At 44.0% G+C, this 144,179-nt stretch overlaps 1 protein-coding gene and 1 non-coding gene across 2 annotated transcripts; both read right to left on the reverse strand.

Moving 5' to 3' along the window:
* Positions 1 to 6,361: 6,361 nt before the first annotated feature.
* On the reverse strand, positions 6,362 to 115,299 carry PPP1R14C (protein phosphatase 1 regulatory inhibitor subunit 14C). The gene is made up of 5 exons (XM_025384478.1): positions 115,094 to 115,299; positions 114,350 to 115,028; positions 42,231 to 42,314; positions 40,153 to 40,185; positions 6,362 to 7,978 (listed from the first exon to the last, which is right to left on the reverse strand). Exons 2-5 carry the CDS (start codon positions 114,653 to 114,655, stop codon positions 7,904 to 7,906), a joined length of 498 nt encoding a protein of 165 aa, XP_025240263.1. The 5' UTR covers positions 114,656 to 115,028; positions 115,094 to 115,299; the 3' UTR covers positions 6,362 to 7,903.
* Positions 92,064 to 92,167, reverse strand: LOC112624004. Its single transcript, XR_003119335.1, has one exon. It is a non-coding gene; the product is annotated as a small nucleolar RNA U13 (small nucleolar RNA).
* Positions 115,300 to 144,179: the final 28,880 nt, after the last annotated feature.

Consider the following 144,179-nt stretch of genomic DNA (forward strand, 5'->3'; position numbering starts at 1 on the left):
TAAATGTGCAACCTACTTTCTCTGTACAATAGCCCTAAGAAGTATCTTTAGTGTTTCTTCCAAATAAAAAGCGTAAGTTAACGAGCAGTACCTTGGATCAAATGACTCTCATGATAAGACACGAGGAAAAAGAGGAGAAAGAGCAATTGCCTTCCTTCTAAAAGTTATATTTTATGGATTTTACATTTCCAGCCCAAATAAAATGCAACAGCTTTGTTTCCTTGCACAGCTATGACACAATAAAAGAATGCACGAAGTGTTTTGTCAAGGAACAGGGCATCATTCTTACTCTTCCCGCCTTCTCTTTTTCCTGGGGATAAGACGACAAAGTATGGACTTTTCTCCCATCCATTGCTCTGTATTGCACAGCAGTATTCACATGTCTGTCTTAATTTGTTTGTCTGATAGCTTAAACAAGATGATGGAGGCACAAAGGAGTGGGTTAGGGCGTTGGCAACTGAAGTTGACGTGATGCTCAATGGGTTGGAGGCAAAGCTACACCAAGGGCTCGTAAGCATGGGAACCCACAGGCAGAGCAACCCAACTCGGAGCGCATGGAGGATGGAGGGAGCTGGAACCCACCTCCTGAACAAGCCAGTGTGTGCCTGTGAGCAAGTGGGAATGGGTCCATGCAAGGCTCTCTGCCAAGCAGGCTGTTACTTGCTGCTGGGGCGGTGTCCTGGGGAGAAGTGATCATCTATGGAAGGAATTCAGCAGAGTGAATGATGTGGGAAGGAAGGAGACCAGGAAATCCAACCAAGGTGAGGGCTGAGGCTGAAGATGGGAGGCAGAACTTGACCCTGGTTGTTCTTGGGACACCCGAGCCCTGGCTCCCTGGGTGGCTGCAGTCTACTATGGGTCTGGGCTCCAAGGCTCTGGGTCCTGGCTCTTCACCTGTTCTAGGTATGGATACTTTGAGACCCTCCCGCACATGTTCATGCCTGTCTGCTGCTCTCTGGCTCTCTTCCTTCCAGCATCCTGTCTTGGGATCTCCATCTCTCTCCGTTGCTCTATGTGTGGCTCACTTCAATCTGTCTCTCCTTTCTCTCTCTGTAAGTTCCATCTCCCACACAGTTTCAGAGATTATGAGGACTTCACTAAGTCCACATGAACTATAATTTTAAGACCTCCTCGATTAAAGATTTAAGTAGGGAGTTTCCAGCTCTCAAAGGAGGACAGATGTTTGAGATAGAAAATAAGATTGGGGGAAAAAAAAAAACCTATGCTTTTTTTTTGAAAATCAGTTTGAGAGGTTTTGGTTAATTCTCTCATTACCAATTACAGAAAGAGGTGATTCTCTGTGGCTCTGGGGTATTCTGTGAGGATGAAACACTATAGATTACACATATTGATTCCCCATGTTGAGATTACAGCCAAAAAGAGCAAGGTGCTATCCTAAGTGCTGTAGAAAGATATTTAAGAAAAGACAAATAAACGTATTTGTCCCTTACCCATGAGCTATCAGAAAGGAGGTCTGAGTCAGGAATGTTCCCTTTTAAAAATCCTATCAGCACCAAAGGAATAATTTTGTGCTACTAACAACAGAAAACCAAATAGTAAATCACTCACCCTCAAGCATCTTGTGACCCGGAGGGTGTGTTGGGTTACACTTTATGTAAATCATTTAGTGACCTGATGAAAATCAATCTGGTAGCCTCAGATATTCCCTGACTTCAATTTCTATTTTTGGTAACTGCTGGGTGGGCCGTGATACTGCAAATAAGTTCACAAAACTACTTCTAGAGATTAACTGGGGAATTTCAAAACAGCAAGTGACGATGTACTATTTATTACTATGTAGACACATATTTTAAACAGAAAGATTCTAGGCAAGAGTCTTTGTTTGTCCTCTCTGACTCACTCTACGGGGTAATTTTTACTGTAAACTCCTGGGACAGTCCATCACTCCATCTCTCTTTCATGAGCCTTTTCACCCCAGGCAACATTCACTTCATGTTGCTAACAAGGAGGACAAGAAAAGATGACTTTTGTGAAAGTAAATTCTTTCCACAGAACGACCACTTCCAGGCATGAAATCTCTTTAAAGGAAACTTCTGACCCTATGCATTTGAAAATGATTAATCAAGTCAGAGTCTAAATATAAGAAAATGTATATTAATGACAAAAATGATTCAAGTCCTATTGAAAGAGACCAAGACAACTGACCATTGTCAAGACTTGTGTAGGGTCTAAGGTTTTACACTACTGTAAGCTAACAAATTAGCTTGTCAGTTTCATAGATGCTGGTAGAAGACGCTACACTCCTGAGTCAGAGAGGAAGGACAGTTACAGCAATAGCAGTGGCTAGATTATTGGCATTTCTTGAGTCCCAGTTCTCCTAGGGTGTTGCAAAGAAGGACAGATGACACCTGTGCATGCAGTGCGTCACATCCCAGGAGAGGGGCTCAGCACTTAGGGAACCCAAATATTTTATAATAGACAACTCTGCTCTGCAAGGAGATACTATCTCTAACTTCCAAGGCTGTTTGCTATACATATAAATATTCTTGGAAAGAGGGTCTGGAACAAAGGCAGTCTCTGCTCACAAGACATGCAGAAACATGAGACCCATGTAGAAATGTCTCCTAACAACTTGAACACTGAATTACGATTAAGTCTATACAGCGCCTATGTTTAGAATGCACTCTTTACCCCCTGTGCTTGCTGGAACTAATTACCTCCTAGAATCCACTGGAACAAGATGAGCCCAAAGAAGGCCACCCCACTAGTTTCATATATGCCCCACCGAGGAGACTGAGAGTGAAGGAAACACACACCAGACACTAATCTGCCCTTATTTATCCAGTTGACTCAATAAAACAACAGAAAAGCAGGTTTCTCAAGGACTTTGTTTGTAGCTGTTCTAGTATCAGTACCTTATTGAAATGTCTGCTAATGTGTTGTGATGGGAACACCCACAGGGCCACGAGAGGTAGAGAACAATCCAGTCTTGAAAGAACAATCCATCCCCAGGCAAGATGTGCCAGTCAACAAGAGAGAACTGGTTGGCCTTCATGGCCGCACAAGAAGGCTATTAGTGAAGCATTTCCAGCATTTGTTCCTGAGTGGGGGTGGGAGGGAACTCCAAGAAGTCTGCACTGTTCTTTCTCACTCATAGAAGACTGAGAAACCACTCCATTTTTCACAGGCAAATTACAAACACACAGTGGGTTGTACCCCAAGCCCACAAGGATATGAGACTAGTTTCTGAGGAATAATTCTCCAGGACTATTTGGGTTAAAATTAATTCAAGCAAAGAGAAACCAGTAACGGAAAATAGTGGTATGCTTGTGTCCAATTTGAAAACGGCTTTCAGAAAGTTCCAACTACCCGATAGGAGTTTTGTTTTCATAGACAACAGACAAGGGTCCCCGCCATCCACAGCACTTCTCTCTTAGGCTATGCAGCAGCATTGAAGGGTGCTGAGTCCTTGACCCTGAGCACCCAAAGACAAGAGTCAAAGGAAGAAGTAGATAGGGGCCATAGTGGCACAGATACAACTCATGGCTACACAGGCTCACTCTCCAAGTGGCTAGATTCCAGGGAAGGTTCCCAAGAAGCAGAGGGAAGCCCCAGAACCTTTCATTCAGAGGCAAAAATGGGGTGGGAGAGTAGGGATGGGGATGTGTCCAGCAGCTGTGGGCCTGCCACTCTCTTGCTAAACAGCAGTCATGTCAAAAACAGCTTTTGTTTCCAAAAGCTGATTCTGCACAGCAGACCATCTTTTATGGAGACTTTAGGTGATTGTCTTAGGCTGTTTGTGTTACTATAAAGAAGTACTTGAGGCCAGGTCATTTATACAGAAAAGAGGTTTATTTGGCTTCTGGTTCTGCAGACTGTATAGGAAGCATGGCACCAGCATCTGCCTTTGGTGAGGACCTCAGAAGTTTCCAATCACGGGAGAAGGAGAGCTGGCTTGTTACATGGCAAGAGAGGAAGTAAGACAGAGAGGGGAGGAGGTGCTCAGTTCTTTTTACAACCAGATCTAGAGGGAACTAACAGTAAGTACTTGCTCAGTCCCAGGAGAATGGCACCAAGCCGTTCATGAGGTATCTGCCCCCATGACCCAAACACTTCTCACCTCCAACACTGGAGATCAAATTTCAAAATGGGATTTGGAGGGGACAAATATCTAAACTATGGCAGTGATAAATAAGTGAAAATCCGTTTAATTCCTGTGTTTCAGGAACTGAAAATTGCCTTGTCCTGGCTGCTCTTTCTCAGGAAACTGATGACTGGATACTCCTTGCTCAGCTGCTAAGCCCAAGTCCAGGAGCTTTACGTTATGGGAAAAGGCAAGAGGACTCTGGACAAGGAGGGCCAGCATCACAGGGCCTGGCTGCACTGCAGGCGGGGAGCAGGGAGCAGGGAGCCCCTCCGTTTCCAGGAGTGAGGAAGAGCCCCACAGGTGGCTGGGACCTCCTCCATCCGCAAAGCCTCCACCCCTACCCTGCCAGCTCAGGGACCTGGCTCATTTTAAATGTGGTTACCAGGGTTCACTCTCGTGAATGGGACTAAGAGTAATCCCCTAAGAGTGGCAAGAAAGCCTAATTTTTATGGGACTTTGGAGCCAAATAGGTTTGGGTTTGAATCTCAGTGTTGTAGCTGTGTGGACTCAGGCAAGCTGCTAAGCCTGAGTTTATTTTCTTATCTGTAAAATGAGAATAATGGTACCTGCCTCGTAAGGTTAATGTCAGGATTAAATGAGGTGAAGCATGCACTTAGCACAGTGCTAACTTTTATTATGATTGTTAAAAATGGAAGCTACTCCATGAAGTTTACATTGAGATTTCCCAATGTTCAAGTGAGTGCAAAGTTGGCACTAGAAGTTGGATAATTTGGAGCCATCACCCTAGTGAGGAAACTCTGTAAGAGAAACAGCCAATGTGCTAACGTCATAGCTGCCACCTGCTGTAATAGCATAAACATGGAGAGCTGAGGTCAAGCTAATGCATCTGGCCATCCAACGGCACAAGAGTGACCCAAAGGCCCAGTGATGCGCAAGCTGGAGAGTTTGAAAACAAACACCCTAGCTCTTGTCCTAGAGATGCTGATTTCACTGGTCAGAATTGACTGAGGCCCAGGCTTCCAATGTTTTTAAAGCTTGCCAGGTGATTCAAATGTACACTCAGATCTAAGAACCACAACTCTAGCTGGGAAGAAAACAGTGGAGTTCTTGAATCTTTTGTCATATTCATTCAATTGGCAAACACACATCAATCTCTTTGATAGGCCAAGCCTAGGACCAGATGCTTGGAGAAGTCCAGATCCTCAGCCTCAAAGATCCTAGATTCTAACAGAAGACACCAACAAATGGATAGACAATAATGATACTGTGGATGCGTCTATGATGGGGTATAGGCTGGAGCTGAGGGGGAACACACCTAGGAGGGGATCTAACCCAGCTCTCTGGACAGAGCCTGTTAGCAAAGAGGGTGTTCCGGGCCAAGGCAACAGATTTTACAAAGCATCAGAGAAGAAAATACATAGAACATGCCAGAAACTCCAAGGAATTTGGCAGAACTGGGCATGAGTACAAGGCCAAAAGATGAGGTGGGAGAGGCAGAGACAATATTTCTCATAAGGCATGCAGAGGGGTTTGGTTTCAAGCAGAGGGTGGAGTTATCAGACTATTCTGGCAACTGGGTGGAGGATGGATCAGAGGGAGACAAGCCTGGACATGGAGAATCCAATCCCAAGGTGGTGGCAGCAATCCAGGAAAGTTGGACACAGGATAGATTTGAGACATATTCACAGAGGACAAGCTGGGTGACTGGGAGCATACTGGGGAGTCAAGGAAGAGGCCCAAACTTCTGACTGGAGCACTCACAGGGATCAGGGAATGCCAGGCCCTGACAATGGCAGGAGGGAAGGTGGCGAGGGGGTGTGTGGTGGGAGCAGAGGCCTTTGGAGGAAAAGTCTATTCTTACTTCATCTGAGACCATCACATGGGCTGGTCAATTAAGCCTAACAGAAATCCTGCCCATTCTGTATTTTTCTGACTTCCATGGTGCAAGGCATTCTAACAATAAGTGAAATAGTTTACTAATTTGAAATGTTTATGAGGGTTCTTGTCAGACGAGAAAGGGGAGTTTTAATTAAATGAAAGGAGCTTGGCCTAGGAGAGTGCCAGGCTGAGCACACAGAGCTCATCTTCTTTCTCAGCCCAAGAATGTGGCCCAGCTCCTTTGGTTTCACCACCTGATCTGAAGATGCCTGAGGAGAGGGCCAAGATTACATGCCTAGAAATACTTTGAAAATGAAAAGCTAGATAGACACAGGTGCTTGGTCTTCACCTCTGCAGAGAAACTGACAAAGCAAAACCATCATGTTAATGTGTTGTGCAAGCCACACATGTCAACAGGCTTGTAAGCAGCTCCATTTATTTGAGTAAATATCTTGTAAATAAATCATTGGTAAACAATACAAAATTAAATACATTTTCAAAAGCTTGCCAGTATACGCAAAATTCACAAACATAGTTTTTTTAAAAAAATTAAATATGTTCAGAGCACCCTTGATATAAAATGCCTGACCCCCATCCTTGGACAAGGCCATCTGGAGACATCTTACGGTAGGTGGGTTTCTGTGGGAGGCAGCAGGGAATTCCTGGAGGGAAGGAATTTCTACTCTCACCTATTACCCATCCCACATCCCATCTGAATTTTGATCCTTCTCCAAAGAGCTGATAACTGAGAGGGCTAGAACATACCACCAGGCCTAGCTCCAAGCACGGGGATCAGGGTGCACAATTAGGGCCAGGAGCACCCAGAGTCCTCAACACAAGCCATTGAGAGAAGCCAGAAATGCAATCTCCACACTTCCAAATCAGCAACGTTGGCTCCTAGAGCGACTGTCTTGAGAGAATGTGAGGCTTTCTCACCTTGACACTTAACACTCGGTTTACACCCACTGGTCTGATGCTACCCAGGCACAGAAGCTACCAGAATGTATTTCTAAGGAAGAAGACACTTGATCTGCTAACTTTCTTTTGATCTGCTTTCCTGGAGACAGAATAATACACAGTACCCGGTGGAAAGCAGATGATTCATTTCCACACAATGCTTCCTTTTTCCAATGCAAAATATCACTTAGCTAGAGTGGGCATTTCTCTAGAAATCAAGTTAGTTCTTCAAATTAAGGGTTCATACAACTTTAAAAGACCACGAATGAGACAATAAGCACATGACCTGGCAAAGCATCCCAACCAATGAAATAATAGAAATTCCATAAATTAAGCCCTTGACCAACTTAACATTTCTGTAGTGTAGCACATTAAAATAACGGATACACTGAATTCTTTCACTTTGGTGCATAAAGTGAATGTTGAAGTCAGCAGCACTCAATGAAGAAGGCCTAGTGGCCTCTTGAAAACACATGTGCTGGGACCTCCAGTTAAAGGACGACCACGGGTTTATTCCATCCATGTGAAATAAAACTCACATCAACATTTTAACTTAGTTGTGTGTAGATATATACAAGTATGAGAAATTTGACAGCTGAGTCAAATGTACAACTTAAGAAAAAAATATTACCAAACTACTTGTAAGAAAACTATCTTCCCTGTATCATAAGGTACTAAACATCTGAGTCCTTGCAGAAAACGCAGCCTGGCGCGGCCCTTCAAGTGTCCACCTGCTTTGATAATCCTTGGTTGGGCTGTGGCTAGAGTCATGATATCTTTGCTATTAAAATATTACACTAACAAAAACGTTTAAAACCAAAAATGGAACGCTCTTGAATAAATGTCTAATAGAACCCCCCACCTTCACACCAAAAAAAGAAAGAAAAAAAAAAAAAAACGTTGTTCATAAGGACACCTATTCTTTCACAAAAGTCTTCATGAAGTACAAATCCCAGGACCCTTTCTTCGTTTCCAAGAGAGTTCCACCCTGTTCCAGAATCATACAGTCTTCTTCTGCGGAGGGCTCAGTTTCCTCATGCCTCTTACCCGAGAAAGCAGCTCTTTGATAAACTCCTAAAAGAGATCAGAAGAAGTTAATATGAGGGTCACTATTAAAATTCTGTGTTTAAAAATCTGCTTAAAGTAATTGATGTCAACCACAGTTAACCTTAGTTGATGAATTTGGTTGAATGTGTTAACCCCCACTGGTATAATACAGGATTTTAAAAAATAAGAGTACTAAAACTTCACACCACAATGCCTTCTTATTGTTCTACTTTCTTCAGGGGGGAAACCAGGCTACTTTCACTACTGACATGACCTACTTGGCCCCCGAGGCATTTGTGTTGAGATCAGAGCTATTTAACATTACCACAAAAATAAATTACCTGGTGATCTCACAGATTCTGAGTGAGCCTGTCCAGGTTGGGGTCTGAGAGTCTGCATTTCCAACTAGCTCGCAAGTGATGCCAGTGTTAGTCCTTGAACCTCACCAAGAATAGCAAGGCTGGACTAGTGGCTCTCAAATTTGAGTGTGTATCAGAATCACCAGGGGGACTGCTATGGTTTCAATGTGTCCTCCAAATTTCATGTATTGGAAACTTAATCCTTGAATTAATATGTTGATGGCATTTGGAGGTAGGGCCTTTGGGAGGTAGTTTGGATTAGATAAGGTTATCAGGGTAGGGCCCCCAAGATGGGATTGATGACTTTATAAGAAGAAGAAAGTCCTGAGCTGGCACACATTTGTCCTCTCACCATATGATAACCTCCACCATGACATGACATAGCAAAAAGGCCCTCTCCAGATGCCAGTGCCATGCTCTTGGACTTCCCAGCCTCCAGAACTGTGAGCTAAATAAACCTCTATTATAATAAAATACCCAGCCTGTGATATTCTCTTATAGCAACAGAAAATGGACTAAGACAGGGACTCATTAAAACACACAGTGCTGGGATCCACCACCAGTGTTTGTGATTCAGTAGATCTGGGCGGGGCCTAATAAGGTACATTTCTGACAAGCTCCCAAGTGACACTGATGCTATAATCACTGGAGAATACTGCACACCACTGGTGTGGATCGCACTAAGAGTCTCTGGACTTTTTTGACAGCAAACTATAGATAAAAAACCAAACCAAAACAAAAACACACTTTATGTCACAATCCAGTACCTACAAACACATATCTGAAATTAAAACTTACAGGATACTTACTACATGCCACGCACTCTGGCATTTCTATTCTACTCTAATTTCATTTACAAAGTAATGCTAGGGAAGACTCACTAAAAGGATTTCATGACCTCTAAATTGATCAGAACCTAAAGATTGAAAAATGATCCAGAATGGTTCCCACTTTACACAATCAGGAATCTGTCATTGTTGCCTCCTGTTTTAAAATGTTTGGCCGCCAAATAAGTCATATTTATTAGGTAACAACTACCTGGTCTTCCTGTTTTATATCTGTCAAATACAAAGCTAACAGCCAGTCAGACTTTCTGATCAGCAGTGACAGTCAGTAAGTGACAGAACTGAGCACATCAGGGACTGAGAGCAAAAACACCAAGGAACTTTGCTGTCCTTAGAGCCATCTGAAAAAAACAGCTCTCAATCTCCCTTACCAATTATAACCCTCACTCATGAGCTCCCAGACTAAATGAGCCATGCACTACTCTCTGGCTCTAAAACACATAACCCTAAATATTTAATATTTTATTAGCACCAAAATTTCTTTTATGAATAATCTTTTCCCTATTATAAAAGTAATATGTGTTTTTTCTAGAAAACCTGGAAAATACAACCAGCAACAATGCAGTCCTCAGAATTAACTACTATTAATATATTTTCTTCTATGGATATTGTTTTCACCTAATTAAGATCATACCATATAAATATATCCTTTTTCTTCACTTAGCATTATGTCAGAAGCATTTTCCCACATTAAACAATCTTCCTAAAAATTAATGTTAGTGGTTATATAATCTTTTTGTAAGGATGTTATACAATCTACTTAATTCCCCCCACCACTGGATATTTGGATGGATCCTGACTTTTCAAAATTATAAACCATGCCATAACTAACGTCTTTGTGCATAAATCTTTGTCTGTAGCTTGGATTATTCCCTTGGGAGAGCTATCCCAGAAGAATGTAAAGTGACTTAAATATTTTAATCACCACCATTTCTGAATTTGTACAGAATGGAATACAAGTGAAGTAAAATGGAGGCCTTATTTTAACTTTCTGAACACTGTCTATTCTGATTTAAATAATTTTCTAGGATAAAATCATGCCACATTTTCCTATTTATATTCAATTTTCATTTTGCACATGTAAATGCATTTCCTATTGCCTCCTGTGTTATGTAGTTTAACCAATACATAGTATTCTGCACATACAGTTTCAGTTTTGTTGTTTTCGGAATCTGTTATGCAAGTGACTACTACAAAAAGTTTCAGTATTTGAATGTAAGCTTGTTTTGTTTGTTTGTTTGTTTTTGGGGTTTTTGTTGTTGTTGTTGTTGTTTTGAGACAGAGTCTTGCTCTGTCTCCCAGGCTGGAGTGCAGTGGCGTGATCTCGGCTCACTGCAAGCTCCGCCTCCCGGGTTCACGCCATTCTCCTGCCTCAGCCTCCCGAGTAGCTGGGACTACAGGCGCCCGCCACCACGTCCGGCTAAGTTTTTTGTAGTTTTAGAGGAGACGGGGTTTCACTGCGTTTACCAGGATGTTTTTTTTTTCTTTTTCTTTTTTTTTTTTTAAAGCAAAGGTCAAAAATCACAAACCCTATAATTTATTTTGTTAATAACTTGTAATTTTTCTGCACTATTTTAATAACACATTTTCACAAAGTAAAGACTAAAATTAACATAAGGAATAATCGACCCTACAGACCTTTCTCTTCACAACAATCAAATTTAAATTTGGATAATTAAAATCAAATTTGGTAACCAAAATCAAATCAAATTCAAACTTTCGCACAAAGCTAACCATGATGTACATAAATCTCAGAGATTAAAAAGTTAAATAAATGCTATTTGCCTTGTGCATATGATATATTCACATTAATGAAATACTCATTTTAAATTTTATATTAACATAATTTATACATCTATATCTTAATACACTATATTGTACATAACATGCATATTTTAAACTGTTCATTAAATTTGCATAATGGGGTGTTCAGTCGAGTAAGTTAAAAAATAGCAAGACCAATATTTATTCTTCATACAGAAACTTGGCAGTATTACTTGCACAGAAGGATTTTGTTGATTACAGATGATTTGCAAAGAAAATTCAAGGATCTCTAGTCAAGAATACTTTGATGGCTCTTGGCTCCTATTACTCAAAAGCACTCTATTTCAGTAACAATGTATCTCATTTGCTCCTAAAATACTATCACTCTGACTTGGGTTACACTTACTGATTTAGTCAGAGAATGGCTGCTCCTTTGAGGAAGTCAGCTCTGAGTTAAGACCTGAACTAACAGAGAGGGGCCATCTTGGGAAGATCTGGGGGGCCTAGGTCACAGCACATGTGCAGAGTCCTGCAGATAAATAAGCAAGGAAGTGGAAGTCCCTGGCACAGAATGACCGGGGTGACTGTGGTGGACCAATACCAGAGGGCTGGGCCCAGTCACCAGGGCCTCATAGGCACAGTAAGGTGACAACAGAGCATTGCAGTGGAAAGCTCTTGGAGGCTCTGGAGTAGGGCAGCAGCAGCATCTGATTTATGGCTCTGGAAGATTCCTTTGGCCACTGTGGGTCTTATGAAGATAACAGTGAATCACAGACCAGTTTAAAGCTACGGCAGTACTCCAGGCAAGAGACGCCAGGGGCTTAAGAGTATGTTGATAGAAACCCAAATGAAAACAAGTGGGTAGACCTGGGACCCATTTAGGAAGCAGAGCCAACAGACCTTGCTGCTGGACTTAGTGTGGGAGTAGGGTGTGGTGGGGAGCGGGGACAGGAAAGCAGAAAATTCAGGTCACTGTTCCGCATCAACTGGAGGAAAAGATAGTGCCATTTGCTGAGACGTGGGATAACTGGAGGGAAAAACAGCACACTTACAGATTTGTGATGAGATGTCAGGATGACAAATATGACTTTGGACCTCAGCTCATGGTTGAAAACATTAACATGGACATCATCGGCATCTAGATCAGTGCCTTTCAACTTACATACAAAACCAAACCAAAAACAAAAAACAAAAAAAAAAATCTATGTGTGAATGTGTGAGCCCTAGAGATACCAGCCTGAAACAAATATTTTGTGAAAAATAGAACTTATTTTATTCTGAAAAAATAAAAGTCAAGACCAGCAAATGTGTTCCTACCCACAGCTTGTAAACACACAGTGATCTAGACCTGGACTATTCAATACGGTAGCCACTAGCCATATGTGGCTATTTCAATTGAAATTAAATTAAATAAATAAAATTTGAAATTCATATGTTAGTCATGCTAGCCACATTTCAAGTCATAGCCACAGATGGCTAGTGGCCACCATGTGGACAATGCCAATAGAGACTCTTTCTATTATCCCAGAAAATTCTGTTGGGATGTACAGATGCTGCTGCTTTAAATTATAGGACTAGGTGGGATAACCTTGGAGTTGAGTAGAGTATAAATAGAGAGGAAGATAGGGTCAAAGGCCCTCTAACAAGTGACGTTTGCTAGAGGAGTTGCAGCCACAAGAGCTAGGGGAAAAAACCCAAGAGAATGTGCTGTTCAGAAGCCAAGAGAGAAAAGTGTTTCTAGCAAAAAGAAGTGCTCACCTAAGTCAAGTGCAATGAGAAGTTAAGTAAATCAAGGACAGAGACAAATATATTGGATTGGGCAAGAAAGGGTCAGTGTGTCTTAGATGAGACAAATTTGAGTAGAATGGTTGGGGAAGAGGCTACAATATTCCCAGTGACTTTTTTTTTTTTTTTTTTGTAAACAGCTTTATTAAGGTATAATTGAAATGCCATAAGCTGAACATATTTAAGGCAGACAACCACTGCAAGCATACTATCTGCATGATCAACATCATGGACACATCCAACACTTCCAGACGTTTCTTCTTCATGCTTATGTGCAATCCCCCTCTCCTCCCATTCCCAGGAAAAACTGACCTGTTTTCTGTCACTCCAGATTAGTTTTCCTTCTCCAGAGTTTTACATAAATAGAATCATAACACCGTACTTTTTAGTGTGGCTTCTTTCACTCTGCACTATTATTTGGAGATTCAGCTACACTGCTGCATGTGTTAATAGTTCATTTCTTTTTTGTTGCTGAGTAGCATCCATCATAAAGATGTACCACAATTTATCTATCCACCTGTTGGTAGAAATGCGGGCTGTTTCCAGTTTGGGGCTATTATAAATAAAGTTATTTAAAATATTCATGTACAAATCTTTGTATGGAATATGCTTTCATTTCTTTTGTGTAAATATCTCTGAGTGGAATGGCTGAATCACTGATCTATTTATTTGTCTATGTTTATACCCACACCACATTGTTTTGAAAAGTATGGATTTATTTATAGTAAATCCTGAAATCAGGTAATGTTAGTCTGCCAACTTTGTTGATCTTTCTCAAAATTGTTTTGGCTATTCTAGGTCCTTTAAATTTCCTGAAGAACTTTAGAGCTGGGCGTGGTGGCTCATGCTTGTAATCCCAACACTTTGGGAGGCCGAGGTGGGTCAATTGCCTAAAGTCAGGAGTTCAAGAACACCTGGACAACATGATGAAACCCTGTCTCTACTAAAAAAAATACAAAAATTAGCCAGGCATGGGGGCAGGTGCCTGTAATCCCAGCTTCTCAGGAGGCTAAGGCAGGAGAATTGCTTGAACCTGGGAGGCGGAGGTTGCAGTGAGCCACGACTGTGCCATTGCACTCCAGCCTGGGTGACAGAGTGAGACTCCATCTCAAAAAAAAAAAGGAATTGTAGAATCAGCTTGTAAATTTCCCTGTTTGGGTTTTGATTGAGATTGCCTTAAATCTGTAGATCAATTTGGGGAGAACTGACATCTCAACAATAATGAATCCTCTCACCCATGAACATGATTTATCTCTACTCTCAGTTAAGAACTAACTTATCTCAGCAATGGTTTATAATTTTCAGTGTACGAATATTGTTCATCTTTTGTCAGATATACTCCTATCTAATATTGTTGATGTTATTGTAAATATTTTTATTTCCAATTGTTGCTGGTATAGGGAAATACAATAGATTTTCATATATTTATCTTGTATCCTGCAAGCTTGCTGAATTCCTATTAGTTCTAGGAGATTTTTTGTAGATTCCATTGAATTTTCTACACAGTCGTGTTGTCTATGAATGAAAACAATTTTACTTCTTCTTATTTAGAAGCCCTGTATTTCTTTTTGGCCTAACTGTACTGGCTAAAAGCTGCAATACTGTGTTGAATAAAAGTGGTGAGAGTGAATACCCTGACCATGTTACCAAACTTAGGGGGCAGCACTCAGTCTTTCACCAGTAAGTATGTTACCTGTAGGTTTTTTGCAGATATTCTTTACCAAGTTAAGGAGGTTCCCTTCTATTTCTAGTGTGCTGAGAGTTTGTATCAGGAATACAGGCTGGGTTTTCTCTAATGCTTTGCATCTACTGACATGATTAAAGGGGTTTCTCCCCCTCCTAGTTTTTTAATGTGGTGAATTACATTGATTTTCTAATGTTAAACTAATCTTGCACTCTTGGGATAAACCCCACTTGATCATGATGGCTTTTTTACATATTGTTGAATTCAATTTGACAGAATTTTCACATCCATGTTCATGTAAAATACTTGTCTGTACATTTCTTTTCTTGTAATATCTTTATCTTTAGTATCAGGGTATTGCCAGCTTCATAGCATGAGTTGGGAAGTATTCCTTCCTCTTCAAGTTTCTGGAAGAGTTTATGTAGAGTTGGTAGGATTTCTTTCTTAAATGTCTGGTAAAATTCCCCACTGAAGCCATCTGGGCCTATAAGGCTTGTTGTTGCTGTTGTTGTTGTTGTTGTTGTTGTTTTGTTGCTGTTTTGTTTTGTGTTGTGTTTGAGGGGAAGTTTTGTATCAAGTAATTCTCCAGAAGACATCAACAGAGTGTCCTACAATCCTACGATTCAATTCAATTCTGACCTTTTTTTTTTTTTTTTTTTTGAGACAGAGTCTCACTCTGTCATCCAGGCTGGAGTGCAATAGCATGATCCCGGCTCATTAAAACCTCCGCCTCCCAGGTTCAAGTGATTCTTGTGCCTCAGCTTCCCAAGTAGCTAGGACTACAAGCACATGCCACTATGCCCAGCTAATTTTTGTATTATTAGTAGAGACAGGGTTTTGCCATGTTGGCTAGGCTGGTCTCAAACTCCTGGCCTCAAGTGATCTGCCTGCCTCAGCCTCCCAAAGTGCTGGGATTACAGGCATGAGCCACTGTGCCTGGCTGATTCTGACACTGTTTACCTGGAGTTGGAGTTATAGTTAGATGCCACAGGTTAAAGCATCAGGCCCACAAGCCTGACTCCAGCTTCAGATGCCAATTCTAGGTCCCAGGTTGTCACCTATACTTCTGGCTGAACAGCTATAAATTGGGGTTCTCATGACCCTCTCTGTGGGTACAATAATTTGCTAGAGCAACTCCCAGAACTCAGGGAAACACTTATATTTACTTATTACATTAATAAAGGATGTGATAAAGGATACAGATGAACAGCAGATGAAGAGACACATAGGTCAGTGCTTGAGGGAAGGAGCATGGAGCTCTCATGCCCTCTCTGGGCTCCTCTCCTAGCACATACATATGTTCAGCAACCCAGTTTTCTGAACCCCATAGTTCTTCAGGGATTTTTATGTGGGCTTTATCATATAGGCATGATCAATTATTAACTCTACCTTCAGCCCCCTTCCTCTTTTTGGAGGATGGCGGTAGGGTTGAAAGTTCCAAGTTTCTAACTGTAGCTTGGTCTTTCCGGTGACCAGCATCCACTTAGGCGCCCACCAAGAGGTCCCTCATTAGAACAAAAGAGACTCCTATCACCTAGGAAATTCCAACAGATTAGGAGATCTGGGTCAAGAACTGAGGTCAAAGATGAAATATTAGAACAAAAGATGTACATAGCACCTGATTGCTCAGAAATTATAAGAGTTTTAGGAGTTTTGTGCCAAGGACCTGGAGCAGAAGGCGAATATGTATTTCTTATTATATTACAATGTTGAGGCAGGAGAATAGGGTCTGGAGGCAGGGAACCTAAGGCTGATTTGCACAAACTGACTAGAAGTGAATCAAAAGGAAAACCTTAACTTTCCACACTCAGGTAACAAAAATATCAGAGGCTATTCTCTTTGCAACCCTCCCCACTTTCTGCATTGCAGATGAAAAACGGAAGGTACCTCTGATAGGTCCCCTCCTGCAACCAATCAGACCGGTCACAGGCCTAGTCTTCATCTGCACAGGGGTGTAACTGAAAATTCACTTCAGGCTCTGATTGGCTGCCTTCTGCAACCAATCAGACTGGTCTCAGGCCACTACTTCATTTACATAGGGTGTAGCCAAGTAACCAATGGGAAACCTCTAGAGGTTTCTGTACCCAGCACTCCTGAGCCACTTGCTCCAGCCCACTCCCACTCTGTGGGGTGTACCTTCGTTTCAACAAATCTGTGCTTCCATTGCTTCATTCTTTCATTTCTTTGTGTGTTTTGTCCAATTCTTTGTTCAAAACGCCAAGAACCTGGACACCCTCCACTGGTAACAATATCATGCCTATTTCAACTAAGTTGTCAGATTTACTGGCACAAGCTTGTTCATAATATCTATAGACTCTGTAGTGATGTTACCTCCCTCATTCCTAATATTAGTAATGTGTCTCTTCTCTCCTTATTTCCACTTATCATTATGGCTACAAGTTTATCAATTGTATTGACCTTTTCAAAGAATCGGCTTTTGTTTCACTGATTTTCTTTATTGGTTTTCTTTTTTTCTTCTTTTTTTGAGATGGAGTCTTGCTCTGTTGCCCAGGCTGGAGTGCAGTGGCACAATCTCGGCTCACTGCAACCTTCACCTCCCAGGTTCAAGCGATTCTCCTGCCTCAGCCTCATGAGTAGCTGGTTACAGGCATGCACCACTACACCCAGCTAATTTTTTATATTTTTGGTAGAGATGGGGTTTCACCATGTTGGCCAGGCTGGTCTCAAACTCCTGACCCCAAGTGATCCATCCACCTCAGCCTTCCAAAGTGCTGGGATTACAGGCGTGTAATTACACTGCGCCTGGCCTGTTTTTCTGTTTTCTATTTCACTGATTTCTGTTTTTTTCCTTTGTTATTTCTTTTCTCCACCTTGCTTTGGGTTTAATTTGCTCTTCTTTTCCTGGTTTCTAAGGTGGAAGTTCAGGCCATCGCTTTGTGACCTTTCCTGATGCAGACATTTACTTCTATATGTTCCCACCACCCCCCAACCCCACCAGGAGCACTAAGCATTGTTTTAGTGGCATCTCACAATTTTTGATATGATGGGGTTTTATTTTCATTCAGTTTAAAATAGCTTCTAATTTCCCTTTTAATTTCTTCTTTGGAGTGGGTTATTTAGAAATGTGTCATTTAGTTTCTAAGTATTTGGAGATTTTCCAGATAATCTTTCTGTTACTTATTTCTAATGTAATTCCACTGTAATCAAAGAACACACTTTGTATGGCTTGAATCTTTTTAAATTTGAAAATTGCTTTCTGTCCCAGAATATGCCTGTCTTCGTAAAATTCAGTGTGCATTTTATTAAAAAGCAGTCTGTCTCCAAGCCAATGTTTCACCACTACCTTTATACAGCCTCCTCCCATGTAACTTGTACATGCATTGAACATGCTGAAAGGATGAACACGAGTGTTCCCCTGTTGCAGGATATTCAAGTGAAAATGATCAGTTATTTAAGGCAATTTTCTAACCACAAAGGACATGATCCTTTGCAATATTCTAAAAAGGGAATCCATTCTTTTTTGAAGTTTCAGTCCCTGGCTAAAAGGATGGGTGAGGATCAATGAGGAACTCCCTGGTGGATGTGGTTTCTGTGTGGGGATCTGATATTGCTTATGCTCGACTGCCAAAGAAAAGAAGGAAATCCTGATTGAAGGCCTCCTCTTTGTGGCCTCTTTACATGTTCCCATATTTAATCCAATGTAGTAGAGGTTTTACAGTTCAAAAATACTGATATTCTAGTTCATTACAAGTCATTGCCTAAGATCACAAAGCAAATATTTGAATCCAGGCTTCTTGATGCCAACTGACTTTGATAAATATGTACTGAGCCCATACTCTAATCTAAGTAGAGTCTATGCCAGACTCTACTCAAGTGCTGAGATGCAGAGCAGAAGGTGGCACAGGCCCTGCCTTCCAGGAGCTCCAGGCCAGCTGGGAAAGAAGACACAGAACACAGGCCCTGCCACCATATGGCATGAGGTGCAGCTGGGGGTGCACGGGTGCCCTGAGGGCAAAGGACAGCCCCTGTCAGGCCAGTTCAGGCTCCTCCCACACTGCCTCTCACAGTCAAAGACTGCAGAAGGCAGCCAGAGCTCTGAGAGGCCTCGAAAGACCTCTGTGTTCATTTAAAGGCTACAGAATCCAGAAATGACTGCTCTGGAAGGTCCAGCTCCCTCCCCTTCCTTCCTCCCTCCCTCTCTCTCTTCTCCTTCCCCCATCACTCCTTCCAAGGAAATTTTTATTAACTGACTGCCTCTCCACCAGTTTCTAAGATCTGGCCATTCTAGCTTCCTAGCAGTTGAAATACAATTTCAGCTAACTGCCATAATTTTTAAAAGACAAACAAACATTTGCCTTGACCTAGCTTTCAAGACAAGTAATATCTATTTTCCACACTGCCTCAGTAGCTTTTGTCCAGATATGTCTCAAAATACTACCTAAGAGGTCCTGGGTCCACACCTTAGAATCTACCTCTCAGCAGAAGCATTCTGTGGGCTGCTGTGCCCAGCCCTGGGCAGGGACAGAACTGCAGGTGGACACATTGTCACATGTACTGCTTGTGATGAGGCTGGGGCCGTGTCCTGAGGACTATGGATCATATAATGGTGCAAGAAGGAGAGAAACAGAAGAAAAAGGTTTGCCTTACAAATATAGGAGGACCCTTTGAAACAGATGCCTAAAAAAACCTAATGGGTTTGTTCCTATCAGGAAGGAGTCATCCAATCCACACATACATGGTAAGAAGCAGTGTAGCCACATGCCTACGAGAGGGACTCTGGAGTCAGATGACTTGGGTTCAAATCCTTCTGCACCACTTAGAGATGAGTCATTTTCTCCATGCCTCAGTTTTCCTCAACTATAAATAGGAGCAATGACAATAAGATCTCACCTCAAGGATGCTGTAAGGATTAAATGATGAGATGAATTTTTGTATGCTACATGTTTGGAAAAGTGCTTAGATAGTAGTAAGTGCTGTACAAGTGCTTGATACTGTCATCATCATTATCATCATCATCATCATCAGACTACACTGACCTTTCCAGTCTACACATTCAAATCAAGAATATGCTACTCTGGGCCAGGCATGGTGGCTCATGCCTGTAATCCCAGCAGTTTGGGAGGCCGAGGTGGGCAGATCACCTGAGGTTGGGAGTTTGAGACCAGCCTAACCAACACGGTGAAACCCTGTCTCTACTAAAAATACAAAATTAGCAGGGCATGGTGGCACATGCCTATAATCCCATCTACTCGGGGGGCTGAGGCAGGACAATCACTTGAACCCAGGAGGTGGAGGTTGGAGTGAGCTGAGATCACACCATTGCACTCTAGCCTGGGCAACAGAGCGAGACTCCGTTTCAAACAAAACAAAACAAAAAAGAATGTGCTACTCTGAACACAGTAAGAAAAATGTAGCGTATTTCCCCCCTGGCCCACCCCTGCCCATTTTCACCATGGGGAAGGTTTGACATTGAAGACAGAGGAGAAGTATGTTGTGTGACACCAAGTGAGACCACGGGTGCTCAGGCTGGGGCACGGACATCAGGCTGGGTGTAGCACACATGTGTGTCTTCTGCGGAAGCTGTCAGTGTCCTGCCAGTGTTTCTCCCTCAGTGATTGTCAGTTTTCCCAGCTTAGACAACAGAGGCTCTAACCGCTGAGAAAATCCACAGCAGGCTCTCCGTCCCGCCTGGCCAAGGACCACAGTCCCTGTAGCTCCTTCCTCAGATTCCTGCCTGGGACCGCTCCTCCCCACAGCCTGAGCAACAGCCCAGGACCAAAATCAGCCACTCCAGAGCCACCCAGAATGTGCTACTTCCCCTCTCAAGGGACTACAAAGGAAAGCATATTTATTCTTCACATCATGAAGTGCTCGAATTGCACTTGAAAACATTCCTTAGGTGGCATTTCCCAACAGCTCCCTCCTGGCTAAATACACACACACACACACACACACACACACACACACACACACAGTGGCACCAACCACCTCCCTCCGCTTTCAGCTCCTCCTCCTCATGCGGGCTCCTCTGAGTCTTTGGATGTGGCTGCTGTCACACTGCAGGTGAAGTTTTACCCTCCCACTGAAAACAATGAAAAGGTCCTCTCTTCAGTAAACTCCTGGGCCCCTACCTCTCACCTCAGTCCTGAGCACTATTTTGGTATCTGAGAATGCACCACATGTACCTTTTTAATGCATTCACTCACCTGAGACTTTTCTTTCCCATGTGTGTGCATTTCTAGTTTGTTTGGCACAGTACCGTGCTCTCACGGGTACTGAATATATCCATCAGGGATTCAGATACAGCACATACTTACCAGGCACCTTTCATGTGACAGCCACTCTCTTTATTTTCACATACTGTCTCATTTGATCATTACAAGTATTATAAACCAGGCTCAGAAGGGTTTAGAGGTTTGTCTGAGGTCACACAGCAGCTCAATGGTCAGACCAAGATTCAAACCGTAGGTTAATATAAAGGCCAAAGGGACCTGGGATCAGCGCCCTGGGGTGGAGGGCACAATTCCCTTTGCACCATGCTGCCTGGGGTGAATAGTCTTTATTATTAAGCAACTGGGTTAGGTAATTGTAGTCTAATTACAAACTAAACTAAAATGACCGAAAATGTGTTATGATAAACACAGCAATCCTTCATTTTCCAGCATTGGAGGAGGGACAAAAGATGTGCAAAGGTCAGTGTCCACAGCTAGACTGGAAATTCTCCCCTGAGTACGACGAACCTTTTCCTCCAGTTCTGCCCACAGCCTCTTCCCAAGGGGACAATAAAAATCTCCAGATCCCTCAGCAGTTCCCTTCTATTCTAGCTGTCTTATAAATCAGAAAAGAAGAAGAAAAAAATGAGGCAAAGCAGGGAAAAAAAGAAGAAAGAAGGAGGGGAAGGAGGAAAGGGAGAGAGGGAGCGGAATGCTGACTTTTCTGCCCACTGAAATTCTACCCAGACAGCCCCCAGAATCATCAAGGCTCTCCTCATTGGCACGTCCGGTGTGCCCCGCCAGGTCCCTTGACACTGCTAAGGACCCCTTTCTTTCCTTTTGTCTTTAAGTTATCAACTTCATTGAGGAGTAAGTTAAGAACAATAAACTCCATCTATTTAAAGTGTATCACTGAGGAGTGGGGATGATTGGTTATACCCAGGAAATCACCATCACTATCAAGATGCAGCACATTCCCTCCCTCCAGCTGGGTGCAGTGCCTCACACCTGCAATCCCAGAATTTTGGGAGGCTAAGGCAGAAGGATCACTTGAGGCCAGGAATTCAGGACCAGCCTGGGTAATAAAGCGAGATCCCATCTCTACGAAAAATTTAAAACATTGGCCTGGTGTGGTGGTGCACACCTATAGTCCTAGCTACTCAGGAGACTGAGGCAGGAGGATCATTTGAGCCCCAAAATTTCGAGGCTGCAGTGAGCTACGATTGTGTCCCTGCACTCCAGCATGGACAACAAAATGAGATCCTGCCTATTAAAACACAACAAAGAAAAAACATTTCCATCACCACCAAAGATGTCTTATTCCCCTTTAGAGGTCATCTGGTCCCAAACCCAGTTATCTGTCACTATAAATTAGTTTGCATTTTACGTAAATGAAATTCCGTAATGAAATTTCATTTATGTAAATGAAATTTTACGTAAATGAAATTCCTCTTATGTATTCTTTTTACTTTCACTCTATTTCTTTCACTCTATTTCTGAGATTCACCAATACTAGATACTATTGTGTGCATCCATAGTTTGATTCCTTTTTTTTTTTTTTTTTGGAGACAGAGTCTCACTCTGTCACCCAGGTTGAAGTGCAGTGGCACAATTTCAGCTCACTGCAACCACTGCCTTCCAGGTTCAAGCGATTCTCTTGCCTCAGCCTCCTGAGTAGCTGGAACTACAGGTGTGAGCCACTACGCCTGGCTAAGTTTTGTATTTTTAGTAGAGACAGGGTTTCACCATGTTGGCCAGGTTGGTCTCAAACTCCTAACCTCAAGTGATCTGCCTGCCTTGGCCTCCCAAAGTGCTGGGATTTCAGCATGAGCCACCACGCCCAGCTGTCTTGATCCTTTATATTACTGAGTAGTACTCTATTATATATCTAGACCACTATTTGTTTGTTTATTCATCTGCTGATAAATGTTTGGGGTTCTGGTCATTGCAAATAAAGTTGTTATGAATATATTTGTACAAGTATTTTTATGGTCTTTTGTTTTGTTTTATTTCTTTTGAGCCCATATTCAGTAGTGCAATGACTGAGTTGTGGAATGTGTATGCTTACCTTTTTCTGAAATCCCCGCACAGTTTTCTAAAGTGATTGTGCCATTTTACACTCCCACCAGCAGGGAACGAGAATTTCAGTTCTTCCACATCTTTCCCAACACTTGGTGTTGTCAGTATTTTTCATATTAGTCATTCTAGTAGGTGTATAGCAGTAAAATTTTGGGGGGAGGTTTTCAAGGAGCTTGCCTACTTCCCTCTGCAGCAGGGTCTCCAAGAACATTGGTTTGTTCCACATTGTTTTGTTATAAGGTAGGGGAAAAAATAGATTCCCCCCAGAACCACTGTCTGTGTAGGAGTTCGCACACTCTCCCCATGTCTGCCTGAGTTTTTTCCCGGCACTCTGGTTTCCTCCCACATCCCACAACTGTGTGTGTTACATGAATTGCCATGTCTACAACGTTCCAGTGTGAGTGAATGTGGGTGCAGGTGTGAGCATGCCCTGCAATGGGGTGGCTTCCTGTGCGGGGCTGGCTCCTGCCTAGTGTGTGCTCTGAGCTGCCAGGATGAGCTCCAGCCACTACCAACACTGAACTGGAAAAAGGGGGTGGAAAATAAATGAATACAAATAGTTATAAAACAAAAATCATAAAGAATATGATGATCACTCAAAGGCATGACAATAAATAATGCAGTCCAAAAGTGCCTGGCCAGCCTCCCATACTGGTTACTGATTATTTTGGAACCATGTGATGGGAGGGGCGCACGTCTCACAATTTTCACTTTGCACACATTTATTCCTGGATTTAACCCACTACCGCTATGATCACTATCACTCACAGATTCACCACAAATGGGGTGACTAATTATCAAACTTGATTTTATTAGTCTTTCTTAAATGTCTATATAGCTCACATTTATTTCAATGTTTAATATTAGAAGTGTTTGGGAGTCTTTATTTAGAAGTTTGGAAATGTTTTTGAGACCAGAAATAAGCTGTAGGAACTTAACTCTTGTGTATATCAATTAGCCTATGGGTCAAATTGGTTTTGTTTATATGTAGTTTCACTTAAAATCTCAGTTTCCAGGAACCTACTGATGATGTTAAGTGAAGACTTGCTGTACATTCTCTACCTGGGTCTCTAACCGCCCCTCCTCACTCCCCTTTTTGCACTCCCACCACCCACCAGCTGATTAAATGCTGGCCTCCAAAGCTCTGTTTCCAGGCCCCTTGGGGCACTCTCTTTTACTAGCCACACTAGTGACTCAGATCATCTTTAGCTCTGGTTTCACCCTGAGATCCAGACCCACATTTTCTGGGGCTACCAAAGATCTCCACGAGATGTCCCATGGGAAGATTGGTCTCAAATGACCAAAAGTGAACTAACTCACTGTTACCCATCCCTTCCTCCAACCTGTCCCTGCCCTTCAGGAAGTTATAGTGTCCATTTTTGTGTGTCCTGAACAAATCATCATCAAGATCTCTTCTCTCACCAAATTAACTTATACATTTAATGCAATTCTGGTCAAATACAAATATTCAAGAATAGTTAAGACACTCTGAACAAGGAAATTGTAGGCTTACTGGACCCTTATTAAGAACTTATTATAAAGCCCTAGTAATTGAGACAAAATGAAGGGGTAGACAAATAGCCAGAAGTAGTACCTACTTATAAGGAAACTTGACATACAACAGAAGTGGATTACAGAGCAGTGAGAGTACACTGAACTGACTGCTCAATAAATGGGACTGGGACAATAGGACAAACCATAATTAGATCCCTACCTCACACCATACACAAAAACAAATTCAAGAGGGTTTGAATACATAGGTGTAAAAAAGTGAAAGTGAAAGCTTTCAAAACAAAATATAAGGAAGACTGTATTTAAGACCTTAGAGTCATGAAAGATTTCTTTCTTTCTTTCTTTCTTTTTTTTTTTTTTGAGACAGAGTCTCACTCTGTCACTCAGCCTGGAATGCAGTGGCACAATCTCAGCTCATTGCAAGCTCTGCCTCCTGGGTTCATGCAATTCTCCTGCCTCAGCCTCCCAAGTAGCTGGGACTACGGGCGCCCAACACCATGCCTGGTTAAATTTTTTTTATTTTTATTTTTAGTAGAGATGGGGTTTCACCATGTTAGCCAGGATGGTCTTGATCTCCTGACCTCATGATCCACCCGCCTCGGCCTCCCAAAGTGCTGAGATTACAGGCATGAGCCACCATACCCAGCTGCAAGATTTCTTAAACAAACCTTTCTTTAAAAAGCACAAGCCAAAGATGTTGTTAATAAATTTGGCTTCAATTAAAATTTAAAACTTCTGTACACAAAAGATAACACAAGTGCAAATACGCTCCACAGTTTGGGAAAATAACTTTGCAACCTATATCAAGGTCAAAGGACTGTCTTCTAGAATATATAATTAACTCTTAAAAATCAACAAGAAAAACACCAACAACTCAAAAGAAAAGTGAGCAAAGATTTCAAAATGGAAATTTCCAGAGAAGGAAACATGAACACCCAATAAGCAAGTAGGAAAAAAAAAAATGTCTCAACCTTACTAGCAGTCAGGAAAAATTTTGTTGAAACAATGAAATAGCATCAGATTGGCAAAATTTTTAACACTTAGCAATACCAGGTGTAGAAATCATGAGTTTAACAGGGAATTCTTATATCCTGTTGGTGGGCATGCACGCTGGTGCCAACATTTAAGAGCAACCCCATTTCTTATATATTCCTGGAGAAAGTCTTGTACACAAGGAAGGCAACAGGTCAATAATAGTTATTTTATTGCACCGCTGTTCATAATAACGAAAAACTGAATACAGCCTGAGTATCAACAGAAGAATGGATAAATACATTACAGTATATGAATAGAAAGAAATACTGTACAGTAATAAAAATGAATGAACGACAGCTTTCTGTATTAACATGGATAAATGTCAGACACCTAATGTTGGGCAAAATACACAAGCTGAAAAAGAAAATTTGCAAAATATTCTTCACACAGTTACAGTGCATACAAAATAATCCATGTGCATACTTGTCACCCCCACGATTCCAAAAGTCTTACTCATCTTTGTCTTCCTAGCATAGTGAGTGCTTAAGAAATAAGAGGAGCTGCTCAAAGTTTTGCAGAGTAAAGGATTGTACGAATGAACCGATTAATTCCTGTAACTCTGGCATAAAAGTGAAGAAAATGAGAGAGGAGACACTGAAATTTTTAAATTTTTAAATCGAGGAGAAAAACTAGACAAAGTGTCAACTGGCCCAGCAACTATGAAGGCTCCAGACATGCCCCTTCGAGCACTGGAAGCTAGCCAGACTTGGGGAGTGAGGGAAGACACAGAGCATTAGGGGAGGGGTAAGCTGGGATGTTCCTTTACACTCACACACACTAATACAGGGGAGACATTGAAGAAGCAATAGAAAGACATGCAACGTTTCCAGGGAGCTTGGAAAACTGACTTTATACAACATGCTGCTGAGAGATTTCTAAGAAAGAAAGAAGTCCAAACATGTTTCTGAGGGGATCTGGCAATGGCCATGAAAACACAAGGTCCTTTCTCCCCCTGGAGTTTCTACCACATGGCCCTGTCACAGGGGCGTGGTATCACAGTGGCCACGCTCTACTCTGAGCTCTGCCTCCTGCACTAATCCATCTTGGGGCCCATGACTTTAATATTCCACCCCCAGCACCCCACCTGCTCTAGCCAGTACCAGCAGCGGCAGATGGACACACATTTTGTAATTATCACCACAGCCAGCTATCTGATAGCCTTCCCTAGTCATTCAAAGTAATTCATCTGTTCCTCTCATTGATGATAATGTGCTGCTTAAAAAAGATGGGCCCATTGGAAAGTAGGAAAAGGGGAAATCACAGTATCAGTGCAAATCCCTGTTCTGTGCATTACCTGTACTTTTGTCCTTCTTTTAAGAATTTTGAGTCATTTAAAAAGCTAAATGAGATAAATGGATATTATGCAGTAGCCCTTGGATTGGAAGTATTTCCTGACAAAAGAAGAAATGCTTAAAATCCCTGCTCAGGAAACAGTCTCACCAATGGCAGTGATTATGTACATTACGCAAGCTCTAATAAAGGGTGCGCAGAAGAAATCCGTATGCTGACCCAGCTTTTCCAAAAACAAACAAACAAACAACAACAAAAACCCATCCACGACCTATGCAGAGGGTCAGCAGACAGGGGAGAGAAACAGCAGATGAGGATTCCAAAGACTGGGATCCACATGGGTCATGAAACTTCCCATGTGTTGCCTCTTCTTTGTGCCCCTGACCAGTTACTTCCTTCAAGGTGCACATTCACAGGGGCCATCTGCCCCGGGCTTGGGGGTGGCTGCCAACTTACAGCAAATGAGTCAACTCCATGGTGAGTTTCCTGTGAAGCAGCTACCAGACACTTCTTCCAGAAAGCCTGACATTAGCAGATGGGTGGGAATCAGGCAAAGTGTGAAGAGGGTGGTGGGAAGGGAAGAATTTCCAGATCCCCAAAGTTTAGATGAGTGAGGAAAATGAGCAGGTGGTGTGTGTCTCTTGGAAAAGGTGAGAATAATACCTGCAAATTGTTCCAAATGGCAAAATGTCCTCACCCAAAGAACCAGCTAAGCATTTAAAAATCACACTGAAAACTCCCGGATGAGGCCAAACAGGCAGGCAGTTGACTCAGTATTGAAGAGCTCAGCTTTGGGGTGTTCCCCAGCTCAGAGTGACAAAGGGATTTGCTCCCAGAAGTCACAGGCACGAATCAGCTCCACAGCAAGCCCTATCGCCCACCATCACTCACCACTGACACATTTAATTTCCCCCTTCTTCTTGGGGGGCAGGGGGTGTTTTTTCTTTTGAGAGGTTCATTTGCTGGCAGGGCACACCAGAACTTATCCTATTTTTCATTATCTGAAAAGAGGCTTATGGATCTGTTATGGGTAAGGGTTCGTGGCTGCTGTTGTTAAAATGACTTCTGCCAACATAAATTCCTGAAGGTCTTAACTACATCCTGGTTTTTTTTTCCCCTCTCCTTTAACTTAAAACCACTGACACAATGTTGTCCATTTATTTTCTTGACTATCTACCTTTAAATAGTAATTTGTTCCACTGTGAGAGAAGTCCCATTAATCTATTTTATAGATTCAGTCCATTGTTCTTGGGCTAATTTATTTTTTTACCCAAATTCCAACCTCTATTTGTATGCACCAGAACAGTTCATTAACCCTCCCCTAGATTCAATCCTACAGCATTTAATTATCCCCTCACTTACTAACCAGTGTCTCATAATCTTTACATTTTCAATTTGGGCAATATAAAACAAAATTCACATATATCATCCAGCCACAGTAAACAATCAATAGAGTAAATTTGGCAAAATTATATCTCCCAGTTTAAATCACTGAGGAACTAAAGTATAAATAACTTCACCAAGATTCTCATTAATTGTCAATGAGGGAGCATATTATTTGCTACAAATACCTGAATTTTGCCTAGATAAAAGAAACCTATTTCCTGACTTTTGGGGACTTGTTTTTTATTATAACTGTGTTATAGACATAGAAATTAAAGTCATGTGTCATATTGTCTATATTTTATATTCTTTCTTTTGTCTAGATAAGTCTAAGTATAGGAAGAGAGTGTAGAGCTGTTTTTAATACAGGGTTGGCCACTCTGAGTTTAATGAATAAGAAAAGGCCATAAAATCACAATCAATCATTTGAAAATGCTAACCAGGTCCACTGCCCTTTAAAGCTTGTGCCTTCTCTATTGTGTCTCTTATAAAAATAACAATTATTAATTATCAAGAGAAAGAAGGCATCCAAAAGCAAGGCCCACAGGGGTTTTCCTATACTACCATCTAGTTTCTTCTGATCACCATTATTATTAGTGTTATTATCACCATCTCATGGTCATCCTGCTTCTAAGAGTGTATAGTGAAAATTTTAATTTGCCCTCACCTCCTGAGAGGCGAGTTCTAAGCCCTTAGAATATCTGCCTGAAAAAAAAAAAAAAAGCATCTTCGTTTACTTGGGGTATGGTGCCAAGTTAGAGAGTCTAACAATGTGATTTAGAGTAGACACTTTGGGTCAGGTAGTACCAGCTAGAGACAAGGTCAGCCACATGGGTAGTCAACTATGTCTATGTGATCAAGCCCCAGTAAAAACTCTGGACACCCAGGCTCAGGTTAGCTTCTCAGATTGCTAATACTTTCTGCATATTGTCACACATCACTGCTAAGAGAATGCTGTCCATTCCACAGGGAGGAGACACGTGGAAGCTTCACATTTGCACTTTCCTGGACCCTGTCCCATCTGTCTCTTCCCTTGACTATAGCCTTTCCCTGTAATAAATCAGAACCATGAGTATAAAAATTTGAATTATTCTTGAAAATGATCAAAGCTGAAGTTGGTTTTGAGGACGTGTGAACTTGTAATTGGTGCCAGAAGTGAGAGCAGTCTTTTGGACAGTTCCCTAACTTTACAAAGAGTGCTGAATGAAGGCCAGGAAATAAATGCAGAGTTTTGCCTCATGACTGCATGTCTTCAGCAAGCTTACCTAACATTTCTGGGTTGATTTTCCTCAATGAAGATAATCTTAATCAGCTTTATAAATATTCTAAAGTAGAGCTTGTGCTCAATTAGTAAAAATTCAGAAAAAGGCAGTGAGGAGTTGACAGAGCATAGGATTTGGACTCAAATATGGGTCCTATTCCAGCTCCAGCATCTACGGCTCTTTTACTTTGAGCAGATGAAGTCTGGTGCATAGAGTCCTAATGAAAGTATGTGAGCAACTGTAATAATGGGACCAAAATTCTTTGGGCTATTAAGTAAAGCTACACATGTTTCTGGCTAATAAACCTCAATCCTTTAATATTTGCCAGCCCAATGACACTAAAACATTATAAGGCTTTTGTAGCCAGTGGCTACAACCATTAAAATGTAGTTTTCATCTGATTCTGGTCTGTCTTTCTCAATTCCTTCTCTATTCAGAAACATTGTTCTAAATGTGACAACTTTTTTTTTTTTTTTTTTTTTTTTTGAGACGGAGTCTCGCTCTGTCACCCAGGCTGGAGTGCAGTGGCGCGATCTCGGCTCACTGCAAGCTCCGCCTCCTGGGTTCATGCCATTCTCCTGCCTCAGCCTCCCGAGTAGCTACGACTACAGGCGCCCGCTACCACGCCCGGCTAATCTTTTTTGTATTTTTAGTAGAGACGGGGTTTCACCGTGCTAGCCAGGATCGTCTCAATCTCCAGACCTTGTGATCCGCCTGTCTCGGCCTCCCAAAGTGCTGGGATTACAGGCGTGAGCCACCGCGCCCGGCCGACAACTTCTTAAAGGTGTCTTTTCAACTCAGGAATCTAGCATTCAAGCTCTGTTCCTCATCCCAGCCCAAGATTGCAGTCTTTTTCGAGGAAACCCCATGAGAGGCCAGATGAAAAGGGTCTGACATAAGAAAAGAGTTCCCCTGCCTATGGACACACACTCAGATCCACTGAAATGAATAATATGACTGCTTCCTCTAGCAAGTGCAGATGCCCTAAAAAGCGCATTCTGTCAAGCAATTTGGTTCCTAACTTAGAGAACCATCGAATAAGCTGACAGCCTGACATTTTTGTCCTTTCATTCCTAAATATTCTTTGAGCATTTAAATTCCCACCATAGTTTACTGTGGCCTTCCAAGAGGTTGTTTTAAAAATGGATGTAGAAGTTCCCTGCCAGGTCTCAGTTCCTAGATTAGTTACAGGCACACAGATATTCAATACACATTTGTTGAGCAAATGAATAAAGAAAAGATTGTAAAACACCAAGCTATGTCTCTTTCAGTCACCACATGGTTTTTCTGTGTTGTAAACACCATTTACATTCTCTTTGCACTGTAAACAGCTCAATGCAGAAGGAATGTACCTCCATGTATCCATAAACTGAACAATGATTTTAAAAGATAGGTTTGAATGCTAAATAAATGGTTGACAATGGCCATCACCAAAGCTAGTCAGAAAGTCACAGTTGCCGTGAAATCATGACAGAAGGAAACTCTGCCTTCTTACTGCCAATATGAGAAGAACAACAGAGCAGGCCTGCCTTTTAGAAAATACTGCTTGATTTCTACTTACAAACCAGATCACACATGGCTTTCTGGCACCAGTGCGTGACCATGACATTTCCATTACCTGGTAGATTACTGGAACCCAGAAATGCCTCTTGCCACCTACTCTCAGACTTAGTCATCCTAGATGAATGGATGCCTGTCAATGTATAGGCTTTGGTATCAATGTATAGGCTTTGGTATCATTGTATAATTTGATACAATGATAGGTTCTATCAAAACCTCTAGTTCAAAAAATAAAATAAATGCATGGAAAGAAAACCTGATGTTTATCAAAGAGTAATGGGATAGGTATCTTCAACTACAAAAAGAGATTTTTTATAAAGCTCATTGACTAGACAACTCCCCTAACAGACGGTAAGGCAGATGCCCTCAAGCCCACATTAAATCCATTTTCTGTTCATCCTCCCAGTACAATGGAGGTTCTATTTTGTAATCCCAAAATTGGAAACTGCAAAGAAAGTGAGAAAAAGGAAAAGAATCTCCTCCTAAGTCTGGTTAGCAGGCTTCCAGACCCCTACCTCTGATTTTTACCATGCCCACTAGGCTAACACTACTGATCATGCAAATACAAGTAATATCCAAAATAAAATTACTCTTTTGCCTCTTGCATTATATGGAAACATCCTTTTGCTATCCTTAAATCAGATCTATTTTAATATTCACTACATTAGAAATGGCATTTACTTAAGGAAAAAAATGAAATCACCATTCTTACTAATCAATCAGTTATACATTAGTGAGGTGCCCACAATTATACTGCTGTGTTTCCCAGCAATCAGGAAGATTTACATGACAAGAGTTCACAGATTGAATATGAATCAGTCAGGTCAGCTATGGATTTGGGGGGGAAAATGAATATGAATCAAAATGGGGGCACACAAGTCCCTTCCCTATTGATCAGTGGCCCATATAGGATGAAGCCATAGACCCAAAGTATATGACAGAAGGTGACACACCAAAAACAATATCACTTCTGGGAAGTTAGCAGATTCTTTAAAGTCAACTCTTTAAATTTAATAATCCAAGAATATCATTATTGGTAAACTTGGACATCTTGCATATTTAATATGTGACAGGGAAGCATTACTTTATACAGAAGCAGATTCAACTAGCATACTAAGGGCCTACTATGTGTGAAGTTTTATGTCATGTGCTTTAATACATACCCTGACTTCTCCACTCATTAACTGTGTGAATTTAGGCAAATTACAGAACACTTTTATGCCTCAAATTCCTTAATGGACAATAATAGTGTCAATCTATTAGCTTTGTTGTGAAGATTAAATGCGACTTCCTGTTTCCAGTCAGGTACGTAAGAAATTTGGAAATCGCCACTGCATCCTAACAAAAGTAAAAAGCTGAACAAACTCAAAAATCCATAACTCTTTCTAGATCCACAAGGGAAGTGAGGTCACTGAGCAAACAAATGCCCCAGAAGTAGAGGGACTGACAGGTGAATACAGAAAATCACCAACTTCCTGGAAGAGAAACTCATAAGTAACAACCTTTGTGGGAACCAAAAGATGAGTAGAAAAACTTGAACTGGAATTGACAAATTGCTAGTCTCAGAGTGGACAAGTTTTAGAGATTAAAATTCCATGGGGATCCAGTCACGGGCAGAGGTAGGAGCATATCTTTGTAGGACCTTTGTATGAGTTTCACCTCTAAGAATTCTACCAGGTCCTCACAGTGAACACTGGAGAAGAATTCCCTTGAACTTCCAGCAGGATGAGATAAAAAGGAACCATTTTGAAATATACCAGAGCATTTTCGTCTTCTTTCTTCCTTCTCCTTCTCCTTCTTTTTCTTCTTTTTTTTCAAAGTCTAAAAGTTTATTTAACAAGATCTGTCCTGAGAAGAAACTATTTAATCAGAGTCTAACCTGACATGGTTTTACTAGAGCCTAAGTGACCTGGGGGAAGGGAAATACCAAACTCCAGCTGGCTCTGGCTATCTACTCTACCTAAAGCGGAATGGGGGCGAACTGAGAAGCACTTGTGAAGTTCACAGTTCAAGGACACAGGCTCCCTACAAGACTGAGAACTAATCACAGGACTGTGGATGCTTCCCCTCTCCTCATACCTTACTACCACACTACTTAAGGCCCATTTACAGCAGTTCCTTTTACCTAGTTCATCATGTTCAGTTGGCAAAAAAATTATAACACACAGTAAAAGGCAAAAAAACACAGTTTGAGGAGACAGAGCAAGCATTAGAACCACTCAGATAGAGCAGGAATGTTGGAATTATCCATCCAGGCATTTAAAACAACTCTGTTTAATATGCTAAGGGCTCTGATGGATAAAGTAGACAGCAAGCAAGAACAGATGGGGAATGTAAGTAGAGAGATGGAAATTCTAAGAAAGAACTAGAAAGAAATGCTAGTGATGAAAAATACTATAACAGAAATAATGTCTTTGATGGGTTCATTAGTAAACTGCACACAGCTGAGGAAAGAATCTTTAAGCTTGAGGATATCGTGACAGAAATAAATGGAGAGGTATTCTATGTTCATAGATAAGAAGATGCAATATGGTCAGTATGTCAGTTCTTCCCACCTTGATCTACAGATGCAATGAAATCCCAATAAAAATCCCAGGAAGCTATTTTGTGGATATCAACAAACTGATTCTAAGGTTTATATACAAAGACAAAAAAACCAGAACAGCTAACACAATGTTGAAGGACAAAAAACAAAGGTGGAGGACTCACACTACCCAACCTCAAGGCATACTTGAAGCCACAATAATCAAGACAGTGTGGTATTGCTGAAAGAATGGACACATAGATAATTGGAATAGAATAGAGATCCAGAAACAGATCGACATAAATATCAACTGATCTTTGATAAAAAAGCAAAGGCATTCGAAGGAGCAAAGGTAGGCTTTTCAACAAATGATTCTGGGACAACTGGAAATCCACGTGCAAAGAAATGAACCTGGACCCAGACCTTACACTCTTCACAAAAATTAACTCAAATGGATCACATATGGACCTAATGTAAATTGCAAAACTATAAATCTCCCAAAGGCAATATAGGAGAAAAATCTAAATGATCTTGTGTTTTACAATGATTTGTAGATACAACACAAAAGGCATGATCCATGAAATAAAACATTGATAAGGTGGATTTCATGAAAATAAAAATTCCTGCTTTGTGAAACACCCTGTCAAGAGAATAAAAAGAGAAGCCACAGGCTGGGAGAAAATATTGCAAAAAACATGTCTGATAAAGGCCTATTATCCAAAATTTCAAAGAACCCTTAAAATTCAACAAAAAGAAAACAAACCAAGTAAAAGATGGACCAGAAACCCTAACAGACCCCTCACTAAAGAAGATATAGATGACAAATAAACATATGAAAAGTTGTTCCAAATCATACATCACCAGAGAAATGCAAATTAAAACAATAATGAGATACCACTACACACCAATTAGAATGGCCCAAATCCAGAACAATGACAACACTAAATGCTGGGGAGGATGTGGAGCAACAGGAACTCTCTTTGCTGGTGAGAATGCAAAACGGTACAGCTGATTTGGAAGAGAGTTAAGCAGAATCTTACAAAACCTAAACACATTCTTCTTACAATACAGTAATCCTACTCCTTGGTATTTACCCAAAAGACTTGAGAAGTTATGTCCACACAAAAACCTGCTCAGGAATGTTTATAGCAGCTTTATTCATTAATTGCCAAAACTTAGAAGCAACTAAGAGTATTTCAGTAGGTGAATGAATTCATAAACTCTAGTACATCCCGACAATAGAATATTATTCAGCACTGAGAAGAAATGAGCTATTAAGCAATGAAAAGACCCGGAGCAAACTTAAAAGCATATTACTAAGGAAAAGAAGCCAGTCTGTAGCTGTGAAATGTTGATATCAAATTTTTTAAAAGCCATTTTGGGCTGGGCACGGTGGCTCATGCCTGTAATCCCAGCAATTTGGGAGTCTGAGGTGGGCACATCACCTGAGGTCAGGAGCTCAAGACCAGCCTTGCCAACATGGCGAAACCCAGTCTCTAGTAAAAATACAAAAATTAGCTGGGTGTGGTGGCACGCATCTGTAATCCCAGCTACTCGAGAGACTGAGGTAGGAGAATCACTTGAACCCGGAAGGCAGAGGCTGCAGTGAGCAGAGATCATGCCACTACACTCCAGCCTGGGAGACAAAGCAAGACCCCACCTCAAAAAAAAAAAAAAAAAAAGCCAGTTTGAAAAGGCTACAAATTTTCATGCTATGGCTACTCTGAAAATAGAAGGGCTAAATACTGTATAATTCCAACTATATGACATTCTGAGAAAGGTAAAACTATGGAGACAATAAAGAGATCAGTGGTTGCCGGGGTTGGGGGGAAGGAGAGATGACTAGGCGGAGCACAGAAGATTATTAGGGCACTGACACTACTCTGTATGATGCTGTAGTGGTGGATACATGTCATTATGAATTCAGTCAAATCCATAATGTACAGTACCAAGAGTGAATCCTAATGTTAACTGTGGACTTCGGGCGATAATGATGTGTTAATGTAGGTTCAACAGTTCTAACAAATGTACCTCTCTGTGGGGAGATGGTGACAACTGGGGAGGCTGTGTACATGTGTGAGGTGGACGAGAGTGAGCATATTGGAAATTGGTACCTTCTAGTCAATTTCACTGTGAACCTAAAACTGCTCTAAATAATAAAGTCTACTTAAAATTTTCTTTTAAAAGCTATGAAGAATTTAACAAATGTTAACATTTTTCTGGAAAAAAAGATTAAATCTCTTAATACATGAGATGTGATTAGACCAGTGCCTGGCATCTACTAAGTGCCTAGTGATTTTTTAGCCATTATCATTGCTGTTGTTACTATCACTAAAATTATCACTGTGGGCCAGGCTTGGTGGCTCATACCTGTAATCCCAGCACTTTGTGAGGCCCAGGAGGGTAGATTGCTTGAGCTCAGGAATTCAAGACTAGCCTGGGCAACATGGAGAAACTTTGTCTCTACAAAAATAACAAAAATTAGCCGAGTGTGGTGGTGTGCACCTGTTGTCTCAGCTACCTGGGGGGGCTGAGGCAGGAGGATCGCTTGAGCCCAGGAGATTGAGGCTGCAGTGAGCTGTGATTGTGCCACCACACTCCAGCCTAGGCAACACAGTGAGACTCTTTCTCAAAAATAAAATAATTTTAAAAAGTTATCATAGCAAATAATCCTTACAAACATGAGGAGAGCTGGTTAGTATTACCCCATTTTATAGAGGAGGAAAGGGAGACTCAGAGAGGTTGAGAACATTGCTTAAAGTCATACGGTTGATGCTAGCATTGGCACAAGACTTTGACTCAAATTCCAGTATTCTTTCCACCACTCACCCTACCTCTGCAATGAGGGGTTATAAAATAAAAGTACCTAAATCAGCAAAGACATCTTCCTTACATTTCTAACTTCCAAGTGGCATAACACTTGTAAGTAAAATAATTTTGATCAAAAACAGCACCTTTAGAGATCCCTACTTAGAAAAGAACACCTTAATTGATAGGCATTTAGTTCAGATAAGACAAAGTCCTATAAAGTTCTAAGCCTCTTGCTGAGTCAAGTAGCTTAGGAAGACTAGCAGATTGGAAAGAAAGAGTACAAAATTAGGCGTCAAAACTTGGGTTGAGTCCTGACTCTCTTGCTCACGACTCTGACATTATGGGCAAGCTACCCAAACCCTCTCTACTTGAAATGACGATTGTGAGGATTAAATAAAGCAATGTATGTTAGTGCAAATGTGAACTACAGAGCTCTGGAAAAAATAAGCTATTGATTGTCATTATCACAATCCAGGTGCCAGTAAAATCTGTTTCCTAGGAGCATACGCTCAAAGGCAAAAGTGTCCAGCCTTTTTGAAATGATCCATTAACAGATAAGGGAACTTGAATGAAATTCCTCAGCATTTTACATCATTTCCATTCCTAGAAACATGAGCTAAAAAAAGAACATAGAGATGTTCACTTAGAGACTCCAGCTCCTTTTTCTGCTTTCAGAACTCTGAAGAGTGTTCAAATATTATATTCTTCATCTCCTGACCCTCTGTATAGAAACCAGATGAGAAATATTTTTGCTCTGGGGACAAGACCCACCATTTTCATTGAATGGCATGGCTCTCAACTAATGTAAATATTGGTTCCCCAAACATTACAAAAACTAGGGAGAGAACGGGCTCATTTCCATGAGAAAATGCAATGCGTTTCACTGTTGGCTGCGAAGCTGGGCAAAAGAGAAATCTGCAAGTCCAAACTTTCTCACCCGAATAACCAAAGCATGAATTTCTTCACTTAGGTGGAGAACTGAAGAAAAAGGGCTTGATGAAATGAGTGAACGCATGTCTGCAGTGGCCAATGGGGCTTCCTCTCTGCAGCACCCCCTTCCACCCCCATATTACATGTTCATTCATCTGCATCATTCATCATTTTTCTTGACTACAATTCTATTATTCTTGTCTAACCCATCACACAACTTAAAATCGCTTTCCTATATTAATTCCCCAACTACCTATAAATAAAGAAGGTTTAGTCCCCAAAGAGCTAAATGGTAAAGTCTCCTGCCTTCTCCTCTCTGGGAGGAAATTTGAGGGTCAAACTCTAAAAATCCTGACTCTCTCCAGAGAAAAAGAACCAAACATCGACATTTTTGAGGACCCATCCCCTTCCACACATAACAGACTAAGAAAATAAATCTGGCTTGCAACGTGGTCACTCCATAGTGAGATCCAGCAATAACCAAGCAGCCCTGGCTGGGTGCAGTGCCTCTTCCTTGTAATCCCAAAACTTTGTAAGGCCGAGGCAGGTGGATCATTTGAGACCAGAAGTTTCAGACCAGCCTGGCCAACATGGCAAAACTCCGCCCCTACTAAAAATACAAAAATTAGCCAGGCATGGTGGCCCACACCTATAATCCCAACTACTCAGGAGGCTGAGGCATGAGAATCGCTTGAACCCGGAAGGCAGGGTTTGCAGTGAGCCTACGTGGCGCCACTGCATCCCAGCCTGGAGGGACAGAGCAAGACTCTGTTCAAAAACAACAACAAAAAAACAAGCTGTTCTTATACACACAAATGCAAATCAGCTTACTGTCTCCCCATATTCAAATGTGACTATGCCACCAAAAATCAGCAAAGACATGAAAATAGGCAGAAAAAGGTAAGATTCAGAGAAAACAGAGAAGATGCAGAGAGCAGAATAATTTTAAACATAAACACAAAGAAAAATTTCTCCAGATTGTTGTATAGGGGCTCCAGGAGAAAAGTCTGGGGGCAGGGGGATGGTAGTGATGTGTTTGAGCAGTCAGGAAATATATTGCATGTTTGACAAACACACTAGAGGGTTCAACAAAAAATAGCAATTGGTATTAGACAAAACTAAAGACAAGGGTTATGGCCGGGCACGGGGACTCACGCCTGTAATCCCAGCACTTTGGGAGGCCGAGGTGGGTGGATCAGTTGAGGCCAGGAGTCTGAGACCAGCCTGGCCAACATGGCAAAACCCTGTCTCTACTGAAAATACAAAAATTAGCCGGGCTTAGTAATCCCAGCTACTCAGGAGGCTGAGGCACAAGAACCACTTGAACCTGGGAGGCAGAGGTTGCGGTGAGCCAAGATTGTACCACTGCACTCCAGCCTGGGTGATAGAGCGAGACCCTGTCTCAAAATACTACTACTACTACTAATAATAATAACAATGACAAAGATTGTCAACTCCAAGAGAAACAAAAGGCTATACAAAAAGGAATCATGATCCTATTTTACTGTTGGCTTAACAGTGAAAAACATCTGTTTAAATCATAGTATCATAAACCTTGTCTACTAATTTAACAAAATGCTGTTAAATAACTTTGATGAGGGTATAGATGAAAAGGAATTGTGTGGAGAGTGAGAGAGTGATCATCTTTCTCCTAAAGTCAATAAATGAAAAAAAAAAAAAGTAAATGCATATTTAAGAACAAAAGAATAAGTAGGCCAGGCACAGTGTGGCTCATGCCTGTAATTCCAGCACTTTGAGAGGCTGAAGCAGGAGGATAGCCTGAGGCCAGGAGTTCAAGATGAGTGTGTGCAACATAGTGAGATACAGTCTCTATAAAATAAAAATAAAAATAATTTAGCTGGGTGTGGTAATGCATGGCTGCAGTCCTAGCTACTCAGGAGGCTGAGGAGGGAGAGTTGCTTGAACACAGGAGTTCAAGGTTGCAGGGAATTATGACCGCACCACTGCACTCCAGCCTGGGTGACAGAATGAGCCCCTGCCTCTAAAAGAAAAAACAGAAAGAAAAGAGCAAATAGCAGGGAAGGGAAGCAGCCAAAAAGTGCAAAAGTGTTGCTTATTAAAATATAGAAATATAATACATAAATACAATATAAAATAGGGAAGGGGCCTGAAAGGTGGAGAAAGTCACTGTTACCTTTTTAAAATAAGCCTCTGAATTTTTTTGGGGGGGAGGGTTCAGAAGTATTAGTATGTATTTGTATTACATTAACTTAAATATAGATATGTATAATTTTTTTTTCTTAAGAGATGAGATCTCGCTTTGTTGACCAGGCTGGTCTTGAACTGCTGGGCTCAAGTGATCCTCCCACTTTGGCCTGGGATTACAGGTGTGGGCCACCAAGCCCGGTCTAAAAGTATGTATTTTGATGGCTAAAATTAAAATTAAAAATCTCTATGACTGCAAGATGTAATCAAAGCTGGAGGTTGGAAGAATAAAGCTCAAATAGGTAACTAGTCCCAAACCAAGTCACTGAAATCAGATACTTGTCAAAGCATGCTTTCCTCCCCCCTTTTAATTAGATCTCTTCAAAAATCAGAAGTCTTACCACTATGGCTTTGATGTTACAAATGGACTTCAAAACATCTGACAGATCTTATAATTTCTCCAGTTTATCACAGGGACAAAGTACTTCTCTTGCTAATATTTTCATAACTGATTAAACCTTACTTTCTACTCTGTGCTGTCAGTCATGAGAGTCTACATTAAATGCTTTAGTCTAATCACATTAATACCCATTTTTCTGCTAATGTTTATACATCATACTTCATAAATATCTAAAGAAAGCATAACATTTTTTCCCAGTAAAGGTAACTCTTTGGAAAGACAGAGCTGACTGTAAGCTTTTAAAAAAATACATACCAATAAACTAATAGGATGTATAAACCAGTTACAAACCTAAAACTTTTACTAAAATGATTCCAAAATCTTTCACAATTTCCTCTGAAGTCTGGCTTTTCTCTAACACAAGCAACACACTCTGCTCCATTAATTTTAAGTGTCTCTGAACTAGACATGTTTAGGCTTAGAAATAATAGCTATTCAAACATATGCACTCATGGATAATAATTGCTAATTGGTATACACACACTCAAATCCACTTATTGTGGTTTGCTTTAAAAATAGACAAATTGATTTAATAAAAACCAGTTCAAACATGGCATTTAGGAAGAGTGATTTGTTTACCTCTGTTGGTTTGTAGCAGTCTACAAGAGCTTCCTAGAATTAAACACACAGAAGATAAGTTTTATTATCTTAAAATTCAGTATTATTTTTAAGGCAAAATTAAACATCATTTTATATTAATAGTATTATTTTATAATGGTAAAGCAAGATTTCATACTATCTAGAAACACACTTCATTTCAGCACCAGTTGGTTGTCTGAAGATATAAAACGTTTAACCTTCATAAATTCTTCAGCCTGCACACACATGCGCTACATGAAAAAATTTTTTGAACAGGAAAAGATTTATTTATTTATTTATTTATTTATTTATTGCTCCCATAGCATTGAAAACAAAACATAACCCTTGACCAGTTTTTTTGTTCGTTTTTTGTTTGTTTTTGTTTTTTTGTGTTTGTTTGTTTGTTTGTTTTGAGACACAGTCTTGCTCTGTCTCCCAGACTAGAGTGCAGTGGTGCGATCTCAGCTCATTGCAACCTCCGCCTCCCGGTTCAAGCAATTCTCCTGCCTCAGCCTTCCAAATAGCTGGGACTACAGGTGCACACCACCACGCCCAGCTAATTTTTGTATTTTTAGTAGAGACGGGTTTTTTGCCATGTTAGCCAGGCTGGTCTCGAACTCCTGACCTTGGGTGATCCACTCGCCTTGGCCTCCCAAAGCACTGGGATTACAGGCATGAGCTACCACGCCGGGCCCCTTGACCAGGTTTTGAATGCCTTGCTGAGGAACAGTTTCTTTTAAAGAAGGACAGGGACGCTCAAGCATCCATTAGGTTATAGACTTCAGAGAGATCTGGACTAACTCAGTAGCTCAAATCCAGGATGGCCCTCCACAGGAACCAAATCCCCCTCTCCAGTTTTCCTTTAATTAACTGGATATAACCCGGCAAGATTCAAATGGTTTCAAACCCACTCCTCCGGTCAATGACTTTTTGCCTCCTCTGTGTGCACACGCGCATGCACACACCTTTCCTTTGGCTGCCAACTTGGTGGATATTCAAGTTGAGCCAGCCTGTGCAAGACGGTGGCACCCACACTGCACTCAGAAAGCAAAGGGTTTAAGTGCAATGTAGCCATAAACTAGCTTGGGTCCTCACCTGGGAACTGGGAGTTGGGGGGTGATGATAGCTTAAAAACTCCTTTCAAGTTCTCAATGTTAAGAAAACTTTGTTATGTCATTACATTTTCTATAGAACTGATACCTGCATTATCTTTTTAAAATTTTGTAAGTAGGATGCTATTTTCTCCCAGCTGAATCTACCAAGAAGAACTAATTTTCATAACTCAGACTGTTCACCACTCAAGGGACACTAGTAATGACTAATGCATTAAACACATTAATACATTAAAATGTGCCCTTTGATTGCCGTAGTGGCCATTTGCCATTTGTGGTCACCAACAGCCATTAACAGTAATTATCAGTGGACATTCAGAACAATGGCAAGTCAAAAGTCAACTGGTTTTAGAAACTCCCAAATGTAGATTTAAAAATGATAGATTTGACCTACTGTGGGAAGGGAAATAAGTACTGTACTTTATTGCTGTCCACTAAAGAAATACTAGACATCTCAATATCCATCATTGTACTGCAATGCTATGAGGTGAACACTGTCTATGAAGAGATCGTCTACTAAATAGAATTATGTCATAAGCAATCATATTTAGAAATTAATTTCATGAATGATACAGTCCACAACTGTGATACCGGAGCCCTGGGCTTGGATATTCCAGTGCTAGCTCAGTCCTTCTCTTTCTCATGCAACTGTGGGGTATCAATTCCCTTCCCTGGCAAGTGGATCTTTGGAAGCAGAATCAGCTGTTTCTCCCAAGAAAATGGGGCTGGAGAAAGTTACACTCATAAGGTACTCTGAGAACAGACTATAGTCAAGAGCTGCTTTATCCTCAGGGAGGCAGTTTAAGAGGGCGAACACTTAGCAGCCCATTGCTTTCCTCTCTGCAAACAGCCATGGCCCAGGTCCTGGTGCCCACTCCACCACAGGGCGGAATCAGTTCATGCCAAGCTCTGGAGACCCAAGTAGACTCCCTAGTATCCATGATTAGAATTTTGAAAACTGCTTACCTGTAATTTTGAAGCTCTCTCTTCATCACTGTCTGCATCAAGAAGATCATCAATGTCAATTTCTACCTCTGGCATTTCTTCTTCCTGGGGGACAGTGGGAGGATATGAAGGCGTTTAATTTAGTAAGAAACCTAACTGTACCCCACCAGTTAGATTAAGTTGAACAAACAACTAGATCATCAATTGAGAAGGGCTGACGGATAAGAGGGTAAGGAGAGGCTAGGAGAGGAGGGAAGGAAAGAGAAGAAAGGGGAAACAGGATGAAGGGGTAAAGAGGAGAAGAGGGGAGAAGAAAGGAAAAGGGAAGGAGGGATGGGGACAGAGGAAGAAGGGAAATGAAGGAAGGAAGGAAAAGAAGAGTGGGGGAAAAGAAGGGGGGGGAGCAAAGGAGAATTAATAGTCACAAAGCCATAAAAGTAATCTTTCAAAAAAGTGAGAATTTTCTACTTTCTAGCAGAAAGCTGCATCTGTAAGTATATAAGGGGAGACTGGCAGATGATAGAGCTGGGAGATGGTAGTTTCCTATCTAAGAGCTACTCTTTGCTGGGCGATTACCCCAATCTTTATTTGGGGGTCCACATCTTCCTTCACAGCTCTGGGTCTATGGAAAACCTGATTCCACCATGGGATTTAGAGCATCAGCATTGCTTTAGCCCCAGTTACTGACGTAAGAGAAGACACGTGGTCCAACTAAGAACTAAGGGGGCTCTGGGAAAAGGTGCTCTTTTAACAAGAACATCCCCTTCACTCCCTCTGAACCAAGGAAGTGTGGCACTGGAAATTACCGGTGGCCACCATACAACCCTGAAGAAAGGCTGAGTTTAGGATGAGGCGCTGACTCCACAGTGGGCAGAGCTGAAGAGAATAAGAAAACAGGGCTCTAGGTAAAATCACCACATCCCTGCATCAAACCACCTCTGAAGCCTGCCTATCGGTGAGTGAGTCAACCCCTTTCATTGTTGCAGTCAGCGTGGGTCTAGTTTAATATTCCTGCCACCAAAGGCATCTAGTCCCGAAAAGAGGGAAGAAGGGCCAGCTGGATTTGGTGCAAGACCTCACTAACTTGGAATCTGAACTTCAAAGGAGATCTTGGCTATTTCTCATCTCTTCTGTTACCTAAGTCTTCTCTATACCTCTCAGAATAGCATTTTAAAATGTCAAAATAAAAGAGCATTTAAGAGAGTCCTGCAATTTTGCATTTCATCAGGAGTCACCGCAATCCAACTCCTTCCAGCCACAGGGATGGCTGAGAAGCATCTGCAGGAGCTAGAGAGAAAAGTGTGCATGGGGACACTGGGGACACCTGGGCATTCCCTGGGTGTGGCCTCTCTGTGTCTTGGCTCCAAGAGCTGTTTGTCTTGGCTTCCCAGGAGAGGCTGACTTTCTGAAAGTTTCCTTCCTACTAAAGTGCATTTATTCAGTAATAGTACTCAACCTCTTGCGCGTGTATTACAACACAAAAGTGAGGACCCTAGTATACTGAGGAAGTCAAGGAATATGATACACTATCCTTGCTGACATTAGCTCCATGGGCAGGCGCTCAATGGACAGGAAAATTCCAGAAACAACCTCTCTAGTGATTTATTCCTGTTTCTGTGGAGAATTTCTGTTTTGATCCTTTGCTTGGCTCTTATGGGGAAAAATCCACTTCAAAAGCAGTATTTATCAATGTGAATGTTTTAGATCTCATCTGTGCGGTTCTGCCTAATGGAAGAAAGATCTTGTACTCCTCAACATAATTTTCATATTTATACTTAACAATCCTGTAGCTATTAATAGAAGCTGATGATGTAGAAACAGGAAGTTGAAATGCTTTGATGATAATAAAGCTGAAGGATGACCTTTCGATGGCTAGGAGCATTGTTGTGCAAGCATCACAGAGTGAATTACACAAATCTAGATGACCTAGCTTACCACACACCCAGGCTGTATGGCACAGCCTATTGCTCCTAGGTTATAAACCTGGACAGTATATTACCATATGGAATAATGTAGGCAACAGTAACACAGTGGGAAGTATTTGTGCATCTAAACGTAGAAATGGTACAGTAAAAATAGGGTCTTATAATCTTATGGGACCACTGTCATATATGCAGTCCACTGTTGACTGAAATGCTGTTATGCGGTAGGTGACTGCACTCACAAGCTATACCACTGTGGGTCCTTAAATCACAACTAACGGAGCTTGGTGTCTGCTATTTTTAAAGGAAATGAAAGAACGATTAGTAACTAATGCCCTCCTCAGAACAGCACAGCAATGGGTTTTTCTGCAAATATTATTCAAAACGTTTTGATGCCAGCCAAGTTTGGCCAAACAGGCTTTGACTTGCATAGCAGTGTAGAGCCTCGCCCTACGCAGTAGGCATCTTCAATTAGGCATCTTCCCATTAGGACTGCGCACAGCTCTCTGTTAGGTATTGCACTGACCCATTTTCCCCAGCCCCTGAGATCTGGGCTGTCCCATATGGTAAGCACATGTGGTAAGCACATTTGAATACACTAAAATGAAATACAATTCAGTTCCTCAGTCACAATGGCCACATCTCAAGTGCTCAATAGCTACACAAGGCCAGTGGCTACTGCACCGGAGAGCACAGATGGAGAACGCTTGCATTGTGGCACAAAGCGCTATTAGACAGTGCTGCCCTGGAGTACACTCGCCCTCTGGCCCAGAAGTTGGGAAGCAAAGCTCCTTTCCCTCTCAAAGGGGCTTGACAGGAGTAAAGAAAAAAAATGCCAGGCATCTCAAGGTTGCTCTCACTACCCAAGGGCATGTGATAAGAAACCCTGAGCTTGGTTTTGCAAGCCAGAAAGCTGATGCAAACAAAGCCCAGATCTCAAGGGTTGGGGAAAACCTCAAGTGATTGAGTCATCACAACAGTCATTAAGCATCTGCGCTTTTTACCAACCTATGCTGCTTCTCAGAAATCCCACCCGGATTTATCAGAGGCATAGGAGAGGAGCGGCATCGTGCTCCCAGCTCAGCATGCGCCCCAGGTGTTCTGAATGTCAGTGAGGCTGAAACAAAACCCAGGTGAGAAGAACACAGAGACCCAGAGGCTCTTGGGAGGGAGAGTCCTGGGAGGCAAAGACAGCACCTAGTACCAAGTAGAGAATCCTGTAGATTGGTACTTAATATTCTGAATGAGAAGTATGGAAATATTCTAAATTTCACTGAAGTCCTACTTAACTTTCTTTTCTGTATGCTGATCTTAAAGCAGTATCACTGAATGACCTTAGTGACAGATCAAATCACTTACAACGGAGGGAACACACCCATGGCCCACCGTGATGTCCCAGAGCTTAGTTGTGTTTGGGCATTTTCCCACATTAAAGATGTGTCCCTAAACAGTGGCTCTGGTGACAAAAAGGGAAACAACTGTCTTCAGAGCTGCTGGGGAAAGTTATCAGCTACACCCTGCCCCACATGAGTGAGAGGCCCTCCTATGGGTACCCATAGCATGAGGCCCTGGGTCACCTCTACACACCTTTCTTGTCGTAGATTTGTTGAGAACCCACAGTCCACAGTGAGCAAGGCGCTGTGTGTCAGCCACAGTGAGGCCCTGGCCCTGGGGGACGGGCCATCTAAACACAGCTCTGACAAACACAATGACACACAATGGCCCCAAAGCCACGGACAAATCTGGAGTGCTTTAGTAATTCAGGGAGGGAGAAAACTCCAGCAGCAGGCAGGGAGGTTTCACATAGGAGGGAGGAGGTGAGCTGGCCTTGTGGAATGACAGGATTTGAACAGGTTTAGGGGGAAGGGAGAGAACTCCCAAGAGGCAAAATGGTAGCAGGAGGCAAAAAGACAAGATGAGTTCTAACTATGGGTGTAGAAAGGTCCCTGACCTGGAAGCCAGTCAACTCTGGGCTACAAACATGCATGTTGATGGGGGCCAGACAGGTGACAGAAATGGGGCAGGCTGAGGGGCTATACCATAGAGTGAGGAGTGCAGCAAACTGCAGAAAACACGGCCCAAGGGGAAGGAGCAGGGAACACACCATTCCCACCTCCTGTCACCTTCTAAGAATATGTGCTCAGTGCTGCTGGATTGTCTATGTTTTCAGGAATAACTGAAAGTAGAGTTTTTTAATGTAGAAAAATCCAATTTTAAAGCTGTCTGGCAACTTCTTAAAATATTGTGTAGGATAAACAAAACCCATTGGCCCATAGGCTGCCGGCTCCCCTTGTCCTGCAGAGACTGCCCTCACTGAAGGTTCCACGGCTGCAGAACAAGCGAGGGGAATGACAGAAGGAAGAGCTGACCCCACTGCGGAGCGCGGGTAGCAGGGAGCGGGCAGGAGGCAGTGCAAAGGCCATGTATCAGGTGCGAAGCAACAGGGCTTGAAGATGATCCCGGCAAGAATAAGATTTTAAAACAGTGATAATAGGGAGGAATAAACAGATGGAGTTTGGAGATGAACTGGATGGGGGATGAGGGGGAAAGAAAAGGTAAATATAAGATCCAGGTTCTGAGCCTGAGAGGTTTTGGAGAAGGACAGTAATGACAGGAGCACACAGGAGCCCTGAAGACACCTCACAAACCAACACGCAGTGCAGGCTTGGCCATCACCAGCACCCCTGCCCCAGCTTGCAAGCAGCAGCGGTACCCCACACTGCCACCACACTGGGAAGCGCTGCAGAGCCTGGTGCTGGGCATGCCACGGATGGAAGCTCCGAACAGGCTCAGGTACCAGGATGCAGAAATGCAAGCAAAGCAGAGTCCTGAAACACAGCTGGCCTGCAGTGACAACACACACACACACACACACACACAAATATATACACAAACACACACACACATGAATACACAAAATTCATGCCACTCATACACTCACAAGCACACACACACAAATATATACACAAACATACACACACATTAATACACACACGCCATACCACTCATACACTCACAAGCGCACACACACAAATATATACACAAACATACACACACATTAATACACACACTCCATACCATTCATACACTCACATCCACACATACACAAATACATACACAAACACACACACACACATGAATATAAACACTCCACACCACTCACATGCACACACACACAAATATATACACAAACATACACACACATGAATACACACAATCCACACCACTCATACACTCACATGCACACACAAATATATACACATGCGAATTAATACACGCGCTCCATACCATTCATACACTCACATCCACACACACACAAATATATACACATACACACACATGAATATATACACTCCACACCACTCACATGCACACACACACAAATATATACACAAACATACACACACATGAATACACACACTCCACACCAAACACACGCACACACACACAAATATATACACATATACACACGAATACACACACTCCACACTAATACACTCACATGCACACACACACACAAATATATACACAAACATACACACACGAATACACACACTCCATACCACTCACATGCACACACACACACAAATATATACACAGATACACAGATGAATACACACACTCCACACCATTCATACACTCACATCAACACACAAATATGTACACAAACATACACACACATGAATAGACACACTCCACACCACTCATACACTCACATGCACACACAAAAATATATACACAAACATACACATAGATGAATACACACACACCACACCACTCACACTCACATGCACACACACACAAATACACACACATACACACAGATGAATACACACACACCACACCACTCACTCACAGGTACACACACACAAATATATACACAAACATACACACACATGAATACACACACTCCACACCACTCACATGCACACACACACACAAATATATACACAAACACACAGATGAATACACACACTCCACACCATTAATACACTCACATCCACACACTCACACATATACACAAACATACACACACATGAATACACACACTCCACACTACTCACATGCACACACACACACAAATATATACACAAACACACAGATGAATACACACACTCCACACCATTAATACACTCACATCCACACACACACACAAATATGTACACAAACATACACATACATGAATAGACACACTCCACACTAGTCATACACTCACATGCACACACACACAAATATATACACAAACATACACATAGATGAATACACACACTCCACACCACTCATACACTCACATGCACACACACACACACAAATATATACACATACACACAGATTAATACACACACTCCACACCACTCACAGGCACACACACACACAAATATATACACAAACATACACACAGATGAATACACACACTCCACACCACTCATAGACTCACATGCACACACATACACAAATATATACACATACACACAGATGAATACACACACTCCACACACACTCATACACTCACATGCACACACACACACACAAATATATACACATACACACAGATTAATACACACACTCCACACCACTCATTCACAGGCACACACACACACACAAATATATACACAAACATACACACAGATGAATACACACACTCCACACACACTCATACACTCACATGCACACACACACACACAAATATATACACAAGCATACACACACAGGAATGCACACACTCCACATCACTCCACATGTGCGCGCACACACACACACAAATAAACACACAGATATACACACACACTTCTAACTAGCCAGAAAGTTTACACTGTGAGCCCTCTCCGATGTCATGTTAGCTTCCAAAAAATACAAATATTACCCCTGCCCACAGCAGTGAAGGTGGCGGGCAGCAATGTTTAAGCTAAAACTTCACCTGAAAAATGGATCATGGACTCCAAGCTCCAGGAGACACAGCTTAGCAGCTCCCTGAAAATGACCGTGGCTAACAGCTCTCATCTGTCTCCATCTCAAAATACGGATGGCGACGTAACATGGGATTAAACTGCTGTGCAAATTGCGGCAGCTGACAGAGAAACGTGGGGTGGCAGGGGTGGGGAGGGGCAAATGCCAGTTTATTATGACCTGTTCAACCACTCATCTGAACAATAGCCACGATTTCTTATAGCTCACCTTTCTATAGGCTTATGGGAGAAAACCGGCATAGGAAGCATATAAAAAGAACCAAATTCCTCGGGATTATGTGAGCTCTCTATGAAAACATTTACATTTCATGTTTTTGTTGTAATGACAATCCAAAATAATTCCTGTAAGCAAGCACAGTCTAAGAATAGTCTGGACAGCCGTGCTATAACCACGCTGTGCCGGGCTCCTCTGTGTTTACACATTGGCATCAAGCAGAATTATGTTAATTATTGTGGCTAATGAGAAAAAAGCCACAGGGTAGATTTAATATATACATGACTCATTCACGCCAAGTGAAGCCAAACGTTATCACTCAAAGGACACTGAGCGACGGCAATCTGTACCTAATTCCTGTGACAAAAGGAGTGAAGCCAGCCATCACAGCAAAGCGATGTTGTGCATTTGAGTTTCATTAGCTGGGTACTTCATGTTTAATTTGCAATTTGGATGTGATTTTTATAACCATAGCATAAGGAATTTATACCCAGTTTTAAGTGGTATGTATTTAAGTAATATAACATTAAATATTTAAATCAGCCCTGGAATCTGCAAAAAAAAATGTTCCCACTTAACAAGGGGCCGAACCTACCCCATGACACATCACTATATAATGTCAGAGCACTGGGGATAAAGGGACGATCCTGGAAGCTTTCAGAAGAAAACCAGGCCACACATGGAAGATAGATAATTAATGTCAGTGGGTTTCCCTAAAGCAACAGAGCATGGAAGCCAACAGCAAGGATTCCAGAAACCCGAGAGGAAACCATTTCCAATCTCAAGGCCTACATCCTCCCTGCTATGGTGTGGATGTGGTTTGACCCCTCCAAACCTCAGGGTGAAATTTGGTGCCCAGTGCAACAGTACTGGGTGAGAGGTAGTGGGAACTTTCAGAGGCAATTAGGTCATGGGGGCATGCCCTCATGTGTGCATTAACACTGTTCTCCAGAGACTGCGTTGGTTCCCATGAGGCTGGTTGTTATAAAGTGGGTAGGCCCCCTTTGCCCCATCTCTTTTCTCAAACACTCGCCTGCCCTTCCAGTTTTCTGCCATGCTATGACACGGGATGAAGGCTCTCACCAGAAGCCAACCAGATATGACCCCTCAACCTTGAACTTCCCAGGCCTTGAGGTTGGAAATTGTTTCCTCTTGGGATTCTGGAATCCTTGCTCTTGGCTTCCACTGGGAAGCCTGCTGACATTGATGATCTTCCTCCAGAACTAAAAGAAATAAATTTATTTTCTTTATACATTACCCAGTCTGTAGTCTTCTGTCACAGTGACAGAAAATGAACTAAGACATTCCCAAACTATCTAGAAAGAGTAGAGAAAATACGACAGATACTTTAAGACACATTGGGTCTTAGATCTTCATATATTTACCTCCTATTTTGGGAAGGAGTGCTCCGGCAAAATAGAGAAACAAACTTTGATTTTCTTATATCCTCTACAGTTGTGGCTCATGAAGGCCAGAGGGCATGTTCCCAAATCCAGATTGAGAAAGGTTCATGGGACGCCAGAGTGAAGAACAAAGCAGATGGAGGCTTGACAAGCTGGGGAGCATGCAAGGCATGCAGATGAACCTGCTTGATGCCAACCAAGGGCCCAGCCCCACTGGGTACCCATCTGCACAGGTGGTCGGGCCATTTAGAGTGGCTGGGGTAGGATGGCCTCACCTTGCGCCTTAGACAGAAGTAGCATGGGTAAACAAACACACGCCTTTCCAGTGGGATCCCATATTACCAGTATTTCCCTAATACACATTTGTTTTAAAAGTTAAACAAATGGCTAAAGCTTGCTTAAAGCCAGAGAGCAAAGTCCTCCCAAAGCCCTTTTTAAAAACATCAAAATAGGCCAGGCACAGTGGCTCACACCTGTAATCCCAGCACTTTGGGAGATCGAGGCAGGCAGATCACGAGGTCTGGAGTTCAAGAACAGCCTGACCAACATGTTGAAACCCCGTCGCCACTAAAAATACAAAAATTAGCCAAGCATAGTGGCACGTGCCTGTAATCTCAGCTACTCAGGAGGCTGAGGCAGAAGAATTGCTGGAACCCAGGAGGCAGAGGTTTCAGTGAGCCAAGATCATGCCACTGCACTCTAGCCTGGGCAAGAGAGCAAGACTCTGTCTCAAAAAAAAAAAAAAAAATCAAAATAGCCTGACTGAACCTGACGCCATGGTGAAGCGAAGGAATGTTTTACATAATATTTACAGGAATTGCTGTTCTTGTCACCCAGGAGAGCAGGTCCTGACCTACCTATACCCTATGAAGGTTCACTTCTGGGGCACTGACACAGATGCAAATGACAGCTGTGTGGCAGAGAGGAGAGCTCCCAGAAGGGGCCATCCCCACGCCCCATATAGAACCCCTCCCTTTCCTCCTGCTCATGAAGACACATTCCAACACAAGTGAGCAGGAGTGGCATTATCTCACAAATCAACACTGTAAAACAAATACCAGCGTTCACACATGAAGATTCATATCACGGGTTATGTCAGATTATTCTAGAACTAGGCACATCTGCATCAGGATCTCAGGACACCAGGCAAACCCCTGCAGCACCAATTTACTGAGCACCTACTACCTGCCAGGCACTGTCCTAGATGCCAGGGATGAAGAATAAACAACTGACAAAAATATTTGCTCTCATGGGGATTAAACTCTAACAGGGGAAGACAGACAATAATCAAATAAGTACCATAGGTAGCATGGCAAAGGGTGATAAATACTTTGCAGAAAAATTAGGCAGGGGAGAGAGATAGAGAGTAGCGGGGCCTGGAGTTTTAAATCGGGCAGTGACAGGGTAAGGTTCAGCGAGAAAGGCGTCTGATTAAAGACACTGCATCAGGGGAAAACACATAATGCCAGGCTGTGTCTGAAAAGCTGCCAGGAGCCCCAGGGTCACTGTAGCAGCGGTGGGGCCATGGCGGGGGAAGGGACAGAGCATATGGAGACTCAGAGGACCCCGTAAAGCCTTTAACTTGACCATGAGCAAGAGAAAAGCCATTGGTGGGCTAGGACAGAGGCACGATGGGTTATGGTTTCCCTGTAAGAAAGGAAGGTATACACGACAAGACCACTTAAGAAGCCACAGAAATAAGCTAGGAAGAGATGACACTGGCTTCAGCTAAGGGGTAGCATGATATATATTTCCTTTTCTTTCTTCTTTTCTTTTCTTTTTTTTTTTTTTTTTGTTTGTGAGATGGAGGCTCGTTCTGTCACCCAGGCTGGAGTGTAGTGGTGCTATCTCAGCTCACTGCAATCTCCGCCTCCCAAGTTCAAGGGATTCTCCTGCCTCAGCCTCCCGAGTAGCTGAGATTACAGGCGCCTGCCACCACACCCAGCTAATTTTTGTATTTTTAGCAGAGACGGGGTATCACCATGTTGGCCAGACCTGTCTCGAACTCCTGACATCAAGTGATCCGCCCACCTCAGCCTCCCAAGCATGATACATATTTTGTTCTTACAAATGAACTCTTATCTGGGTCACTGCTGATCCAAACCTCAGAGAGCAAACGGGTATCTCAAGAGCTCCACCAGGTACTGTAGTTGGGTGAGCCACTGAGCACGTTGCGAGATGACAAGTACCAAGCTCACGCCTATGCAACAGCAGCAGCAGGCCAGTGTGATGGCTCTTGGTCCTAAAAGTTCAGTGAGGCTGCTAGACACTGACTAAGCCCAGGCTGAACTGCCTGGGGGCGGCAGCAAAGCAACAAGGAACTAGGCTGAGGAGGTCTTTTCCAGGTCCTGAACCCACCCACCAGGCAGGTTTCTCTTTCCCACCCACCAGGGAAGCTGCCAGTATCACTGGCACCCAGGGCAGGCTTCAGTCATGCCCCCAAAACTCTCCCCTACATTTAGCAATTCATTTTAGCACACGAATATCTCTGGAGAGATTATCAAAGTGCTCCAGACACAGTTTAAAAAAAAAAAGACTCTGAGTTTGAGCCGCGGTGGTGTTCTATGCCCAGCCTTGATCTCAAAGGGCTCAAGAGGCCACTTTCTCCTGTGATGGGAGGACCCTAGGGAGTCTGGTGAACAGAGCACAGCATGGGAATAAAGTGACTGAAGCCTCCGACTTCCCATGTATGCCCCAGGCTGTCCTGCTTCTCAGCACAGAGGAGGTCCCTTGGGGAGGGGCCAAGTGGTGTTGCACCCAGAGCATGGAGTTTGGAGAGAGGGAGGCCCAGGTTTCAATTTCATCTCTGCCTCTCACAACCCATGAGGGTTGGGCAGCGTGTAACGCATCCCCTAACCCTTAGTTCCCACACCTGTAAAATGCAGACTGCTTGCTAATTCTCAGGGCTGGACAGAAATCTGGCACAATCACGCCCAGGCATGTTGTGCAAACTCAACAAATGGCGACAGGACCTCAGCGGGTGCTAAGTTGACTGGGCACATCTGATTCCTCTTCAAATAAGTAAATATTCCATGCAAATGTCTCTTCCAGGGAATCTTGTACTCCTGATGCCTGAAAATCGTAAGTGAAAACTGATCACATTACCAACTTGTTCAAAACCACAGCATTCAAAGAGAAAAAAGGAAAAGTAAATGTCAGCAAAAAAACCCAGATGCAGAGCGTCCCAGAGACGATCACACTTTGCTCTGCATATGAACACTAAATACGCACAGCTGGTAGTTAACAATGCCCCAGTGACGAGAAAGTCGGCAGGTTGGTCCCCATGAGGAAAGTGAAAATAAGTGATGGCTGAGACAGTTCATAAAGATGGCAAGGACAATCTTCTAAGCCATGGCATAAATGAGGACACTGAGGACACCTTGAAAGCACTGGACATAGTGGCCAAATGGCCACCACCCTCATGGCTCCTGTGCTGACAGCAGCCTCTCCTCTCAGCACCCTTCTTTCCCCGTGCAGCACCTACATGAAGATCCCCGGGCGGTAGAGGAATGCCACGCAGAACCTACAGGCTTGGTGCTGGTCCTGGGCTACAGGCAATGGATAAGGACACCGGGAAAGAATAAAGGAAGGGCTGGCACAACCCAAGGACAGAGCAGCAGCAGTCCAGCCTGTCTCTAAAAAGTCACACTTGCCTATGTCTTGCTTCCCATTAATTTAGGGACTGAGCCTGAACTGTCTCTGATAGAAGATGGTCCACATCCAGATTTGCAGTGGAATTCTCTTAGACTGGAAACACTCAAATTACCTGATGATGGAATAAAAGCAGTGGGCAGAAGCCTGTTCTAGCCAGTTCTTGGAGAGAAGACGGTTGCCCTGCACTATCAACTGCCCATGAACGAGGCATTCGGGGTTGCTGCAGTGTTAGATTTCCTAATACAGAACATGAAATCCAGACCGTTTCACCACCTGCCTTGGGAAGGCTCCTAGATCAGCAACGGCCAAATATGTCCAGTACTGGCAGGTGCACAGAAGCCTAAGAAGATGATATGGAAAAGCTGCTGGGAAGACACTGAGAGGAAATTGTGAATCCCATGGCAAGGCCTCAGCTGGTGAGCAGACACATTGCACTTGGGAGTATGAAAGACCATTGTTGATATGGGCCATCAAGCATGAAAAGACACGACGGACCCTTAAATGCAGATCCCTAAGTGAACGAAGCCAAACCGGAAAGGTACTCATACTGCATGATTCCAACTACAGGACATTCTGGAACAGACTGAAATATGGAGATAGTAAAACCATCAGGGATTGCCAGGGGCCAACAGGGAGAGAAAGATGACTAAGGCAGAGCACAGGGCAATGTTCAGGCCAGAAAACCTGTATGATCTTGTAAGGGTGCATCTATGTCATCATACATTTGTCAAAACCCAATTAGAGAAAAAGGACACACAACCCCAGAACTCACAGGATGTACAACACAAAGAGTGAGCCTGAATGGAAATGAGGCGCTTTAGTTAATAATAGCATAGCAAGATTGTCTCAGCAATTGTAACCAAGACACCACCCTAATGCAAGATGTTAAGAAAAAGGGCAACTGGAATGGAGGTAGGAGAAAGAAAGGGGTAGATGAGAATTCTCTGTGCTTTCGGCTCAATTTTTCTGTAAATCTAAAATGCTTTAAAAAAATTAAGTTATCAAATTAAAACAAAACAAAAGTCCAAGACTAATATGTTGGTGGTGGCTGAACCTGGGAAGGTAAGGGCCAGGACTTCCTGTGACTGGCTCTGCTGGTTCTTCTTACAGTCGAGGGCTGGGCAAAAGGTCCAGGTGTGAGTCGCACAATGACGTTCGGCCAACTGAGGCACACCCAGGTCCTCAGCTTCAGCCCTGAGACCAAGCCAGGCTGTGTGGGAGGGCACCATGGGGAACCTCCCAGAGAAGAGCCTGCAGGGCTATCCCAGCGGCAAAGGAGCAGCAGAGTCAGCCGAAGCCTCTTCTGCCCAATGGGGACTCCAGTTTCTGGTTGAGAGGAGCCAGGGTTGCTGCTGACAAGACACGGGCCTGCCCCAAACCTAAGAACAGCAAGGGTGCCAATGAGAAAGGGAAAAGCAAAGCCAGGCGCCAGGACAGCCTGAGGCAAGAAGGCATGGGCTTGATCTGGGAAAAGCCAGCCGGAGCCAGGCAGTACCTCTTCCATGGGGCCCAGCCTGCGTGTCAGAGTGGGGATACAGAGGAGGGACACAGAGACTCACAGAGACTCAAGGCTGGCAAGCCTTGTGGGGGTGCTGGGCACCCACCAGGGATGTTCTGCATGAGGATGAGAAACTTGCTAGAACATTCCTTGCACTACCTCCCTCACACCACACAGGAGAGGGGAGAGAGGAGCTCAGGCTTGATGCAAGGCTACACCAGGGTCAGAGGGCAGGCCCCCTGGGCACACGGGCCCAGCTGCCTTTGGTCTTAGGGAATGTGGCCAGTCCAAAATAAAAAGTCATTTAACCAGAGCTGCCTTGTGAAATGAGCAGACCAAAGGGCATGCTTCTTTGTAAATTATTACCATAATCGTTTATGTGTAATGCATGTTTATGCAGGCAATGTGACAGTTCATGGAATACTCCACTCCTGACACCTCCTCTCCCTGTTCCCACCATCCAATCCCTCACCATAACTATCAATTCTATGGCTTAATGTCTCCTAAACCTGCACTTTGTACCGCCTCCACTGCCCCCCTAGTGAAAGCTAAATCATCTTTTGCATAAGCTATAGCAGGAGCCTCTTAACTGGCTTCCATAAACCCACCTTCATTACTCCTCCATCCCAGTTTCCACTCTGTAGCCAGAGTAGCAACTTTAAGAACACAGATCTGTCATTCACCAGCTTAGAACCCACGGGCGGCTTCCTACTAGTCTTAGGACCAACATTCTTACCTCTGCCTGGAAGGCTTCCCCTTCTGGGCTCCCAGCCTCCTCTCCGTTCAATGCCTCACCTCGATTCCCTGAGCTCTAGATCTGCTGGTCTCCTCCGATCCCTCAGGACACTCCCCAGCCAGGCCTCCACGGGGCTTTTGTACATGCTGGGTGCATGTACAGGACACTCTTCTCATTATCTCACATCAGCCATCACTTCCTAAAACAAAATGTCTTCGCCAGACTTGTGATGAGGTCAACCTCCCAGCCCTGGAAACTCAGAATGCCCTGCACCTCTCTTTAACTGTACTTTCCACACACTTCCAATTTACATTTCTCAGTCTCCCTCCCTATACTGGAGGACCAAGAGCAGTGCCTGGGACCCTGCCTGACACACAGCCCTGATAATCATTTTGTAAATAAAATAACAAACAATTCCCTGAGGTGGGTATTATCATCATCTCTATTTACAGATGGAATGTCTGAATATCCTGCTCAGTGGGGCTGATCGCTTCCTTAGTTCCAAACCTGGACAATCTGACCTCAAAATGTATGGCGCCTACAACTTGTGCTGTGTGCCTTTCAGGATGCAGCATGGCTGGGGAAATCATTTCTCCCTTTTGACTTCCGTGACTTTTGGAGCAGCAACGGAGGAGAGCAGAGCCCTTTCAGACATGTGGCTCCAGGAACCCAGCACTTTAAAGAAGCCCTGGTATCCACAGCCAGCTGGAGCCCAGGAAACTCCATGGACACTTAGAGGATGACAACAGCTTTCACACACTCAGGGGACCACACTCCTTGTGAGGCAGCTATGAATGCATTCAGGCTCTCAGTGAAGACTTGGAGGAAAGAAGCAAGTTTGGGAATAAGTAGCCATTTCTGGAGAACATGTTAATCCCCCAGCTGGAGGTCTGGGCCTCTCCTGTTACAAATGTAGGGGCTATGGCTGCTTCTTATCTTGCTCTTCTGCAGACCTGTTACAGAGGAGGCCACAGCTGCACCTCGGGGTGTGTCCAAAGAGAAGGGAGCCAGGGGCAGGGCCATGAGATGCATCACTGTCTCCTACTCTGGTCTCCGCTCAGCAGTGGAAAAGGAGCACTCCCCAGACTGAGAACGGGAGCTGGCCAATTCACCTTAGGGTGAGAAGGACGAGCCTAAGTCTGCAGACTTGGTTAAGGAAACGTTTGATGCAAGATCACAAGGGAGGGAGAAAAGGCAGCTTCGCAGAGAGGCAAGTAATTCAGACCCCGGCACCGTGAGGGGTAGCCGAGACTACTGCCAATCTCCAGGGCTCAAACAGAGTCTACTTAAGATCCTATACTTTGGAAAGTTAACTGGTTTTTCATTGTACGTCCTACAGGGGTGTGTGTGTGTGTGTGTGTGTGTGTGTGTGTGTGTGTGTGTGTCCTATAAAAGCCCTCAAATATTAATATATCAACTGGTTTCAATAATGCTACCAAAAACGTAAGGTGTACCACAAGGTTAATGTTAAAGTGTACCTAGGGGATTACACCAGGTGTGACAAAAATTAAAGTGTGAAGCACCCCAGGTGTAAGAAAGTGGAAATGAGACAGAGTTACCTTCCTCATTGTTTATTCCTCACTTGGAAAATCCTTCCAGAGCATGTCTGACTTAGTCCATCTGTGCTGCTCTAACAAAATACCAAAGGCTGGGTAATATATAAAGAACAGATTTTTTTTTTCTTTTTTAGAGACAGATTCTCGCTCTGTCACCCAGGCTGTGATATAGTGGCACAATCATAGCTCACTGTAACCTTGAAATCCTGGGCTCCAGTGATCCTCCTGCCTCAACCTACTAAGGAGCTAGAACTGCAAATGCGTGCCACTAAGCCTGGCTAATGTTATAAAATTTTGTAGAGACAGCATCTCACTATATTGCCTAGGTTGGTCTTGAACTCCTGGGCTCAAGCAATTCTCCCATCTTAGCCTCCAAAGAGCTGGGATTACAGGTGTGAGACACCATGCCTGACCATGAACAGAAATTTTTTTCTCAGTTCTGGAGTCCAAGATCAAGAGGCTGGTGGCTTCATTGTGTGCTGAGGGCCAGGTGTCTGCTTCCAAGATGATGCTTTCCTGCTGCACCCTCCAGAACACTGTGTCCTCACACAGATCAGAGGAGAGTGAAATCGAAAGCTGCATGAAGCCTCTTTTACGGGGGCCTTGATCTCATTCATGAGGGAGGAGCTCTCAGAGCCTAATCACTTTTTAAATGCAGATCCCTAAAGGGCCACCTCTTAATACTATCACATTAGCCATTAAATTTCAACACCTGAATTTTGGAGGGGACACATTCAAATGATAGCCGTGCCTCAGCTGAAAGCCTGAAGTGTTCTTTTTCAAGTTATGATTCACATTCACAAAACACCTGCCCCAGAATCACCCCCATGAACTTGTAAAAATGCAGATTCCTGAGAACCCCTTCCAAGCCACTGACCCATCATATCGTCATATCGGAGTGAGGTGTCGCCATAGCTGGGAGCCACAGGCATTAACCTCTGAGAGCCACTGCTTCCAAAGGTGTTCAGTTTAAGTAAAGGATGCCATTCCATTACAGATGGTGACAATAAAAAAAAACAAGGAAGGCCACCACTTCTGTCTGCTCACTGATTTCTGTGCATCTTTTGGAGAAACAATCGTGCGTGCTATCTTTCCTGGCTATGTTACCCCTACTGCAGGCAGGGCACTGTGCTAGGTGCTGAGGATTCAAAGATCTGCAAGACATAAGAACTACCACTTGGCAGGTAAGACAAAACCATCCCAAGTGATGATGAGCGAGGCAGATGGCTGCTACAGAAAGACACCCTGCTCCCTGGCTGTGGAAGCCAAGCTCAGCAGCATGAGTGCCGGCGGGGCTGCCCAGACTATGTCGGGGCACCATTCCTCGGCCACCACTCATCTTTGCTTCTCCTGAGCCCCTCTGAGAACAGATGGCATTGCTAAGGTCCCTCCGTGTTTCTCAGCCCCTGCTGGCACCTCCATTGCAAACAAGAGTTGAGAAAACCATCTTCCACAACTTTTGTAATCATCCAGGTCTTAACCCATAGGACGTGGCAAGACTGGTCAAAATGTCAAGGAATGCGACATTCTGGCAGGGGAACGAGTCACGCACACCCTCCGTCAGCGAGGGGCAGCTCTCCCCTCCCTGGAGAGGATGGTCACCTGACAACCATGCAGCCAGAGCAGGGGCACACAAAGCCGGGCATCCAGGCCCTCCTCCACCGTGGCGGCCAGGGGCACACAACGCCGGGCATCCAGGCCCTCCTCCACTGTGGCGGCCAGGGGCACACAATGCCAGGCATCCAGGCCCCTCTCCACCATGGTGGGCAGGGACACAGATGTCATGGCCAGATTGCCTCCACATTGGAAAACAGGAGGCGCTTTCTCTCCACCCCGCTACAGCAACCTGGATACCCACCACCAGCCTTCCCACGGCAGCCTGGAAATCAGCAATGTGCCAACCATAAAGCATCCCATTAGCTTTGACGCCACCTGTTCCCTTCTCACTAACCTCACTGACCCCAGGCCGGCAGTGAATATTCAGTTCAACTCAAACATTTCTTACCTCTCCATGCAAGACAGGTGCCCTCTGGAGCCAGAGCTCTGAGGCCGCCTCCAGGGAGTGACTGCAGTGGGTAAGAGGCCCACAGTTTAACTTACTAGACCAACGACAGTGGCTAGAAAGTCCAGCTGTTCCCATGAATTGGACCTGCGGCAGGTGCAGGGAAGTGCTGCAGGCGGGAGCTGAGCCTCTCACACTGGGCTCCTCCCTTAGTTCTTTCCTCTTCCCCAAAGACTCCCTCATCCCCCACCTCTGGGAGGCCTGAGGAAGGCAGGGGCAGAGACAATCCTTGTAACCTTCTCCAGTCCTTCAACAGAGACTTCAGCCATCTCCCAAACTCGGGGATCTAAAGGGGTGAAGCAAGCAGCAGCTGGAGCCTGAGGGGAGGGTGGAAGGTTGTGTTTACTGGAGGGAGGGAGAAGGGAGGACAAGCACATTCCAGCCTTCCTGAGACCCAGGAAGTTCTTGGCATCTTCTGCAAATGCCATTGGCACTGATTAGGCTAGATTTCCACCTTTACAACAACAGCTTTGTAGCTTAACACTCCAGACAAGTAGTGTAGAATAAAATTCCAATTAATTTTGAAAACCCCAATTTTGTTATTCTGACTCAGCCATAAAGTAGGTTTGCATTGAGGCAGTAAATTGTTGTCTCATCTACCTCTGTTGCTTCTGCTACTAGAACAGACACTCAAATCAGATCACAAGTGACGGCAGATGGACAGGGAGAAGGAGAGGCCGTGCTTTAATTTTAACAAATGAAGTGATTGAACCACATCTTTATTTTTCAAAGGAAAAACAGCGGCAAATACTAACGGGACAAATTATTTATGCTATCTATGTTTCCATTCCCAGAAAGAGATGTTAAATGGTACATGGTTAAACGGTTAAGCCTCTCCCCAGAGCTTTATTTTCTCCTGAGCAGGGAACAATTTGGATTGAGGAGGACATACTCAAAACAACCTTAGAGATTCAAAAAAAAAGTCCTTGGAAGAGAAACTAGATTCAAGAATTGGATGCCTTGCTACTACTACTTCTGCTAAATATTGACATAAAAGAAAGGAGAAACAGAATGTCTCACACCTAGTGGGCGGTCCATAATTATCTGCTAAGTGACTGACTGACTGATTTACTTTGAGTCCCAGTGGCTCTGAACCAGCAAGCTTACACAGACGCTATAAAGGCAAGCAGGGCTGAAGATTTATGGTTGCCTGGTTGCCCCCAGTGACCATAAATCTTGCCAGCTTCTAGGCTGTTCCAGGCAGTCCAGCTAGAAGCTGAGAAGGCTTAACAACAGTGTATTGCAGTGACTTCCTTTGGAAGAACCTGTTGATGCTCCTATTTATAGAAAGGAGTGAGAGGTCAAGTAGGACTACAGTTTTAGTCTCTCTAACACAAGAGAGGAGAATCCCAGTTCCCCACTCACTGAGACAGGGTCTTCAGCCCAGACAGTGACCAGGCTGCACAGTGGCAGGTCTTCAATCCTTGGACACAGCAGAAGATGGGCAAGGGGCATTCAGGCCAATTGCTGCCCGTGACCTGACACTGCCTTAGCACTGGGAGTTTCCTGTCCTCTGGCCTCCCATAGCTCTGTGGTCCTAGGCATATTAAAACTCATCAAGAATGGGCACAGTGTCTCAGATTGGGAAAATGAGAAAGTTCAGGAGAGGAATGGTGGGGATGGTTGCAAAAAAAATAATAAATGTACTTAATATAACTGACCTGTACACTTAAAAATGGATAAAATGTTAAATTTTATATTATGTGTATTTTACAACAATTAAAAAACAAAACAAGGGGCTGGGCATGGTGGCTCATGCCTGTAATCCCAGCATTTTGGGAGGTCAAGGTGGGCGGATCACTTTCAGCTCAGGAGACCAACCTGGGCAACATGGCAAAATCCCATCTGTAAAAACACACAAAAATTAGCCACGCATGGTGGCAGGTGCTTGTAGTTCCAGTCACTCGGGAGGCTGAGGTGCGAGGATAGCTTGAGCCCAGGAGGCAGAGGTTGCAGTGAGCCGAGATCGCACCACTGCCTTCTAGCCTGGGTAATAGCGACACTCTATGTCAAAAGCAAAAAACATCAATCAAGATATGTATCAGTTGTCTCCACTAGCAAACTAAGAGCTCCTTGAGGGCAGGAACTGCATTTCATTTTTTTTTTTAGCCCCCATGTATAACATGGTATCCACACATACACATACTGCAATTTGTTATTGAGTGAATAAACTGGAGCTCTCTGCCATGTAAAATGCTTAGGCTAAAAACTACCATAAAACGCATTTTCTGAAATGTTCAAGTTAAGAATAAGAGTAACCCATATAATTGCATGAGTATTTAACTTCCTCTTGAAATTGGCACAGATTTGAAGATGGTCATACAGGTTATATTAAAAAGGCTGTAACTAGGAACTGCTCTAAGTATGTAAGCAAAGTACAAAGCAAAAGCAGACACATATTCTTTTTATAACTTTTGCCTTTATTTATCAATTTATTCCAAACAGAATGCCTCCTAGGTCAACTGTCATATTTATTAACTGAGTCAATCTCACCTTTAAATCAGTGTCAATAACTGTATTCAACATGGGTAAGTACTCAAACAAGTAGACTTCCCCTGTACTCACTGAGATGCTAAAGAATAACAAACATCAACCCCCAAACGGTGGTCAAATAAACAAAACAGGGTCTTAAACTGTGCAACAAATTATAAGAGCCTCTTTTATGTTTTATAGCAGAACAAGAAAATCATTTTATCGGGTTCACCAAAGACAGAACTGTTTGTGCTAACTGTTTGTGAGTCAAGAGTAGTCAGAAGCCAAGGTGGTTTAATAAAATGTAAAATATTTTAAATAAAACACTAATCATTTTTGCATCCTACTGGTAAGCAATCAAAGAGCTACTCCTTTAATTAATGGAAAAGAATGATTTATAATTGGCATACAAATTGTGGTAGAACATTATTTGGTTCTCTTCACTAAATTACACACGCCACTTAAAATCCTGTTTACAGTATCATTTTGTACATACTCTCAAGAGACAAAACAAACAGGGGTTGCCGAACAAAGATAAATCTTGGCTCAAGCTGTGTCCAAATCCTTATAAGGGTTTTGAATTTGTTGAGTCACCATTTCTTGGGATAAGTGGAAGGTAACAGAAATGGAAGAGGGATTTAGAGAAAAAAGGAAATAAGAAAACCATGACCACTGTATTAGTCTGTTCTCACGCTGCTGATAAAGACATACTCGAGATTGGGTGATCTATAAAGAAAAAGAGGTTTAATGAACCCACAGTTCCACACGGCTGGGGAGGCCTCACAATCATGGCAGAAGGCGAAACGCACTTCTTTCATGGCAGCAGCAAAACAGAAATGAGAACCAGACAAAAGGGGTTTCCCTTTACAAAACCAGCAGATCATGTGAGACATTCACTACCACAAGAACAGTATCAGGGAAACCACCCCCCAAGATTCAATGATCTCCCACAGGGTCCCTCCCACAACAAGTAGGAATTATGGGAGCTACAATTCAAGATGAGATTTGGGTGGGGACACAGCCAAACCGTGTCATCCACATTAGACATTAAATAAATGCCTACTGAAGGAATGGATGAAAGCTGGGATAAGGAGGCTTAGGACAGGGGGCTCCAAAGCCACATCCTATGAATGGCAGAAGGAAATGGAGAATGAGCTTTTATCAAGAGCAGCTGTTCAAAATCAGAATGCACTTCCCTGCAAGGACATTCCAAATCTGAGTGACCCAGCAGAGGCAGATGTCGTCCCCTCCCTCCTCCAGATGTATACAGCTACCTCCCACCCCTCACTCCTCCCCTTCTCCCTGGGCCTCCATCAAGCACTTTAGCATTTACTCATTATCTGCAAGATGCAAGCCAAGTTTTCCTTCTCATTTCCTATCTCTTCCTCATCATAACTCTCTTCTTCATCTTCCTATCTCTTACTCACTCCTGGAAATTATTTTGAAAACGCAGACTCTGATACAGACATCCACACACTCCAGTTCTAACACAGAAAATGTATTTTTTTCTTGTTTTCCTGTTTTCCTGAGTAGTGTGGCATTTGGGGACCACTGACATAGCCAACTTTCCGTCTAGTGTAGCAGTCTCTGAGATTTTCCCACATATGAGACATCCTTGTCTCCTCCTCTTCTTTTTCCTCCTCTTTTTCTGCTTCCTGTGTCCTGGAGATGCTGATTAAACAAGCCTTGTGTGACTTTTTAAAGCTTCCTCGGTGATTTGGATAATAAGGAGATTTGGGAAGCACTGGTCTTGGTAACCTCTAAGCTTCCTTCTCTCAATGAATCAAAGCTTGGCCCATATCTGCCAGGAACAGCCTATACAAAAAATGATTTATACTCTGTATTTAAACAACAGAGTAAGAAAAAGATAACTGGGAAAAGAGAACTGATCCTTCAGAATATTCCAGGGTCTATCTCCCTCCCACTAAAAGGCCAGCCAAATGTGTGACTGCCATGTCATCCTCTAGCACAGGGGTCCCAACCCCAGGCCATGGACTAGTACTAGTCCTGAAAGATGAGAGGCCCTGAAAGATGAGACACTGTGTGGAAACAGAGAGGGCAAGAAAACAGGCCTGTAGGTGAAGGAACCATTGTGGAAAACCAGCTCAGTCCAGTCTTCAGATGATTCCAGAGCCAGTCACCAACTGACTCCAACTGTGTAAGAGAGCCCAAGAGGGAACCACCCAGCTGAGCCCAATCAACCCCCAGAACCATGAAATATAATGATACATATTGTGTTAAGCTACTGAGATTTGGGGGTGTTTTGCGGCATTCAACAACAGACACCTGGAGCAGATAGGTAATTTGCCAATCTGAATCTCCTTTAAAGCATAGTGGTACTGGTCCGTGGCCTGTTTGGCACCAGGCCACACAGTAGGAGGTGAGCATGGACAAGAAAGCATTACCGCCTGAGCCCCGCCTCCCGTCAGATCAATGGCAGCATTAGATTCTCATAGGAGTGCAAACCCTATTGTGAACCACGCACGAAAGGGATCTGGGTTGCGTGTTCCTTATGAGAATCCAATGCCTGATAATCTGACATGGAATAGTTTCATCCCAAAACCATCTGCCCCCAACCCCCTGGTCTGCGAAAAAAATTGTCTCCCATGAAACCGGTCCCTGGTGCCAAAAAGGTTGGGGACCACTGCTCTAGCAGACTCGAGTACAACACAAATAATCAGGGTCAGGATTTGGAGACAACAAAATAACCAGGCAGCCCAGCCGGCATCCAAATCAAGTCCACAGAATGAATGGGAAAAGTCAAAACGGGCCAGCCTAAACCTGCAGCCAATCAAATCTCATGCATAGAATTTCATGCTCTGTGAGGACCCTGAGAAGAGAATTCAGTAGTACCCTTTAGGGAGACATTGAGAAACAGAATCTGGAATGGTGCTCATTCCCAGACACTGAGTCAGCAAGCTCCAGCCTCTGTGCACAGTCATCTGCACCTGGAACCCTCTTCTTTCCCTATCTACACCTCAAATCCCAGTTCAGAGACCACTCCGGTGCCTGAAATCATTTCCCTCATGAATAGTCAGCAGGGTAAGGTCTCCCTCCTATAAAGTCTCACCTTTGAATTTCATGTCAATAACCACATTCAATGTGCATAAGTACTCAAACACACAGATTTCCCCTATACTCTCTGAGATGCTAAAGAATAGCAAACATCCACCACCAAGCAGTTAAATATACAGGTACTATATTGCCTCCAACATAAAAGATGACTTGATACTATATTGCATATGAGACTAGAACATTTCCCCAATCTTCCACAAGGAGAGCAGAATGTTTTCCAAATTCAATCAAGGATCTATGATGCTTAAATGAAGACTCTAAGAGCAGGTGTTATGGTCTTTGCCCCCTGTCACACTGTTGCAGATGCTCTGAGAGACATACGGACATCTGATGTACTCATGTCTCTCCCAAGTTCGAGAACTGTTCTTTGCACACAGTCAATATATAAACATCTGGTGGATAAATTCACTCCACAGATACTTATTGAATGCCTGCTATATGTCAGGCATTATTCCAGATGCTGGGAATAGAGCAGGAAACAAAATTGACAGAATCTTTGCACTCCTGGCTTTTAGATGTGCAAAATAATGTTAGTAGGAGATAAGTGCTATAGGGAAAAGCAAAGTAGGAAAAGGAGCCAGGAAGTGTGGAGGCTGCTGCCACTTCAACAACAGTTGATCCTGGAAGGTTCACTGGGAGTCTGACATACCATAAAGTCCTGAAAGAGGTGAGGGAGGGAACCATGTAGAACGTTCCAGACAGAGGGAACAGTAAGCTGCAGAGCCCAGAGGAGAAAACATGTGAGGACCAAGGAGGCCAATGTGGGGAGCAGAGAGAGTGAAGGGCAAAGAAGTGGGGGATCAGAGAGGTAACCGTATGGGTAGGGTGGGGGAATCAGATCACACAGGTGGTATAGACCAGTGTAAAGACATAACCACTGTACAGCATTTGACTTACATTAACAGGATCACTCTGGCATCTAGGTTGAGGATAGGGAGCAAGAGAAGAAGAAGGGAGGGCAGGTAAGGGCTGCAAAAGTAATACAAGCAAGAGAACTTGGTGGTATGGACCAACGTAGAGGAGGCCAGACTCTGGGTCTATTTTGAAGGTAGGGCCAATGGGATTTGCTGACAAATTGACTATAGAATGAAAAATATGGTGGGCGTGGTGGCTCACGGCTATAATCCCAGCACTTTGGGAGGCCGAGGAGGGTGGATCATGAGCTCAAGAGATCAAGACCATTGTGGCCAACATTGTGAAACCCCGTCTCTACTAAAAATACAAAAATTAGCTGGGCGTGCTGGCGCGCGCCTGTAGTCCCAGCTACTCGGGAGGCTGAGGCAGGAGAATCGCTTGAACCTGGGAGGCGGAGGTTACAGTGAGCCGAGGTCATGCAACTGCACTCCAGCCTGGTGAAAGAGAGAGACTCCATCTCAAAAAAAAAAAAAAAAAAAAAAGAAGGCAAAATACAGAGATCTAGGATGACTTTGAGCAACTGTTAAGATGAAGTTGCCATTCTTGACATGCATAAAGTGGGGAGGAAGAGCCGTGGAGAAAGGAGGGTTGAAGATCAGGAGCTGGGTTTTGGGCAAACTACGGCTGAGCTTCCTACTAAGCATCCAGGTGGAGACATTGAAGAGGAAGTTGGAGATATAAGAATGAAGTTTCATAAACGGGTCCAGGCTAGAGATATACATTTGTGATTTACCAGTACATAGACAGCATTTTAAGCCATGAGACTAAGAACCTCAAAAGATAGCATGTAGAAGGATAAGAAAGATGACATGGTTTGCCCTGGGTCAGGCATCAAGGGAGAATTTGACCAAAACCATCCTTTTCTCGCCTTTAACCTACAATTTGGAATCAAGGACAGGCTACGTGCCTAAGAAAGCCTTGCTGAAGGGTGACCATTGGCTTTCACCTTCCTGTAGACGCCTGGAGGGGTTCTGTGTTGGGGGGTTGAGGGACAGATTTATGTGACTCATTTAAAAGAACAGAAAGGTAGTAGAAGCTGCTGGATTCAGTTAGAACTACTCAGGGTCAAGATTCCAAACTGTGGCTGTTGATGCCAAGGAATACACAGTTTTATCCAGAGGTGTGCTTGATAAGAAAGCATTCTATATCAGTTTGAAGAAAGGTTTCAAAGGTTTCAAATGGGAGCAATCCTAGAATGTAAAGTCAGAAATGTTCCCTACTGAAAGAAAAGCAAAAACATCAATGATAAGTTTAGCCATCAACAGAAAGCCTCCAACATAAAAGATGACTTAATACTATATTGAAGATGAGACTAGAATATGTCTCAATCTTCCACAAAAAAAGCAGAATGTTTTCCAAATGCAACAAAGACAGCCAGGTATCTTCCTTATCCAATCAAGAGGCTAGAGTCTGGCTCAAATCCAATAACAGTGGCCCTGAGAAATGGGACTAGAATGTACAGCAAGTCATGCAGGAACACTAACGTCTGCTCTATTGCATTATGATCCCTGTCTGGGGTGGTGCTGTGTCAACAGAAATAGATTAAGAAATGGGGTGTGAGGGGTAGAGTGCTATCAAATAGTTCAAATGCATCACTGTTCACCTGGTGCTTTTGGGGAGAAGGGAATACACAGGCCCTCAAGGATTGATCTCAATGCTGTCCAGAAAAAAGAACTTACAAGAAGGAGGAATTTAGTGAGTGAGCAAAGGTTAATTAAAACATCCTATAAGGGACAGGCGCGGTGGCTCACGCTTGTAATCCCAGCACTTTGGGAGGCTGAGGCAGGCGGATCACCTGAGGTCAGGAGTTTCAGACCAGCCTGACCAACATGACAAAACCAGTCTCTACTAAAAATACAAAAGTTAGCCAGGCATGGTGGTGCGTGCCTGTGATCCCAGCTACTCAGGAGGCTGAGGCAGGAGAATCGCTTGAACCTGGGAGGCAGAGGTTGCAGTGAGCCGAGATTGCGGCATTGCACTCCACCTCTGGGCGACAGAGCAAGACTCTGTCTAAAATAAATAAATAAATAATTAATTTAAAAAATTAAAAATCCTGTAAGAAAAAATGGCCCATAAGAAGGTAATTCCTGGCCGGGCACAGTGGCTCATGCCTGTAATCCCAACACTTTGGGAGGCCAAGTGGGGCGGATCATGAGGTCAGGAGATCAAGACCATCCTGGCTAACACGGTGAAACCCTGTCTCTACTAAAAACACAAAAAATTAGCCGAGCATGGTGGCGGACACCTGTAGTCCCAGCTACTCAGGAGGCTGAGGCAGGAGAATGGTGTGAACCCAGGAGGCAGAGCTTGCAGTGAGCCGAGATCGCTCCACTGCACTCCAGCCTGGGCGACAGAGCGAGACTCTGTCTCAAAAAACAACAGCAACAAAAAAGAAGATAATTTTTGTTCTTCTGTTCCCACACCAATCAATCTTCCACAGGACCCGCCCATCAGGAAGGCATGCCCTGAGCACAGAGGGGTCTTTTTAAAATTCCAATTCACCTTTGACCTCTTCTGAACAAAATGTATGATTTTAGAATGTGTTGTACAAACATTTGTCTGATCATTTAATTAAGCTATTACCAAAAGAAGATTCATGAAAATACATTATTTCACCATCAAACCAGCAAATCTAGAAGACTAATTAATCTAGAAGACTAATCTGTTCTAAATTAGAGATCCTTAATGTTTTAAGCACATAAATACAAAGCTAAATTTGGACAAAACAACAAATTAGAACAACTACCTAATAAAATAAAGAAATCCTGAAAACAAACAGACCTTTCTCAACAGTGACTAAAACTATGTTAGAATATAATATTCTACTTCAGTTTTTTTTACATTGTTGAGTCTTCTGTGTAAGTGAAAAAATATTGAAAAGGATCAGATTAAATGTGATATGGTTATTTGGTGTAACATATATCTTTGGGTTAAAACAAGTATTGTGAAAACTAATCAGTTGTAGAAATGCAAATCATGCCAAGAAATAAAGCATGTTAAAAATAAAAAACAATGATTAAGTGAAGTACCACTTAACCGGGGTCAAGGAATGTAAATCTCGTCAAGATCCTGTAGTCAAAAAATATAAATAGTTCTATTATACAGACAGTGCATGTGTATATTTACTGCAGCACTCTTCACAATAGCAAAGACATAGAATCAACCTAAATGCCCATCAACGATAGACTGGATAAAGAAAAGTTGATATATATACACCATGGAATACTACACAGCCATAAAAAGAAAGAGATCATGTCCTCTGCAGGAACATGGGTGGAGTTGGAGGCCATTATCCTTAGCAAACTAATGCAGGAACAGAAAACCAAATACCACACGTTCTCAAAAGTAGAAGCTAAATGATGAGAACACATGGACACATACAGGGGAACAACAGACACTGGGGCCTTAAGGGTGGGAGAAGGGAGAGGATCAGGAAAAATTAAGTAATGGGTGCTCAGCTTAATACCTGGGTGACAAAATAATCTGTACATCAAACTCCCATAAAAAAAAGTTTACATATACAACAAAACTTCACTTATACCCCGAACTTAAAAGTTGAAGTTAAAAGCATGCAAACACACACACACACACACACACACACACACACACACACACACACACACACAGAAAAGTCAAGGTGGGAGGATCACCTGAGGTCAGGAGTTTGAGACCAGCCTGGCCAATATGGTGAAACCTTGTCTCCACTAAAAATACAAAAATTTGCTGGGCATGGCGACAGGTGCCTGTAATCCCAGCTACCTGGGAGGCTGAGGCAGGAGAATTGCTTGAACCCAGGAAGCAGAGGTTGCAGTGAGCTGAGATCGCACCATTGCACTCCAGCCTGGGCAACAAGAGTAAAACTCCGTCTCAAAAAAAAAAAAAAAAAAAAAAGACTAAGCCAGGCATAATTTAAAAGAAAAGTCAAACCTGACCACCCCACACACCGCTGCTTCCATGGCTCCTCACTGAGCTGAAAATTCTGACTCCCTGGCTTGGCCCACAAGGTCCTCCTGGTTGGACCACAGAAACTTCTCCAGCTTCGCCTCATGCTTAGCAGCCATCCCGGCCTGGTATCCATTTCCTGAACATTCTCCCCCTTTCTTCCCCAGGCTCTCAGTGCTCAGTCTTTGAGTCAGCCACCTACTGGCCCAGGCCATTCCCAGCTTCAGGTCATCCCCCACCTCAGGCCCTGACCCCACCTTGGCCTCCGGCAAACACTGTCAGTTGGCTTCTCCCTCTCTGAGCCATCATGATGTTTATCAACCACTCTGGACCCCCGGAAGCTCAGGTCCTGACACAGTGCACAGAGGCGCTGCTCCCCAAAGCTTTCCGTGCTTCCAGCTTCAGATTGTCAAAATCAAGTAGACAGGATGTGGAGCTCACCTATGCAATGACAAGCCTATGGATCAGTCAGTATTGAAGGTCACATAAAGTCCAAACACACAGCAGGGCTCAGCAAAAGCCCAGTGGAATCACTGAGTTTGCTGAGGGCACTGTCTGGCAACACACTCCCCTCTGAGGCCCAGCTCTAAATTACGCAGGGCATTTGCTCTTCAGACCAACAGTGGAATTACATCCCTTCAAAATGGATGGGAAAATTGCTCCTGAGGGCTTCTGAAGACCATACCACGAGGAAAAGCCTGTTTGCTAAGCTTCCTGGAATTAATGTCTTTTCTCCCTGATTAAATAAAACAATTAATTATCTGAACTGAGGGTGGAGATGTGGCAAGGGGCATTCCTTTATAGAAGACCCGAGAACAGTGGGGCCCCACTCCATTTATCGCAAGACCAGGCACGAATATTCCGGTGGCCTCCTTCCAGAGACAGGGTAGGGCTGGGCTTTGCTGCCCCTCTGGAGCTGGGTGTGACTAAGGGACTTGCTTTGGCCAAGGAACTCCCACATGAAGTGATGTGTGCACTTCCTGGTAGAAGCTTTAGGAGCCGACAGGTGCCACGCCTGACCCTTGCCTGCCTTGCGAGTCATGGCCACACATGTCCACACAGAGCCTCAGCAGCCTAGGTCCCTGAGTGATGGTGAGAATAGAAACCCACATTAGCCAATATAAGCTACACAGCAAGAGTGAGAATATGACTTGCTTAGTGTAAGCCACTGAAATTTTGGGTCACTCCTGAGTGTAACATAGCCTCGCCTATCCTCACCGATACACAGAGCTGATTTGTCACTGCTTGCTGGAATGATAAATGATCATCAGCTTCCTAATAGAGACAGGGAGGCCACAGAGCTATTATGCAGAGGTAGCCTTCACTCTGTGGAGCCCTGAGCCCTGCACCCAGCAGCAAGGGTAGGCAGAAACACAGCATCTTCCAATCAAACACATTATCTGTCAGAATCTATGCTAAGTGCTAGGAATATGGTAGTGGACTGTTGCTGGAAACTCCTGTGGTTAATGCAAGGGTGGTCCCCGTGGCAAGATGAGCAGTCAGGAAATCGGTGAGGTAGTTGGCAAGGGCAAAGAGCAAAGGGCAGATGACAGGGGCCTTGCAGGTCTGTGTGACTCTTTCATGAGACACAGTCGGTGTCAGGCTGACCATTGCTACACACTTTTCTAAGTGTTTCACCTGCACTTAACCCCTTCATCCTCACAACTACCCTGTAAGAGAGGCAATACCATCGTTGACATATTATAGATGAGGAAATTGATACAGAAAGAAGTTGAGTAAATAATGGACCCATGCAACCCAGCCAAACTGAAAAGCAGGAAGTGAGAATGCTACTACATCAGAAATACAGTATAGTTAATAACGGCCAGGAATGAAAAGGGGGAAAGACCTGTAACTAAATATGATAGCTAGGAGCCAACAACAGATGGTATGTTTAGGTGAGAAGGTCCTGGTTGCCCAACCATGGACATGAGGGTATGAAGGGAGAATTAGTCAATCCCACTGCCAACGGATGAATAAAGCCATAACCTCATGATCAAGCGTATCTCAGTCAGGCTATGCGGCTACCCATGTGTGCCCAGCTTTGGTTTGTTCAAATAGATAATTTTATTCATTCACCAACTAATTCACAAATCGTTTTGGGCACCAGCCCTGTGCAAGGCACTGTCTTACACTCCGGGACACAAGAGTAAACAAAATCGTGTGGTGGCTGCTTTCAAGAAGCCTTTCAATCAAGGGGAAAAACTAGACAGACTGGGAGTAAGGACCCACTGAGGGCAAAACAGAGGCTACTTGTCCACATTTTTGGCAGACAGAAGTCCAAAATATGCTTAAAAACTGCTGTCTCCAAGATATAGGTACAGTAATGACAAAACACACCACATGGCCATGAAGAGGATAGGATGGGGGAAGGGACAAAAGGGATATGTTCTGAGAAATGCATCCATAGGTGATTCTGTCATTGTGCAAACATCATAGAGTGAACTCACACAATCTAGACGGTACAGCCTACTCCATGCCTAGGCTGTAGGGTATGGCCTGTTGCTCCTTGGCCACACACCTGTGCAGCATATGACTGTCCTACAAGATACTGTCTACCAGGAGGTGGCTGGATACCCTCTTCCAAGGGAAGTGAGGCTTGCCGAGGAGCAAGAGGAGGTGGCAATGATGGAGGCGGCCCCTCCATACTCCATTTGTGCCTTGGCACAAAGACATGATTGGTCACAAACTGAGTCCCTCCTGTGTTCACATCACATCCTACCCGGGATACTCGTTCTCCACGCACACTTGGATGTGTGAGTACACCTGCAAATTAGTTGCTAAAGAACCCATATATTAACTTCTGAATCTATGACAGAGAAGAAAACAACATTCAACTTGCCCGATTAGCTCACGGGGTTGTCACAACTAATCCTTCTTCAAAAACCAAAAGAATCACTGACCTGCCATCAACAGGAACTCCTCAAAACTTGGGAAATATGTGAACAGTCGGAAAGTAGGTGTTACGTGATAGCAAGTCTCTGCTGTTTCTCTCAGATGTTTCAAATAAACATGCTTATAAATATATATCAACACGAGATTCTACATAAACCACTGAAACTTTTGTTTGACTTGCTCATCTTAAGAAATGTCCCAGTTTGGGCCGGGCATGGTGGCTCATGCCTGTAATCCCAGCACTTTGGGAGGCTGAGGTGCGTGGATCACAAGGTCAGGAGTTCAAGACCAGCCTGGCCAAGATAGTGAAACCCCGTCTCTACTAAAAATACAAAAAATTAGCCAGGTGCAGTGGCAGTCGCCTGTAATCCCAGCTACTTGGGAGGCTGAGGCAGGAGAACCACTTGAACTCGGAGGGCGGAGGTTGCAGTGAGCCGAGATCGCACCATTGCACTCCAGCCTGGGTGACAGAGTGAGACTCTGTCTCAAAAAAAAAAAAGAAAAAGAAATGCCCCAGTTTGGTGACTTGGTAGAACCCGCAGTCAGATATTAACCAGGTTCATAATAACGCTCTCTGTGCTATGACATTTGGAAGCATTTTTCTGAACACCGAATTTCCCTGAAGTCCTAACACAAAATATGTTTATTTTTTATTCTACTTCCTTTTTGTACAGGTGGAGCAATAAAGTTGAATTTACACACCCATTTTCACCAACTCATTTCCTCTTTATAATTTCAGGGCTGACTGTACTAAAGAAAATTCAAGTAAAGTTTATGACTAACATCAGCCAGAATTGCTTGCTAATAGTCCAAGATAACTCACACACATACAAAAAAAAATCCCCTTCAAATATGAAAAGTCTAATTTGCTATAGTAATCATGAAAGACAGAATTAAAAAACAACAGAATCTTTGCACTATTTGTATCGAGTGGATATTTATGGATTTCCAGCATAATAATGTTTCCACTAACAGTGGACCACATATACAACAGTGGTCCCATAAGATTATAATACCATATTTTTACTGCACATTTTCTGTGTGTAGATGTGTTTAGATATACAAATGCTTCCATTGTGTTACAACTGCCTACAGTATTCAGGATGGTCACATGCTGCACAGGTTTGTAGCCTAGGAGTAATAAGCTGTACCACAGAACCTAGGTGTGTAGTAGGCTGTACCATCTAGGTGTGTGTAAGTTCACTCTATGATGTTCACAAATCAACAAAGTCACTGAAGGATGTACTTCTCAGAACATATCCCCATCACTAAGCAAAGCATGGCTGGCTGCTGTACTTACTTGGCGACAGTAAGTAGTGCTGTGCATCTCACATGTATTATCTCATTTAATCTTCACAACAACCTTATAAGGTAGGTCCACATCTTTATTATCCCCATTTTACAGTTGAGTAAATAGAGAGTGCTACCATGGACTGACTGTTTGTGTTCCCCAAAATTCACATGGTGAAGCCCTAACCCCCACAGTGATGACATTAGGACGTGAGACCTTTGGGAAGTTATTAGGCCATGAGAGTGAAGGCCTCATGAATGGATGATTTCTATCTCTCCATGTGAGGATACAGCAGGATGACCGCCATTTGCAAACCAGGAAGTAGGTCCTCACCAAACATCCAATCTACTGGTCCTGACCTCGGACTTCCCAGCCTCCAGAACTGTGAGAAACGCATCTATATTGTTCAAGCTACACAGGCTATGGTATTTCGTTATAGCAGCCTGAGGCAGTTAAAACAGAGAGGCCGAATAATTTCCCTCAAGGTACACAGCTTGGAAATAGGGAGGTCAAATTCAAACCCAGCAGGTCTGGACACAGAGTGCATGCCCTTGACCACTACACAGTCTAAAGCTGTTCTGCTGCTGACCATAACCTGAAAATCTATAAATGCATACCAATTTCATGAAAATGGCTGAATTTAGTCAAACGACAAGATTAAGTTTTATGGTTTTTAAATATCCTTTACACACAAGTTAGTTAGCTATATAGTCAATTAGAAATTTGGCATATCCAAAAAAACTAATTCTTATTCCACCACTGAATCCTATTTCCCACTTCAACTAGCAGCTGCTACGGACGAAGAAGAAGGGGATAAACATACTGCAAATCATTTACTGCAGTAAGTAATTCTATTTCAAGGCAAATTTGAGAAGCAATGAAAAAGAAAACCTGTCCTAGCTCAAAATCATAAATAAATCAAGTCACATTTAATGAAAGATCTTAACACATATACACAAAAGGTATGCTGTGTTTGTCAAAAAGATGACTCACACACACTCAAAGCAAACCTAACAGCTTAGCTCTGCAGCAAGGTACAACTAAGGCGAAGGACAAAGGCATCTTACTATGTTTAGAAACAAGAAGGCTAGGCGCAGAGCTGACATTTTTCCTAATTAAGGTATCAGCAAAAAAAAAAATTTTTTGAAAACATTATGTGCAAGCAGCCAATTTGAGAAGTGGATTGCTTGGGGAACAAGAAATAAAGTAAGCGAAGAGACAGGGCAGCAGAAAAGAACATTGATAGCCAACAGTTAAATACTCAAGAACATTTTTTTAATGTTCTACCAGATTATTCGAATTTCTCCTCTAAGGACAACCTGAATCCCAGAGCAGAAATGCCCACCACTGTCCACCAACTTCCTGAAAAACACCCTTGAATAATAATAACCTCTAGAGAAAGATTAGCTGGGCGTGGTGGTGTATGCCTGTAATCCCCGCTACTCAGGAGGCTGAGGCAAGAGAATCTTGAACTCGAGAGGCGGAGGTTGCAGTGAGATGAGAGCTCACCACTGCACTCCAGCCTGGTGACATAGTGAGACTCCATGCCAGGAAATCCTTACCAAGAACACCTCGTAGAATGCCAGCCTAACCTGAAGCCCCCAGCCACTATGGATAGACAGACTAAAGGGGGGATAAACACCGCACTTTGAAAGGCAGCTCCACTAAATTTCACATTTAAAAAAAGACATCAGTAACTACTCAATTTAAATCTGACCTAAGGGAAGAGCTGTAGTTTCTCTACCTTTCTCTCACCCAAATAAGCCTACACTTTGACATTCTGTCCTTATTTTGGATGCACTATAAGAAGAATGTGGACACTAATTTTTCCAGTAACTATGTAGATTTGCACCAGATTGTCTCTTATTTTGTCCAGAGCCCCTCTTAGACCTGCTGACGTAGTCCAGGCTCATCATTCAGCAATAAAAAATCATCTCTTCAAATGACTCAGCACCAGGCTCCCTTCAAAGTCACACAATCTGAGGCTTTCACTTCACTCGCCCCCACCCCAGCCATGCTCTTAGGGAGCTTCACAGACTGCCTCTCCTGTGTCGCCTACTACAGTGCCCACAGGAAGGACCTCAAGACACACGCCTAAAACAACTCTTCCAAGAACAGCTGTGACAACATGGACATCAGAGAAAACAACAGGAGGCAAACTGAGGAGCTCATGACATGTACCCACGGGTGCAGAGTTCCTTATACAATGCTGGATGAAACATGGAAGTATTAAATCTTACAGTGCTTACATTTCATTAAACTACTTTCCCCAAGCCCTGCCATGTACGGCTCTCATAGCCACTCTTTCATGCAGATGCAACTAATATTCCCATCTTACAGATGAAGTAGCTGAGACTCAGGGTGTTATTTGCCCACAGTCACGCAGCTAGAGCTGAAGTCAACTCTTGTACCAATCCATACTATTCTGTCTCAAATATAATAATAGCAAACATCCACTGAGTGCACCCTGTCTACGAGACACTATGCTAAATGCTTTATTGCATGGATCATCTGAGTTAATTCTTTTTTGGTTGGTTGTTTGTTTTTTGAAATGGAGTCTCACTCTGTCACCCAGGCTGGAGGGCAGTGGCACAATCTTGGCTCACTGCAACCTCCATATCCCAGGTTTGAGTGATTCTCATGCCTCAGCTTCCTGAGTAGCTGGGATCACAGGCACATGCCACCACTCCCAGCTAATTTTTGTGGTTTTAGTAGAGACAGGGTCTCGTCATGTTGGCCAGGCTGGTCGCAAACCCCTGACCTCAGGTGATCTATCCCCCTTGGCCTCTCAAAGTGCTGGAATTACAGGCTGGAGCCACCATGCCCGGCCCATCTCAGTTAATTCTTACAACATCCCTTTTGTCACCTGTTCCCCCAACATACACCTTACAAATGAGGAAACCAAAAAACAGAGAGACTAAGTAACTTCCCTAAGATCACACAGTCAGTAATGTGGCAGAGTTGGGACTCAAACCCCTGTCTTTCTCACTAATTCTATGCATGGATATTATTGTTCAGTTTTGTCACAGCTGTATTTGGAAAGAATGTTATTTATGTCACCCGTGTAAGACAGCCATCACGGATATTATCCAATTTTTTTTAACAGCCCATAAACCAATGGCGGAGATTTAATGAGAGACAGGTGTTTGGGGATTCAGATTCTAATGAAGGGCAAGTCTGCAGAGTTCACTTCCATTTAAAAACATAGGCCAACACGGAAAAATCTAGACACTTATCTGGACTCTCTACACCTGGGCTGTCTGTTATAGATAAAGGCTTCATGAACGACCCTCCCTCCCTCCGTCCCTTCTTTCTCTCTTTCTCTTTCTCTCTCTCTCTTTCTCTCTTTTTCTTTCTTTCTGTTAGTGTCTTACTCTGTTGCCCAGGCTGGAGTGCAGTGATGCAATGATAGCTCATTACAGCCTTGAATCCTTGAGCTCAAGCAATCCTCCTGCCTCAGCCTCCTGAGTAGCTAGCACCACCACACTGGCAAATTTTTAGTTTGTGTAGAGACACGGTCTCGCTATGTTGTCCCAGCTGGTATTGAACTCCTGGGCTCAAGCAGCACCCCCATCTTGGCCTCCCAAAGTGCTGGAACTACAGGTATGAGCCACTATGCTTGGCGACCACAGTCTCCTTCCTCCTTGGGTCTCCCCAGTGCCTTCCCAGGTTGGTTCTAATCTCAGGACAGGCAGACACCACAGGCCTCCCTTCCTCCCAAAAGGAAATGCATTATAAGGTATTTTAGGAAGTAGAACAGAGCTTCTAAAAACACTTCCCTTATTCGTAGTGACAGGGAGAGTACAGAAAGCAAATAAGTGCAGCCACCGAACTTTCCCTAGAGAGCTCCCTTCACCTCCAGCATCTGTGTATTGAGCCGGTCACCCAAGAGCTACACATATCCTGTCTATTTCCTCCTCTGCAGATGAAGAAATTAGTCCCCTGTGAGATCTCAAAATCTACACCTAGATGTTTCCCTATTTGAGACAAACTAAGTCCATCTCTTCACCTTAGATTGTCATTTTCATTCCAAGTAATGAAATAAACAATAGTATAAAGACCCTCGTTACTATTTCTGACGCAGTATCTTATGTCATCGTGGCAATTGTGATGACTGGGAGTAATTTTATCTTTAATGATTCCAAAAACCAAAGGGAGAAATAAAATAGTTGGAGCTATGCTTAGGTTAGAGATAAACATCTCTTTGGTTGAGATACTTCGTGTAGGTCTACAGGTCTAGAAATCAATTGTATTGACTTTACCTGAACTGAAGAAATGAAATTCAAAGGCTGCCTTGCATATTAGGAGAGGGACACAACCTCACCTGCTGTGACCGCCCTCCTCTCCAATCACATCCACCATCCCCTGACATGCTCTAGCTGGTCTTGCTCCTCAGTCGGCCCACAGAGCCAGCGTCCACTGTCCCCAGGGGCCTCTGTGACAGGCTCCTCTGCCTGCACTCAGGGTTTCCTCCAGCCTCTTACACAGGCTAGGTTGTGGGAAAGACCTGTTGGACCCCTAGGTCCAGACCTACTCCCACTGCTCCCAGATGGGCCCAAGAAAGGTCACGGTAAACCCTGCTGAGGTGGCACCAGCAACTGACGACAAGATACAGATGGAGTAGGAGGGCACACACAAGGGCAAGGCTCTGCATAAAAGGCCTCACAGAGGCTGCATGGGGGGTGAGGGCCAGCCGCGGCTCCAGGAGACACACGCACAAGCCCTCTAGGAGACTGTAACTATGACACACAGCTGCCTGGGAACAGCACATTCTCATGCAAGGTAAAACATTAACCAGTGAACAGCTGGACAATATTTATATCCCCACCGGGGCTAACCACACAGTGACGAGGGGAAACACACATGCCACAGGGAAGCCCATCTTCCTCGTCTGAGGACCGGGCCTCAGAAGATGAGTCTGCCCTGGCCCCTTGTTGGGAGAGTTGCTGGGGCTCTGCTGCAGTCCAGACTGGCCCACAGAAAGCGGCCCACGCCCCACTCCCCACTGCCTGCCTCCCTGACAGTTGTCAGGAGTTGAACCCCAGGCCTCACAGGATGCTGAATCAAACGGGTCTCCAAGAAGGACACAAGATTGTGGGACTTTGGGGACAACAATGAGGGAAAGACGACTGACTCAGAGCTGCTCATGTATTTGCACCCACAGATATATGTATGTCGGACCCTACCAGGGAGACACAGACAGAGAGGGACTGAGAGGGCGAAAGGAACAGTGAGGCTATCGGTGACTACCGGATCTGCATGGAAGCTCCACAGGCCCCAAAGCCAGGCCTGAGGACGTGCTACACATGACCCTTCGCGTGCCTTCTCTGCTGTCAACAGACAGGTTCCAGCCTTTTGGTCACACCAGCAAGAGTTTTCCCTTTTTATCTACCAAGATAGTTCCCTTCCCAATATAAACCTGGCCCCAACACTCACTCCACTAAGTGAGGTCCATATATGGCTCTGAAACTATCACTTCATTTTTTGCCTCTTCTCCCCAGATCCTTTCACAGAAACAACAGGAAAAGACACGGTCTATCTTAGTTTTTTCGGAATTGTCAAGGGCACCCCTGTTTTCAAATGGTCACATGGTGCAGAGAATATCTGTGCGGCTTCCACTGAGAACAGGCTGGCTGAATTGTGCCCAGACAGGTGCTCCGTGTCCACAGCATCTGCCACAGAGCTACACAGCAGGACGTCTGTCAGGAACTAGGGCCAGGCTGAGCCATGGACATTAGGATTTCTGGTATGGAAAAGGCAGGAAACAGGACGTGGAGTTAGGACACAGGCATGCTAGAAGGTAGAGAGAGACACACAGTGGGAGGCCAGATCACTGGCGGGTGGGACCAGCCCTAAATAACTGGTCCTTCCTCGTGATCTCTCCTCCCTCTTCCTTGAGTGTCCTCCTCCGTATAAAACCCATCTCCTTGCCCACAAGGTCTCCCACATGATGAACAGGACTGTCCTGTTTGAAGCCACTCCTTCAGGCCCTCTGCAAAACCCAGACACCTGCAGCAATGGCAGAACATGGCCCTTACCTGGGCCTTACTCATTATAACAGCTTGAAGGAAAAAATCTTACTTCTGTGATCCAAAAGGGATTTGTGTGAATGTGGACTACTTGAGGATGATAACAAAATTCTTCTGGCCCAGGGACGCCAATCCACAAATCCACCAAAATAGCAGTAGAAAGACGCAGATCATGAATTAGACTAACAGCAATTCCTTCAAATAAGCTAAGGACGGTCTCACCTTTATTGAACCCTGAACTAATCTGGTATTTCAAATAAGATAGCAACAAGATGTTCCTTCTTTGTCCTCTCTTTGACGCTGAGACATACAATGAAGGGGAAAGTTCAGCCTAATCCTAAAGGCATTGACTGGAAGCAGGAAACAAGACAAGAGGTAGTTGCCAAGGAAGCCAGACACAGATAGTACCACGGGCGCCCTACCTCCAACTCGATTGTTAGAAGCAATTTCCAGTTTGGTAACTCATGGAAGCCATAGGCACTCCCGTTGAGAACACAGGAATCCCTCCAGGGCTGGCCTGCCCAGATAGCCAGTAGGGCTGGCTCCAAGTGCTGCCTGGGTTCTACTGCAATGCCCCACACTCCCCCATCCTGTGGTGCCCACTAGGGCCCTTCGGTTCACCCCAATTATAAGAACACTCTCTCTCCAAAAGACAGGTAATTTATCAAGGGATAACCCCCAAGAAAGGGAAAATAACACAAGACCACATCATCTCACTATTCTAAGTATCCCCAGTGGAGCTCTGAATTCTCCTTTAGTGGAGTCATTATGACAGGTGTGGCCGGTTTACAGATCCTGTTACCAGAGAGAGAAGTATAAGATATTCAGGGCCCGCTGAAGAAGACTGGCCAACCAAACAGTGTTATAAAACACCACAGGTAGATTGGGCTTGTGGTTCAAGCTGCATTTTCCAAAACAGGCCAGACTAGGGTATGACATCTAGGTTTTATTTTAACTGGTTCTGCTGAGAAAACACCAGCCTCATACCTAGCACAGTCAAGAGCCATGGGTTATGTTACCTGGTAACACTTGGTTAGATGCTGTCAAATGATTAAGCCTTTGACTAGGGAAATCACACAAAGCAACAGTTCTGGTAATTACCCAAGTCTGTACCTGGGCTGACCAAGGCACCACCAGGGAGATGTCAAAGTAACTTCCTTGCATTTGGAAATGCCCTCACCAGCCCCATGCTGAAGGAATTCAACTTTATTTGTGCTTTTCATTGTTGAAGTAATATTTTACAAAGGAGATTACTAACTAGTCATAAAGAGCAGGGAGTTAAATATTTATAAGGACTCACAATATTAACAGACTCACTTTCCCCAAAATAAATTCAACATATCAAAGCTCTGCATCCTTAGTAAATGACCACTGTAATTCCACACACAAAAAGAGGCAAGCACTGGGTCCATGTGCTCTCTGCTGAGAGATCCCACTGAAGCAGATCCAAGAAACCCAGCTCAGACAGGGCCCCTTCCAACTCCACCACCTTCTCCACGGCTCTCAGCAAGTTACTGGACTTCTTCTTGCCTGGTTCCATCCCTACAATGGGACCAGAAGTAGCATCCACCTCACAGGTTTATTAAGAGGATGGAAGGAGTTAACATGGGCAAGCCGTAGAATAGAGCCCAGCACATAATAAGCACTATGTGAGCTACTACTGTCATTGTTGTTTCTGGTTTTATTATTTGGTCAACACGGATGAAATGTCATAGTGGTATCATAAACCGTGTTCAAGCCAAACGAGCATACGTTTCAAACACGAGAGCAAAAATGGAACATCCTCTTCATTATTTATTTATTTATTTTTTTTTTTGAGACAGAGTCTCCCTCTTTGTCCAGGCTGGAGTGCAGTGGAGCGATCTCAGCTCACCGCAACCTCTGCCTCCCAGGTTCAAGCAATTCTCCTGCCTCAGCCTCCTGAGTAGCTGGGATTACAGGCATGCACCACCATGCCAGGCTTTTTTCATATTTTTAGTAGAGATGGGGTTTTACCATATTGGCCAGGCTGGTCTCGAACTCCTGACCTTGTGATCCGCCCACCTCGGCCTCCCAAAATGCTGGGATTACAGGCGTGAACCACCGCGCCCGGCCTTCACTACTTATTATTAGATTATCTTCCAGAAAATTATACTTATTTAAAACACACTGTTGAACACTGAATATCTGCCAGGCTTTCCAGAGGACACAAATATTATAAGCCAAAGTTCCCACCCTCTAGGAGCTTACAGTCGAATTGAGAAGATAAAAACGCACACACGTAAGAAACCATACCACAGGCAACTATGGCAAGTGCCCACCAAGATGCCATAGCATTTTTTGTAATTGATTTATAAATACCAAGAAGTATGTAAGCTAGTAAGTGTTCTCACAATTTAGAAAACGGTATGTATGTGAGGTGATGGATATGTTAATTAGCTTGATTTAATCATTTCACAACGTATGAACCTATGAAAGCATCATGTCTGTACACTGCAAATATATATAATTATTACTTTTCAATAATACTTAATAAATCTGGGGGGGTGGGGGGAGATGTGCTGAGTAAGCAAATTGATTTCAGCCTAAAACAAAAGACCTCATGGAGATGGGGTTCAAGTTGGGCTTTGAAGGATGGACAGGACTGAGAGAGAGGAAGTTTTGAGGATGGGGGATCCTGGGAATGCCGTGAGCAGAACTCATGAGGCTATCCTGAAGTTGAGATGAGAGAGTGGGGTGCCTAAGAGCCTCAGGTCTGCAGTTTTAGGCTCCCACATCCTGGCTGAGTGACCATGGGCCAGTTCCATAAGCCTCTGCGGGCCTCAATTCCTAGCACTGGCTGGCATCGGCATTATTCTAAGACTGAACAAGATAAATAAAGCATGGAAGGAACACGCAGGGAGAACTAGGCATCGTCAGGTATTAAGCAGAGTTAAAGAGACTCATCTGTCTGCCAAGAGACCCATCTGTCTGCAGAAGGCGGCTGAAATTGGAAAGTAGTGCAAGACCAAGTTGGAAAGTTACAAAGAAGGGCTGTAGGGAGCTCAGACTTCATTCAGGGAGAGATCTGAGGCCCCTGAGAAGAGTCATGTTTATGGTGGCCTCTCTGAGCAGCACATATACAGCAAGATGGGAGAATCTGGGGGAAGGGAGCCCAAGAGAGGGTGCCAAAGGCTCCACATGGGTGGAAAAGGCTGGGCCCGGGCACTCACCATAGGGATGGGAAAGAAAAAGGGTGGTGCCAAGTGTGGGAGAAAATGAGAGGAGCTGAAAATGAACTCTACTCATGCAATGTGGTTTCCAGGAAGACATGCTGGAAGAGACATGGTATTTGTGGAAAAAATGGGGAGATCTCAATAAAGATTGTCATTAGCTACCTTGTACCATTGCTGATTTCTTAGTATAGAGAAATACACAAGAAAATGTCAACATTGGAGGAAACTGGGTGAAGGGTACATGGGGAAAACTATGTGCTTTCTTTGCAAATCTGTAAATTAAAATTACTTCAAAACACAAAAAAACTCCATGTCTATTTGGGTGGTTCATCACATCATCAATGAAGAGGGAGGCCAGGCAAGCAGCAGTTTGGAGGTGGATGGGGAGTGGACTGAGCGGCTTAGAAGACAGCACGGCTGATAGGAAGACCAAGGCCTTGCTCACACCTTGACTGTGACAGCGACCTTGTAACCCACATCCAGCCACACGAGGCCTCTAGATGCATCCAGCCTCCTGGGGAGGAGGTGTCATCTCCTGTTACTATCCTCATTCTTTGTCTCCAGTCAGTCTCCCCACGTCAGTTACAGCACCCCTCAAACCCCCTGCTTCTGGTTTCAGCAACTCTGCCCATCAGGAGACGTGTCAGATGGCGCTTCCAAAGAACTTCATTTTCAGGCTAAGAAGCTTCTGTTCTGAGGCCCACAATAAACCAAGGCTTCATAAGAAAAGAAAGAATATGCCTAACATCAGCTCTCAATATCTAAATGATGAATTGAATAAGTCACACACCTAGTGATGCTCAGAGCTGGGAGTCTGCACTCGGCTGTACCTCGCTCTCTATTTCTACCCGCCTCCCCACCTGCACCACAGGGCCTCGCACAGTAGGCCAGGAATGGTCTGGTGCATTAACACACACACACAAAACCACAGCTTTACAAAAGAGCTTCGCCTTGTCATAAAAGCACCAATGCTGGGGGTTACAGAGATCTTCTAGAAAGCTGTCCAGTCTCCCTGGTCTAGGGAAGGAATCTAATGTTTCCCATCTAGAGTGACTTTAACCATTAGTTCTAAATGTCAATGCCACGTAACGAATATATAGAGAGATTATCTATAACCTATCTAATGATGAATTACCCATCTGCAAAGGGTTCCCATCTATAATTCTTTATAGACAGGTGACGAATACATAGCATAAATTCTTTAGCAAAGAAAGGGAGAGATTCTGAACACTGATAAACATTTGTTGATTTTACTTAGTGACATGGTTCTGTGATCTTTAAATTCATCCCTATTTAAATAAAATATGTCTTGTGCTAAATTATGAAATCAGAAATCAGGCTGTTTGCATGAGAATAAAATTAGAGAGGAACGAGAGAAAGCGATGAAATTCCAGTCCCGGTCTGCAGCCTGAAGAAAATCCCTTAACTTTCAAATGTGTGCGTCAATCACGGACACTGTGTGGAGACGTGAGAAATCTGAGCAGCAGTGGCCCTGAAAGATCCTTTTACCATGCTATAGATGGAGTCAGTGTGTCAGGCAGAGAAGTCAGGACAGAAGATCTCTCGGGTCTCTTTTAAATGTGAGCTTCTGGGATTCTCCTTATAATAGAGTTTAGATTGTTGTTATGCTCATACAAAATTACAGAGAATCCTGCAACTATAAGACATTAGGTATGTGCAGTGGTATGCTAGATGGAGCTGGCTTGTACCAGCTCACTAGAGACCACTGTTAAATTTTCAGGAATTTTATAAGCCAGCTGTCAAACATGATAATGAGAGAATGTTCAGGTCAGTGGAACTCCTCTGTAACATACCATGGTGGATAAACGTCATTACACATTTGTCCAAACCCATGGAATGTACAACACCTTGAGTGGACCCTCACGTAAACTACGCACTTTGGGTGATAATGGCGTGTCAACGTAGGTTCATCGATTGTGACAAATGTACCACTCCTAGGGAGTGTCACGCTGGGGGAGCTGGTGGGGAGGCTGTGTTGGGGGACTGGGCAGAGAGTACATAGGAAAGGTATCTTCCTCTCGATTTTACTGTGAATCTAAAACTGCTCTAAAAAACATTTAAATTTTTTTAATGTATTTTGAAAAAAATGTTAAATGAAAGTTAACTTTTATAGTCATAAAAAATAATAAGACCATATCACTTCCCTGCATAAAAGCTATCATACTTGGAAACAAAATTCAAATTCCTTACCATTAAAAAAAAAAAAAAAAGAGTCGTACTGTAACCTCCAAGGCTCTGTTTCTTCTAACCTCATTGCCTATCACTCTTCTCTCTCATTTCCCTAGAATGTAAAACCCACAAGGAAGGGAAGTGACTTTTGTCTCTTTGGTCTACTTCTACGTCATGGGTGCTTAAAAGGTAACTAGCAGCCAGGTGCGGTGGCTCATGTCTGTAATCCCAGCACTTTGGGGGGCCGAGGCCGGTTGATCACGAGGTCAGGAAATCGAGACCATCCTGGATAACATGGCGAAACCCCGTCTCTACTAAAAATACAAAAAAAAAAAAAAATTAGCCAGGCCTGGTGGCGGTCGCCCGTAGTCCCAGCTACTTGGGAGGCTGAGGCAGAAGAATGGTGTGAACCTGGGAGGCAGAACTTGCAGTGAGGTGAGATCGCGCCACTGCACTCCAGCCTGGGCGTCAGAGCGAGACTCCATCTCAAAAAAAAAAAAAAAAGTAACTAGGACATGACAAAAGTGTAATGAATATGTGTTGAATTCAGTTCTCATCACCCATATTTTCTTATACTTTCTTGTGTGGCAGATTGTATTTTCCAAAACTGGCTTCAACAATATTTCCCATTCCACTTCCCTTCCTCACAAGGTGATCTCACTTGACTTTCCTCACATCAGAAGGTAAAATCTATGTTCCTTTTCCTCGAAACCTTGTTAGAACCGTGACTAGAACAGAAGCGATACTATGTGACCTCCAAGGAAAAGTCATTAAAAGCAATACAACTTCTTCCTGATTGTATTGAGATGTTTACTCCAGAGCCCAGTCCCCATACAGCAAGGAAACCGAAATAGCACATGGAAAAGCCTGCATGCTGAAGAGCTGACACAATGGCCCATGGCCCTAACAGTTTCCTGAATGCGGGAGTGAGTCATGTTAAAAATACATACTCAGGTCCTAAGTTTGCCACATCAATTAATTCCCCATGAGACAGAGATGAGTCACCCCCAACAAATGATGCACAAATCGGATTTGTAAGCAAAATAAATGATAGGCATTTCTTAAGCCACTAAGATGTGGGGCAGTTTGTTGCATGATATTGGTAATTAGTAAAGCTTGGTTCATTCTACTTTCATCTCCTTCCCGCTTGGGCCTTTTCATATTTGATTTCATCAGCCTAGAATTTTCTTCATTCACAATTCACTTGTCCTGTGCCTTCACCTTATACAGGTCTCTGCTTATGACACCTTCTCTTTTATTCAACCATTGGGTTTGGCTGCATGTAACAACAACAACAACCTTTTAACAGCAGTTTGGAGACGAAATATGATTTTTTTTCTGCCATATACAGAGAAGTCCAACACAGTTGGATATTGGCATTTGTTCAACAGTTCAAAGACGTCACACGTAAGTTCTTATTTTATTGTTTCTATTTTTAATTTTTTTTCCTCTTCTACTTACATTTCAAGAAGTAAGGAAAAGGACAAGTTTCCCATGACAACTGAATCAATTACCATTAAATTATTATTCAGACACTCCATGCAGTGAATTCATTTCCCTGGTCAAAATTTGTCATAGAATCACCTCTAACTATAATGGAAGGTTATATATTTTTAAGGAGTGTAAAATATCTTATTGATAATTTTATATTGAGGCTGGGCACAGTGGCTCACACCTGTAATCCCAGCACTTTGGGAGGCCATGACGGGTGGATCGCCTGAGCTCAGGAGTTCAAGACCACCCTGGGCAACATGGCGAAACCCCATTTCTACTAAAATACAAAAAATTAGCTGGGCATGGTGGCACGCACCGATAGTCCCAGCTACGTGGGAGGCTGAAGCAGGAGAATCACTTGAGCCCGGGAGGCAGATGTTGCAGTGAGCCAAGATTGCACCACTGTACTCCAGCTTGGGCTACAGAGTGAGACTCTGTCTCAAATAATAATAACTTTATATCGATCATATGTTAAAATGATAATATTTTTGATACATTGAGTTAAATGTTACTAACATTTTTAATTAAATTATATAATTGTATAAGAAGAGTATATAATAAAGTTGTAAATACTCAAAACATGACTTTCTAATTATTTGATGACATTTTCCTATTCTTACGCTCTTAAGGTTACTTCCATCTCCTGCATCTGTATGGAGGAAGTACTTGTCCCTGCTCCTCCCCAGGGACCTCACAAGGGTCACCTGAAATCAACCATGGTGAGAATTTACACCAAGGAAACTGGGCTGCTGTGAATCAAGGAATTTTTTTCTCTCATAAGAGCCAGTTGTTAAACTTTCACCAGCAATTCACTGCATATATGTGAACCTCAAAGACGAAAAAAGACAAAAAAAAAAAAAAAAGGGACGCTGTATTGTGTTAGGGAGAAGGAGTAGGGGAGAGGAAAGTAAAAGGGGAAGTTAAAATCGAAAGGGAGAAAGCAAGGTGGGGGAGGAGTGGGGGAGAGGAGAGTCAGGAGGGGAGGGACCGTAGAAAGGGTGGGAGAAAAGCAAGGGGAAGGGGAAGGGGGAAGGAGAGAAGGAGAGAAAGAGGGGAGGAGAGAAGGGGAGAAAGAGAAAGGGGAGAAGGGAGACATGGAGAGAAAGGGGGAGTTATTTTATGTGTTTAGTATCCCAAGGAAAACAAGGGTTCTATATAGGTAAATTATTTCAACTCTTTTTCTTCAAATCTCTCTAAAGGGATTCCTCGTGTGCCTGCCTTTGGGGTCTGAATGGCTCAGGTCACTCCTATGGCCAGGCGTCCTGCCACACTGCCTCTCGGGACACGCTGCAACAGGCTCAGAGCTCTCTTTGCCTTATACAGAGTATAAGACGGCTCTGGTCTTCCAAGCTTTTTATAGATGCTCCGTCCCCTCCCTTACTGTCAGGCTGTCAGCTGTCACTTCTAGATGTTCTCCCAGGATGTATACCTAGCAGCCTAGTTTGCTGCTTCTAAATCTAGTGAACTAAAAAAGCAGAAAACCAAACTTGTTAGAAATGTGGCTAAAGTAAGAGCACAGAAGCTCTACGTGGAAGCCCAAGGACCTCTGTGATAAATCAAGAACATACCCCAGCATACCCGAGAATATCATATCTCTTTAGGGTCTCAAAGCTACGCTTTCTGCTTTCTTTTTTCTTTTCTTTTTTTTTTTTTGGAGACAGAGTCTTGCTCTGTCACCCAGGCTGGAGCGCAGTGGTGCGTTCTCAGCTCACTGCAACCTCTGCCTCCCAGGTTCAAGCAATTCTCCTGCCTCAGCCTCCTGAGTAGCTGGCATGACAGGTGCCCGCCATCATGCCCAGCTAATTTTTTTGTATTTTTAGTAGAGACGGGGTTTGCCGTGTTGGCCAGGCTGGTCTCAAACTCCAGACCTCAAGTGATTCGCCCACCTCGGCCTCCGAAAGCGCTGGGATTACAGGCGTGAGCCACTGTGCTCGGCCTAATGTTTGTATTTAGAGATGAGGTTTCACCACGTTGGCCAGGCTGTTTTTGAACTTCTGACCTCAAGTGATTCGCCCGCCTCCGCCTCCCAAAGTGCAAGGATTACAGACGTGAGCCACGGCGCCTGACCTCTTTCTGCTTTCCTTTAGGTTCCTTCACTCGGTTCCAAATGACTGGAGTTACAAAATTCATGACTTCAAGGTTGGTGAGGTTTCACTAAATATATAAAATATTCGCCTGAGACAAGCTGAAAAGGAAAATGGACATGACATTAACTAAATAGAAAAGAGAATCACAGTCCCATCACGGAAGTAACATTAAGCACCAGCCGCCCTGTTCCCTTAGCAATCTGCTTCCTCCTCCTAAGGAGGGGAAGCTACGAGGCTGCCTCTCCCAGTGACTCCAAAAGGCTTCACAGCAGCTCAAACTGCAGCCACCGGACATGGGCAGTGGTGGACAACAAGTGCTGGTGGAGGCAGCCCCATTTTCCAACAGCTACCTCCTGGAGCTGGCCCCAGTTTGGGGATCTGCTTGTCCCTTGCCCCTCTTTGTTCACATCCATCCCCAGAGGAAAGGAGGAATAAAGAGACCCTGGGACATAACCCCAGGCCCTGGTGTCACCAAGCAAGATGGCACCATGGGAGAAGCCTCTAGGGCTCTTCTGTTCCCCAGGGGGCAGTTACCAAGAAGAGCAGCACTTGGCCAGGCACAGCGGCTCACGCCTGTAATCCCAGCACTTTGGGAGGCTGAGGTGGGCAGATCACGAGGTCAGGAGATCGAGACCACCCTGGCTTACATGGTGAAACCCCATCTCTACTAAAAATACAAAAACTTAGCCGGGCATGGTAGTGGGCATCTGTAGTCCCAGCTACTAAGGAGACTGAGGCAGAAGAATGGCATGAACTTGGCAGGCAGAGCCTGCAGTGAGCCGAGATCATGCCACTGCACTCCAGCCTGGGTGACAAAGCGAGACTCCATTTCAAAAAAAAAAAGAAGAGCAGTATGCAGCATGTGACACATGGTATGTGGCACGTGGCCCACTCACAATGCGATCTGGTGTACTGGCACTGACTGGCACATGCAGAGTCCACACCAACCTCCTGAAAATGCATTAGTCTATTTTTCTAAACTTGGTCTTTGGTCTGGCACTAAATTTTGAAAATGAGAAAAGTACTTAACTTCTCGCTGAATTCACTGTATGAAATACTGCACTTCACATTTATTTTCATCTCTTTTTCTTTGTAGGGTTTTGTTTGTTTTAAAATAGTCTGATAGCAACATAAAAGTTCTAATTCTTAGGCTTGTTGCCTGTTTATCCAGGCTGTCACACACAAAAATTTTAAATAACTGTAATAGAACAATAAAGCTACCTCAGATATGGAGGAATATTCTCAAAATTACCCTCCTTGCACTGAGTGTTTAACTTGTAAAGAAAGAAACAACAAATGTTATAAAATTAAAAATAGAAACTCCGGAAATAATCCTATTATTTCAGTTCTACTTTATGCCTACCACATAGTAGGCCCATAAAAGATATTTATTGTATGACTGGCTGGATGGTTAAATAGATGCAGTACTGCCAACTGAACAATCTGAGGTCAACCAACCTTCCCCAAGGACTTTAGCCAAAAGAGCTGGTCCAGAAACATATTTGGGCCTAGAGAAGAAATGTAATTAACTAGGCAAGTCGAGTCTTCTCTAACACAAAATCTGAGCATCTTTTCTTGGAGTGGGAGCCCAGATATTTTAAAACTCTTGCCTAAAGGCAAGTTCAGACCTGTCCACCAACTAACTGATGTTTATTGAATATTTACAGCACAGGGGCCACTGCCAGGAAATGCAGATGGAGTATAGTGAGCAAGACAGAAAGGCTCCACCTAATATTCGAACATACTCACTAGAATCTATATAGAGCCACACATATAAGGTCTCCTGTCTTAGTCAGTTTGGGCTGCTTTAACAGACCACCACAGACTGGTAGTTTAAACAACAGAAATATATTTCTCACCATTCTGGAAGTTGGGAAGTTCAAGATCAAGGTGCCACAGATTCCATGTCTGGTGAGAGCCAACTTCCTGGTTTGCAGATGGCTAACTTCTCAATGTGTTCTCCCACGATGCAGAGCAGAGAAAGAGAGCTCTCTTGTGTCTTTTATAAGGGCACTAATCCCATTCATGAGTGCTCCACCCTCAGGACATAATCACCTCTGAAAGGCCCCTCTCCCAGTACTATAATATTGGGGCTTAGGATTCCAACATATAAATTTTAGGGGGATATAAACATTCAATCTACAGTATCCCCTGATTTTTAACTACAGTCCAGTGAGAGAAGATGATCTTTAAATGAATGGTACTGGGTCAACTAGATGTCCAAGTGGAAAAAAAAGAATTTTTTTTTTCCAAATTCAGGGCAGATGGGTAATGTGCCAATGTCATAACAAGGTTCAAGGCTGGTACATCTCACACACGCATGTGAATACCCAGTCATCATGCTCATGTACTACAAAAGTACAGTACTGCCAACTGAACAATCTGAGGTCAACCAACCTTCCCCAAGGACTTTAGCCAAAAGAACTGGTCCAGAAACATATTTGGGCCTAGAGAAGAAATGTAATTAACTAGGCAAGTCAAGTCTTCTCTAACACAAAATCTGAGTATCTTTTCTTGGAGTGGGAGCCCAGATATTTTAAAACTCTTGCCTAAAGGCAAGTTCAGACCTGTCCATTATACCACACATAATCTTTTTTTTTTTTTTTTTTTTTTTGAGACGGAGTCTGGCTCTGTAGCCCAGGCTAGAGTGCAGTGGCCGGATCTCAGCTCACTGCAAGCTCCGCCTCCCAGGTTCACGCCATTCTCCGGCCTCAGCCTCCTGAGTAGCTGGGACTACAGGCGCCCGCCACCTTGCCCAGCTAGTTTTTTGTATTTCTTAGTAGAGACGGGGTTTCACCGTGTTAGCCAGGATGGTCTCGATCTCCTGACCTCGTGATCCACCCGTCTCGGCCTCCCAAAGTGCTGGGATTACAGGCTTGTATACCACACATAATCTTAATCTTAATCTCTACATTATACCACACATAAAAATGAATTTCAGATGGATTACAGATCTATATATAAAAGGTAAAATAATGAAGCATCAAAAAGGTAACATAGAAAAACATTTTCATGACCTTGTAGCAGACAAGGGCTTCTTAAATAGGTTGAAAATATACCAAATATAAAGGAAAAAGCTGACAAATTGGAAAATATTAAGATTAAGAACCTCTGTGCCTCAAAAGTCACCATTCAGAGAGTGAAAAAGGCAATTCACAAAGTGGAACACATATTTCCAACAAAGGGCTCTTATCTAGACTATAAGAGATCAATGTCCAGGATATATAAAAGACAACCCAAACCCAAAGTTGTTGTTTTTTCTCTTTGAAATGGGCAAAAGAATCGAACAAGCACTTCACAAAGAGGATATCCAAAGGCCAGTAAACATATGAAAAGGGGCTGGAATTGACTAGTCATCAGCTAAATGTAAATTTGAACCATAATGCAACACCACTATATACATAATGGACGGCTAAATGAAAAAGTCAGAAGATAGCAAGTGTAGGTGAGGATGGAAAACAATCAGGACTTTCACATAGTGTCGTGGGCATGTACATTGGTGCAGTTACTTAAGAAATCATCTGAGAGTACCTAGCAATGCTGAATATATACATACTCTATAAACCAGCAATTTTGCAACTCTGTATATAAGCCAACAGAAATGCAGACATAGGTTCACCAAAAGACACATGCAATAATATTCACAGAAGCGCAATTCAGAATAGCTCAAAACTGAAAGCCTTCCAAATGTCCACCAAAGTAGAATCAATAAAAAAACAACTGTGACGTACTCACACATGGAGTACTATGTGGCAACGGAAATGATCAAACCTCAAATGACATGCAGCAATGTGGGTATCTCACACATCTAATGTTGAATAACAATAACAACAAAAACAGACATAAAAGCTTTTAAGAAGGCAAAATTAATCAGATGACCTTGGAGGGAGGACAGGGGGCTAATAATGGGATGAGCATACATGAGGGACCCCTGCAGTGCTGGCACTATTCCATTTCCTGATCTGGAAGGTGGGTGGCTTCAATTTGACAAAATTCATCAACTGTGCACTTGCACTTGGGTTTTGTGTATTTTGCATGTTATACTACAATAAAAAGGATTTTTTTGTTTGTTTGTTTGTTTGTTTTGAGACGGAGTCTCACTCTGTCACCCAGGCTGGAGTACAGTGGCGCGATCTCTGCTCACTGCAAGCTCCGCCTCCCGGGTTCATGCCATTCTCCTGCCTCAGCCTCCCAAGTAGCTGGGACTACAGGCTCCAGCCATGACGCCTGGCTAGTTTTTTGTACTTTTAGTAGAGACAGGGTTTCACCGTGTTAGCCAGGATGGTCTCGATCTCCTGACCTCGTGATCTGCCTGCCTCGGCCTCCCAAAGTGCTGGGATTACAGGCATGAGCCACAGTGCCCGGCCTACAATAAAAAGTTTTTAAGAAAATACTCTCATTCACATCTTCACCTCTTTCTGTTCCTAGTCCCTTGGTCATGCCAAGATTCATCCTGCCATAGGATGTTTGCATGAACTGAGTCCAGTATGTCCCTCCAGGGCTTTGCACACCGCTGGTGCCATCCCTCATCATGCAGACCCAGATACAAATGCAATGAACTTCCTCAAAGAAGCCCTTCCTGGCCCCATTAACCTGGCCACAGTCTCTCACTCATTATCCTATTAGCTTTTTTTTTTCCTAGCACTACTCAGGAGCTGAAGCCATTCTGATTTACTCATTTGCGTTTGTTTTTAAGAGCACAGGGACTCTTTCGCTGTTGTATCCAAGCACCTGTGTCCCTAGCACCTAAAAGTGCATGTGGCATTTTGACCTCACTAATTTCTAACATATATCCAAACAAAAGTCCACCCACAAGTGTTTATACCACGCTTACTCGTAATCATCAAAAACTGAAGCAACCAAGATGTCCTTCAAGAGCCAAGTGGATAAACTGTAGTACATTTATACAATGGCATCTTATTCAGCCATAAAAAGAATTGAGCTATCAAGCCACAAAAAAAAAACCACACAGATGAATCTTAAATGTATATTGCGTAGTGAAAGAAGTTAGTCTGAAAATGCTGTATACTGTATGATTTCAATTATATGACATACTGGAAAAGGCAAAACGATAGCAATAGGAAAGGGATCAGTGGTTCAGGAAGAAATGGCAGAGGTTGGGCTGGCACTGTGGCTCTTGCCTGTAATCCCAGCACTTTGGGAGGCCCAGGTGGGCAGATCACCTGAGGTCAGGAGTTGGAGACCAGCCTAGCCAACATGGCAAAATCCCGTCTCTACTAAAAATACAAAAATTAGCTGGATGTTGTGGCGCATGCCTTTAGTCCCAGCTACTGGGGAGGCTGAGGCAGGAGAATCGCTTGAATCCAGGAGGCAAAGGTTGCAGTGAGCTGAGATCACACCACTGCACTCCAGCCTGGGCGACAAAGCAAGACTCCGTCTCAAAAATAAAAGAAAACAAAACAAAACGAAAGAAAACAAAATAAAAGAAAAGAAAACAAAAGAAAAGAAAAGGAGGAGGGTAAATGGGTAAAGCACAGGAGATATTTTAGGAGGTGCAACTATTCTGTTTGATACTGTAAGGGTGGATACATGACACTATGCATTTGTTAAAATCCATAAGACTGATTCCACAAAGAATTAATCTTAATGTACAATATACACAAATTTAAAAAATCATTTAGGAGATTGTGGGATCCTAGGATGGAATGTAGAATGTGATAAAACAATCTATCTATATTACAAATGTATGCAACAACCTCACTGAAGGGGATAGGGGAAAAGGGTGCTAACCGAAGTAACTAGAAATAAGTAGAGTCTGTTAAAATCAAATGCAAAAGGAGTGCACGTAAGCACCATCTTCTAGTTGATAAAGTTGTTTCCCATAGGGATTGAGTTAACAATTCTGATATTGCTGTACATGTACACTACAACTGAACAATTAAAGGAATGGTTATGGGTGGTGGGAACCACAGGTTTGTCTCTGTTGCAGTAGGAGTTTAAAGGCAGGGAAAGAAAGGGGACTAGCACGACCCATGTGGTAATGGATTAGAATCGAAGACATCAAATGAGCTGATGTTTAGCTTGATATAGATGCTGATGGTTACATATGGAAATATTTGTAGATATATATACACAAATTAGAATATACATATATCTTTTCTTGCTGTCATGTGAGAGATCTTAGAAACAATGGCATTTCAGTAGCAACAAGTACACCTGGCATCCCTTATGTTGGTTTTCTTGGTTACTTTACTTTTTTTTTCTTTGAGACAGAGTCTCACCCTGTCACCCAGGCTGGAGTGCAGTGGTGCCATCTCTGCTCACTGCAAGCTCCGCCTCCCGGGTTCACATCATTCACCTGCCTCAGCCTCCTGAGTAGCTGAGACTACAGGCACCCACCACCACGCCCAACTAATTTTTTCTATTTTTAGTAGAGACGGGGTTTCACCATGTTAGCCAGGATGGTCTTGACCTCCTGACCTCATGATCCATCTGCCTCAGCCTCTCAAAGATTTGGGATCACAGGCTTGAGCCACCGCGCCCGGCCCTTTTTTTTTTTTTTTTTTTTTTGAGACAGAGTCTTGCTCTGTCACCCAGGCTGGAGTGCAATGGCATGATCTCAGCTCACTGCAACCTCCACCTCCTGGGTTCAAACGATTCTCCTGTCTCAGCCTCCCGAGTAGCTGGGATTATAGGAGCATGCCACCACGCCTGGCTAATTTTTGTATTTTTAGTAGAGATGGGGTTTCACCGTGTTGGCCAGGCTGATCTCAAACTCCTGACCTCAGATGATCTGCCCTCTTTGGCCTCCCAAAGTGCTGGGATTACAGGCACGAGCCACCGCACCTGGCCATATCTTGGTTTCTAATAACAATCTCTAATAAAAGGAACCAGGGGTCCTTGGAGAAATGACTGGCTCTAAATCTGGGGCAGAAGACATACAAGATGAGTATTTTATAGTGCTAGAAAGTAAAGAAGTATTCAAGTATTGTAGTGCTAGAAAGTAAAGAAGTATTAAATACACACACACACACATGATCATGGGGGTATGTCAAAGGAACACAAGAACCAATAGAAACAGCTCCCAATAGCCAAAACTGGAATAATATGGGCCACAAAATAAAGTAATATTGAATTATAATCCAAGGCAAACAAGAAATATCCATGATCCATAGTGGCATAAATAAAGCAGACTAAGTAAACAAATGAGGAAGAAGAGACAAATCTCCCATGCAAAAGAATTCCATATACATTATGTAGCTACACAATGAGGCGGAACATAACTTCCCATTACTTAAGAATGAGCTACACATAGTGATTTTCTTCCAAAGAATACAGTGTGGAAAGAGAGGGAGTAACTGTACAGTGAAGAAGCCTGACAGACACTATCTCAGCCAGGTGCTCAAGGTGAATATCAACAGGTGAATATATATATATATAAAATATGTACCTAGAAAAGAGATTCAAATGATACATGATAACTATTAGTAGTGTTTTTTAGTATCGATATGGGTAATTTATTTTGTTTATCTGTTTTGTGCAATGCGCATATTGACAGGATGTACCTTGACAGAATGTGATAAAATGTTTCTTTACCTTTTGGGTCTTCCTCCCTCAAACCCATAAACACAGTCTAATCATGAGAAAAATATCAGACAAATGCCATTTGAGGGACATTCTACACAATACCTAATAAGTACTCCACAATAATGTCAAGGTCATCCAAAACAAAGGAAGGCTGAGAAACTGGCATAGCCAAGGGAGTCTAAGGAGACATGCCAGGTAAATGCAACGTGGTGTCCCGGATGGGATCCTGGAACAGAAAAAGGACTCTAGGCAAAAACTAAAGAATCTGAATAAAGTATGGACTTTAGAGAATAATAATGTATCAATATTGGTTCACTGATTGTGACAAATGTATAATTCTAACATGTTGCTAACAGGTAAAACCTGTTGCAGAATATATGGGAACTGTGTTCTGTCTTCACAATTTTTCTGTAAATCTAAAACCATCTAAAACATAAAGCATATTTGTTGAAAAAAAAAAAAAAAAGAATGCCTGGCAGAGACACACGAAGGGACTAGTAGGTGGATATTGGAAGGAGGGACAGAAGGACTGTGCCTTGTATGATGGAAGGATGGACGGATGCTGGGATGGCTGATGGACGGATAATTGACAGAGCGGCTTAGAAAGCCGAGAGCACACAGGCCGGGCGCAGTGGCTCACACCTGTAATCCCAACACTTTGGGAGGCCGAGGTGAGCGGATCACGAGGTCAGGAGATTCAGACCATCCTGGCTAACACGGTGAAAACCCGTCTCTACTAAAAATACAAAAAATTAGCCGGGCGTGGTGATGGGCACCTGTAGTCCCAGCTACTCGGGAGGCTGAGGCAGGAGAATGGCGTGAACCCGGGAGGCGGAGCTTGCAGTGAGCCGAGATCGCGCCACTGCACTCCAGCCTGGGCGACAGAGTGAGACTCCGTCAAAAAAAAGGGGGGAGGGGAGGGGAGTGGAGGGGAGGGGGCTGAGAGCACACAAGACAAAAACTGGAACAGGCACTTGGAATTCAGCAACATGGAGGTCATGAACCTTCTGGGTGGAAAAGAAGGACAAGCCACACAGCAGTGGCTAAGAAGGTCACAGAAGTTGATAAAATGCGATCAAAGAATATAGACAATCTCTCTGTCAAATGTGGCTGAAGAGAGGAAGAGAGAGAAAGGCTTTTGTGTGTATTTGTGTTCTAATAGTCTACTGAGGTATAATTTACATATCACAAACTGCACAGATCTTCAATATACAGTCTATGACTCTTGAAGCAAAGGAACAGCTGATGATACAGAAGTCAGCCCCTGAGCAGTTAGAAGGGGCCGGGCTCCAGAAGGAAGTTGAAAAGTGATCCAACCTTCCTTTTAACTTTCCTTCTGTCCTGTGGGTGGTGGTACCATCCTCATCCTCAGAGACTATCTTTCCTGCCCCCCAAAAATAAAGACACCAAAGGAGTCTTCCAAAGTGTTATGTGTTCTATCCAAAGTGTTAAGGCTGCTTCCTCTGAAAATATAAAGAATCTAATATAAACAAATTTACTGGCTTTTTCTTCCTTATTTATAATTTTTTAAAAATTTAAAACCCATCTTCCTCAAAAAGAGAAGATGGGAAAAACACCAATCAAGCTATTCCAAACATTGTAAAGCCCTGTGGCAGGAGAGGGCTTGTGCCCCTTTCTCACCCATGACAATAAAACAGTGGGATACTCATGCCCGCCCCTTCTAAAAAACAACTTTGAAGTTATTCTCTTATAGGAGAAATACATGTGCATTGCACAAAACAGATAAAATAAATTACCCACAATTATACTAAAAAGCACTACTAATAGTTACCATGTATCATCCGAATCTCTTTTTTAGGTACATATAAAAGATACCCTATGAAAAAAGAGTTTTACCTAGAATACATGTTATCTATTATTACTTAATTCAATGTGATAGAGCTCCTACTACAGAACAGTAATTCTCTTGAAGCAATCCAACAAGAGTTTTCATTCTGGAGTGTTGATTAGATTATTTTACATTCATAAAACCTGGTGTGTGACCAAATTTGCAATCAAGGTAGAAACCCCACCAATATTCCATAATAAAAAAATCTCAACAGCCTCTGCCCCCCATTGGGTCAAAGAACAACCTTTAATTTGAATACACAGATTAACAAGGCAGAATTAGTTATAGCAAAAGTATAGTAGATGTTGCTAATAATACCTTCATAAATATTCTGAGCTTTTGGGGGGATGGTTTTTCATATTATTAATCCTCAAAATTTCTCTGAAAGGATTAGATCATTTAAAAGTGGAAATTAAAGTTAGCCAAGGAATGATGACTGACAATCACTCTTAATAAAGGTAGGTAGTGGGCAGCCTGCTCATCCTTCTAGACAGACCAAGCCAGCTCCCCTACCCCAGGAAGATGGGAGGGTCTATCTTAGAAGGCAACGTCTCTGTTATGGTTTGAATATCCCCATCAAAAGGCACGTTGCAACCTTAATTCCCAGTGCAGCAATGTTGGTAGGTGGAAACTTTAAGAGGTGGAACTCAATGGGAAGAGCTTGGGTCACAGACACTCCACCTTCTGGGCCTAGGTGTCTTGGCGCAGTTCTCACTACAGTGAGTGAGTTCTTGCTCTTGTGAGACTGGATTCATTCTGGAGGTGACAGATTAGTTCCCACCAGGCCAGGGTCTGTTTTGATCCTTCACCTGTATCCACTTCCCCTTTGACCTTCCATCATGTTATGACATGGCATGAGACTCTCCCTGGAAGCCCAGAAGCCAAACAGATTCAGTGCCATGCTTGTGGGACTCCCCAGCCTCCAGAATCATGAACCAAACAAGCCTCTTTCTTGATAAATCACCCAGTCTCAGGTATTCTGTGACAGCAACACAAAATGGACTAAGACATCCTCTCAATCAGGGCATAAAGGATGTGAAAAGAACCTGTGTGTGTAACCAGTAGGTATCTCTGAAATGAGACAATGAGACAAACTGTTTCCCACCACCAGTAAGAAGCCATACTTAGGAGCTTTTCTGTTTGTTTTGATTTTGTAAAGTGGCGCTAGAGGTAGGAAGACATTCACAAGCATGGACTCCTGGAGCAGAAGGCTGAGGTCCACACCCACTCCACCCCTCCTGTGTAGACCACACTCTCTCACATCCTTGGAGTTGTGGTTGTAACAGCTGACATGAGAATTTCATTTTACTAAATATTTTATACATTATCTGTATCTCATTCTTTGCCCTCCTTAGGAGTTTATAGTAAGGTGTCAGTCATTAACTAAGTAAACTAATTCCTCATTTTGTTCTTCAGAGTGATGAGTTAACTCAACCTTGGGATCATTCACCATTGAGTACAGCCCATCACCTCTTTGAACCCCTAAAAGGGTTCTTAATCTAAGTCTAACATAGGATGTTCCCAAGGTTTAAGGCATGACTGGCAGCTAAATGCTTTGGAGTCTCTGGCTAATTTAGGTGGCAACCTTTCCATAATACAGACAAGTTTTCACTATCTAAACATCTCTCCATGTAAACTGCTTGTGGTGTAAGATTAGTAAATGCTGAACCATAGGATATAAAAGATATCCTATGAAAAAAGTTTTTTCTTTCTGATGAAGAAATGGAATATTTTAACATAACAAAAGGCACTTGTCTAACAGAGATAGTACGTGCTGTTTTCTTAGTTTTAATATTTCTAGGGTGCTTTCATTATAGCAAGCATAATCATGTTTTAGCACCAAATCAATGACTCATTTTCTTTTGACTTGTCAGAGAGCGGCCACAACCCAACACAAACATGAGAAAAACCAGTTGACTAATTTGAATTGTTATGTAGAGTATTAGCTCATAAGAACCAAACAGAAAAGCCACTTCTGTCAATCTGAAACTCAACACCTCACCTACCTGGCTTGAAACAGATTTAATTCCATTAATATTAGCAGAAATGAATGAAATGGGCTTTGCCAATTGCACTATTGACATATAAATATAAGAGAAAAATATTAATAGATGATTGGCGGCAGCAGCTAAGGACTTGAGCAAAAACATCATTTAGCATAAGCAAACCAAGTTATTAATAGTTTTTTACATTGTACTTAGAAAAAGCATTACTTTACTTCTGCCATGTCAGTGATAATATCTGCTGCCTTCAAATATGTAAGATAACATATACACTCGTATCCCTTGGCTTATTTAAAGACAGTTTCTAACTTTTAACCTCAAAAGGCATTCAGCATGGAGCCAATTCCATCTAAATAGATAGACCAAGAGTGCAAGGACTCCATGACCAACTGCCCATGCAAACCTGGCAAAGAAGGAAAGACGTAGCTCACTCACTGGGGTGTCTACTTCAGAGATAATGGATTTAAATTTTTCTTTTTTTTTTTTTCTTTTTTTTTTGAGACAGAGTCTTACTCTGTCGCCCAGGCTGGAGTGCAATGGTGTGATCTCAGCTCACTACAACCTCTGCCTCCCAGGTTCAAGCGATTCTCTTGCCTCAGCCTCCCGAGTAGCTGGGATTACAGGTGCCCACCATCACACTTGGCGAATTTTTGTATTTTCAGTAGAGACGGGGTTTTATCATGTTGGTCAGGCTGATCTCAAACTCCTGACCTCAAGTGATCCACCCGCCTCAGCCTCCCAAAGTGCTGGAAGTACAGGCGTAAGCCACCGCGCCCAGCCAGGATTTGCATTTTTCTTAAGAAATGGCTGACTCCTGTAAATGGTTCACTTATGAAATAACAGAATCCTCTAAATTGTTCAACTAAGATGAAGCATATTTGAAAATGTATCAAGTAAATCAAACAAAAAAGATTTGCTCAATCTATTGGCCAAACATGCTAGAATACATGGAAGGTATCTGGGGGGAAATGGTGCAACTGATGTTCACAGTTTCCAGGAAGCAAGCCTTTTAAACAGCAAGGCAGTTTAAACTTGGGCATGTTCCTAAGACTCTTGGAGCCTCCCCGTTTTCTCATTTTAAAATGGAGTAACTACTTATGTCACAGAGTCTTTATGCGGGTCAAATGGGATTATCCAATGGTGCTTTATGATTCTATCATTATACCAAATAAATATTACAAAGAGTAAGTTTTGCTTTTCACTTCCTGCCAGAACTGTCCATAAAAAATCTTAAGTTTTTCTTGTTATCCCCTCTTATTAGTCCTAAAACTAACTATAAAGCGACACTCCAGGAATAAACTCCCCAATAGAAAGTAATTTGCTCAGTATAGATTTAGTCATGCTCTTATTCAGGCTAATTTGTACAATTCACCTTGTTCAATTTTACTCCTGAAAACTGCTGTGATTTTCCCTCTCAGATGCTCATTTCATATCTCAAAACAAACCTCCCTCAAGTTAAAATAAATACCACCATTAGTTAATTAGGAGGTGCCAAGATAAAGGACAAATAATAAGAACAGAAAAGCACCCCCCAAAGTCAATATTATAGGTTATATGCCTAAAATCTTAAGTCAAACATGCCAGTTCTTAAAGGTTAACCCAATTAAATGCAAAGAAAAAGCAGCTACGGTGGCTGTAAGTGTCTGTGCTGTCAGATTCCAAACTTAACTTGAAAGCCAGTAGTTAAGGAGAGGTTTCAGAAGAGGAAAAGATGATTTTTTAAAAAAGTTCTTAAACTAATCCTTACATTCTAGTCCCTATCCAAGCCACTCACACAAGACATCATGCCAGTGCAGGATGGATATGCTCCCACTTCAGCCACAGGAAATTAGCTCTGCAAATTTGATGGCCCTTTGGTGAACTAGTCTAATCCTTGTCTCAGGTTTGCCTTGAAGGGGAAGACACTTCTATTTCTCCTGCTTTCAATATCACTCTTTCAATATCACATCTCACTTTCGCCAGTGCAGCCCTGGCTTTAGCATAGAACCTCTAAAGGTTGGAGCTGGAAAGCCCCAGACCTCCCTCATCTTTTTCAGATGAAGAAAGAAAACCTGAAAACAAACTCTGTGACTTGCCAAGCTCCTCTAGCTGGTCAGCAGTGGCCCGACTAAGACGGAACTCACAGGCAAGGGCCATTCCCACTACCTCACACTGGGAACGGCCGACCGGAATTAATCTCATAGTTGCCAGCAAGGCTTCCACAGCCACAAAGCATACATCCTGCCGTGGCTTATTCATTTCTGAAGCCCAGCTCTTAGGAGATTACTTTCTCTTACTTAAGATCTGACTTCCTATTAAAATGAAAGATAACTAAATTGTTTTTAGTCATTTGCATTATAATGTCAGTGAATTTATCATATCCTTTCCTAAACGCAGACTTTGAGTAAAGACATGTGCAGTCACTATGTACTAAATAACTGTACTGAATACACTAACACAGCTGTGGACAGGATAGAGTCCTTGCCCCAAAGAGCTTTCAATCCTATAGTCTCCTCCATTTTTCTGTCATAATGGGAAGGATTCCTTGACTTTTTCTATTTTTTCCCTTACACAGTTTGAAAGGGGTAAAGCTTCTTATAACCCCTTTCCTTCCCTATGTTATCTGTTGAACAAGTGAATGAATGAGTGAGTGAATGAATAGTCCAGCCCTCCACAGCTCCTTCCACAGTTTTCCCCATGGATTCTTTCAAAATGAAGAAGCTGTTTCTTAATCACTTTATTCCTCAACCATAAAGTGATTATTTAGAGACCCACCTACGCTCTGGTCTTCTCTTTTTTCTAAGCTTTTACTCAGTGGAACAGATTTCCAAAATGCCAGTGCTGACTAAGAAAAACCTGGTGAGAATGTATTGGCCCTAACTTTTAAGCAGAGGCAGGAATCCAGGCTTTCATTCTTGTTCTTTGAAGACTTGTGTGAGCCTGTTGCTCCGAGTATTATCCACAGATGGAAAAGCACTTGCTACTTCCTTGCACAAGCATTTCTACTCACATAGAAATAAGCAATTCCTGTGCAAACAAAATTCTTGGACATGCTGAAGACTTAAAATTATAGAGAATGGCAGTAACTCGTGATCCCTTTCTTTGAAGACTTTCATTACCCCATACATCTGTGCCTTATGCCACAACTTCCTTTTAGTTCAGATGTTCAAAGGACTCCATAGTTATAATTTACAACCAGGAAAAAGAACCATAACTTCAAGTTGACAGTGAAAGAGCAGGTTTTCAATACAGGCAGAGCCAAATTATATTCATGTGTTTAATTTTGGGAACACATTTCTGAAATGCACATCACGAAACCAGAAGATGCAGCCACTGTCACTCACTGACAGTCAAATAAATAGCACAGACTGAGTGGCTCAAACAACAAGCATTTCTGTCTCACCGTTCTAGAGGCTGGAGGTCTGAGATCAGGGTGCCAGCATCCTCCTCCTGGTCTACAGGTGGCCGTCTTCCATCTTCTTGCTGTGCTTTCATGCTGCGCCCTTGCATGGCAGTGAAAGCGAGCTCTGGTCCCTTCCTCCCCTTTCAAGGGCATTAATCACATTACAGGACCTCCACCCTCACGACCTCACTTAACACCAATGACCTCCCCAAAGTCCTCCCTCCAAATACCATCACTCTGGGGACTAGGGTTTCAACCTATGAATCTGGGGGGACACAAACACTCAGTCCATAGCAGGGACACCCAAGTGCAGCCAGGTGTATGAGAATCACCAGGGCTGCAAAGGTACAAGATTCTGCCTGCAGGAGGCTGCAGTGAGGGTAGGAGACAGGATTACAGAAAGAGGGGCCCTGGAAAGGCCCCAGAGCCAGCCTGACAGCAGGAGATGGATCAGAGAAGCTCCTGCGAAGGTACTGCCAAGTGCCAGGCTGAAGAACAGGTGCGAGCTAGACAGCTGGGAAGTGGGGGCAGGGGAGTGAGTGGAGGTGATTCTGGCAGAGAGGTTCCTGATGAGCTGCCTTAGGGACTCAGCTGATAGCTGAAGCAGCAGGGCCAGGGGTGGCCAGAGACAAGTCCAGAGACTGGGGCAGGGAAACCCCTGAGCCCTGGTCACGTGCTAAAGGGCTCCTGTTTATCCTGAAGGCTGTGGGGAGCAAGATCCCACCTGGATTTTAGAAAACACACCAGCTGCAGCACATGGAGGTGGCTCTGAAGGACCATGGGGAGCTGGAGCAGGGACAGAGCGGGAGCCCCAACCCAGGAACCAGAGACCCTGCTACCTGCCAGCCATGTGGCCTCTGACGGGGGGCCGCAGCTCAAGCTCTCTGTACTTCAGTGTCTTCACCTACCTTGCAGAGTTACAGCGAGGATTAAATTAGCACCCATGAAGGACGAGGTCTGCAATCAGCACTTCTTCAGTGCAGCTATCAGGAGCAATGGGAACATCATAGCTAAGTGACTTTGGAATCAGTGTGACCTTGGACAAGGACAAGCGACAACTCAGATCTCAGCTGCTTCCTCCAAAAAATGAAGACATGAAGATAATACCATCTCCTTCATAAAGCTGTTAGGAGGATTGATGGTATGAGGTAGGATGCATAAATCTCCTGGCTGTCATCTGAGAGCTGGGTTAGTCCCAGAAGTAGTAGAAACAATAGCAGCAGTGGTAGAGGGTGCGGTAGCAGAGGGTGCGGTAGCAGGAGTAGTTGCCGTAATTTGAAAGAAACCGGACTACAGTGACCATTGCTATTACACAGGTGAGAAGTTACAAGGAGCTGGATTAAGGCAGCAGCAGGGACCAGTGGAGACTCAGATTCCAGAGCTGTGGGAGCATCAACAAGATTTTGTGACTCCTGGGTGTGACAGCAAGGAGGAGGCAAGAGATAAGCATGCCACGTAATCTTGGGCTGGAACAACTGTGGACAGCAGCACCTGCCGCCCACTGAGGAAAGTGAGGAAGAGGAGCAGGTTTGCTAAGGAAGATGAGAAACACATTTTCAGACCAGTTGAATATGAGGTTTCTCTGGAGTACTATGTGGCACTGTCCATTTCAAAGCTGTCTGAATACATCTGGCACACAGAAAACAGATCAGGGCTAAAAATACGGAGTTACACGTTGTCCGCATATGGACAACAACTAAAACCACAGGAAGGGTCCTGTCATCCAGAAAGAGCACGCAGGAGTGAAGGAAAAAAAAAAACAGAAAAGAGAGCCAGGGCCCAAAGACAGAGAAATGTCGTCATTGAAGAGCAGGCAAGAGAGGAAAAACCCAGAAAGGAGGACAGGAAGGGCAGAGAGAACACAAGAAGTAGACCAGGAGACCGGATGGCCCACAGGGCCAGGGGACAGGGTTACAAAAGGAGAGGGTGAGGAGTGCCTAAGGCTGCTGAGGTCGAGTCAAAGAAAGGTGCAAACATGGCCATGGGATTGAGAAACAAGAAGGTCCTCAGGGAAGCCAGTTGGAGCTGACATCAGTTTGTGGTGGATAAAGGAGGAGTGTGTCCCAGGGGGAGAAAGATCTTCTGGGAAAATAGTAAGGGAAGGAGAAAGACAGTGTGGCACGTGCGGTGGGGGAATACAGGGCGGAGGAGGGGAAGCTATTTGTGCGGTAGTGGGGGATGGTGGTGGTTTAAACAGAAGAGAAAGATTTCAACTTGTGTATATGCTGAAATGAATGGGCCAGAGAGGTTGAAAACTCAGCCAAAAAAGGAGTGTCATGAATGAAGTGCCTGGAGGGTGGCTGGTCTAGCTTGCACAGGAGGAGACTGGGAGGTGCCTTGGAAAGGCAGGTGAAGGCTTGAACTAGCCCAGTGCAGGAAACAAGAGCAAGAGCGTGCACTACAAACTAAACCATGTGGCCAAAGCACATGCCACATAGAAAACAAAATTCAGATTTGATTCTTCCCTCCATCTAGAAAGAGACTTCTTGGCAGAGAGCTGTGGGCTAGGCGAGGGAGGCCAGGGGCTGCCAGGCTGTTTTAGGCTGGGAGGAAAAGGACAAACAGAAGACAGCAAAAGCACGCATGTACCCACAGAGATGAGAACAGCAGGCAGAACTAGTGTGGCACGGGCACGTTAGGAGCAAAGGAAAAGACAGTGGACAGGACTCAGGGAAGATCACATTTGCAAAAGAATGTTCTCAACCTAAACTTCAAAGTCAATTGGCTACCATTACCACCTTTCAGTTCCTTTTGGAGCAAGTAAGTCAATGAAGAAAGGTGTATTTTCCAACAGCACTGACATAAAGCTGTAAGGATGCAAGAATGTGATATGACTATAGTAACAAAAACACAGATTGATTTTTTCCCTAGCCATGTCTATGATAAAGGAATACCACCAACTAATTCAGATACGAAAACATCAGTGACTTTTAAACATTTGCTGAGCATTGATCCTTTTACATTCATTCAAGCAAATGCTTAAGGGTTGAAGAACTGTGTCCTGCTACGAACTTTTAAATGATGAAAATTAAGACAGTTCCTTGCCTTCAGGTTGTTACAGTCTAACTTCCCTACACATATGTAAAAATCCACTGAAACATAGAGAATGAGGAAGGCTCTAGAAACAGGAGGAATAGTTTAGAGAATATTTGCCCATGTTCAAGTTCAAACACACGCCAACACCCCTGACCCTAAAGTAACCACATACTCTTCTCCAAATTATTGTACCAAATAGATGTGAATACCTTGTTTTCCTTCCCCCCTTTCCTCTCTCTCCACATCACAGAGAATAACCAACAGTTAGTGGCAGCTTGTGGCTCCAATAACACTGATGTGCTATGTCCTAAGTACTATGCTTGGTGTCTCACCAGTCAGTCCTCCTGACAGCCCTGCAAAGGCACCAGGATGATTTCCTTCAACATACAGAGAAAGTGGCCAGGCACGGTGGCTCACACCTCTAATCCCAACACTTTGGAAGGCTGAGGCTGACGGATCACTTAAGCCCAGGAGTTCGAGACCAGCCTAGGCAACATAGTGAGACCTTGTCTCTACAAAAAAAAAAAAAAAAAAAAAAGAGGTGGGAGGATCACTTGAGCCTGGGAGGTCGAGGATGCAATGAGCCATGATAGCCCCACTGCACTCTAGCCTGGGCTCGCACTGTCTCTCTCTCTCTTTCTATACACACACACATACACACACACACACACACACATATATATGGAGACAGTGAAGCTCAGAGGGGTGAAGGAAATTGCCTAATCACATACCCCCACTGAATGACAGGGCCACATGTGAATTCAGGTTCATCTCACTTCAAAGCACACATTGTAACCACTGCTTCCACCCCACATTTCCTTAACCACTGTTCCAAAGGGAATGTGTTAAGCAGTTTTCTTTTCTTCCTTTGGCAATTTAGAATTCTTGTATCTACTGACTTTTTTTTTTCTTTTTATTTGAGGCAGGCTGTTTCCCAGGCTGGAGTACAGTGGTGTCATCTTGGCACACTGCAGCCTCGACCTCCCCGGGCTCAGGCGCATGCCACCATCTTTGGCTAATTTTTGTATTTTTTGTAGAGATGGAGTTTCATCATGTTCCTCAGTCTGGTCTCCAACTCCCGGCCTCAAGCAATCGGTCAGTACTGAGATTACAGGCGTGAGCCACCATGCCTGGCGTTATCTACTGACTTTTTGCATGTGTAATTTACCCCTTAGTAGTTTACAGGTTGAGTTTATGGAGTTTTTTGGGTTTTGTTGTTGTTTAAAAGCCTGTCCTCAAATACCTGAACAAGTGGGGATTTACCAAACAATCCACAAGACGAGTTCTAAGCAGCAGCTTCTACCTTCCAGCTTGGTCACTAATAAAGTAGCAAAGCCGGCTGATGCGATACCGTACCTAGAAAGTCTATGGAAATCCAGGACCTGCACGTAAAAGGAGAGGCCTCATCCAGGTACAAGAACTAACCTGCTGACAGTGTGTCCCCCACATGCACTCACATTTACAAGGTACAACAACAGCATCTGGAACACGCAAACCATGGGGTTCACATAGGTGCCAGGCTCTGTCCTGTCTCAGGAGGCAGGACAGGGCATTCGCTAAGGTGCTCCTGACTCCCTGGCCACAGCCTTGCTCTGTCACATCCCAGCTGAGAGTCCTGGGGCAACTTCTTAACTTCTCTGTGTCTCAGATTCCACCTCCACAAAATGGGGGTCTCAGAGGTTGTTGCCAGGATTACACGAACCTTGCCTAGTACATGCTAAGTACTCAGCCAGTGCCTGCTAACTCTATTACACATGTTTAGGCTTCTCCCTTTCAGAAGCAGTATTTTTAAAATTGCAGGTCACAACCCATAAATGCATTATGAAATAAATTTAGAAAAATAAAATCATCATCAGGCGCGGTGTCTCACACCTGTAATCCCAGCACTTTGGGAGGCTGAGACGGGCGGATCACGAGGTCAGGAGATCGAGACCATCCTGGCTAACACGGTGAAACCCCGCCTCTACTAAAATTACAAAAAATTAGCCAGGCATGGTGGTGGGCGCCTGTAGTCCCAGCTACTCGGGAGGCTGAGGTAGGAGAATGGTGTGAACCTGGGAGGCAGAGCTTGCAGTGAGCCAGATCACACCACTGCACTCCAGCCTGGGCGACAGAGCAAGACTCCGTCTCAAAAGAAAGAAAAAGAAAATCATCATTTTTCAGAAAGTGAGGAATAAAACATTGTATTTAAACATTAATGACATTGTATTTCAGATTACTTTTATAATATTTTTCCTTAGCATACATAGTAAGATTAAGCAGTGCCCTATGACTCTCTGTTTCTATGTATCCATGTGTCAGGCAGCAATCTATACATCCAGATGTATCAGGCAGCAATCAACGGGATATTTATTTCTGTGTCACCACTAACATCTCTCAGAAGTCAGTTTTTATAAAATGGGGGTAACGGGGAGTCAGGGTAGACTGAAAGGTGTAAGAAGTCAGGAACCATTTTATAAAAAGCAGACACTAGAAGCAAAGGGAAAGACTACTAAGTTGACAGTCAGAACAACACAGCAAGTACCCGAGGCACACAAGCTTGTTTATGGCTAGGATGCTACGGGCATTGCAATCATCTGAGCTCAGGAACATGTTTTTATTTCCAAAGCAAATTGAATTGCAAAACTGGAAGTACAGATGTTATCTTGATGCTGGGCAAACTTGGAAATATTCATATGACTTATCCAGTAAGTCATCTTGCAGTACTTGTTAAAGTAGATATTATGCCAGATTTCAAATGCTCTTAAAAACCACCAGGGTTGGCCGGGTGCAGTGGCTCATGCCTGTAATCCCAGCACTTTGGGAGGCCGAGGCAGTCAGATCATGAGATCAGGAGTTCGAGATCAGCCTGGCCAACACAGTGAAACCCTGTCTCTACTAAAAATACAAAAATTAGCCAGGCATGGTGGCACGTGCCTGTAGTCCCAGCTACTCGGGAGGCAGAGGCAGGAGAATTGCTTGAACCCGGGAAGTGGAGGTTGCAGTGAGCTGAGTTTGCGCCACTGCACTCCAGCCTGGGCGACAGAGAGAGACTTCATCTCAAAAAAACAAAAATAAACAAACAAAAAAAACCACCAGGGTTTGGAAGACATAAAAAAAAAAGTCTTTAAACAGAAATCCTTAAATGTGGATACAGATGTAGATTTGGTCTAACAGTTACATTATAATCATATTCCTAGCTGAAAATTTAGCTGTATAAGCCGTCCCATGAGAAGATGAGATGGAAAAGAACTATAAGCACATAACAAATCATTTTGGAATCCAATAAAAGCATTTATCTATGTATTCAAAAGGCTGTTTGGCACGATATTTTATAATGTTGCCCTTCAGCTAGGTAAGAGGGGGCCACATCTCCGGGCCCCACTCCTGCCACACATAACCTGTCTTCCTGAAGACTTCCTACGACAAAGTGGACCCATCTATCCAGAACCAGTGTCCCTCCACCTGGTTTTAGTCTGTGATCCAGGTCCCCAGAATTCCCTTCTCAAATCCCAAGTAGCTTCTGGGGCATGAACAAGCTCCTCCCAGATCTGTCCTGCCCAAGGGGGACATCACCACTGGTGTGTGCAGAGGCATCATGGTCAAGGAGTGGCAGGTGCATACCAAGACTGGGCGTGCAGGTGGACACAGTGTCCTTCACCAGGTAGGACTGTACCAAGGATGGGAAGCAAAAGGAAAGAAACCTGGGCCAGGGCAGAGTCTCCCAACCACATTTCAGCTCATGACTCTGGGAAGTTACATTTTGAATTCAAAATGCAAACCTAGCCTTCCAGGTCATTATGAAGATGTAGCTGTCAAGATCAGTGGATAGAAGAAATTTTATACAAATGTTGTTAGTTTAACTCATAAGTTGTAAGCATTTAGACAGATGCCCTGTAGACCTTCATTTGTTCTCTTGCACGGTACAGACAGGCCTGGTTATACAGTTATACGGTGGACTCAGATTCCAGACTGGGTTCATCCCCAACCCAAACCCACCCACCAGCTACATGAGGTTGAAGAAGCCTTTTAATCCTCCCTGAGTCTTCATTTCTTTATTTACATTTAAACAAGCATAAAAAGAACATCATCTTTATAGTGTTGTTGTGAAGACTAAATGAATTAGCCCAAAGCACCTAGAAGAGCACCTAGTCACCTAGTAGGTAGGTAATAAATTCCCCTATGACATTATTCTCATACAAAACTGATTAGTCACTGCATACTTCCAGAAAAAAACCACAGACAGAAAGTGGTTCTGTGTATTTCTTCTTTCCTCTTCCTCTTTCCTTTTAAATACATTGCTTTATGCTGCTCCAAAAGATTATTTTCTATTCTGAAAAGGTCAGGTCATCTGACTGCTGACCTGCCTGGATCAAGTTCTTCTGAAATTAAAGATGTGTTCATATTCTACCCCAACTCAGCAGATAACTCAAGCCTTTGGCCGGTTTGAAGTTTGAAGCCTGGGAAATTGGCTGTGTCACTTTCATGGGCTGAACATTTGAAAGAATTACCACTTTTAAGTGTAAAAAGGACATTTCCTAATCTTCATATGCATGAGGTTCAGAGCTACAAGCCAGGGTATGTCCTTCTTGATTCACAAACCAGAGGCTGAAATACTTGAAGCTATCAACAAAGAAAGGATACTCAACAAGAGAACCCAATGCTAAAAATAGAGCCCTATCAGCAGAGAAATAGATGCAAAGACACAAGACTTTATTTGGCTACCTATTTGCCCATGTTTCTTTATTATTAAATGGAGGTACACCACCAGCACAGTGATTACAAATTGCCAACAACCTCCTAATGATTTATACTCCTTCAGCCAACAATGACTGAACAAACAACTTGAAGAGAAATACTTGCCACATATTAATGACATGCAGGCAGCATATAGCATCTTGTATTATTTCACCACAAAAAAATCTCCCTTTCAAATGTCTAGCTGTTTGCTATGGGTTGAAGATTTAAAACCCAAGAAGAAAAGTACAATACAAGGAAAAGATTCAAGCTCATGTTTACCCTTTAAAATATATACCTAACCTACATGTTCCACACAGCAAACAATCAAACCTCCATTTTTTCTAATTACTCTGAAGAATTTTTTAAAATATATTGTTTATCAGTCTACTCAGGGGGAAGAGCTCTTTCTAGTTTCCCAATCTACGTCTAATTAGTCTCCCACAAAGAGCCATGCTGGAGCATTGTTAATTTCAACAATACTTTTTCTATTAACTCAAATCTTCTCCAAATGGAGAAAAAAAAAAACAGTATGAAATAAATGAAAATTAACTGGATTCTACAGAGGCAGGACTGAGCACATCCATTCATCCAACAGTAATCCTATCTACATCAAATAATGTTGTTTCTTTACCAAGTTTTGCCAACTTCCTATAAAAATCTCATGAGCACTTCTTATGTTTGCCAGTTTTTATTTATGCAATTAAATTGGCTTTTTGTGAGAGCTGGGTTGGAGAAACAACACATTTTTACAACCCCATTAGTCATACAGTCGAGCTTCGTTATATTATAATCATTCATTGGTAGTAAGGAGTATGCTGTTTCCTTGTGCAATGAGGGTGTTTAAGAACATGTGTCTTCACAACACGCCATGAAATGTGTCAAATACAGAATACCCAACATTAGTGGTAAAGCCTTTGAGTTCATCTGGTTGTCATCTTTGTTGAAGAGCACAACAGTTGAATGAACACAAACCTAGCTTTAGATTAGAAGCCACATCCTTAATTATTAACCCGTTCATGCTTCCACCCTTTCCAAACTCCACTCTCTTAAGAGGAGGACACTTCATTTAGAATTAATTAATTCAAGATGCTCATGAGAGATCATTTTGGCTTCAGTCGCTTTGCTCCCGTTTATTCTACATATTTATCCCTATATCAAACATATACACGTCCCTGAGACTTGTGTATGACCTTAATCCCTGGACTGTGGGAAGTCACGATGTCGTGCAGGAGAGGGGAGCTGGGAGCCTGAAGCTGGCAGATCCCGGGATCCCGCAGGGGACCCACAGGGCTCCCGCCCTTCCACCGAGGCACCCGTCGAGGTTGCCCCAGATGCTCGTTCTGCGCCCATCAATTGGAGTAACTGAGCTTAGAGAGGAAAATCTACGGCTTCAATAAAGCACAACGAGTGCAGCTCTGATAACGCAGGAACGAATTATGGAGACACCGTCGGGGCTGGCTAGAAAGGGGAAAGCGTTCCATCTCAGGATTTTCACGGGGAATTTCAGGAACCAAGGGGGCCTCTGAGATCCCCAGAACCTCTCCTTTCCACGAGACAGCTTCCTTCCTTCCCTGCTCGTTCTCCACAAAAATCAGGGCTGCTCGGATCCCAGCAGTGAGCGCTGCTCTCTTTGGTTGCTGTTTCCCCAACGGCTGCTGAGGCGCAGCTGGAGCGAGCCCCTCCGAGCCCCGCTTTGCGCAGCTGCAGCTGGAGCCCAGAGGCACCCGGAGCTGGGAGATAAGCACTGTGCTCCACAAGACCCAGCCCTCCCCACGGCCATCAAGGGGGCCCGGGCACCGGCAACCGAACCCAGACAGGGGCGTCCCAACCGCTGAGCCCGACGCCAGAGGGCACCGCGGGGGAGAGAAGGCGCCGCGCCTCGCTCCTGGCACTTGGTCCCGGGAGTCAGGGACGTGCGCGCCCCAGAGCTGGAGCCCTGGAGAATTCCTGCGCGGGCACAGAGGAGCTAGAGAGGTCCCCGACCCTCCCAGCCCCGCGCCCAGGTACCTCGCAGCCGTAGAGCTGACCCAGCTGCTCCACGATCCACTCCTCCAGCACCAGCCGCTTCCGAAGCTCCTTACGATCGTATTTCACTGTCACTTTTCCCTGCTGGTGTCGCCGCTGCTGTTGCTGCTGAACGTGCCCTGCGGCGGCCGCCGTGGCCACGGGCGCCGAGTCCTCCCGGGAGGAGCCCGAGCCGCTGCTGGAGCTGGGGCTGCCACCGGTGCCACCCCGGGGGCTTTGGAAGAAAACCCGCGCGCCGCCGCCGCCGGCCCCTCCGGCCGCCTCGCTGCTGCCCGTAGCCACCGACATGTCTCCGCACGCCCGAGCCCGAGTGCAGCCCGGAGGAGGGGCGGGCGGAGCGCGCCCGGCGCCGCTACCACCTCCGGCCCGGCAACCGCATGCGAAGGGCTCCCCGGCACCTGCTCCGCGCAGCGCGCGCCCAGCAGCCCGGCTGCTCTGGGAAGGCGGGAGGAGCCGCGGCGGGAGGAAGGAGGGCGGGGAGGACGACGGGGCGGGGACCGCAGCCTTAAAGACGCCGCCGAGGACCCTCTCAGTCCAGCCACCGGAGGCGGGATCTGGCGCCTGCGGGAGAGAGGGCCCGGGACGTGGGAGTCTCCGCAGGGTGGAAAATGTGTGCGCCTAGACACTGGCGGTCGCAGGTGTGTAGACTCTGGAGGGACGGGCGTGGGGCAGGGTGCCAGGAGATGCTCCTGCGCGGGTGTCCGTGGCCTCTAGTCTCAGAGACAGGAACTCGCGCTTCTCCCGCAGTCCCGGAGCGTAGGAAACGCGCCGCCTCTCGGGACCTCCACCTGGCGCAGCCCTGGGCAGGACCCGCAGCGAAGGGGACACAGGAAAGGACCGCGCCGCAGGCTCCCCTTGGAGGTTTTCCTAGCCCCACCGTCTCCTCGGTTGGCTGGGTAGTGTCCCCTCCCCTCCCAGCCCCGCCCCGCGGCTCCAAACACACATTCCTATTCATGCCACGATGGATGCCACTTCCTCTCTGGCTTGTGAGAAACATCGAAGAGGCGATGTTTGTGCAATAAGGCAGTCACGGCGCTTGAGAAATTATTTCCAGACCAGTGTTTTCTTTCCTTACTAAGCATCTGCTTAATCATAGGCAGAGCATTAGGATATCTTCATATCAAAGGGCAGAAAGCGTGACGGCGCTCAGGCAAGGCGGCTGGGGGCATCCAGACAGTAAACGTTTCTCTAAAAGGGTCGGCGACAGGGCCCTGGTTTCACATTTCTAGCGTTGCGTCCCCTGCACTGCCAGCTTTCTCTCAATCCCATTCCAAACAGCCCCTTCCACCCAGGAGGGCAACAGCACTGCCTGACTCTACTGTAAAGCATCACAGCCTAGTAGTTACACATGAAGGAGCTTATCAGAAGGGTTAGGACAATAAGGTGGGGAGGGAAGTTGTAAACAGAAAACTGCATGTGAAAAATTAGGGAGACACTAACATATTCTTCTTGTACATAACAATACATTCCTGTACAGGAACTGATAGAAACCACAGAGACGTCCGAATGAATACAAGTAAGCGGCTTTTATGAACGGTTTGGTTTTGTTTGTTCAGACAGTCTCTCTGTCGCCCAGGCTGGGGTGCAGTGGTGAGATCTCGGCTCACTGCAACCTCTGACTTCGGGGTTCAAGCGATTCTCCTGCTTCACCCTCTTGAGTAGCTGGGATTACAGGCATTCACCACCATGCCCAGCTAATTTTTGTATTTTTAGTAGAGACAGGGTTTCACCATGTTGGTCACACTGGTCTCGAACCCCTGACCTCGTGATCCGCCCGCCTGTGCCTCCCAAAGTGCTGGGATCACAGGTGTGAGCCACCGTGCCTGGCCATGAACGGTTTTTTTGTTTTGTTTTGTTTTGTTTGTTTGTTTTTAATAAAAGAGCCCTAAAGGTTACTGGCAGCTACTCAAAGAAGTTTCTCAGAGATAAAATAGATACCAAGTCAATTTCCTCAGAACACTTTCCTATGATGGAGAAGATCCTGTGTGGGGTTCTAGACTGACACTTACAAAGACAGAAAATAAAAGGAAGTAACCAGCAGGTTTCTCCTGGCGCTTCAGTCTCTGCGATCCACCAGTGCCCAGCTCTGCTCTACCCAGGCTTAGGATGGACCGCCTTTGTTCCCTCAGTCTGGGGTTTTCCAGTGAAAGCCTGAATAAGGATTTTCCCAAAGTGTTCCACGCCTGTGACTCTTCACAGGGACATGTCAAGCCTCACAATGTGAAGGGGAAGGGTCTGTAGGGGTTGAAATAGGGTGGCTGGTGTGGACCCTGGACTCCTGCCATGATTACAAAGGAGTCAAAGCTGAAGGATCTCTGGCCTAGAAGAGGCCAGCTGTCCTTTAGAAGATGGGCTTTGCACCCAGCCTATCAGGAACAAGGGAGACGAATTACCTTGATTGCCCCTGGAGACCGATGACCAGTCTCTGCACCACCTCTGCCCCTCTGCCTTTAGGGTGGGTCATTGTAAACCCCGAACACACAGCCAAGAGGGTGAGGGTGACCGCCTCAATAAAATGGAACTCTGTCTGCAAGGAGGAAGGGAAGGGAGGGCGGGACCAGCCCCAGCATCTCCCACACAGAATCAGCTTGTGTGGCTCCAGACATCTGGCTCAGTCCACTAGCACCAGCTTTGACCAACTGCACTAATCAGGAGAATGCAAATCAAAACGAAAACAGCTTAAATGTTATTAACAAAGGAGAAACTACATAAAATCTCTGCCTCATTCTGGCCCTGGGACCTGACAATACCTATTGTTTTAAAAATTGTACCTGCCATCTTGCAGTTTAGCGAAGTCTGGGGAACTCCAACTCCTTCCTTTAAGTCTTTGGACAATGAAATCAGTCACTCAAGGACAACATCAAATAATTTATAAAAATTCACTAAGTTCTTTCTGAGAAATTCTGACATCAATTTTTTTCTCACTGCATAAGATGCTTTTTCGTTTATGCTTAAAACTCAGTTTTTCCTTACAACTCCAGAAATGACAGATACTAAAAGACATGGGTTTTAGGCATCTTCACTTACAGAAGAATATCCAGAAAATAGTTTCTTTCCACAGGTACGCTGGCCTTCAGATGTTCAAGTGAGTCACCCTGACTGGCAAATAGAGTTGAACCAGGGTCGCTCTTTAAATCCGTTTGCTCCACCCAGTACATAATTTATATTTAAAGTGAACTCCATATCATCTCCTCTACCCCCAGACACACACACTTCATTCTAGGTTTGTAATGGCCTCATTTTGACAGATAGAAATACTGCTTTTGCAGATTTCAAATATTGAAGCCAAAATATTTAGGAATAAAGGAATTTTTCCTAGTCCAGAGACCCCTTACATAGCATTTAAATTCAGCAAAACCAGTGATATTTCTCATCTACAAGAACAATATATGCATTTGTTCAAGGAAAACTTTTTTTTTTTTTGAGACGAAGTCTCCTCTAAGCTCCGCCTCCCAGGTTCAGGCCATTCTCCTACCTCAGCCTCCCGAGTAGCTGGGACTACAGGCACCCGATGCCACGCCCGGCTAATTTTTTGTATTTTTTAAGTAGAGACAGGGTTTCACCATGGTCTCAATCTCCTGACCTCATGATCCGCCTGCCTCTGCCTCCCTCCCAAAGTGCTGGGTTTACAGGCATGAGCCACGGCACCCAGCCGGAAAACATTTTTATTTCTAGCCTATTTAGTCAAGTGTTTTTAGGTGCTGGCTAATCTAAGACAATGAAGAGTTTTCAGTGAATTGAATGGTCTGGAATGTACTTTTACCTGAAGGCAATTACTCCCGGCTATGAGAGGGCAACCTAAGGATGTTTCATTTGCCAGTATCTTTTTCTTCTTAGTTTTATGTTTTCTTAACTTGGGTATGTTTTACTTGCTTCCTGAATTGGATGAAGTTGTTTGTTTGTTTGTTTGTTTAGGAATTATATAGCTCCTTTATCTCTGAATATGGTCTTTATGCCCAAAGGTTGTTAGACAAGATGGATGACTTAATCAGGAGTCCTAGAACTTTGTCACCCCCAGGAAAATAAATACACATGTTTATACTCAGATGCAAATTTCCTTAAATGTCACAATAATTATGCAACACCTGGTTATCCACTTTGACAATGTTATAATTACATCCCGGAGGCCCACAAACCTGAACATAATCTTCTTATCTTGAGTAATAAATGTCAAATGATAAGGTGCCTATATCCAAATTCTCTCCAAGATTTGATAAAGCAAAGACAAATCAAAAATAATTTTCAGTCTGGTTTTCATTACAAATGTTGAAGAAACTTATTCTGTCCTTTGGGATTCCATTGGTTACCCACAGCATTTTCCATTTTCATTCCAGTATTTCATTGTTCTTTACAGTGATAACAGCACAGCTGTTGACAGTATATCAATGAAGTTTTTCTTTTGGCTACTGTTTCACCCTCTATTTTTTCTCCTTCTAATTCTGGACCTTTGATTGTATCAGGCTGGGATCAATTTAGGATCGTAATTCCAAAATAATTTTGCCATTGCTTGCATTAAAAAAAAAAAAAAAAAGCAACAGCCATCATTGTTGCAAGTCTCAAATTTTGTCTCAGAAACTAACAGAAGGTCTCAACCTCACTGTTCAGACATGATGAAAAATGGGTGAAAAAAAAATCCATGACTTTATCTATCCCTTTTAACAAAGATTACATATCTCTGCCCATTTCAATAAGCTTAACATGTGGGGTATATTGTCTCCTTCTGAAAAACTAGGTTCAAATGTGTTTCTAGAGGAGCAAATTATCCTCCCTTCTAGCCAATGGCCTCTTGTGCTCCTCGCTTTACCACCAAACATTCTGGAGGAAGTGTCCCTTCCCCCACGTCTCTAGGTCTTCCCATCTCATTGTGGAGCCCTGCGCCCTCACTGAGGTCACCAGCCAGCTCTGTGTTGCTCAAGCGCAGGTGCAGTTTTAGCGCTTATAAAACTTGACCTCCTGCCACATTTAACAATCTTGAACCTTTCCTTTCCTCACTATTCAAACTCTCTCCTGTCTTGGCTCCGGGTACCAACACCCTCCTGGTTTTCCTCTTACCTCTTTATCTATTGCATCACAGTGAGTGTTTTTTGTGAGCTCTTTTTCCTACACCCCTGCCCTCAAGGTAGTTGTTACCAAGTTCTGCCCTGGGCTCTTCCCTTGCTCATTCACAGCCTCCCCAGGTGCTTTTGCTAGAGCTCCAACTTCCTGCAGCTTTGACTCCCACCTACCTGCCACAGACCCCTCAAATCATTACCTCAAGCAGATCTAAGGCCAGAGCTTCAGATCTGTGGCATACTACATACAGTGCCAATGCACTCCACAAATGTCTTTATATTTAAAGTATATCAGTACATAGATATAGCAATTCATGAGAAAACAAAACATTACTATATATATATATATATATTATATATATATATATATATATGTCATGGGTGGCCAGCACAGTAAATAGTACTCAAGCCCAATGTTTTTCAAACATTTTTTAAAACTACAAACCACAATAAATACATTTTATGCAACGACCCAAATATATATCCACACACATACACTTACCCATTGTATTAGTCTGTTCTCACACTGCTGTAAAAATACTACCTGAGACCAGGGTAGTTTTTGTAAGGGAAATGGATTTAACTGACTCACAATTTCGCATAACTGGGGAGGCCTCAGGAAACTTACAATCATGGCAGAAGGGGAAGCAGGCACCTTCTTGACAAGGCAGCAGGAGAGAGAATGGGAGAAGGAGGAACTTGCCAAACACTTATAAAACCATCAGATCTTGTGAGAACTCAATCACTGTCACAAGAACAGCATGAGGTAAACCACTCCCACGAACAAATCACCTCCCACTGTTCCTCCCTCAACACCCGAGGATTACAATCCAAGATGATATTTGGGTGGGGACACAAAGCCAAACCATATCACCCATGTTTCATGTGATATACTCTGACACTTCCCACTCAATCTACTCTGTGTCTTTATGTTTAAAGAATGCTGGTCCCAGCATACTAAAATGAGTCCTAACCCACTAAAGGATTGCGACTCACTCTTGCAAAAAGCCCACTGTTCAAACCACTGCTGGCAGCCTTCAGGGCACTTATGAACATGAATCCCAGTTCTCCTTCATCTTAATGGCACACTCCAGGGTGGTTATTGATACCCTTGATATTCTGGGTTTTTTTCTTTTTAATTTTTTTTTTTTTTTTTTTTTTTGAGACAGGGTCTTGCTTTGTCACCTAATCTGGAGTACAGTGGCTTGATCATAGCCCACTGCAGCCTCTAACTCCCAGGCTAAAGCAATCCTCCACCTCCCAGCCTCCCAAAGTGCTGGAAGTTGCACACCACAATGCCTGGCTAAATTTTTTGTTTTGTAGTTTTTGCTTTTTGCTTTTTGCTTTTAGTAGAGATAGGGTCTCTTTATATTGCAAAGGCTGGTCTGGAACTCCTGGACTCAAGCAATTCTCCTACCTCGGCCTCCCAAGTGCTGGGATTACAGGTGTGTGCCACCATGCCCAGCACCCTAGGCATTCTCATTCTACCATCATTAAGTTATTCAGGGTTCTGGTGAAGAACTTTGATCCCAAATGGCTGACCAAGGGCATGCATGTGACCTCCTGGAGGTGCCACAGAAGAACCAAAGAGAAAGCATATTCTTGACATTAAGAGGCACCTTGGCCGGGCCTCCAGCCTCCCTCAGGAAATGCCCTCCAGAGTGCCCAGAGGATGAAGATGAGAAGACAGCAACTGGGAGAGCCTCTAGCTTGAGAACAAGTGTATTGTGGTCACCAGCACAAACCCATATCTCAGCTGCCTAGATCAAATTTACCCTCTGCCACTGAAGTACGGGGTGACCTTGGCAAGTTATTGAATATCTCTGTACCTCCACTTCTCCATCTGCAGCATGATCAGTGGTGCTTGTGTGTGAGTGTGTTTGGGAGGGCTGAGTGAGTTACTGGGAATAAAGCACCTAGGACAATGCCTTCTGTTGTCTGCTGAGGAACCACAAACACAGAAGGGAGGACTGGCTCACTACGGTTCCAGCAATTTCCCAAAGGAATTATGGCCAAGGGCACACCCTGACTTCAGGGATGGGAAGAGAACAGTGGAAACCATCTCCATGGGGGTCCCACTCCAACTCTCTATGCAGCAAATTCAATTATTGCTCCCATTAACAAGCCCCAATAAGTGGGAGGTAAACACGTATGTCCAACTGCCTACTCAGGGGGCACTAACACCTGGATGACTGCAATCACCTCAAATTTAAAGCAACCCAAATGGAAATTACCATTGCTATGATCTGAATGTTTCTCCCAAAATTCATCTGTAGAAACCTAATCGCCAATGTGATCGTATTAAGACAGAGGCCTTTAGGAGGTGACTAAGCCACGAGGACAGAGTGAGTCCTCATAAGTGTATTGGTGGCCTTATGAAAGAGGTACAAGGGAGCTGCCTCTCCCCTTTTGCCCTTTCATCCTTGCCACCTCATGAGGACACAGCAAGAAGGCCCTCACAAGACACAAAATGCCGGAACCTTGACCTTGTACTTCCCAGTCTCCAGAACCATGAGGAAATAAATGTCTGTTCTTTATAAATCACCCAATCTGTGGTATTTTCTTATAGCAGCACAAATGGACTAAGACACCCATCTTCCCAGGCTGAATGTGCTCCTCACCTCCCTGACAAAGCTCTCCCTGATGTCCCTAGTTTTAGGGAGGTATCCCCCTCATGCTTCTTATTGGCCACCATCCCTGGCTCTATCATATCACCCACTAAACCTGTGCGTGATCTGTTCTCTGCTCAAATGTCCCCTCCACAGACCTTCTCTCTGCACCCTCTATGTTCCTGCCCTGTTTTTTGCTCTTTCTCGCTCTTATGACAGCTTGGAAACTATATATGCATTTGTTCATTGTCTTACTCTCCCCACAGAAGGCAAATTTCATGAGGACAGGATGCCAGTGTTCACCTCAGTATCTCCACTTCCTAAAACAGTGTGAGACAAATAGTAGTACCGAGCGTCCCACCGTGGACAGAAGGAGGCTATCATCTGTCCCTCCCATTAGATTGCAATGCAGCTAATTGGGTTATATGTTTAGGAAGAAGAATGATGTTTAGCACATAGCAGGTGCACCCAGATTAGTGAATGAGTGAGACCATCTTCACTTCTAGCTGCACACGTTTCTTCTCTTGAGTCTACAATACAAATACACAAAAATATAGGTCTCTTTCCTCTCTCCCCAATATAGTTCCAATCTGGGGGTGGTGGTGATTTTAAATCATAGGAAATCACACTTTTGCTCTCTACCAAGACGCTCCTGTGGGTTTTACTATGTTTCCATAGTCAACAGAAGGACGATAGTCACCAATTCCTCTAGGGCCCTACACATGAGCAGAATCTCAGCCAGATGCAGTAGCTCACACCTGTAATCCTAGCACTTTGGGAGGTCAATGTGGAAGGATCATTTGAGTTCAGCAGTTCAAGTACAGCCTGGGCAACATAGCAAGACCTCACCTCTACTTAAAAAAATAAAAAAATAAAAAAAATTATTATCTGGGTAGGGCAGTACCTGGGAAAATGAGGCTTCAGTGAGCTGTGTGTGCCACTGCACTGAACTCCAGCCTGGGTGACAGAGTGAGCCTCTATCTCAAGAAAAAAAAGAAGAAGAAGAAAAATAATCTCTAATCACCTTTTCCTCCAGTATTTGGTTTCAGCTTTCAATACCTTGTGAGTTGGAGCCACTCATGAAATAGTGGCTGAGGAATCAGGTGTAAAATGAAATTGTAATTCCAGCTCTACTCTCACCTGGCTGTGAGCAGTCATTCTCAGATTTGCAAACGTAGGGATGGTTCTGAAGGCTCCCGCCTAAGGCCATCTGTAGTGAAGGACCAATTTTGTTGTTTTGCAGTTCATTGTGAAGCAGGGCGTGGTCCTAGAGCACAACATTATTGTATGGCCTGTGCCTCCTGCAACTCACCACGTGAGTCTACAACGCTCAGGCTGGTCTGAGCCCTGTTCTGTGAGACTAGTTTCACCATTGGTCTCATGACAATGTCACATTCCTCTAAAACTTTCGGAACACCTACTCTCCATTTATGAGCTTACCTCACCATGGACTAATTATAAACCACTCACCAACTGGCAGCGGTTCAGGACGAACTCTCTGGAAAGCACTGTGCTAAAAGTTTCATTGTGTAAATTTACAACTGGCAATAACTATAATAATAGCAATAATAATTGGGCATTGCCCTCCAGCTTGAGAAAATGACACACTGGTTTTAATTTCCTCCTCCAGAAATCTTTTATAAAAATAATGCTGATCCCAGTGACCCAGGAAGATGTGAACCTTCTGACTGAGGCTATGTGGTTTTCCCACTGTTTGCCAGCCATGTGGTCTGGAGGATTTCTCAAGAATCCTTTGAAATCGACATCCTTGTTCTACTGGGTCTCTTAGGACTGTTGGGGTGGTCCACTGTATTAAGGTGCTACAACGGCCTCTGTGCCAGGGAACAGGGGGCTGGGTATCCATGAAGGGCCTGATATTGCCAGTATCATTTATCTGGAGATCTAAGAGGCCTTCTGGAAGCTGGAGCTCCTTAGGCACCAACAAGGGGAGGTGGGAGAAGCGACTTTACTGCGTGGCCTCATGATTAGACTCACAGGAGATGTCTAGACCCAACTATGCTTGTGTGTGATCTCCACGAGGAAGTTGGCCCACAGCCAGGGTGAGAAGGTCCTGAGCTGGGCTCATCTGTAAGCAGTTGACCCAGACTGGTAATAGTTAGGGTCTAGTAATACCAAAAGCTGCCCATCACTGACACCTCTTATGTGTCAGGCACTTTATTATAAATGCTAGCTCATTAAATTCTCCCACAACCCTATAAGGTAATCCACCTGTAGGCTGGTTTTTATATTCACTTGCAAGATAAGGAAACTAAGCTACTAGAAGCTATGTGGCACCCTAACATCACCCTGAAGTTTTATGAATAGTGGAGATGGGACCTTATTTTTAATCTGCTGGCCTAGTTGTTTATAAAATCTTACCTACATGTTTCAGCCCCTCTCAGTTCTGAGGCAGGGTCTTTAGGGCAGGGCTGTGTGTTTATGGCGGGGTATATGGGCAGGTAGCAACCCCCACTCCCCACCTTCCATTCTAGCTTGGCTTGGTGGAGTCTGGGAACATCGTAGGACAGCATCAGGGGACAGACAGCTTCAAAAGGAACGTGCACCCTCCCCTCGCAAAGACTACTATTTCAGTCCCAATTCTGGACTTGTCAAATATTGTTCTAACTAATGAAGGCAGTTTTTCCTTTCCCTTTCTCTGCTTTAAGAACTAAAACCTGGGCCAGGCGCGGTGGCTCACGCCTGTAATCTCAGCACTTTGGGAGGCCGAGGTGGGCGGATCACGAGGTCAGAAGATCGAGACCATCCTGGCTAACATGGTGAAACCCCGTCTCTACTAAAAATACAAAAAAATTAGCCAAGCGTGGTGGCGGGCACCTGTAGTCCCAGCAATTCGGGAGGCTGAGGCAGGAGAACGGCGTGAACCCGGGAGGCAGGGCTTGCAGTGAGGCAAGATTGCGCCACTACACTCCAGCCCGGGCGACAGAGCAAGACTCCATCTAAAAAAAAAAAAAGAAAGAAAGAAATAAAGAACTAAAATCTTCTACAATTAAATGGTAATACTAGATGGCATCTGGCAGATGTTCAGTACCATGTCCCTTGTCACATGGGCCCACCCAGACCTATTAAGTCAAAGTCTCTGGGGGTCTGGCCTGGGCACTGGTGTTATTTAAAAGTTCCTAGAAGGCCAGGCAGGGTGACTCACGCCTGTAATCCCAGCACTTCGGGAGGCCAAGGCAGGCGGATCACGAGGTCAGGACTTCAAGACCAGCCTGGTCAGCGTGGTGAAACCCTGTCTCTATTAAAGATACAAAGAAAAAAAGAAAAGAAAAGAAAAAGAAAAATTACCCGGGTGTGGTGGCATGTGCCTGTAATCTCAGCTACGCGGAAGGCTGAGGAGGAGGATCACTTGAAACCGGAAGGCAGAGGTTGCCATCAGCTGAGATTGCGCCATTGAACTCCAGCCTGGGTGACAGGGCAAGACTCCGTCTCAAAAAAATAAATAAATAAACAAATAAATAAAAGTTCCTAGAGTCTGGGCATGGTGGCTCACGCCTGTAATCCCAGTACTTTGGGAGGCCGAGGCAGGTGGATCACCTGAGGTCAGGAGTTCGAGACCAGCCTGGCCAACATGGCGAAACCCCTGTCTCTACTGAAAATACAAAAATTAGCCGGAAGTGGTGGTAGACACCTGTAATGCCAGCTACTTGGGAGCCTGAGGGAGGAGAATAACTTGAACTCAAGAGGCGGAGCTTGCAGTGAGCTGAGATTGTGCCACTGCACTCCAGCCTGAGCGACAGAGTGAGACGCCGTCTCAAAAATAAATAATGTTCCTGGGTGATCGCACTGTGCAGATAGAGTGGAGGACAATTGTCCCAGGCCATTTGAGGACAGTCTTAAGGGTGACAAGTGTACTCCACAAGCTCTGCCCTCTTTTCCCAGACCTCTCTCACTTGTTCCCACGCGCAGCTGCTCTCCTCTGGGCTCTGTCCCACAGAGGCCTCAGGCCCAGCAGCAGCCGCTTCCCTGCTGGTGCTTTCTCAGTCCCACAGAACACCCTCTTCCATCACTGCATAGATTTCACTCACCACTTGAGATGGGTAAAGCAATTTGCCAACTGTTTTAAAATATTAAGAGTGTCATGCTTGTAATCTCAGCACTTTGGGAGGCCGAGGCAGGTGGATCACGAGGTCAGGAGATCGAGACCATCCTGGCTAACACGGTGAAACCCTATCTCTACTAAAAAAATACAAAACATGAGCCGGGCGCGGTGGTGGGTGCCTGTAGTCCCAGCTACTCAGGAGGCTGAGGCAGGAGAACGGCGTGAACCTGGGAGGTGGAGCTTGGTGAGCCGAGATCGCGCCACTGCACTCCAGCCTGGAAGACAGAGCAAGACTTTGTCTCAAAAAAAAAAAAAAAAATTAAGAGTGGACATTGACCGACAGGCGAAAAAATATATATATATATCTTCATTATAGAATAATAAAGGAATTGGAAATTGTTACATAATTGTGTAAATAAGTGAATATCTCATGCCACCAAGAAAGTCTGTTAATTAAAAATAAAAAACCTTAAGAGTACTGTATTAGGCTGTTCTGCATTGCTATAAAGATATACCTGAGGCTGAGTAATTTATACAGAAAAGAGTTTAATTGGCTCATGATTCTGCAAACAGTACAAGAAGCACGGTGCTGGCATCTGCTTCTGGCGAGGGTCTCAGGAAGCTTCCACTCACGGCAGAAGGTGAAGGAGAAGCAGGCATCTCATATGGCAAGAGCCAGAGGGAGAGAGACGAAGGAGGTGCCACATGCTTTTAAACACCAGGTCTAGCTGTAACTCACTCACTATCACTAGGACAGCACCAAGCCATCATGACCCAAACACCTCCCACCAGGCGCCACCTCCAACATTGGAGATTATATTTCAACATGAGATTTGAAGGGGACAGATATCCAAACAGCAGATGTGCCAAAAACTTGTGTAGAGAATTATGTTGATCCTATAAATTACAGTATGTTGAAAATGTAGAGAATGGAGGTGAGGTGCAGTGGCTCATGCCTGCAATCCCAACACTTTAGGAGGCCGAGGTAGGTGGATTGCTTGAGCCCAGGAATTCGAAAGTAGCCTGAGCAACATAGTAAAACCCATCTCTACAAAAAATACAAAACTTAACCAGGCATGATGGTGCACGCCTATAGTCTCATCTACTCTGGAGGCTGAGGTGGGATGATCACTTGAGCCTGGGGAAGTAGAGGTTGCAGTGAGCCAGGATTGCACCACTGCACTCCAGCCTGGGTGACAGAGTGAGACCCTGCCTCAAAAAAAAAAAAAAAAAAAAAAAAGTAAAAAAGTAAAGAAGACATTTCTTTCTAGCTTTCATAAGTAAGATAAATGAAAAATCTATTGACATGTGTTGCATACAGACTGTTTGAAAAACCAACCACATTATAACATTGTATGTCATGGCACAGCAATAACGTTATAGCCTAGAAAATAAACCAAACACTAAGTGTACCTGGTGTATCTCATGTAGACAGCAAAGCACTATGCTGTTGATTCAAATCCTCAGTGCCATTAACCTCCTCTGCCCCAACAGCCCAACCCACAGAAAAAGAATATTATAAAATATTCCACAGATGCCCTTTGGCTACCTGAGCCCTGACGAAGTTAGAAAGAGAATTTATAGTTGAAAGCCCAGAAATGTGACAGCCTGTAATGAATGAGGATAAGCCTCAAGGTGCCTCCCAAGCTGTCACTGCAGTGACAGTAGAAATGCAATTGTCATCACAGACATCCCTTCAGAAAGTAAAAAGTCTAGTAAGTTTCTGAATCTATTAAGCCAAGGAATATGGAGTCTTTCTGAAAAACAGGGTAAGAGTTTAATTTACCTATTATGCTTCTTCTTCTATTTTGTCCTTTAAAATCAGACAGGCAGCGCAAGGAACAAGCCAGACCCCACACCTGGGTAGGATCAGCCGGGCCGTCTGCAGCTGCCAATCCTGGAATGCAGTTGAGGGTTGGTTCCTGGCCTGAGATAAGCTGCGAAGGGGTGAACTGTGTCCTTCTTCCTAATTTCCAGGCCACCCACCTCCCCAGGTGCCTACTCCAGGTGTCTCGTCTTTCCACCACTGCCATTTGCCGGCAGAGTTTCCTGCGAGGCCCCAATGCCACATTTCCTCCCCTGCCCTCTCCTCCCTTTGCCAGTCCTCTTCCTGCTCCTCTGGGACCAAGGCAGCAGCTCGTGATGGACTAACCCAGTGGTGTGATGACGACAAAAGGCAAAGGCCTGGGCTGGGTTGGACAGTCCCCTGGCCCCCAGTCTATGACTTCCTGGAACCTCAGAATGTGGCTTCATGTGGAAAGAGGATCATTGTAGATATAATCAGTTAGGCTGGGGTCCCATGGAGTAGGGGGGCCCTCAGCCCAAGTGACTGGTGTCCGCATCAGAAGAGAAGGGACACAAGCACAGACACACATGGAGGATGACTACATGACGAGGCATGGAGAGTGTCATGGGATGACAGAGGTGAGATGGGGGTGACGCATCGACAAGCCAGTGAACGTCAAGGCTGCTGGGAAGCAGCAGAAGCTGGAGAGAAAGGAAGAACCCACCCAAGGTCCTCAGAAGCAGCACATCCCTGCAGACACCTTGATTTTGGGCTTCCTGCCTCCCGAACCATGAAAGGATAAATCTCTGTTGTTTGAAGCCACGCAGTTTGTGGTGCTTTGTTCGTCCAGCCTCAGGAGCTAACACAGAGCCTTTACAGGGCCATGTGTACCTGGCTGCTAATTGTGGCCACCTACAGATTGGCGTGGAAAATAAGTTTCATTCCAAATGATAACTCGCATGGCTTTGCAGGGGCCACTTAGCTCTCTGTGTGGAGAGGGGCTCCAGGGCCCTGTCCAGCGTCAGGAAAGAAGCGTGCTGCAGGCAGCGTTGTGCTGTCTGCCATGAGCGCAGAACAGAGAGCCACAGTCTCATGGCCTGAAATGCCAGCCCCACTGGGGGCACTCCCCAGGGCCCACAGCCTCACACTAACAATCACCCGCTCTCCTACCGTGTTGAAATGTTTTCTGTTTTTCATGTTATAGGAGAAAGAGAAAATGAATACAAAATAGCGCACTTAAAATTAGGAGTAATCTTTTTCAAATGTCAGTAATCTAGAAGTCTAATTTTTTATTTAATGTTTTTTGTAGAGATGGTGGTTCACCATGTTGCCTAGGCTGGTCTCAAACTCCTGGGCTCAAGTGATCCACCTGTCTCAGCCTTCCAAAGTGGCTGTGATTAGAGTTGTGAGCCACTGCACCCAACCTTTTTTCTTTTGAGTGAAATTATTAATCTTTCTACAAATACACTGAAGGTCAGCTTGTTTCTTATTAACAGATCCTAGGCCCAGTATGGAGGTATATGTAAAAGAATATCAGAGAAGGGTCCTGAAGAAAAAGACTGACTTATAACAGTTTAAAGACTTAAAATATAAAGTCAAAGTGGTTTCAGAAAATGTGTGGCCTGAAAAGATGCTTTGTTTGTTTGTTTTTTTGAGACAGAGTCTTGCTGTATTTTCCAGACTGGAGTGCAGTGGCATGATCTCAGCTCACTGCAACCTCGGCCTCCTGGGTTCAAGCGATTCTCCTGTCTCAGCTTCTCAAGTAGCTGGAATTACAGGCATGTGCCACCACGCCTGGCTAATTTTTGCATTTTTAGTGGAGAAGGGATTTCGCCACGTTGACCTGGCTGGTCTTGAACTCCTGACCTCAGATGACCCACCGGCCTCAGCCTCCCAAAGTGCTGGGATTACAAGTGTGAGCCACAGCACCCGGCCTTGAAAAGATGGTTTTTATTTTATTTTTTATTTTATTTTATTTATTTATTTACTTTTAGACGCAGTCTCGCTCTGTCGCCCAAGCTAGAGTGCATTGGCGTGATCTCGGCTCACTGCAAGCTCTGCCTCCCGGGTTCATGCTATTCTCCTGCCTCAGCCTCTCCAGTAGCTGGGACTATGGGCGCCCGCCACCATGCCTGGCTAATTTTTTGTGTTTTTAGTAGAGATGGGTTTTTACTGTGTTAGCCAGGATGGTCTTGATCTCCTGACCTTGTGACCCACCCGCCTCGACCTCCCAAAGTGCTGGGATTACAGGCGTGAGTTACCGTGCCCGGCCTTGAAAAGATGGTTTTTAAACAACAGGGTTTAGATAATGAAATCTCTGAAGAAAACAGAGAATGGGTTTGGCTTATGACATTAGCTCAGTGACCCCCGTGCCTGGCATGGTATATGGAAAGCAGAAGGTTTAGCAAATAAATACCTGACTCCACATGCTAATTTGTTTAAAAAATTTACAGATAATTGGACACCAAATGCTATTTGGGCATTAAAATATCATCTTGATAACCTGGAACTGCTCTATACTGTTTTTCCACTCAGTTTATTAAGAGGAAGACATTGAGAATCTCTTCAGCATTCTGAAAGTTGCTATTCAAGGAAGACATGAATATTGCTGCATGGGACAATGGCAGTGCTTAAACAGCCCTTCCCTAATGCCAGCCCCCGTCATACCTGCTCTACATCTACTACTGTTCAGTCCTCAGGACAGCTCATCACTTTGCAATCGAGGCCATAGAGGCACTGAGAAGTCAGGTAACTCTCCCAGACACAGCTGGTGAGGGCAGAGCCATCCAGGGCAGCCCCTGTGCCATGCAGCCTCTCCTCAGAAGCTGTTCCTCCAGTCAGCATCTACGAAGGGCCCACTGTGTGCAAGTCCCCCGTCTGCCATCACACAGAGACAAAGAAGCACCAAGGAGGTTCCCAAGAGAAGGCTCTTCCTGGTCACGGCCCCTCACATTCCTCCAAACCCGAATTCTGGCCCTCCACAGCCTCCTCCCTCAATCCGATCTTCACACTCAGCAGGCTCTCACTCACCCAGTCTCTCTCTTTCCCTGTGTCAGGCAGGTACAGGGAATCATCAAACTCACACGATGGGGGCAGGCATGGTGGCTCACATCTGTCATCCCAAGTACTTGGCCGACTGAGGTGGAGGATTGCTTGAGCACAAGAGTTCAAGGCAGCACTGAGTTATAACTGCCACTGCACTCCAGCCTGGGTGACAGAGTGAGACTGTCTCAAAAACAAAAAAACAAAAAAACAAAAAAAGCTGCACCCCGAACAAGATGTGAACCATGGTGTAGTTGGGAACAACCTGGAGTTTTGGCTGCTCTTCCTCAGGAGGAAAGTGAATGTTCGCAAACAAATTAATTTAGCTTGTTTTAAAAGCTGAACTGCTTGTTTACTTAGACAGCTGTCTTGTCAGATGTCAAAATTCCCCTGGACATGGCTAGCATGGCTGGGATTGAAAGGAAATGTTAACCACACAAGCAAGAAGATGGCAGTGATGGCTCTATTTGCAGGACCAAGACTGATGACTTCCTGATACGGTTTGGCCGTATCCCAACCCACCTCTCATCTTGAATTGTAATCCCCATAATCCACGTATGTTGAGGGAGGAACCCAGTGGGAGGTGATTGGATCATGGGGGTGGTTTCCCCATGCGGTTCTCGTGACAGTGAGTTCTCAGGAGAGCTGATGTTTTACAAGGCAGTTTTCCCTGTTCTTGCATGCTCTCTCTCTCTCTCTCTCTCTCTCTCTCTCTCTCTCTCTCTTTCTCACCTGCTACCATGTAAGACGGGCCTGCTTCCCCTTCCACCATAATTGTAAGATTCCTGAGGCTCTCCAGTCATGCAGAGCTGTGAGTCCATTAAACCTCTTTTCTTTATAAATTTCCCCATCTCAGGTATTCCCGTTTTTGTTTTGTTTTGTTTTGTTTTATTTGAGATGGAGTTTCACTCTGCCACCCAGGCTGGAGTGCAGTGGGCTCACTGCTGCAGCCTCCACCTCCTGGGTTCAAGCGATTCTCCTGCCTCAGCCTCCGAAGTAGCTGGGACTACAGGTGCCAGCCACCACACCTGGCTAATTTTTTGTGTTTTTAATAAAGATGAGATTTCACCATGTTGACCAGGCTGGTCTCGAATTCCTCACCTCAGGTGGTCTGCCCACCTCGGCCTCCCAAAGTGCTGGAATTACAGATGTGAGCCACCGCACCCAGCCAAGGGTATTTCTTTATAGCAGTGTGAAAATGGCCTAATACACTTCCTTTAGCCAAAACTCCTGGAGATTACAGTACATTTTCTGTGTGTACGTGAGAAATTAGAATGGGATTTAGGGAATTTGCTAATGGGACTATTTACCAGATGTGGTCAAGATAATATGTGGATCACATTTTTCATGGACTCTTGAAACTGCCCCCAGGACACCTCCCAGGCTGTAGCTAGGTAGCTGACCCTTTATCTGCATTCAGTAATATCTGAAAGCTATTCAGCAAAACCTGAATCAGCATTTATTTCTGAATAAACATTTGAAAACCATTAATTTTTCTGGGAAATCAGTAGCAGCATCAGCAGATCATGCCCGAGTTTTGAGGGGCACTTCCCTCCATCTGGCCTGGAAGCCACATGTTCTGCTTATACACCTGCCTGTGTGTCAGCTACACAGTGTGCGTTCGTTAGAAAAAGCTAACTGCCATGGCAGAGACCCAAAATCTGTAATGGCTCCACCACCATAGAAGTTTATTTGGTGCTCACATATTAGTTCTAAATAGATGCACAGCCATCCTCCATGTAGTCACTTACAAAGAGGCCCAGGCTCAGGAAAGCTCTGCTATCTTCGCCTTTTCAAGTGGAAAACGTTCTTGTAACTCTTCAAGTTGAAAGTCAAGTGGCTCTCAAGGTAGCCCTGGGTGTTGAAATCAAGTCTTCAGCAAAGGGAAAGCCCAGGAGACAGCATGGGTGGGGTTTCTTAGGCCAGGTCAGGAAATGGTATCTACCCCTTTGGCATGCATTTTATTGGGTAGGAAGGACTCAGGGCCATGGGCCACTCCTATATGGCAAGGGGACCTGAGAAACAGCTCAGCCATGGAGAAACATGGATTTTGATGATCCCTTAGCAGTCTCTGCTCCATAACGAGATATGAGATGATGGATAAACCCTGAACCTTATTCCCCACTTTCAATAAAAAGATACTATCCTGGACAACATAGGCTGTAGGAAGCCTTATAGTTAATATTTTTAAATTTCATTTTCAGGGATTTCCTAAACAAATAAAAAAACTCGCAGACAAAAATTGTGTGTATTGCAGTAATCTGTATAAGGCCTTGGAGTCAGATAGCCTGGATTTGAATCTGGACTCTGTCACCTTTGTAGCTGGTTGATCTGGGCAAGATATTAATTTCTCTTGGCTTCAGTCTCTTTATATGTAAATGGGTACAAGAATAGTACCTGTCTCACAGAGATGGTATGAGGGTTAAGTGAGAAGATGTGCATGGACTGTATATTATAGTGATGAGCATGGGACCTGGCACAGAGTAAGCCCTGGGAACAGGAATCAAATCACATTTCACTGAGATTCCAAATGACAATAGATACCACCTTCCAAAGTAAGGCATGAGACCACCATGCAGGACTTGCAAAAAGAAAGGTGGAGAGGAGGAATCAGGCAACTCTCAAACCCTCTTTCCCATTAAGGGAATGGGAAGGAGTTGGGTGGAGTTGGGGGAAGACGGTTGCTGCTGGGTGTCCCACTCTCCCATCCCCAGGAGAGGTGGGTTGGAGGTGCCTGATTTTAAGGTGGTGAGGGGATGAGGGGTGGGCGGCAACAGTAGCACTTGCGGACACAGGTAGCCTGTGTCTAACCCAAGCCTGAAAAACTTGACAAACCTGGCAGGCTAGCAGCTGTGCCAACAGAGGCAGAAGAGGCACTGCATGGGGACAGCCACCTCCCATTGTTTCCCAGGAACCAAGTGTGGAGCCCCAGTGAGAACCAGATGTGGCCGGGAGAGGGCAAAGCGAAAGAATGTCATGGATCCCAATCGAAGGGGCCTCAGGGAGGGTTCAGCAAAGCAGCTAAAGAAGGCCTTCCTGGTAACAGAGGTTATGGAGCCGATGGCAACCAAATATGAACGAGATGCTTCACCCATGTTAGAGAGCTGCAACGGAGATCCCAGTGACAGGAACTTGGCACTGGGCTGGGCAAGGGGACTTCCACCAACTCACAAAAAGGCACACGGGAACAAATTCATCTTTCCAACCTGCCACGCACAGAAAGGTGCTGCCGATCTTTCTGTTTAATTCAGAGTCTTCCAACAAACGTTCACTGAGCACCTCCTACTACCAGGCCTCCTCTAGGGGCCTGGGACACATCAGTGAACAAACCGGAGGCCCCGCCCTGGCACAGCTTCTGTATCAGTGGGAGAAGACAGTAAACAATGAGCATGGCAAATGAGCAAGCTGTAAGGCATGTTAGAAAGTGATGTTCTAACGAGAAAAGGCAGCTGTGAACATGACCAGCTGGGGCTGCCATTTTAATCATGGAAAGTCAACTTTCTGGTTTCTCTTCCTTGCTCTTCCTGCCCTGGACTCCATACACCAGAGGTAGCTGACTGGGGAGGAGCCCTAGAGCCAAGCATAGAGATAGAGGGTGAAGCCCACCCCACACCCCTGCCATTCCTACCACCATCACAGCCGGCAGCTCCTAGCCTGAGGCAGTCAGAGCTGCAGGAAGGGAGGAAGTGTAGGGAGGAGTCAAGCTTTGATGTTACACTGACCTGAGCATATTAAGTATCGCATTGAACCTGATCAATGAAAAGTAACCAGAAAAGCTCTGAAAACGACCAGGAAAGGTTCTAGTGCTTTCTCCTTGAGCAGGGGACAGGGGTAAGGCCACAGAGGAATTTGAGGGACGCAAGAGACAAAAATGCCGCTGCTGTTTATATACCAGGCCAGGATTGCCAAATGTTGAAATAGCCACACACTCATTAATGACAGCTGATTTTTAATGGAATGATCATAGAACACTATGGAATCACTTCTTAGTACTGTATACCACAGTGTGTGTTTAAAATACTGAAGTTTTCCTGTGAGGCAAAAACTTCAGGAGCTTAAAATGAGGTCCAGATATCTAAAAACATGGAGTGCCTTGTTTTTAAAAATTGAAATGTTGACATTCAGAAAGAATTATATTTACTCAAGACAGAAAAAAAGAGAAATACCTGCATACTAATTTCCTAGGACTCTATAGCAAAGCACCACTAACTGGGTGGCTTATACAACAGCAGTTTATTCTTGCTCAGTTCCGGGAGCCAGAAGTCCAAAATCAAGATGCCCACAGAGCCACACTCCCTCTGACACCTGCAGGGCAGAATCCCTGCCTCCATCCTGGACATTCCTTGACTTGTGGCTGCAGCACTTCCATCTCGGCCTGTGTTTCCCATGGCTGTCTCCCCACATGTGCCTGTGCGTCCTCTTCTCTTCCTATGAGGACGCCTGTCACATTGGATGAAGGCCCACCTAAGTCTAGTGCGACCTCATCTTCAATCATTACATCTGCAATGATGCCGTCTTAATAAGGCCTCATTCTGAGGTACTGGGGACTAGGACTTCAACATATTTTTTGGTGGGACTTAATTCAACCCATAAAAACCTACTAAGTCACTTTTTAAAGAAAATGTACTTCTTTTTAGGACACCGTAAGAAAAGAAAATTCTAGGCCCATGTCACTGATGAACATAGATCCTTAAGTTCTCAAACAAACAAACAAACAAAAACCATCAAAGTGTGGCGGGCTGTTCTCGCATTGCTGTAAAGAAATTCCTGAGACTGGGGAATACAGTGAAAAGAGGTTTAATTGACTTACAGTCCTGCAGGCTGTACACGCGTGGCACATCTGCTTGGTTCTGGGAAGCCTCAGGGGGCTTTTACTCAAGGCAGAAGGAGAAGCAAGAGCTGGCACATCACATGGCAGGAAGAGGAGCAAGAGAGAAATGGGGCCAGGTGCAGTGACTCGCGCCTGTAATCACAGCACTTGGGAGGCCAGGCTGGCAGATCACCTGAAGTCTGGAGTTCGAGACCAGCCTGGCCAACATGGTGAAACCCCGTCTGTATTAAAAATATATAAATTAGGCCGGGCGCGGTGGCTCACGCCTATAATCCCAGCACTTTGGGAGGCCGAGGCGGGTGGATCACGAGGTCAGGAGATCGAGACCATCCTGGCTAACACGGTGAAACCCCGTCTCTACTAAAAATGAAACACAAAAAAATTAGCTGGACATGGTGGTGGGCACCTGTAGTCCCAGCTACTCAGGAGGCTGAGGCGGGAGAATGGAGTGAACCCGGGAGGCAGAGCTTGCAGTGAGCCGAGATTGCACCACTGCACTCCAGCCTGGGTGACACAGCGAGACTCTGTCTCAAAAAAAAAAAAAAAAAAATTAGCTGGGCATGGTGGTGGTGTGCACCTATAATCCCAGCTACTCGGGAGGCTGAGGCAGGAGAATCACTTGAACCCAGGAGGCGGAGGTTGCAGTGAACTGAGATTGCGCCATTGCACTCCAGCCTGGGCGACAAGAGAGAAACTTCATCTCAAAAAAAAAAAAAAAAAAAAAAAGGGAGAGAAATGGGTAGCAGAGGAAGGTGTCACACACTTTTAACCAATCAGATCTCATAAGAACTCACTCACTGTCATGAGGACAGCACCAAGAGGATGGTGCTAAACTATTCGTGAGAAATCCACCCCCATGATCCAATCACCTCCAGGTCCCACCTCCAACATCGTGGATTACATTTCAGCTAAGATTTGGGAGGGACACGTATCCAAACCATATCACAGACCAAATTCAACAGCATATGAAACAGCACGATCAGGTGGGATTTATCCCAGGCATGCAAGGATGTTTCAACAAATGCATATCTATTAATGTGATCACCACATGAACAGAATGAAGGACAAAATCGATAGGGTCATCTTAATAGATGTAGAAAACGCATTTGACAAAATTCAACATCCTTTCCTGATAAAAACTCTCCACAAATTAGGTATAGAAGGAATGTACCTCAACACAATAAAGTCCATATATGAGAAGCCCACAACTAGCCGTGAAAAGTTGAAAGCTTTTCTTCTACGACCAGGAACAAGACAAGAATGGTGATATGGTTTGGCTCTATGTCCCTACCCAAATCTCACTTCGAATTGCAATCCCCACAGACAGAGGAGGAAACTGGTAGGAGGTGATTAGATCATGGGGAAAGATTTTCCCCTTGCTGTTCTCAATATAGTGAGTGGGTTCTCACGAGATCTGATGGTTTAAGATGCGGCACTTCCCCCTTCTCTCTCTCTTTCTCCTGCTGCCATGCAAGGCGCGCCTTGCTTCGCCTTTGCCTTCCAGCATGATTGTAAGTTTCCAGGGGCCTCTCCAGTCATGTGGAACTGTGAGTCAATTAAACCTCTTTTCTTTATAAATTACCCAGCCTCAGGTAGTTCTTTATAGCAGTATGAAAACAGACTGATACAGATGCCCACTCTCGCCACTTCTAATCAACATGGTGCTGGAAGTCTGAGCCAGAGTGGTTAGGCAAGAGAAAGTAACAAAAGGCATTAAAATTGGAAAGGGAGAAGTTAAATTGTCTCTGCCTATAGATGACGTAATAATATATATAGAAAACTCTAAAGACTCCATCAAAAAACTGTTAGAAATAATAAACAAGGCCAGAAGCAGTGGCCCATGCCTGTAATCCCATCACTTTGGGAGGTGAAGGTGGGCAGGCCACTTGAGGTCAGGAGTTTGAGACCAGCCTGGGCAACATGGAGAAACCCCATCTCTACCAAAAATTCAAAAAGTTAGCTGGGCGTGGTGGCGTGCACCTGTGGTGCCAGCTACTCAGGAAGCTAAGGTGGGAGGATCACTTGAGCCTGGGAGGAAGAGGTTGCAGTGAGTCGAGTTCATGCCAGTGTACTTCAGCCTGAGTGACAGAGTGAGACTCCCATCTCAAAAAAAAGAAAGAAAGAAAGAAAGAAAGAAGGAAAGAAAGAAAGAAAGAAAGAAAGAAAGAAAGAAAGAAAGAAAGTCAGTGAAGTTGCAGAAATCAACACATGATGCAGAATCAACATATGAAAATCAGTGACATTTCTATGTACTATGAACTATTCCAAAAAGAAATCAAGAGAACAATTCCATTTACAATAGCATCAGACATTATTTAGAAATTGGGGCAGGCGCGGTGGCTGACTCCTGTAATCCCAGCACTTTCGGAGGCTGAGGCAGGCGGATCATGAGGTCAGGAGATCGAGACCATCCTAACTAACATAGTGAAACACCATCTTTACTAAAAAAAAAAAACAAAAAAATTAGCCTGGCATGGTGGCAGGCGCCTGTAGTCCCAGCTATTCAGGAGGCTGAGGCAGGAGAATGGCATGAACCCGGGAGGCGGAGCTTGCAGTGAGCTGAGATTGCACCACTGCACTCCAGTCTGGGTGATGGAGCAAGACTCTGCCTCAAAAAAAAAAAAAAAAAAAAAAAAATTTAGAAATAAATTTACCCAAGGAGATGAAAGATCTGTTCACTAAATACTATAAAATATTGATGAAAGAAATTGAAGACCAGCCATGGTGGCTCATGTCTGTAATTCCAGCACTTTGGGAGGACAAGGCAGCAGGATTGCTTCAGCCTAGGAGTTCAAGACCAGCCCGAGAAACACAGTGAAATCCTGTCTTTACAAAAAAAATAATAAAGATAACAAATTAGCCATGTGTGGTGGTGTGCACCTGAAGTTTAAGCTACTCAGAAGGCTGAGGTAGGAGGATTGCTTGAGACCAAGAGTTCAGAATTACAGTGAGCTATGATCATGTCACTGCACTGCAGCCTAGGCAGCATAGTGAGACCTTATCTCAAAAGGAATTAAGGAGAGAAGGAAGGAAGGAGGGAAGGAAGAAAGGAAGGAAAGAAGGAAGGAAGGAAGGAAGGAAGGAAGGAAGGAAGGAAGGAAGGAAGGAAGGAAGGAAGAGAGGGAGGGAGGGAGGGAAGCAAAAGGAAAATTGAAGAAGACACAAATAAATGGGAAGATATTCTGTGCTAATGGATTAGAAGAATTTATATTGTTAAAATGCCCATACCACACAAAGCAATCCACAGAAGCAGTGCAATCCCCATGAAAATCCAATGACATCTTTCACAGAAATAGAAAAAAAAAATCCTAAAATTTATATGGAACCACAAAAGACCCTGAAAAGCCAGAAATATCTTTATCAGAAAGAACCATGCTGAAGGCATCACATTACCTGATCTGAAAATCTACTACACAGCTATAGTAATCAAAACAGCACGGTAGTGGCATGAAAAAGATATATAGACCAATGGAAGAGGAAGCTCAGAAATAAATCCATGTGTTTATGTTCAGCTGATCTTCAACAAGGGTCCCAAGAATACACAATAGTGAAAGGACAGTTTCTTCAATAAATGGTGTTGGGAAAACTGGATGTCCACGTGCAGAAGAATGTAATTAAACCCTTATTCACACCGTATACAAAAACCAACTCCAAATGAATTAAAGACTTAAATATAAGACCTGAAATTCTAAAACTACTAGAAGAAAACATAGGGGGAAAGTTCCATGACATTGGTTTGGGTAATAATATTTTGTCTGTGACCCCAAAAGCACAGGCAACAAAAGCAACAATAGACAAATGGGACTGCATCAAACTAAAAAGCTTGTGCACAGCGAAGGAAACAACCAACAGACTGAAAAGAAAATCTACGGGAAGGGAGAAAATATTTGCAAGTCATACATTTAATATCCCAAATATATAAGAGACTCAAACAACTCAATAGCAAGAAGACAACCTGATTTTTAAAATGAGCAAAAGTGGTTCCCAGAGGCTGGGAAGTGCAGTGAGGGTGATGGAGGTGGGAGCACTCGGAGGTAGTTACTGGGTACAAACACTGTAGTTAGGTAGAATGAATAAGGTCTAGTATTTGATAGCACAGCAGGGTGACCACACTCAACAATAATTTACTGTACATTTAAAAATAACAGAAAGTGGCCCAGCATGGTGGCTCACACCTGTAATCCCAGCACTTTGGGAGGCCGAAGTGGGCGGATCATGAGGTCAGGAAATCGAGACCATCCGGTGAAACTCTGTCTCTACTGAAAATACAAAAATTAGCCAGGCGTGGTGGCAGGCACCTGTAGTCTCAGCTACTCAGGAGGCTGAGGCAGGAGAATGGTGTGAACCCAGGAGGCGGAGCTTGCAGTGAGCCTACCACTGCACTCCAGCCTGGGCGACAGAGTGAGACTCCATCTCAAAAAAAATAATAAAAATAAAAATAACAGGAAGAAGGCCAGGCACAGTGGCTCATGCCCATAATCTCAGCACTTTGGGAGGCCAAGAGGGGAGTGGATCACTTGAGGTCAGGAGTTCAAGACCACCCAGGCCAACATGGTGAAACCCTGTCTCTACTAAAAATACAAAAATTAGCCAGGTGCAGTGGCATGGGCCTGTAATCCCAACTACTCAGGAGGCAGCAGGAGAATCGCTTGAACCCATGCATTTGACAACATTCAACAGGCGGAGGTTGCAATAAGCCGAGATCGCACCACTACACTCCAGGCTGGGTGACAGAGCGAGGCTCCGTCTCAAAAAATAAATAAATAAATAAAACAGAAAGAGTATAATCGGAAGGTTTATAACATAAAGAAATGATCAGTGCTTGAGGGGATAGATAGCCCATTTTTGCTAATGTCATTATTATGCATTGTATACCCATATTAAAGTATCTCATGTACCCCATAAATACACCTACAGTGTACCCATAAAAATAAACAGTTAAAATTTTAAAAATTAGCAAAGGACTTAGACTTTTCTCAAAAGAAGACATACGAAGAACCAATAGATACATGAAAAGATGTTCAACATCACTACTCATCAGGGCAAAGCAAATCAAAACCGCATGGGATGACACCCCACACCTGCTAGCATGGCTCTCACTAAAAAGACAAAATGTAACAAGAGTTGGCAAGGGATGTGGAAGAAAAGGAATGTTAATTAGTACAGCCATGATGGAAGGCAGTATGGAGGTTCTTCAAAAACTATAAACAGAACTACCATATGATCCTCTTCCAGGTATACATCCAAGGAAATGCAATCGGTATATTGAAGAAATATCTACACTCCCACACCTAAGATGAATGGATACAGAAATGTGACTTTACACAATGGAACGCTATTCAGCCTTAGAAAGGAAGCAAATCCTGTCATTTGTGTCAACATGGATGAACCTGGAGGACATTATGCTAAGTGGAGTAAGTCAGGCACAGAAAGAAAATTAGTTCATGATCTCATTTATACGTGGAATCTAAAAAAGTCGAACTCAGGCCAGGCACAGTGGCTCATACCTCTAATTCCAGCACTTTGGGAGGCCGAGGCAGGCAGATCACTTGTAACCAGGAGTCTGAGACTAGCCTGGCCAACATGGCAAAACCCTGTCTCTATTAAAAATACAAAAAGTTAGCTGGGCATGGTGGCAGACGCTTGTAATCCCAGCTACTCAGGAGACTGAGGCAGGAGAATCGCTTGACCCCCCAGAGGTGGAGGTTGCAGTGAGCCGAGATCATCCAGCCTGTGTGACAGAGCAAGACTCTGTCTCAAAAAAAAAAAAAAAAAAAAAAAGTTGAACTCAGAAATGGAGAATAGAAGAATAGAATGGTGGTTACCAGGGTTGCACAGGGGGAAGGTCTGGGGAGATGTTAGTCAAAGGATACAAAATTTCAATATGGCAGGAAGAGTCAGTTCAAGAGACCTATTACATAATCACCATGACTATAGTTAGTAACAGTAACGATGTATGTATTCTTGAAAATCTCTGAGAGTGTCTAAACCACTAAAAAAAAAAAAAGTATATGAGGTAATGGATATGTTAATTAGCTCGATGTAGCCCTTCACAATGTATACAAATTTCAAAACATCATGTTGTAGACCATAAATACTTGCAATTTTTGTCAATTAAAAATTATCTTAATTTTATAAAGACCACACATTTAGCCAAAGACTCCAATAGAACATACTTGCAGAGATATTACACTTTTTTGACTCAGTTCTCAAAGCATGTAGTTGAGTTGCTGCTGACCTAGCCAGATATTTACACTGTATTCATTTAGAAGAAAAGTAGCAACAGGGAGTAGACTTCTCCCCAGAGGTTTCCAAAGCATTCACTGAAATCTGAGGGCCTCCCAGTGCTCACACCAGCACTCTTCCACCTGTGGTCCCAGCTGGCTCTGGCCCGCCCATCCAACAGTTTGCAAAAAATCCTTAAATCACAGAAGAGATTCACTTCACTCCGTGTGAGAACAGTAACATTCTGATCACTTAACAACGGATGTGTCCAGTTGTTCCCACTTTCTCCTAGGAGCTCTCTCATCCACTGAATGGTTCCCTAACTTCACTGACAGTATTACATGAAATCACTCTGCTCAGAACCCCAGAGCCTCCACCAACAATTTAAGTCTCTTTAAAGTATCCAAACTCAACAGTGTCTCCTTGGTGACACAGGAGATTCTGCTTTGGTGAAGCTCTGCCAGGACTGGCTACATAATTTGGGGAGGGTACACAGTGCCAAATGACCCTCGTTGGGAAAGGATCAGTGAGTTCAAGACAGCATCAGCAGACCATTCCACACAGGCCCCAGAGGCCGGCCCTGAGCTCCACCCTCCCGCTCCCTGCACTGACTGTCCCTTGCTCCCTGAAGAGCTTCCTGAGTGATACAGCCTCTTAGTTGGTAGAAGTGTTGGCATGCGCTTCATTGTGAAACTATATTTACTCAGGTGCGGTTTGTCACTTTCTTTTGATTCCAGGCACACAGGTTCCGAGCAGAGAATCTAGACTCTGGCCTCCTCTAAACTTGCACCAGGCCCCAGTTGCCTGGCAGCCCCCTGTCTACGCCAGCACTGCCTTCCCCAGGCTGGGCCGCAAGGCCCCCAGGCCGGGAGTGAAGCAGACGCATGCGCATGTTAAACACAGGCACATTCTTCACTTCCACCAAGAACTATTCAGATCCCACGCTGCCGGCTTTCCAGGTTTCCATGAGAATTCAGATTTTTATGTGAAAACATTTTAAAATGTTGACAACTAAATACAATTTTTAAAAGAGACTGTGCAAGCAAAACAATGGATGGGTGTGAGTCCTATAGAGTCGTGAGCTGCAGTTTACCCTCCACAGCACCTATGCCGTCTCCAGGTGTCATTCCCCGCAGCCTGCCCACGAGGACATCCACATGTAGGGGAGGGAAATGGCCCTTTACCCTCTGAGGGCTTCCAGCTGGGACTGACATAAGACAGATTAGCCGGAGGAAAGCACACAAATTTGATTTCTGTGCACGTGGGAGCCCTCACAAGAAAGATGAAGACCCAAAGAAGCAACTAGGCCTATGTGCTTATATATTACATTGGACAAAGAATAGCAATTGCAGAAAAGTAACTGAAATGTATGGGAGACTAAAGGACAGTAAGGGTTATTTTAACAAGGTCTGTTTGTACAGATTTCTCTCAGCCTCAACTTCCGTTCTCTGATGAAAAGAATGTTTCTTTTTGCTGGTACAAGATGGTCACTTTTTTTTTTTTTTTTTTTTTGAGATGGAGTTTCACTCTTGTCGCCCAGCCTGGAGTGCAGTGGTGCGATCTCAGCTCACTGCAACCTCTGCCTCCCAGATTCAAGCAATTCTCCTGCCTCAGCCTCCAGAGTTGCTGGGATTACAGGCACCTGCCACCATGCCTGGCTAAATTTTTGTATTTTTAGTAGAGATGGGGTTTCACCATGTTGACCAGGCTGGGCTTGAACTCCTGACCTCAGGTGATCCACCTGCCTTGGCCTCCCAAAGTGCTGGGATTACAAGTGTGAGCCACCACACCCGGCCAATAGTCACATTTTATATGGGTATTTTATCTCCTGCTTCTGAAAACAAACAAACAAACAAAAAAGATCAGCGTGCTCTTCCCGCACATGCTTTTTTAATTTTTTATTTTTTGAGACGGAGTCTCACTCTGTCACCCAGGTTGGAGTGCAGTGGCACGATCTCAGCTGACTGCAAGCTCTGCCTCCAGGGTTCACGTCATTCTCCTGCCTCAGTCTCCTGAGTAGCTGGGATTACAGGCACCCGCCACCATGCCCAGCTAATTTTTTTGTAGTTTTAGTAGAGAAGGGGTTTCACCATGTTAGCCAGGATGGTCTTGACCTCCTGACCTCATGATCTGCCCGCCTCAGCCTCCCAAAGTGCTGGGATGACAGGCGTGAGCCACCATGCCTGGCCCTGCACCTGCTTTTTTCCA

Source organism: Theropithecus gelada, chromosome 4 (assembly GCF_003255815.1).
Source record: "Theropithecus gelada isolate Dixy chromosome 4, Tgel_1.0, whole genome shotgun sequence".
Classification (NCBI taxonomy): Eukaryota; Metazoa; Chordata; class Mammalia; order Primates; family Cercopithecidae; genus Theropithecus; species Theropithecus gelada.

Coding starts and splice junctions, on each gene's coding strand:
- PPP1R14C (XM_025384478.1), bottom strand. CDS start 114,655: ATGTCGGTGGCTACGGGCAGCAGCGAGGCGGCCGGAGGGGCCGGCGGC. Junction 42,315..114,349: donor GTCAGCTCTACGGCTGCGAG/GTACCTGGGCGC, acceptor ACTGTCCCCCAG/GAAGAAGAAATGCCAGAGGT. Junction 7,979..40,152: donor ACTGCTACAAACCAACAGAG/GTAAACAAATCA, acceptor GATCTCTTTTAG/GAGTTTATCAAAGAGCTGCT.